Raw genomic sequence first — 144,179 nt, 5'->3', positions numbered from 1 at the left:
TAATTTTGTATCCTACTACTTTACCAAATTCATTGATTAGCTCTAGTAGTTTTCTGGTAGCATCTTTAGGATTCTCTATGTATAGTATCATGTCATCTGCAAACAGTGACAGCTTTACTTCTTCTTTTCTGATTCAGATTCCTTTTATTTCTTTTTCTACTCTGATTGCTGTGGCTAAAACTTCCAAAACTATGTTGAATAATAGTGGTGAGAGTGGGCAACCTTGTCTTGTTCCTGATCTTAGTGGAAATGGTTTCAGTTTTTCACCATTGAGGACAATGTTGGCTGTGGGTTTGTCATATACGGCCTTTATTATGTTGAGGAAAGTTCCCTCTGTGCCTACATTCTGGAGGGTTTTTATCATAAATGGGTGTTGAATTTTGTTGAAAGCTTTTTCTGCATCTATTGAGATGATCATATGGTTTTTCTCCTTCAGTTTGTTAATATGGTCAATCACATTGATTGATTTGCATATATTGAAGAATTCTTGCATTCCTGGAATGAACCCCACTTGATCATGGTGTATGATCCTTTTAATGTGCTGTTGTATCTGTTTGCTAGTATTTTGTTGAGGATTTTTGGATCTATGTTCATCAGTGATATTGGCCTGTAGTTCTCTTTCTTTGTGACATCTTTGTCTGGTTTTGGTATCAGGGTGATGGTGACCTCGTAGAATGAGTTTGGGAGTGTCCCTCCCTCTGCTATATTTTGGAAGAGTTTGGGAAAGAGAGGTGTTAGTTCTTCTGTAAATGTTAGCTACAATTCGCCTGTGAAGCCCTCTGGTCCTGGGCTTTTGTTTGTTGGAAGATTTTTAATCACAGTCTCAATTTCAGTGCTTGTGATTGGTCTGTTTATATTTTCTATTTGTTGCTGGTTCAGTCTCAGAAGGTTGTACTTTTCTAAGAATTTGTCCATTTCTTCCAGGTTGTCCATTTTATTGGCATATTTGCTTGTAGTCATCTCTCATGATCCTTTGTTCTTCTGTAGTGTCAGTTGTTACTTCTACTTTTTCATTTCTAATTCTATTGATTTGAGACTTCTCCCTTTTTCTCTTGACAAGTCTGACTAATGATTTATCAATTTTGTTTATCTTCTCAAAGAACCAGCTTTAGTTTTATTGATCTTTGCTATTGTTTCTGTCATTTCTTTTTCATTTATTTCTGATCTGATCATTATGATTTCTTTCCTTCTGCTAGCTTTGGGGTTTTTTTGTTCTTCTTTCTCTAATTGCTTTAGGTGTAAGTTTAGGTTGTTTATTTGAGATGTTTCTTGTTTCTTGAGGTAGGATTGTATTGCTATGAACTTCCCTCTTAGAACTGCTTTTGCTGCAGCCCATAGGTTTTGGGTTGTTGTGTTTTCATTGTCATCTGTTTTTAGGTATTTTTTTATTTCCTCTTTGATTCTCCAGTGAACTCTTGGTTATTAAGTAGTGTATTGTTTAGCCTCCATGTGTTTGTATTTTTTACAGATTTTTTCCTGTAATTGATATCTAGTCTCATAGCATTGTGGTTGGAAAAGATACGTGATACGATCTCAATTTTCTGAAATTTATGAAGGCTTGATTTGTGACCCAAGATACCATCTATCCTGGAGAATGCTCCATGAGCACTTGAGAAGAAAGTGTATTCTGTTGTTTTTGGATGGAATGTCCTATAAATATCAATTAAGTCCATCTTGTTTAATGTATCATTTAAAGCTTCTGTTTCCTTATTTAATTTCATTTTGGATAGTCTGTCCATTGGTAAAAGTGGGGTGTTAAAGTCCCCTACTATGATTGTGTTACTGTCGATTTCCCCTTTTATGGCTATTAGCATTTGCCTTATGTACTGAGGTGCTCCTATGTTGGGTGCATAAATATTTACAATTGTTGTATCTTCTTGGCTTGATCCCTTGATCATATGTAGTGTCCTTCTTTGCCTCTTCTAATAGTCTTTATTTTAAAGTCTATTTTGTCTGGTATGAGAATTGCTACTCCAGCTTTCTTTTGTTTTCCATTTGCATGGAATATCTTTTTCCATACCCTCAGTTTCAGTCTGTATGTGTCTCTAGGTCTTAAGTGGGTCTCTTGTATACAGCATATATACGGGTCTTGTTTTTGTATCCATTCATCCAGTCTATGTCTTTTGGTGGGAGCTTTTAATCCATTTACATTTAAGGTAGTTATTGATATGTGCGTTCCTATTACCATTTTCTTAATTGTTTTGGGTTTGTTATTGAGAGCCTTTTCCTTCTCTTGTGTTTCCTGCCTAGAGAAGTCCCTTTAGCATTTGTTGTAAAGCCAGTTTGCTGGTGCTGAATTCTCTTAGCTTTTGCTTGTCTGTAAAGGTTTTAATTTCTCTGTCGAATCTGAATGAGATCCTTGCCGGGTAGACTAATTTGGTTGTAGGTTTTTCCCTTTCATCACTTTAAATATGTCCTGGCACTCCCTTCTGGCTTGCAGAGTTTCTGCTGAAAGATCAGCTGTTAACCTTTTGGGGATTCTCTTGTATGTTTTTTGTTGCTTTTCCCTTGCTGCTTTTAATATTTTTTCTTTGTATTTAATTTTTGATAGTTTGATTAATATGTGTCTTGGCAGGTTTCTCATTGGATTTATCCTGTATGGGACCCTCTGTGCTTCCTGGACTTGATTGACTATTTCCTTTCCCATATTAGGGGAGTTTTCAACTACAATCTCTTGAAATATTTTCTCAGTCCCTTACTTTTTCTCTTCTTCTTCTGGGACCCCTATAATTCGAATGTTGGTGCGTGTAATGTTGTCCCAGAGGTCTCTGAGACTGTTCTAAATTCTTTTCATTCTTTTTTCTTTATTCTGCTGTGAGGTAGTTATTTCCACTATTTTATCTTCCAGGTCACTTATCCGTTCTTCTGCCTCAGTTATTCTGCTATTGATTCCTTCTCAAGAATTTTTAATTTCATTTAGTGTTGTTCATCATTGTTTCTTTGCGCTTTAGTTCTTCCAGGTCCTTGTTAAATGTTTCTTCTATTTTCTCCATTCTATTTCCAAGATTTTGGATCATCTTTACTATCATTACTCTGAATTCTTTTTCAGGTAGACTGCCTATTTCCTCTTCACTTGTTTGGTCTGGTGGGTTTTTACCTTGCTCCTTCATCTGCTGTGTGTTTCTCTGTCTTCTCATTTTGCTTAACTTACTGTGTTTGGGGTCTCCTTTTTGCAGACTGCAGGCTCGTAGTTCCCGTTGTTTTTGGTGTCTGCCCCCAGTGGGTGAGGTTGGTTCAGTGGGTTGTGTAGGCTTCCTGGTGGAGGGGACTCGTGCCTGTGTTCTGGTGGATGAGGCTGGATCTTGTCTTTCTGGTGGGCAGGACCACATCAGTGGTGTGTTTTAGGGTGTCTGTGACCTTATTATGATTTTAGGCAGCCTCTCTGCTAATGGGTGGGGTTGTGTTACTGTTTTGCTAGTTGTTTGGCATAGGGCATCCAGCACTGTAGCTTGCTGGTCGTTGAATGGAGATCTCTGGGAGAGCTTTTACTGTTTGATATTACATTGCGCCGGGAGGTCTCTGGTGGACCAATGTCCTGAACTCTCCCACCTCAGAGGCACAGGCCTGAACACCCAGCTGGAGTACCCAGACCCTGTCAGCCACATGGCTCAGAAGAAAAGGGAGAAAAAAAGAAAGAAGAAAGAAAAAATAAAATAAAATAAAGTTATTAAAATAAAAAATAATTATTAAGAATAAAAGAAAGAGTAATAAAAAAAAGAAACAAAAAGGAAAGAAAGAAATAAGAGAGCAACCAAACCAACAAACAAATCCACTGATGATACAAGTGCTAAAAACTATAGTAAAAAAAAAAGAAAAAACAAACAAAAAAAGACCAGACAGACAGAACCCTAGGACAAATGGTGAAAGCAAAGCTATACAGAGAAAATCACCCAAAGAAGCATACACATACACACTCACAAAAAGAGAAAAAGGAAAAAAATATATATATCATTGCTCCCAAAGTCCACCATTTCAATTTTGGGATGATTCATTGTCTATTCAGGTATTCCACAGATGCAGGGTACATCAAATTTATTGTGGAGATTTAACCCGCTGCTCCTGAGGCTGCTAGGAGAGATTTCCCTTTCTCTTCTTTGTTCACACAGCTCCTGGGGTTCAGCTTTGGATTTGGCCGCACCTCTGCGTGTAGGTCGCCTGCGTGTGTCTGTTCCCTACCCAGACAAGTGGGAGTTAAAGTAGCAGGTGATTAGCTGGTTCTGGCTCACTCAGGCCCAGAGGAGGGAGGGGTACAGAATGCTTGCGAGCCTGCGACGGCAGAGACTGGCGTGACGTTGCAACAGCCTGAAGCGTGTCATGTGTTCTCCCGGGGAAGTTGTCCCTGGATCACGGGACCCTGGCAGTGGCGGGCTGCACAGCCTCCCGGGAGGGGAGGTGTGGATAGTGACCTATGCTTGCACACAGGCTTCTTGGTGGCTTCAGCAGCAGCCTTAGCATTCCATGCCCATCTCTGGTGTCTGCGCTGATAGCTGCAGCTCGCGCCCATCTCTGGAGCTCGTTTAGGCAGTTCTCTGAATCCCCTCTCCTTGCACACCTTGAAACAATGCTCTCTTGCCTCTTAGGCAGGTCCAGACTTTTTCCTGGATTCCCTCCCGGCTAGCTGTGGCGCACTAGTCCCGTTCAGGCTGTGTTCACGCCACCAACCCCAGTTCTCTCCCTGGGATCTGATCTCCGAAGCCTGAGCCTCAGCTCCCAGCCCCCGCCCATCCCGGCAGGCAGGTGAGCAGACAAGCCTCTTGGGCTGATGAGTGCTGGTCTGCACCTCTGTGTGGGAATCTCTCCGCTTTGCCCTCTGCACCCCTGTTGCTGCGCTCTTCTCCGTGCCTCCGAAGCTTCCCCCCTGCCACCCCCTGTCTTGGCCAGTGAAGGGGCTTCCTCGTGTGTGGAAACTTTTCCTTCTTTACAGGTCCCTCCCAGTGATGCAGGTCCCATCCCTATTCTTTGGTCTCTGTTTTTTTCTTTTTTCTTTTGCCCTACCCAGGTACACGGGTTGTTTCTTGCCTTTTGGGAAGTCTGAGGTCTTCTGCCAGCTTTCAGTAGGTGTTCTGTAGGAGTTGTTCCACATGTAGATGTATTTCTGATGTATTTGTGGGGTGGAAGGTGATCTCCACGTCTTATTCTTCCGCCATCTTGAAGGTCCCCGTGCTCCTGTCCATTTTTATGAATGCTCAGAATTCTTTTCTTGATGGGGCTTCAGCACAGGTAGAACTAGGAACATCACGAAAATGTTTCTTCCTGATTTTTCCAAGACTGTTAGTTACGACAAGGAGTAATTGTAAGTCTCTAGAACATTTCTCTGAAAGGATTGCACATGAGTATCATAGGAATATGCTATCTTTTCTTCAGCATTTTGCTAAATATCTAAATTGTGCAGAAATTAAATGAAATGTCCATCTAGATGTGCACCTAATTCACATTTAAGACATCAATATCCACTGTGAGGTGGATTCTTAGATGGATGCTATAATCTTGTTATGCCCTCATTTAAAAATAAAATCATTCCTAATAGTTAAAAAAAACAAGTCAACCCCAGATACTTTATGTATGTTATATCAAATTATTTGTCCTAGTAGTTTCTCAAATTTATTGTCACAATGAACTTAAAATATACGTGACCAGTGTTCACTGTTTTTTTTAAATATCTCTCTGAACTGCTATAAAACTTTGATTTACTACAATTACCTAGGGTTTCCCAAGTTTTAGACATAGAAGAGGGTGGTGGAGATGCAAAACACCAAACACTTGGGTCAAAATATAATAAGAAATTATTTTCCTTCTCTTTATCATAGAAACCAGGAATAATTATGAAATATCTCTCATTGTGATGAGAATAACATATATATTGAATCTTTAATATATAACTTTAGAGTTTGGTTAGAATCTCCATATATTTGCTTCTGCACTTCATAGGGTATCTAACAGGCATCTGGGTGAAAACTTGATATATCTGCTAGCATACTTACATTTTATTATTTTATTAGTTAAATACATCATCATTTCAATATTTATCAAAATTTTCCTTCATATATTTTATAGGAAGAATAAGAAATTTTGAACCACATTTTGGACTGTTAATAAGGGCATCTTGGTTTGAAAGATCAAAGCCTATTTTGAAGTTGTCCAAGGTACTTTTAAATCTCTTTCTAATACCTAATTGGATATTCTCAGATATCAAATAATAGCTATTTTTAACTATAAAAGATGAAATTGATGGATAACTTGTTTCTTCCGGAAAGCTTCCCATTTAATATTACACATAATGAAATAGTTGAGCAATAACAACAACAACAACAAAATTCTGCTCCTGAATAGGAGATAGTATTGATAGCAGGTCAATGTTCCTGCTGAGAACAACTAAAAAGCTATACAATCATAAAATGATATATTCAAAGACATCAGAAACCTGGCAATCTTAATGACTTTGTGCCAAGCAATTATTTTAAGTATGATTAAAAATAGAACTGATTATAAAAGAAAACACTGATAAATTATACTTCAGGGAATCCTTTTCAGAAGAAGAATAGTAAACATATATAATAAAGAGTTACATTTAGCGGACATAAAATACTGCCAAAACTCAGTTATAAGAACAAAAACAATCTCATAACAAGATGGATCAAAGACTTAAATAGACACGTCAGCAAACAATATATACAAATGGCAAATAAACACATGGGAATATACTCAACATCATTATTTATTAAAGAAATAACAAAACCACACTAAGATACTACCTCATGTCCGTAAGAATCTCTAAATTAATAAGACTTATATTGTAACATTTTTGTGAAGATTTGGAGCAACTAGAACTCTCATATGTTTCTACTAGGAACACAAATGACATGATCACCTTGGAAGACAGTTTGTCAGATTTTTTTTTTTTTTTGGCAGATTTTTATATAGTTAAACACTGACCTAGTAATTCCACTTCTAGGTATTTATCCAAGAGAAGTTTTTAAAAAATGAAAATTGACCAAAGAAAAAGTAGAAAATCCTAAGCAAAATATTAGCAAAACAAATTCAGTGTGTGTGAAAGGACAGGTTAATTCCAGAAATTTCACAACCGAATGTGAATGGTAAAACAATAGAGCTTTGGAAGAAAATATAGAAGTATTTTTCTACTTCATGGCCTTGAAGTAGAAAAAATATTTTTAACACAATACAAAAAGGACTAAGGGAAAACATATTTTAAATTGGAAACTTTTCAAAATTGGATTATTTCAAGGTAATGACACATTAATAGTGTAGAGAGAACACTGTATGGGGGAGGATGGATATTCTCAACGTGTATATCTTACTAAGAACCCTTATTCAGAGTAACTCCTACAAATATTCTATAAATCAATAAGAAAGGTAGACAAACTAACAACAGTTTAGGCAAAATAACAAGTATTATACCAAAAAAGATATATGCAAAACACCAGTGAATATATAAAAAATATTTTATTGTTATTAGTCATCAGGAAACTAAAAAAACGCAGTGTGATACCACTATCACTCACAAGAATGCTGAAGTAAAAAAGTATGAAAATAATCAAGTTGGCAGGGATATAGAATTGGAACCATTATGTGTTATTAATGATAGTGTTAGAATATATATGCATTATGTTTTGACGTATGTGGAAGTATATATCTATATATACCCAATAGAAAAGTACATATCTATCAAACAAAAGATATTACAAAAATGTTCATAGCAACATTATTTGTAATATCCCAAACCTGGAAAGTATGCACATTCACAACAAGGGTAGAATGGATAGATAAATAGTTGCATATTCAAAAATGGAATCGGAAACTATAGCAATGAGAATGAACACAACTATAAGCAACACTATGGATAAATCTCATAAATATAATTGGGTGAAAAGATCCAGACACAAAATAATGCATAATGTAAATTTTTGTATTCATAAAGTTCAAAAACAGGCAGTGCTAATCTGTGGTTTTAGAAGTGAGGGTAGTAGGTACTTTGGGGGTGACAGGAGAAGGGCATAAGGGAGGTTTCTGAGATGCTTCTAAGTTCTCTTTTTCATCTGAGTGTTAAGACAGGTGCTCTGTACTTTGCGAAAATTTATGTACTTATGTTTTTTGTGTCTTTCTAGATGTATGTATACTTCAATGAAATTTTAAAAAATGAAATAAGTACTATAATTAATTGGACAAAATTAAATATGTAAAAATCTATGAAGCCATAATAATAAAAGAAGAGAAAGCTTCTTACAACCAAACAGAAACATATTTTTACTATCTGAGGTGGCTATTTTATCACATTTTTACCCATAAAAATTGTTAATTAAAATAAAGAAATAAAATATTCTTTCTTTCTAGAAGATATTATATTACACATTAACCAAATAGCTTTACTTTATCGGGAAAGCTCTTCTTTACAGAGAGAGCAGTCCAATAAACGTGAAGGTAAGAAAGCTTTAGAAAATCACCATTTTATAGCTATTGGATGAAAAGTTGGTGGGCAAATTTTTCTCAGGGTACAAAAGTATTACACCATCCAGTAATTCTAGTCTCAGGGAAGAAAAAAAATGTACGTTTTCAAGGGATGCATAAAGCTATTTCCACCGTCACTTGGTGAATAACTTAGGCATCACTGTGAATGGAAAGACAAAACACTATGTACCTACTACCCATGTGCTGCAGTAGTAAATACACAGCACCTATGAGGTATTCTTACCAAAAATGTTTCACTTGAGTCAAATAGAGACTTTAAATAAAAATTTTAGTGTATAGGAAATGAAGGTGTTGAGACTGGATCTTTGTTTCACCCCTAAATTCATATGTTGAAGCTCTAACCCTCATGTGATGGTATTAGGATGTGGGGTTTAGTGCCCTGATGAGGAGACACCAGAGACCTCTCTCACTCCTTCTGGCATGTGAGGACACAGCAAGAAGACAGCTGGCTGTTTATGAACCATGAAGTGGGTCCTAACCCTCACCAGACACCAAATCTGCCAGTGCCTTGATCTTGGACTTTCCAGCCTCCAGAACTATGAGAAATAAATTTCTGATTTTTTTAATAAGCCACCCAGTACATGGTATTTTGTTGTAGTAGCCTGAACTGACTAAGGCAACAGGGGTAAAGAAACAATAATGTGGCAATTTGGGAATTTGAATATGAGATGTGTGTCAGGTTATTTTAATGAATAATTGCTTTAATGTTGCAATAATTAATTTTTTAGATGTAATAAGGTATTATTTTTAAGTACTAAAATGTCCTGATTTATTTAGAAAAGCATAATAAAATATTTCGTAGTGAAGATTCATAATGTTAATTTAATTAAATATTTTAGCAAAAATAGAAGATATAAATATGGAAAAAATTTTGATTATCTAATTGAGGTAATGGGCATGTGGGTGTACATTACATGATTTCTCTATATTTATGCATAATATTCTAATATATATGTAGAATATATGTCTAAAGATTTAAGCAAATTTCTAAAAGCCAGTTAATTATTGTATATTATCATATATACATAATCTAGCAAATTATAGATTTTTATAGCTTTTCTAATGTTTGGAGCTGTTGTAGAGTTCATCTTGATTTTTTTAACGGTGAGGTGTGCATACTAAAATTGTTTTCAACATTTCATTATTTATATTTTGGAGTTACAAATCTGAAGGGATTTTGATACTAGATGGCATTATTGATTACAATTCAGATATACTGTCCATAGTGAAAAAGATGTCATATTCATCAAGAGTATGTTATTTTTAATTTATGAATCTACTGAGTTTTATCGTAAATATGTTTGCTTGATATTTCACAAAGCAGCTAAACTTGTGGAAACTGACACTATTTTCTGTTGGATTTCTCATTTGTTTCCATAGCTGTGTGAAAGGGCAATCCTATCATCAATTAGTGACTTGAATTATTTATTGATGAAATCAATGTATTGGTACAGATAAACTGAAATGTTGCCTAATTGCAGACTGCTTTACTGTTTTTGTTTTAATATATTGGTGGGAGAGTGAAACTGCTTATAGATCTTTTCATTTATTATCACCAAGACTGATGGATAATACCTTAATCCATAATGGTGTCATGCCAAAATGAATTTTGCAAGGTAATAGTACACTTTATTTTATGTTAAACATTAGGAGAATGATTACATGCTTTAATATTGTGGTTAAGGATAATTTCATTAGAAAATATCTTCTTCCTCTCTTGATCTCTGGTGATCCATTGTCTGTGACTTCTCAAGAGTCTCTAATGTGCTTAATTCAGGGAGTTGGATACCATAACTCCAGGAAAAAGAAGAAGGTAGCATGCTTCTGAGGCAGTCTGAAATAAAAACTCAGAGAGAAAAGAAAGCTACTTACAGTTATGTTTGCTAAGGTTGGAAATTTTCCCAGACTGTAGGTTTCTTATTCTAGTATTAAACTCTAGCTAAATTCATAGTCCTAGTCATACCTCGGACTTATTTCTAAATTTGGTGTCTGGGAGAAATACTGTGCAAAATGTATTTTGTGTTTTGCATCATTTACTGCATATTTAGTGTGAGAATATAAAGTATTTTCCTTTATGTATGTGTGTATGTTTGTGTTTTCATCTTCTGTTACTCATTATCTTTCACTGTTTTAGAAGAAAACTAACTAAAAGAAAAAAAAAAAAAAACTTGATCTGCTACATTAACTTACATTGATTCAGTGGTAGCTACAGCCAAGGCTGTTAAAGTGAATAGGTAATTACCCCATTGTGAGTCTTTCCAAAACAAATGCCTGCACATACAGAATAGGCTGATTGGCCCATAAGGCTGATGCTCTGGTTTTCAAAGATCTTAGAAATGCTGAGTTCTCTGATTCCTCACTCGATGTAGAAGATTTTTAGTGTTTAACTTGGATAAATATTATCATTTGGTTTTCTATTCTATATTATCCAATACCTTCTGTATTAAGGGAGTTTTAGTATTACAAAGAAAAACTAGATGGTTGACTACCGAGGCAAAGCACAAGGTAAGATAGACATAGCTAGCATCTATTGAGCACCTACTGTATAGGCAAGTGATGCACTGTTTAAAGAAGTTAGCAATACAACAATACTCTGAAGTGAAAAATCAGTATCTACATGTAGCAAGTGAAGTGCCAGAGACCAGAACATTTAAATAAATTGACCTTACATCATTCAGCCAGGACACTCATGCCATGTCATTTTTACTCCAACCCTCTTGCACTCACAAATACTAAATATTAATATTCAAATAATTTAAACATTGTAAGTAAAGAGCCATATACTATCTTTTAGTTCAGATCGGCATCTATCAAATACCATAATTTTGTCAGTCATTTTGTATCCTAGTTACACAAGAAGAAACACACATTTCTTGCCTAGAGGTGGCTTAGACAGCAGTACAGAGAAAAATAAGTTAACAAATAATTATAGCAGTACTCATACCGTAGAAGTAAGGTGAATGACTAGAAAGAGAAGCATCTAAGTGAATTTGTCTAGAGTCAGAAAATTATGCAGTGATCTCTAAAGACTGTTAGTGATGGAAAAGTGTCTACCAGTTAGAAGAAGATATGAAGGGGGTTCCAGACACTTCCAAGCCATAGCACAGAGCATGAAATCACCTGATGCAGGCATAGAGCAACTAGGAATTCAGTTCTTCTGTAACCCAACTGATGAGAACATGTGGTAAGATATTTTATTGAAATGGCAGGCAGGGTCCCGAAAACTGGGGCTTATCCACAGTATTAAGGAAATCAGACTGCAATCTGCAAGTTAAGAGAACTATTGAAAAATGTCACCATGGTATTGATACATGAAGATTTTCATTTCAGAAACTTATCTCTAACCATGATATGGATGAGGGGAAGAGATATCACTAATGGAAGTGAGATCACTGGGGAGACTATAAAAGGTCAAGTCATTTTTGATTTTCTTTATGTGTCAACATCATTCGTTGTCCTCCGCATGGCATTTAACACTGTTGTCAAACAGCCTTCCTTTTCAAAAGAGTTCTTCTCCTTTTTGTTCCTATGATATTAGCTAAGGATCTTTTAAGATGCTAGTTGGAGAGGGAGAGTTGGGAGGTGAGTAAAAGAAGCTAGCACATATAGGATATTTTCAAGGGGCTTGAATAAAGAAGAAGAAAAGGTTCAGGGAAAGTTTACAAAGGTTGGGAGAGAGGATAGACATGTTCATACTCTGAGAACTCTTAAGAAAAGGAAATTGTGGAGAGAGAAGGAAAGCACCTCAAAGTAAACTAGGGAATGAGGATAGAAATCACAAAAAAGGTTACAAATTATTTTGTAAATGATCAAATTTAAAAAATCATAGTCTATCTTCCATAATGACTTGGCCTAAATCCGTCATTTTGTTTTTCCAGATCCAGGAAGTGGGTACATGTTAAAATGAGACCGTGGAAAGAAGCCTGGTTCTCCTCTGAACACTGCTGAGAGCCCTGGAATAACAGGTCTGTGTCTAGCTTTTTGTGAAGAATGAAAACAAAGTCTATAAACAATGCTTATATAAAAGGAGAAAGGGCTACTTCAGTACTCAATGTTTGTGAAAAAAATACTTCGTAATCTCTGGCATACAAATCCTATGCATTCAAGTAGTACGCCAGAGAAATTAATAGCATACATGCCACATACCTACTTGCAGAATTTGTGAAGTTAATAGGGCATGTTGTAAGCTTACTATTCAGTTGAAATATTTTGAATATGTTGGGTTTTTTTTATTGTTAACTGATGGGATCTAGGAGAGATAACCTAGCAAAGTTTGGTGTAATTATAAATGTACGAGCTAGTATTTCTTGCAAAGATTTTGAGAGGGTCTTTCTTACAGATATTATCTTTTCAAGGTTTTAGAATAAACAATTTAGGAAAATATTTCTTAGCCTTCCTTTCCAAAGGAATTTCTAAAATCTATGTTTTATTACTTCTTTTGGTTGATGCTATCTTTTTTTTTTTGTTTTAAATGTGTATTGAATTGTTCCAATGTGTCAGGTACAAGCTAGGTGATTTGGATGCATCATTTACTTAATCCTCACATCAACATTATGTGAGGTATTATGCAAGTAGGTCAAGTTATTGATTAGGATCTTGCAGTTAATAGATGACGTATCTTGGAAGATTACTTTGTTTTGATAATTCTTGCTTTATGAGTGACTTGTCTTTCTCAATATAGTGAGATTAGACTTAATAATTTCATTGTTTTACTTATTCAGTCAACATATTTTTACTGAGTGCCTACTATGTGCCAAGCAGCATGCTAAATTCTGGTATTTAGTGGTGAGATGTGCACATATGGTCACTCTGTGAAACAGCAATAATTATGCCACACTTACACTGACTCATGTGTAACATAAGCCAAATACAAATTCCAGGACTGATGTAGCAATTGTCATCACAGATATAGATGTGTTCATGAGGGTGAAAGAGTAAAGGTGCAGTGGACATTTTTGTCTTTAGGAATGAGAGTGTTCATTATACCTGTAGAATGGAATTCCCTGGGTTATTTATGAAAATATGTCCATTTATAGTAATTATCACTTTCCCCCCAAGGCACTTTTAGCAATAGGTGACACTCGGGAGCTGAGCATGTTGGTAAAATTGGGGGCAGGGCTCAAATATATGTATACATTACTGAGCTCTCTGGGAATAGTAAATTCCAGAGAGCCAGCTGCTGGTTTTGTTTCTGACTACGTGCTTGCATCTGTTGTAAACAGTAGCATGTAGAAAGAAGAGGGGGCAAAAACTACAGGACAGCCATAAACCCACTGGAAATTTTATAAGACCATGTGTTTTGTGTGTGTGTGTGTGTGTGTGTGTGTGTTTGTATGGGAAGAGAAAATGTCATAAAGGAGTCTATTTAACTTCAAGAGTGAAAAGTAATTAAGTGCTTCTGTACAGCATATGAGAAGGCATTCTGAGTAAAAATCAGAGGGCAGGGATGCATGTGTGAATTCTACAACTTACTGGCAGTAGACTTCGAACTTCACTTAAATCATTTAAACATTCCTTAGGGACAACACAACCTACCCTCCAAATTAAGAGTATGAGGGAAGGGACTTCCGTGGTGGTCCAGTGAGTAAGACTCCATGCTCCCAATACAGGAGGCCCAGGTTCAATCCCTGGTCGGGAAACTAGATCCCGCATGCATGCTGCAACTAAGAGTTTGCGTGCCGCAACTAAAAGATCCCACATGCCACAACGAAGATCCTGTGGGCCGCAACGAAGATCCTGTGGGCCACAACTAAGATCCAGCACAGCCTAAATAAATAAATTTTTTTTTAAAGTTTATTAAAAAAAAGGAGTATGAGGGAAACCTAAGTGAAACAAAATGTGAAATTTGTGTATTAGAGTTCTTTACATAGACCATAAAGAAGTTATACTAGAGACAGTGGTGGTTCCCAAATAGTCCATCTACTCCTCCACATTTGCCAACATTTTGCAGGTAAAGGTGATTAGCTCTAGTCATTTGGCTTTGGGTGGAAATGATATGTGTCATTCAGAGGCAGGAATGTGAAGAGACCGTTCATAACCATCCAGTTATCTATCTCCCTTTCATAGCTCCTGATGGATTTTTGTTTTGAGTATGAGATATGAGAGAAAAGGGATGATTGTAAGGTGCATGCCCTGACAAATTACAAGAATGGATTTTCTAACAATTAAGATGAAGAACTGTGCATGGCACAGATTTAGAGGCAGTTTTGGGGAATTAAAGTTTGAGATGGCAATTCATATCCAAGTGGAAATGTCATGAAGTCCATTGGATTTATCAGTATCATCTTGCAGAGAATTCTGGACAGGAGGTATAAACATGGGAGTTGGCATATAGTTAGTATCTAAGTCTATGAGACTGAGATTACCTAAGGATAAAATATAAATATAGAAGAGGAATAGGGACAGAGCACTAGGTCACTCCAACGTTATGAGGTTGGATAGAAGAGGAAGAATTAGCAAAGGGGACTGAGAAAACAACTATAAAGATAAAAGAAATCCCAGAAATGTGTGATGTGCTAAAAGTCAAGCAAGAAAGTATGCCAGAAAAATAGGGAGTTACCAGCTCTGTCAAATGGTGCTGATTGATAGCTCAATGAAAATAAAGAGTAAGAAAATTGACCATTAAGTTAGCAAGATGAGGTTCCCATTATGTATTGTGATATAGCAACCCATCCTAAAATTCAGGGCTTAAAACATGAATTTATTATTATGTCTTCTGGTTATGTGTTGACTTGTGTTGGTTGGGTGATTCCCACTTGGGGTCCCTCAAGCAGTTGCAATTAGATATCTGTGCAGCTCTAGTCATCTGAAAGCCCTAATGATCTGAACGTCCCTGATGGATCACTCACATGGCTAGTGGTTGATGCTGACAGCTTGATGCTCAGGTTGAGCTGTGTGGTAGGCAGGAAAGTAACCTCCCAAAGATGTACAAGTTCTAATCCCCATAACCTGGGAATTAACTATGATATATGGCAAAGGAAAATCAAGGCAGCCGATGGAATTAAGGTTGCTAATCACCTGATCTTAAGATAGGGAAAATTTCCTGGATTATCCCACTGAAATCAATGTAATCACAAGGGTCCTTAAGTAATCACAAGGGTCCTTAAATACAGAAGAGGAAGGCAGAAGACTCAGTGTGAAGTGAAGCGATGTGTGGAAGACTCAACACTCATTACTGGCTTTGCAGGTTGAAGAAGGGGTCCACCAGGCAATGAATGCAAGTGACCTCTAGAAACTCGCAAAGGCAAGAAAATGGATTCTCTCCTTGAGTCTCCAGAAGAAAATGTAGCCCTGCCAACACTTTGATTTTAGCTCAGGCTGATAACTTTCAGGCAGACCTGAAAGATAATTATTTTGTCTGAAGAGTCTAAGTTTGTGGTAATTTATTACGACAGTAATAGGAAACTAATACTGGCTGCCAAGAGGAACACATATCTGTCACCTCCCCATCTGGCTTAGGTGCCTTTGATCATGAAGGCTGTTTCCAGAGGCAGCATCCTAAGAAAAAGTTATCCAAGAGATTCTGGCAGAAGCTGCAAACCTTCTTACAATACAATCTCAGATGTCTCCAAATGTCACTTCTGCAACACACTGTTGATGAACTAGTTAACTAAGATGAGCCCAGATTCAGGGGTAGTTGAGGTAGACTACACCTGTTACTGTGAGGGGAAGCATGCTTGTACAGGAAAAAAGGAATTGATGGCAGACATCTTGAAGAATACCTATCAGAGTGGATGAAAAATGAGAACAATATCATTGTTCTCATTGGGGGAATGAAAGCCTGTTGGGAGTGAGTTTAAGAGAGAATCAGAGGAGATAAATGGGACAAGTTTAGATTACTTTAAGAAAGCTTATGTAAAGAAGAGCAAAAAGTAAGTCCACAATGGGAAGAGAAACAGCATCAAAGAAAAAAAATGGATTAGAGAAAAAAATCATGTTTCTATGCTGATTATAATAATTTGTTAAAGAGCCAAATTTTATTATAATTTTCATTTATATGTATATGCATGTCACAATATTACAAAATTATTACCAGTACACACCATGTAAGAGTGCTCAAATATACTTGGAGGGAATTCAGTCATAGTTTTGGTTCCAAGGAAGCAGATCTTGAGACAAATGTTTTTGTGTTAATATTTAAGATATGTACTAGGGACTGACTTGTGTCCAGCCAGAGTTCATATGCTGAAGCTTTAACCCCTGTGTGACTATATTGGAAATAGGGTCTTTAAGGAAGTGACTAAAGTTAAGTGAATTCATAAGCTCAAATATATTTGGAGGGAATCCAGTCATAGTTTTGGTTCCAAGGAAGCAGATCTTGAGGCAAATGTTTTTGTGTTAATATTTAAGATATGTACTAGGGACTGACTTGTGTCCAGCCAGAGTTCATATGCTGAAGCTTTAACCCCCATGTGACTATATTGGAAATAGGGTCTTTAAGGAGGTGACTAAAGTTAAGTGAAGTCATAAGGGTGGAGTCCTGATCTGATGGGACTGGTACCCTTATCAGAAGGGGAAGAGACACCAGAACTCTCTCTCTACCATGTAAGGACACAATGTGAAGGCAGCTGTTTGTAAGCCAGAAAGAAAGCTCTCACTAGAATCTGACCATGCTGGCCCCTGATCTTTGACTTCCAGGTTCCAAAACTGAGAGAAAATAAATTTCTATTGCTTGGGTGACCCAGTCTATGTTATTTTATTATGGCAGACTAAGCTGACTAATACAGTATGCAAACCCAGAGATGCAGGAGTAAAAGAAAGGGAAAATGAGTTAGGGAGAGAGAGAAAAAAAAAATAGGAGGAACCATTACTAAGCTGGCCACTGAATATTTTAAGCATAACGGATTGACTATATCTTAAAAAAATTTATGAAATATTTTTTTAATTCCTACAGGTGCACAGTAAAACAGAAAACTCAGAACTTACTATAATTCACTTAGACAATCTGGATAACTAAGGCAAATGCATAATTACATTTTATTTTTAACGTGTGTAATGCCCCAATCTATCTAATTTTTTGAGTATATGAAAATGGACCTTAAGACTGAACTTCTCCCAATGTATAAACTCCCTAATAAAAATAAATTATATTTATATTTAATGTATTACATTTTTCAAAGTAACAAAATGTGCCCCTCTTCCAGCCACCTCAGATCTTTTCCGCCTCCCCATGTGTATTTTTGGTTGTTTTTAAGATACTCCTTGAATGATGGCCTTCCCATAAATTTGAGTAGGTAAACAAATTTAAACAGCACCTTCAGCAATGATAAAAATAACTTATATGTACACATTTTCTTTCTTTCTTTAAATCCAAAATTTAATAAGCATAAACATAACCTGTTCTGTTGAACACTCTTGCTACTCATGTTAATAGCAGTACTTATAACATTAAACATACTTGTAGCTATCCTCTTTTCACATCTCTAGGGAAAAAAAATAAGAATGGATTATTCAAATGATTTAAATCCCTCTGACACCTGGGTCTTACAGCAATACCATAAATTGTGTTTTCCCTCCAAGGTTACTTGTGATGTTGGCCTTGATTTAAAACCCAAGATCCTGTGGGGAATGGCAATGATATTGAGTTCTGACAAATTGAACTGGTCTCAAGGTATTGAAGGATGACTAATAAATCTGCAACCTGATCCAGAAAATATTCTATACAAGATATTTTTTCTTCTTGAAACATACGTGTCACCTTTAAGTGTTAATACCACTAGCTGTTTGGTTTAGTTAAATTGTGTGTTTGGGAGTGATTTCATTCTTGTAATGATCAACACCCACCTGTCTATGACAATTGCTTTGGATAAAGATACAAAGGAGTATTATTTTGTTTTTTTTTACATGCAGTGTAGCATTTTATGTCTAATGTCATTTATTTTAATTCTTGCGTCTCCTAGCAAGACTTGGCAAGGTATTGTTTAGTACTGTATTTTCTGTAGTTGGTCATGCCATGAAAGGGAATACCAGGTTTGCATAAGACCATTCCAGTAATATGACTTAAAATTTGTCATTTTACTACTGTACATCAAAATACATAAACACTTTTACTGATACGAGAAAGAATGAGGCAACATGTCTAAAACAAAATATACATTTTTAGAAATTTAATGAAGATAGTCAAAGATGGAATTATGGTTTGAATATAAATCTCTTAACCCAGTATTTGACAAGGCTTTTTAGAGGTCTATATTTAAATATTATTATCTGTCAGGATATTGCATGAATTATTTCTTCTCAAAAACATTCTAAACTCATCTCAGAAATTTTATCACTTTTATTTATTAATATATTGTTATATTTGTAGATATTGGAGATGTAAATAGCTTATTCACCAGGTCTGAAAAAGACCTTGATATCCAGCTCAGATGTCTTCCTTCTCACAAATGCCGCCCTATTGCTTCATCCCATGTGAATCTCTCTTTTAGAGATTTCAGCCTTTAACTGCACAATTACACTTTTATTTTATTCAGTCCTTATTTCATTTTGCATCATATAAATCATTTTAAGAATAGACAGTAAGTTCCATATATCATGTCTAATGTTTCTTTAACATCATGTTCTATCTTCTTGGGGAAGTTTTTCTTGACCACATTAATTTATATTATTTGTTTACTTCCTCAAAATCATGTAGTGTTTGATATTAGTATGATCCTTTACATATCCCATATTATTAATATTGTAAATTTATTTTTCAGATGTGCATATTTTAGTCATACACTTCTTTTGAAGGTCAGATGAGGGTAGTAGGTACTAAGGCTTACATGTTGAATAGAAAGAACATGTGGCTCAAAGGCTATTGAGATGACTCTATTGAATAGGTTATATTTGCTATGTGTATACTTTGATTAAAAATCGTATTGTGATATAAATTATAACTATGCTACTGCTTCAAAACATTTTATCTTCTAAAATATTTTTATATTAAGCTGTTGAATTCATACAATAAATTAGTCTCTCAAATTATAAAATTTTATGTCATGAATAATCATGATAAAATAAGAAAAAATAACCCACAACTGAATCAAACATTTTAAAATAAATCATTTTAAATTTATAAGGAAAAAAGACAAAAATAACAAATATCTAACACTAGGTGATTGGTTAAATTGGGTGTGTAGTGTGTGCTTGTGATGGGATTACTAAGAAATTACTACAAACTAAGAAGAACATGCAATGAATTTGGAAGATTTTTATCCAAGAGCTATTAAACTAAAAAAAGTAGATATTTTAAAGTAAAGAAAGGAAGAAGTAGGGGGATAACAGTTCTCTTTTGCCTAAAACAAAGGAGTGTCCCAGGATAGGGAACTACTAGTGCTAAAACCAGGAAAGTTCCAGGCAAACTAGAATGGGTGAATCACCTTATAAGAGATCTACTTTAAATCTATGTTTGTGAATGTGATTTACTCTCACATATGTACACACACAAACACACACAGTATTTTTATATAACCCATACATACCCTTAATATACATGTATTATATACACACACCTACTGAGAAAGATTTAAAAAATGGATGTCTGGAAGAAAATATGCCAGAACGTATGTATATATGTATGTGTGTGTATATGTCTGTACATACATACATGCATACATACATATACCCAAATGTAAAATCTCCATTGAAAGGTAGGTATATATCTCCATTGAAAGGTAGGTATATATGTCAACATTGCTGTGTAACAGCAATCTCAGAATCTCAAAGATTTATAATAAGAGAAGACATTTATTTCAGGCTCAAAAAGAGTCCAGCTGGAACTTGGCTAGCTCTGGCTTGGATTGTATGAGCATTTGTGCAGGTCTGTTTTGCATGTCTCTCAGTCTAGAAACCGGGCTGAAGGAGCAGGGCCTGCATGAGGTATGACCATGCCATGGTGGACATCAGGAATACAAGAGAGTAAACTTCTGAAAGCGTTTGCTCTGGACTGACAATTCTGCCCACATTCCAGAGGCGAAGGGAAATCCATGTCCAAGCCCAAACTCAGTGGGACAGGAGGTATACTCTACTCTAAGGAGAAATGGAGTAAAAATTTTCTGAGAAATAGTCTAATATGCCAGTGTGGGATTTTGAATAATGTTTATTTTTTCAATTATATATTTTTCCAATTTTCTAAAGATGTATTACTTTAATACTCAGAAAAATACATAATTTAAAACTAACAAAAAAAAACCTGAAGTCTCATTAAAAATTTCCTACTCAGCATAGTAAAGAGACAAATAGTACCTATTCTTCTCTGTACAGAAAAATGTCTTTCTATTATACTTTTATGCAAATAAAAGAGATGACTCTTTATATAACTTAAGGTGTGGAAAACTGAGAATAAAAATTAAATGGTCCTAGAAACAGCATCTTGATTTGGAAGGAAGCTGCAATAATTTATACAGAGATGGGCAGATGTATGTCCCAAGGATGTGGCTGTTGGTTAGTTTTAAGGTCCTTATTTAAGGTAAGAGATTTTCATTCATAGCAGAGGGGAAAGCTTTATTTCTTTGTCTTATGATTCTCTGGAGAAAGTATCCAGACTAACTCTGATGATTTAAACCTCTTTAGTAGCAGCAAGTATCACTGGTTTAAAGATTCATCCCTGCTTAAAAAGATGGGTTATCCTAATCCATTCCCAAGCAACTCAGCCACTATAAAGAATAATATATTTGGGGGGGGGGGAAATCAGTCATAAAAGAATTCTTACGGCACCCAAAGTGCCACTTCTACCCACCCACTCATTTGTGATTGTTAGGCAGACAATCATAAAGAATTTGGCCCTGACAGAACATTTTAGCAATTAAACTTCTAATGTGTCAGGCTGCCAGCTGTAGAAATGGGCTTCTTGGCTTCCATTTTTTTAGTTACTTATAACAATTTGTTTGATTACTGAACCATAAAACAGACAAAACTAATTAAGAGATGGGATGCTAGGCCAGTAGTGCAGGTGCATATTTGTCATGACCACCACCTGTGGCAGTCTCTCCAGCTCACTTTAGCAAAGGCACTGGGGTTGCCACAGCAACAGAGAGTCTAAACAGGCTGCCTGTGTGCAAGACAGAAACCTCTGCATCCACCCAGCAGACCCCCTTCTGCCTGTTTTGTGAGGTAATGCATGGAATACATGCACGGTTTATCCTTCAGGAAATCCTAAAAGATGTTGTTCCTATTTACTTCCCGAGAATATGGAAAGAGAAATTAAAAGGATAAATATTATATACAGTGAGTCTACTTTGACATATTTTTACCTATAAAAACAAAAACATTCAAGTTTGTTTTCTGGTACATGCATTCATTAATTCATCAAAAAAAGGACAAACTACAAGTCACATATTAATTTCTGTGTAAGGAATGCATTTAAAAAACTTTTTTAAGCCAACAAAAGCAAAATTTACATACAACAGTGTGCCAAGTAAATTTTATGTGCATTGTTTGGCCTGAGTCTAACTGAATCACTGTGAGATAGGTCAAAAAAAAAAAAAAAAAAAAAAAAGCAGGTGTTAGTATTAAAGTTATTGCATCAGTGAGGACACAAAAGCAGTTTGTAAATGAAAGAAAAGAGAAAATAAATTCAAGAGCTGGTTTTTGAAAAGATCTGTAAAATTGTTAAACTCTAGCAAGACTGATAAGGAAAAATAATAGAGATGAACCAAAATATCCATATCAATTATGAGAAGGGTAATTGATTTACAGATGTTAAAGTTATCATAATATTTTGATTTACTTCATGGCATAAACATGGCAATTTTAATGAAATAGGAAAATCCTTAAATGATACAAACTGATCAATCTTACTCAAGAAGAATTAGAATGCTAAGATAGTCAATATTTATTGAGAAAGTTGAATTTGTATTTAAAACCTTTCACCAAACAAAAACAAACAGAAAAGCACCTTGGGCTCAAATGGCTTCATAGGTAACTTCTTCCAAACATTTTAAGAAGAAAAGATACCACAATCCATAAGTCCTTCCAAAAAATGGAAGGGAAAAAACAATTCCAAACTCATTGTATGAGGTCAGTAAAAACCTATGATCAAAGCCATCACATCTAAAGAAAAGTAAAGATCAATCCTTTATTGTGTATAGCATATTTTTAAATTGAATGTTAGATATCATGTGAACAGTCGATACTGAGATAATTTGTGTTTATTCCTGGAAATGAGCCTGGTTCTTCTTTTGTCAGAATGTTGGTTTAAAGCAGTGGTCCCCAACCTTTTTGGCACCAGGGACTGGTTTCATGCAAGACAAGTTTTCCATGGACGGGGTCAGGTGGGGGGGGCGGGGAATGGTTCAGGTGTTAATGCGAATGCGAGCGATGGGGGGGATGGTAATGTGAACGATGGTTCAGGTGGTAATGCGAGCGATGCGGAGCGGCAGATGAAATTTCACTCACTAGCCAGCCGCTCACCTCCTGCGGTGCGGCCTGGTTCCTAATAGGCCGTGGACCGCTACCGGTTCGTGGCCCAGGGGCTGGGGACCCCTGGTTTAAAGCGTTGACTCATCTGGTCAGGAGTTGAGCTGAGCGTGGGTTTCATGGTTGCTATTGTTACCCTTAGTGCACAACAGAATTCAACTTGCTCGAATGATTCCTTGTGTTTAGAGTGGGAGCTAAGCGACCAGAGGGTCTTTTTCAGTGTTCCTGCTCCAACCTCAGTTTTCAGCCATCTTTGCCCAACTGTAACACAGACGGTCTCTCTTTAGAGGGGACTCTTGCTCCTTCTCCAGGGAAGAATATTATTGCTTGTTACTGCTTACTGGGCTGCTAGACAGACAACAGAAGCTGTTCTCTTTTGCCCTGGTCCAGTATCAGTCTTAGTTTGACCCTGTACACCTGGGCTTTATGGCTTTCTCACCATTCCTACACCTCCTCCCCATGATAGCAAATCTCTATATTTTACCTGTAGTGGGTCTCTTGCAGGAGAGATTTACCTTCTACAGTGCTGAGACTCTAATGCTATTGACATAGGTTGCTGTGTAGAACTCTTCCTGCCATTTCCCCAGGGGAACAGGTTTGTTTCTACTCCCCTTCCCACAGCAATAATGGGTATCTACCTGTGCCTTGAGAGTGACAGAACTTGCTGTCCTTCCACAAACATTTTAAGGTTTTAATTTTTTATGAGAGCAGAGTCCAGGGAGGACCCTTCATGGCTTTCCTGTTGTGATAGATGATTCCTTCCTGTGTGCCTGTACCACCCATGGGAGGCTTTCCCCAGTCTCCTGGACTTGCACAAGCTTTCTTGTGAGCATTCAGTGGAGGTCCATGGAAAACAGCCACCAAGTGAGTGAAAATTTCCTTGTGCCTGAGGTACCCAAGGATTCTAGGCTGTTGAGCTAGCCCGCAAGCATCTTGTAACAATGTGATAAAATTCTAATTTCCTCTTACCTGCTGGAGCTACACTTTCTTCCCATGTATTCTGTCTCTCCTGCTCAGACTTCGCTGGCCTGGGAATTTAAACTCAGCTCTTCCGTGGAATAAAAACATAATAATTTTGTATTTTATATAGTTTATTTTTCTGTTATTAGAGTAGGAGTGATGCGCTCTTCCAGCTTTATATATCATAGGTGAGAGTGGAACCCCATCGTATTAGTCATATATCCTTTATTTCTCTAAACATATGAAACAAACATTTTTAATTCTAGTATATGCCATCTTTGTGGGTCTTTTTCTACAGGTAGTTCCCACCACCACCGCCCACCCCCAGGATAATTTTTATTCACGGTGGTTTCATTTCTTTAGCACTTTTTTTTTTAAATTGTAAACTTAAGTTATTTGGAACTTAGTCTATGAGACTATTTAAATGTTCGTGTTTTGTGTTTCAGTTGCATTCCTTCTAATATAATTTGCATTACTTCTAACAGGTAACTTTTTTATTAATAAGTTATTGTTTAAGGAAATATGAATTAATTCTTTTTCTTATTAACAAGTCACAACCTAAAATTCAGCCAGGATTAATATCTGAACTGTGACTTGAATTTTTTTCTTGATGTGAGAAAAAAAACAACTAAACCTCAACCAAATTGTCATCTTGTGCTTTAGCTTATATCTTCAAATATCAAGCTTGAGGACATTAAAAAAAAAAAAAAATCATAGGAATGCTGTGTTTAGTGAGTGAGTCTCCTTGAGCAAGATATAAAAATATTCTATAAACTTAAGTTGTTCTATAGCAAAAATGATTGACAATTAACTTAGATACCCAGACCTAAAAACAAGACATTTAAGAAACTCTGATAAGATTAGTGAATATAGCCAAGGGGGAAAGCATTAAATGACAGAATGTTACCTTTGGATGATTCATTTGTTAGTATGGTGGTGGCTATCTGTCAAGTAAGACTGTCCATTATTCCTCGGAGCTTTTCTTTTTCTTTTCCCAAACTCTCAATTTATAACTAATGAAGAACTCTGTATTTCCCTTAGTCATGCATTCATTGGCTGAAATTAGGTTTGACTACTTTTTTTGGGGGGGGGGTTGATAATGGCGCTTTTATTTTATTTACTTATTTATTTTAACATCTTTATTGGAGTATAATCGCCTTACAATGTTGTGTTAGCCTCTGCTGTACAGCAAAGTGAATCAGTTATACATATACATATGTCCCCATATCTCTTCCCTCTTGCGTCCCCCTCCCTCCCACCCTCCCTGTCCCACCCCTCTAGGTGGTCACAAAGCACCGAGCTGATCTCCCTGTGGTATGCTGCTGCTTCCCACTAGCTATCTATTTTACATTTAGTAGTGTATATATGTCAATGCTACTCTCTCACTTTGTCCCAGCTTACCCTTCCCCCTTCCTGTGTCCTCAAGTCCATTCTTTACGTCTGCATCTTTATTCCTGTCCTGCCCCTAGGTTCATCAGAACCAGTTTTTTTTTTTTTTTTTTTAGATTCCATATACATGTGTTAGCATACAGTATTTGTTTTTCTCTTTCTGACTTAAGTTCACTCTGTATGACAGACTCTAGGTCCATCCACCTCACTACAAATAACTCAATTTTGTTTCTTTTTATGCTACCATATGACCCAGCAATCCCACTACTGGGCATATACCCTGAGAAAACCATAATTCAAAAAGAGACATGTACCACAATGTTCATTGCAGCACTGTTTACAATAGCCAGGACATGGAGGCAACCTGAGTGCCCATCGACAGATGAATGGATAAAGAAGATGTGGCACATATATACAATGGAATATTACTTGGCCATAAAAATAAACGAAATTGAGTTATTTGTAGTGAGGTGGGTAGACCTAGAGTCTGTCATACACAGTGAAGTAAGTCAGAAAGAGAAAAACAAATACCATATGCTAAAACATATATATGGAAAAACAAATACCATATGCTAACACATATATATGGAATACCATATGCTAACACATATATATGGAATAAAAACAAATACCATATGCTAACACACATATATAACATGTATATATAACACATATATATTTTTTACATATCTATATACATAGATATGTAAAAAAACAAAAAACTGGTTCTGCTGAACCTAGGGGCAGGACAGGAATAAAGACGCAGATGTAGAGAATGGACTTGAGGACACAGGGAGGGGGAAGTGTAAACTGAGACGAAGTGAGAGAGTAGCATTGACATATATACACTACCAAAGGTTTGACTACTTTTAATGCATAGATATATACAGATGCATTTGGTTCTTAGTCTCTGACTTTTGCAATTTTATTTAGATGCTGGACTGTTCCAGTAATTATTTTAAACTGGGAAAAAAACCCTTCTGCTTTCTTGTTAATGATGTTCTTAGTAAACTGAGAAATGAACTAGTATTATGAGTGTTTATATGGCTATTTCACATCTCTTTTACTGCAATGCTTGGTTTATTTTTAGATGAATACTACCATTTGGAATAACTTCAAAACATAATTAAGGACTGTGATAATGCTTGATCTGGTGTTCTAAGCTATTCCTGTCTCCTTTTCTGAGTTAGAATATAGTAATGCAAGAATAGAATGTATATATACTGAATGACAGCAGTTGAAAATAAGCACAAAACAGACAAAGAAAAATAACTGACCTCTATCCAGTGAAAATAACTTGAATTAAAATGCCAAATAATTGTGCAATAACAAGACTTGGAAATATGATTATGCAGACTGGCCTATGCCCTTAATGTTACAGAATTTTGAATGAGCAACGTGATAGACAAACTCTGTATTTAAAAATATGACAGGGGATTTAATGTCATCATCAGGCAAACAAAAACACTGGTTAATGTAATATCTAATGGAGGAGGTTTTCTTTAAAAATGACTCAGATTTTTAGAAAGCCCCTGAAAGGCAGAAGTAAGAAAGGCAAGTTAAGGTTCTGGTATTAATGGATAGCATGGTGTCATCTTCTTAAAGTAACTTACCCTACATAATTCAGATATATTCCTGTATACTTCATATTTTTAATATTCTCTTTGTCAGCTCTTTAGACCAAAGGAATTAAATCAGAAACACTAAACCAGTAGCAGTGTTTGGGCAGTCTCGGTACTCTCTTGTACCTGGATGTAGCCCATAAACCATTTGTCAGATCACATTTCTTGATTTGGGATTTGGGAAATACAATCGTCATAACCACATAAGTTATTTGCCTTTTCTATTTTTAAATAATACAATAAGAAGCAGTTAACACCAAATAATTTTGACACCATTTTAATCATACAAAAAATCTTTTGAGGTCACAATGTCATTCTGAGGAAAACAGCTATTACAGTGTACATGTGCAATAGGACTGGCCAGTCGATGAAGAATTATAATTGACAGACTATAAAGTAAACAAGATGAAACTTTTTTTAGTGTTTTTAGCAATTATCTGGTAGACTTAATGGTTAGAGAATTAAACAGAGCACCTCAAAAACTAATTCATGTTTATTCAGGAAATCAAAATTTGTTTTTTCAGCACAAACCAATAAAAGAGGATTAGCAGTTTTAGAAGAGAGAAGAAGCAATTTATGGAAATTATGCCAATGGATTCAATGTATTTATTGAACTTAGTGGAGTGAGAGCAAAAAGTAATTTTGTTTGTTCTCACATTTGTTCTCTTTGAACACATTCTGAGGTCTTGTCCTTTCCTACTCCTGAATAAAATCTTGGTCAGATCCCATAGCATTCTCTATGATTTACAGGTATTGAAGAGTACTCTAATTTTCTAAGGTATCAAAAAGTCCAGTCTAATCTAAGATATACTTATCCATGTAATTCAAAACTTCTCCACTCTCTTCACCCCTCTTTCCTCCCAACCCTACAGCATCCACGGTCAGAATCCACCTGGGGCCTGAAGCTCACAGTGGGGAAGGGGAGGAGGAGGTCACTTCACTCCTTTTTCCCAGCCACATGCATCCTTCACCTGACGCTACTGCAATTCTCCACTCTGGGCTTGTGTCTGAGGAGCAGGGCAGGGGAGAGTCAGATGAGAAAAATCAAGCCTTACAAGGTTCATGCAGCTGTAAACCAGTGTTGGTATCCTCTTTGGTAGATTTCCAAACACTGTTTTTTTTCATTCACAAAGTGTTCTTCTACCTCTCCCCCTTTGTTTTCTCCCTCTTTCATTTTTTCTTTTTTTAGAGACCCTTATATAATAGAATATCTCATCTCAGGTCCCTAGGTTCAGGTGAAGCCTCATCCAGGTGATGGTTTAGCACTACCTGTCAGCTCCTTATACCTAGGGATATACTTTCATTTAAGGCTATTTTATTCAGATGATACTCCACTATCCCTCAATACATTATTTTGTAAATTAGAAAGAAGGGTCTCTTGAGTGATTATAAGAGCTTCCAGAAATGTCATTGGGCAAGACTGTGGGTGAGTCCTGGGAAATACAACCCTAACCACAGTTAGTTGTGTGGTGTAAATGAAGTCCTGGCCAACTGGCAGGTATATGATTGGGGGAATGAGCTGCTCCATGTTTTCTGCTTTGAATTTCAGCATGGCCTGTGTCCAGCTCTCAGGATGATCAAAGCAGAACACTTCTGTGGGGTTAAATATGTGTCTTCAGCTGATCCAAGCTCAGGGCATGGAGGGGGGAGCGGGAGCTTTGTCAGCACAAGCTCCAGACATCCAAGTTCAGGGAAGAACCTGGGCCAGACTCATGGCAAGTGAAATAGACACTAGACAGGTAGAAGACACAGAGCAAGTGGTGTAAGGTGAAGGCCAGCAAAGCTGAGGTATCCCGCACAGCTGCAGACCCGGCTTTCAGTTTCTTTAACATGTCAAGCTCAGTACCACCAAAGACCATTGTCCTTGCTGTTCTCTCTGCCATGGAATGTTCTCTCTTCCCTAGATGGTTCCTGTGGCTGGCTTGTGTTCATCCTTTAAATTGCATGTCAGATGTCACTTCCTGTAAGACAACTATCTAAAGTAGCCACCCCCCCCCACTTCTGTCACATCATCCTGTTTATTTCCTCTATAGCAGTTATAACGCCAGAAATTATCTTATTTGTTTGGTGTTCTCTCCTTCTCTATTAGAATGCAGAGGCGTGAGGACAAAGACTTTGTTTCATGCACTGCTGTGTGAACAGTGCCTGGCATATAGTTGGTACCCAATAAGTACTGATTGATTGACTGATCGATTGGTTGAAATGCTTGGGGGAAATTAAACAAAATAAATAATTAAATAGCCACTATCTTGATTTTCCTGAGGCTTAAAAAATAAAAGTACAAGTTTTCTAGGCTGACAGGACCCTGCTGCCATAATGGGCACAGGCTGGATTTTAACCCTAGCTTGAACCTCGATGCAGGGCACCAACTGTAGCACCAAAAACCATGACCCTTATTATGCCTATATACAAGGGTGTTTTGGACCCCCTTTTGAGTCCAAATCTGAATCACAGGCAACTTGTACCTTTGTCCAAACATGCTCTGAAAGAGAAACTTCCTCACTGTGCTTTATCTTTTTGTTCTCAGGCAGATCACTCAAGCCAGCCTCTCCCAGGCCTCAAGATTTTTTTTTTTTTTTAATTTAGTTTTTATTTACTTATGGCTGTGTTGGGTCTTCGTTTCTGTGCGAGGGCTTTCTCTAGTTGCGGCAAGTGTGGGCCACTCTTCATCGCGGTGCGCGGGCCTCTCACTATCGCGGCCTCTCTTGTTGTGGAGCACAGGCTCCAGATGCGCAGGCTCAGCAATTGTGGCTCACGGGCCCGGCTGCTCTGCGGCATGTGGGATCTTCCCAGACCAGGGCTCGAACCCGTGTCCCCTGCACTGGCAGGCAGACTCTCAACCACTGCGCCACCAGGGAAGCCCCCTCAAGATTTTTAAAACAAGTCAGATAACATTCCTTTTATTCTCCCAACTCAAGAAGATGAATGCCAATCTCTCCAAGGGGGCTTTTGGGTGTCTGTCTCACTTATGACATGGCTTAAAGTGAGAGAGAAACACACTACCCACCTAATGTCTAAGGATCAATCAGGGAGGAGAAGAGCAGTAGAATGCTGAATACTCTCTTTTAAGAAATTCTTAACTCCTAGCCGCTTCAACCTCCTCTTATATTGAGACCAGAAGAGCTGAGGTTGGTGAAGTAGGGTTGCTAGTTTCAAAGCATCATGACAAGTCCTGCTTAAAACTGGCTCCCACTCTTCATGGCTTTGGCTGAGGCTGCTATAAAACGAGAAATTACCTAAACTTGATTCCTAATTGAACCCCATCCTATTCTTAAGGTGTTTGTGATATACAGGGATTGCTGCCTTACTAAAAGTATTTGAGAGAGGACAGAAATGGGACAGCGTTGGCCAGGAAAAAGATAACCCAATAAACGTTAATCAGCCAATAGGCCATATGTACAGAGGTCAGCCAACGGAAGTAAAAGCAAGTGAGAAGGATTATGGTCTGGAAGGTAGATAGAATGATTTGTACCAGTAAATAGTGTTAGGGCATCAGATTTATGTCCACTGAGTTGAGGATGGAATGCTCTCTCTAAGTCTTATAATGCTCTGTTTACTGTATATACAAAAGAGTATTGTTCATAACCAAAAATGAAATCATAGTTAGAGTAAGGACTCTCATGTTAGGATCATCTCAAGTAACAAACTTAAAATTAAATACATTTTGGAGACTAAATATTAAAATCACAAAAATTGTTTTACTGCTGTTGGTATTTTAGCATTCTAAAGGCATGATGTATCATTTTCCAGCCAATCAAGAGCCACTTATTGAATGCCAACTCTAGGCATCATGTAAAACTAGGCACTGGAGGAAAACTGTGCTAGTTTGGCCAAGGTCACATAACAGAGAGGGGAAACTTCACTGAAACATACATTATGTGCTGAAATCACAAAAAGAAAAATATTTGAAATCTTTATTAGCATCACTGAATTTAATATGCCTGAATGAGGAAATCATCTTGAAAATCAAAGGTAAGGTATATTTTCCTGTTTTCCTAATAATTTTATAGAGTTTTAACATGCAGAGTTCCAACTAAATGTGCATTAAGTGTCATACTTTAATTAAATATTTCAATATGCATTCACAAAAGCATATGTTTGAAGATGCCAGTACATATGAAAGCTCATTCAGTAGAAACTAATGGTGTCCAGCAGAGAATAAAGTAACTAATTGAATTTTGTAATGTGGCCAGTAACATGATTTTCAGAGTATGGGGTATTTGCAAATAAAGTGCCTTATTATCTATAATGTCGAGAGAGATCAGTTCAAAGAGGACTTAAATCTTCTTTCATCAAAGTGCTTTCATTATAACTGTTAATGGAGAATAGATATGCTCTAATGCTTTTGATGTAAACATTTTGAGTGACATTTTTCTTCTAGCTTTCTCTTTGTACGTAGCATGTAAGTTATTATCGAATTACAGTGATCATAGTGAGAAAGGAGAATATCTTGCATTATTGGTAAATTTGTAGATACTTCATGATATTGGAGGAATCTGGAGACCAAAACTCTATCCAGATTCTATATTCCTCATATAACATTAGGCAAGTCTCTTATCTTACCCGTAACAGTTTTACTTTTTATTTAATGAAAGTATCTATATCTGCATTACACTCTCCGAAAAACAAACAATCAAGCAAAAACAAAACTAAACAAAACAAAGAAATCAGTTAGTACCTACTGCCTTAAATGTAGATCTTTGTGAGGATAAATTAATAGATCTTTGTGAGGATAAATTATGTAAATATATAAATTATTTATATATATATATACATATATATATATATATAAATGGCTATAGAAATTAATCAGCTCCATGTCAAGAGTCTGAGATGTTTATCCTACTTGCACGCTAACAAGTTAGCCTGCCTCAGTTTCATAGATGCTGTCAGAAGACACAGGATTCATGGATTGAAAACAAAGGATAGTTTATTACTCCCAGAAGTAGCATGATCCAGAGTAGAAGCATTTTTTTTTAACAACTCCAGCTTTCTGTGCTCCAATTCCCACTGGGAATCCTATAATTGTTACTTAATATTTGGCCTTCCAGTTCATTACAAAGATATAGTCATCTACTTCGGAGGCTACATCATGCTTTATTTAATAGAAGGTTAGCTTGATTCATAACTTTTAAATATTTAGTCATACGGTATTGGTGCCTTTATTTGTACTCTTGCCCTGGGTGCCTCAAATCTTAGGGGAGGTTCTGCCCAAGGAATTTCGAATCTATAGTTGAACACATCTATAAACAGCCAACAACAATACAAGGAAGAAGGAAATAATTCCCATAGTAGATCAATGAATCAATCAATCAACTGAAATGCTTTGGAAGCAAGAGGATAGTTCAGTTATATTACATATACACACATATATATATACTCTTTATAGGTCATATACTTACATCTCTCTCTACATATATATATAGAATACATTTATATATACTATAGATCAATCTACAATATATATTAAATTAGACACAATGTTATTGAAAGTGGGGTCTGGCTGCTCACCACTCTAAAGCCAATACTCTAAGAGGCAAGGTTGGTGGAAAGGAAAATTTGCTTTATTCTGGAGGCTGGTAACCTGGGGGCAGGGGAGGAACTTGGGCCAAAGGTCGACTCCTCCCCCACCCTCCGACAATAAGGGGGCAACAGCTTTTAAAGGGGAGTTTCAGGGGTGTATAGATGGAAGGAGGGGGCTACATGCAGAAACAGCACAGTCAGCTCTGACAGTCATCTTGAAATTGGTCATGAGGTAGTTTGATCTGTGTCATCTTGATCGTTTTAAGTACTGTTAGTCTTTAGTTCCAGGGTCAGTTCTTTTCCATTTCTTTGAGGCCACTTCTCAGAATTGTGGCAGCTTATGTCATGGCTACAGTCTGGTCATCACAAAGTTAACTTCTTCCACCTGGTAGGGGTTTCAGCATCCACAAAACAGCTCAAAGGATATGGCTCAGAATATTATCTATAGCCCTTGAGGAGGAACTAAAAGTCCTTGACTTTGTTTAACGACTAAACTATTATTATTTTGTCCTGTTTGACTGTTTTCCTTTGCTTCTGCATCTTCTTACCTCTCTGGTTAAATTTATTCTTTCACTAAAGTTTTTCTACAGACAAAAGGCAAGCAGAGGACATGGTGTGGGAAGGACCACAGGGTCCTGTTCCATTTCAACGACACATACAAATCTTTCATTAAAAGTTTATAAAAGGGATCACAATATTTCTAAAGGGTATAAGATAAAGAAACTTTTAGCTCCTTTGGTGATATACTGTTCCTTTCATGATTATTACATTCCTGATATTGAGCTAGAATAGAGTACTCTCAGGAGGTCATAAAATCAGAAGAAAGTTAAAAGTCTTGTTGCCACTACTGAATGGAAATCTATCAGGTATATTGATAATGCATCTGAAATTATATTTGATTGATAACATCTGATATAATTTAAACACAAATATACCCAATGATATTTATATAAAAGTGAGGAATTCATTTCTGTGTGTTTATGTATATACACCCCTATATACAAGTTTGAGTGCTTATTACTGTGTATTTTATAAATTATTTATATTCATTTTTTTCATTATTGCGAATACTGTATGAGAGGCATACTATATTTACTCCCATTTTATGGAAGAGGAAACTCAGATACAAAAGATTATATAGATTTACATGATCACGTAACTAGGAAGTAGCAGAGAAGGAGACAGGTAACTAAGCTTATGTTGAATTGCTTCCTAACCAGTATGTGTCTTGTTTTATGCCTGCCATGCATATTCTACATTATATGCTATATGTTATGTTTCCTTTTCTAGAAGAGATACCAGAAGGATGATATTTTGCTCTTTACTGTATATTCATTATACTCTATCAACAAACATTTTTAAATGGCTGTTGTATGCCAGTCTCTATGCTTAATCATGAGACATTTATAACGTAACAGGGAGTTATCTATGCAAATATCATAATGCAATGGAATGAGGTGAATGCTATAATAGGAACTGAATAACATGCAGTGGCAAAAAAAATTGCATTCATTAGTCAGGATGGGCTAAATTATACTTCAGTAATAAATAAACAGTCTCTGTGGCTTTAGCACAACGAAGTGTTGTTTTCACTAACATCAATGTCCAATCCCAGTTGGCAATAAGACATCTACTCAGTTTGTTACTAAAGGTCCCAAAATATTTACACAATTATTGTGGCAAGAGAAAGAAAGCTCTTATAATTTGTGTACAAAAATAACACACCACTTACATTTGTATTTCATTGGCCAAAGTAAGGATTATAAAGGGACATAAACAATGGATAAAGAACCATAATAAGGGTTAATAGCCCAAATAACTATCACATGGATATAAAAGAAGAAGAAATTGACTCTGCCTTTGAGGTCAGGGGCACACTAATAATCAACTAAAAAATAAATTGAAAATTAAATTAAGTAGACTACTTATCTATCTTACTTATATATACTTTCCCTCTGTAGTTTTTAGGTATTCATTGGAAAATAATGCATTTCTGTCTAGTCATTTTCTGTGATATACCAACATATATATACGTATATGTATATCTATGTATGTGTGTTCATATGTGTGCCATGCATGTATATATAGTTTATTTCAAGAAGATATTTAATATTCCCTGTTAAATTAGATTTATGACAAAATATAATTTGCTCTAAAAAAGACATGTAGTTAGTGAAGTAACAAGGCAGAGACTGAATGATATTTGTTAAGGCTAAGACAGAATACAATTTGAAAAAAAAAAGTTATCTTACTCTATGATAAACAAGTGCTTGATTTATGTCCTATCCAACCACACTTGAAATCACATGCTTTGTTGTTTTTATAAGGTGAGGATTGGGAGGGATTAGATAAAAGCATATACTGGTTCCTGAATGCCATGGTTTAAGTTAACCATGAACTGGACTGGATGAAAAAAACTATTGTTTATGGAGGCAAGGAAATGAGGAAGTAAATTTATGACATTGCACATATATGGTACATTCAATTGCAAAATATGTATATAGGTGTAATATTATTAAGAAATAGCTGTGTTGAACTATTTTTTATTGTTGTTGTTTGAAGTAACAGAAACCAAAAACTCGAACAATGCAAATTAGGTTAAGCTACACAGACACTTCAAATGATGTTATTTTCTTTTTCTCTCTCTCTCTTTCAATCTCCATCATCACAGGTTCCGTCATTCTTTTTGTTGGCTTTACGTGTTCCTTATTTTGGGGTAATGAGGGCACTGAGAAATCTAAGCTTACCTGCACCTCAGACTCAATGACCCCAGAAGAAAACATGACTCTCTCTCACCCAATGTCCATATTAATCCAAGGGCCTTACAGGGCTTTTGTGTCCACACCTGTGGCTAGAGAATCAGCATCCCCATAAACACACGTAATTGGAGAGTGTTTTTTCTCTTATAAAGGGAGGTCTTCTTATCAGAAAAAATGGAAAATAAAGTTGGGCAAACACTAAAAGAAAACAAACAGCAGCAGCAATAGCAAAAACACAAAAAACTTAGCCTCTACAAAACAGTTTCCCTCCATGCACTTCATTAAGGTCTGAAAAAAATTACCAAAAATTATATATAATACATACAAATAAATACATTACATACGTATATACATACATACCTGCATACATACATACATGCATATATAAGTCAAAAGGGAAAGACATAAAGGGAAATTACATGTATTTGTATTTACATTTTTTTTTTTTTCCATAGACTATTCATTCTACAAATGGTTCAAAAATAAGCACTAGTAACCTAAATGCCACAGAGGCAGGAACAAATAAGTCTCTGAGATTCTGAAAAGAGAGTCAGGAAAGATTAAGCAGTTGTAGTATCAATTGGACCACAAAAATTCTCATAGAATATCAGAAGACTGGTGCAAATGAAATGGTAAATGGATCAAGTCTGCTATTCAAACTTGTATATTTATGTTTTTTTAAATATAGTTTTAAACAATAATATGTTCTCTGATCTTGTCCCCCTGAAAATGGTTGCTATATATTCCTTTTAGCATAAGAATTCAAAAATGACTGTATTAAAAGTTTATCAGTCAAATTACATAAAATAATGGAATGTGCTTGAAAGTTTCATACTGAATACTTATATTTATTACTTATCTTCACATTGTATAGAGCACAGCACATTTAGAAGCACTTACATGAGAATTGGAAAATTAAAAGTTTAACTTTTCTTGTCAGAAACTAGGCTATTTAGTTATTGCTCACATTTTATATTTTCATGTGACAAAGGACAGAGTTGGAGAGTTTTTAATGGAAATTAAACTAATTGCAAAATAGACATGAAATGTGTAAAGCTTGGAATAATTTCCCTAAAGGGAAACAACTTTTTAGCATCCACTCAAATCAAGAACTGTAGTGTTAGCTACATTAAATTTATCTTATAGTCTAGTTTTCAAGAAAATGTGTGCTTAGGAATGTATTTCATAATAATATAGCTTCTAACCTGAAATGACATTGAAAGACAAAATTTTTAATATTAGATCTTAGACCATGTCCAACTTTTGCAGAGCTTACCTAGTATAAAAAACCAATATATTTTGATTGAATTTGTTTTACAGTCAGCTTATCTACCCTACTTTTATTAACAAATGTTGTCAATTTTCAAATTTTTCCTACTTATTATATCTAACAAAATCATAACACATGAGCTGTCACATCAAATCTCGTTCTACGCATAGAAAAATAGACTGTGAGCAACTCCTTTGTCTATGCTATATAGTTACCAGATCAGTTAATCTTACCTTTCCAAATTGGAATTATATTTGAAATACAATCTCAATAAGCCATTGCCGTCAACTTCTTCAACTTTCAAATTCTCTTCTGAAAGAATAACTAGTATCTTCCCTCTTGCTTTTGATTTAATGCACAACTATAGCTTCGTTAACCAGTTTCAAAAAGTGAAGATTAATGGGTATTTATCCATTAAATGGGAATGCAGATTTAATAATGTAATAATCTCTTATAGTGACTACCATCAAGTTACTTTCATTGAATAATCTATGGTCTCGACTTAAGTTGCTATTGCCTTTCTTGTTTTTGTTGTTGTTGATGATGATGCTTTTTAAAATGAACCTTTCAGCAAATTGTGGATATTTGAATATTGCAATGGTTTCTTTCTTACGTGTGCGTACTCAGCATCTATTACAATGCCTGCTATTTAAAGGGAGTTCAGTACTTGCTCAAAAGATTTTTATCAGTGCCTTTGAAATATATTTCATATAGGTAGCTGCATGTAGATGCTGTATATTTATATCATCAGATTTTGTAGTATCTTAATTTCACAGACTGCATTTGGAAGCTAATTTCAATTATTATTTTTTATTTCCTAAATGATATCCTAAAGTGTAAATTTATGAAAACTACATATTTCCAGAAATAGGAGTTTCCTTGCTTTATCTACTGGAAAATAGAAATTTGCTTTCTGATTTATTGGTGTTGTTGAGAATGGATAAGATATTTGTTTCTAACTTCTTAAGAAAAATGGCATCAAGATTTAACTGTAATTAAACCTAATATTCCATATATGACCTCCTCATAAGATACATTACAATGAAACACACAATGATTTAATAAGTATATATTTAAATTTTAAAATATCAGATATATGTGTTAATCCTTGCAAAAAAGGAATTCAAATTTATTTCTATGTTCTAGTACCTTCTTTTTTTTTTTTAAATTTATTTTTATATTTATTTTTGGCTGTGTTGGGTCTTCGTTTCTGTGCGGTCTAGTACCTTCTTATATATTATCTCATAGCAGACTTGTACTTAGAAATATTAATTCAATTTTACAGTTTAGACAGTATACCTACCTTGCTTCCACTTGTTTGAAATCTGGATTTGAATTGTCATCTTTTCAGTTGTAAAATATACTTTTTCTTCACCACATAATACTGTTTCCATTTTACTATCACCTGAACAGGGGTAGGGGTGAGGAAAGTTAAAATTCATAGTGTTAAAATAATGTAAATGTTGATTTATTAGAAATGTAAAGCTAATAATAGGTCATAAAAGTTAGCATAATAATTATTGCTGAACAAATTAGAGGCGATTTACCTCTTTCTCTCACTTACTTTTTCTTTCACCTACAGAGATATTTTAAATAAGAATACTCCACGTAGGATTTATAATGCATTTGAAAAAAAAAAAACAAGTCAGGCAGGTATCTACTTCTTAAACAAGTTGCTGAATTATCTTTTTCTTTACATGTATTTTCCCAGACTTTTCTTTTACATTTCTATCAATAGTATACCAGGCATGTTTTCCTGTAGAGAATAATTTTTTGATACTTCCTCCTCTACAGAACAAAATTATTTTTAGTTATAATCATACAATGAAATGAACAATAATGGGCAAAAAAGAACCAGTGAAACTTCTTATATTTTACTTTAGATATAATTATGTCAATAAAAGTAAAATAAATATTACTGTACAAAAAGGAGAAATGAATAGATTAATATTTTAATACCATAAATCTTTTTTTCAAAAAAAAGAAAATTATACCTAAATATTGGTCTCCCACAGTAATGAGTAGCTACATTCAAGTTCCTGTTTAAGAGCCTAATTTCTGTCAGTTCGTCAAGGACTTTGTCACAATGGATAACTTTTGCATATTCCTTTGAATAAATATTTTAATCAGATTAGTTAGTCTTAGTTCATACTTTATTGAAGAATTAATTTCAAAAGTTTCTTTCACATGATGCAACAGATATACAAATAGTTAGAAATGTCATAAATATAAGTATACTTTTAAAAAAAGAATTTCTCAACAAATTCCAAGAAATTTAACACAAACATTTCAAATGGTCCATATAATAATAGAATTAAATCAATTCAAGTTCTATTTCTACACAACCGTCAGGCTATCATTGTTTATTAGAAATCTAATGTTTATATGTAAGAATACACGGTATGATCAGGCTTGAAAACACAAAATCTGCCCCAAAAACGTTCACAAGTTTTTGAAACATTACAAACTTTGAAAACAAATGTATGTAGCCAAGTCTCTATGTGTGATAGTCAACTAAATCACTAGGATTTCTTCAAATAAACTTCCTCATAGAACATAATGTTTATGAAATACAAGTAATAAAATATGCTAAAGCTTAAAATATGAAGCTTAAAAAGGTATTATTAAAACTCAGCTGAAACTCAGCACATATTTAGAGGTTATACAAACAAGAGATTATTTCAAGGAGGAATAGTGTATCTTTGATTGTTTAGAGTCACGGTGTTAGTAAAAAGCAAATTGACTTTTAGTCAGTTTTATTGTTTTTAAGATCTCAAGAGACCACTTATCATGGCCCAGCCTTGTTTCAGGTGCATCACTGGATCTTAGTGAATTCATAGTGTGATGGTGTTTGATATCACTCTAACACTCAGGAAGGAACTTAAAACAATTAATTACAAAAATTAGAATGCTATAAGAATTTCAAGGAGCATGATAAAAAATTTTTCAAACAAATGTTCATTTACCTTTTCTACTTTATTAGAGATAGTAATGATTTTCAAAATGTATAAGAAATTTTTAAATACATGAAAATACTTTGTGGCATAAAAATAAACATAGTGGTACAACTTTTTTTTTATCATTTCTTTTCTCAATCTCAAGGTGATTTAGATGGTTAATGACAAAATTGACTCTATTTTTAAGATTTAACTTTACTTTGAGTGACAATGGACATTAATAGCTGCCATTTTTTGTAAAAAACTAAGATCCAAGACAACTAATGTCGTTGGAATCCTTTGACACAATATAATCTGGACTATTTAAACTTGGTTTTGAAAATGTGAGTGATGTGAAACATCCACTGATTTCAAAGGTTAGTGCTAAATTAATTCCAAATACTTTCCATAAATGAAATACATTAGAGAAACGTACCTGAGAAGCAGATGATAAAGTCTCTTAGTTTATTTCATTCTGAGTGAGGGAACATGGCCTTTATAAGGACTATTATCAATGAATTTGAAATGACTCCAAAGTTCAAACATCAGCGAAGCATCACATCGTATGTTCAAATCCGATGACCGTTTGGCTAGGCAAATGCCATTTATATTTCAGGAGACATCATGTTATAATCAAAAATGAATTAGCAGACATGGAAACTTCAAGCACTGTTTGTCACCTGGAACTTATGTGCATTAATATGCCTCATATCTGTGACTGAGAAAAGCTAAGTCAACTCCAAAATTACCATAACATTGAAAACTAAACAGTAATACATTTTAAAGTGAATGTATCGAAAATTGAATGCCAACTGAAAATAAATGATGGTACTACTTAAAATTAAATTACAAAAGGCTTTTTCCTTGTCCTTTACCCTATTGTCATCCTCAGTTAGCATAGCTGTCACATTTCTACCACTTATATTCTATAACAAAAATGGTTTAGAATATAAAATGAGATAAAAGACACACCTAATTCTACTGAAGTGAACACCTGATAAATATACTTGGTTTCTTATGAAAGAAAGATCCAATATTATTCTACTAATTGACTTGAATCTTCTACACAGGACTCCTTTACTAACCTATCTGGATTTTATTATTTTTACTTCCAATGTACAATATTCCCTAAATGTATTTGCACTTCTATAAGAAGAGGCAGAAGAAAACTAACAATTAATATGTTAAAATGTTTAAGATATCAAGAGGTAACATACACTTTATGGTAAAAATGAAGTTATGGAGTACTTATTTTTTGTCCTTCTTAATAAGCCTTAAAACTGAACACATAAAACTGAATTATGTTTTAAGCCTAAAAGCAAATACAAATCAAACAAAAGAGAGCTGAAGGTGTGTTTTGCCAATAGATTATTCTTTGTATACAGATGTGTGTACTGCTAAACAGAAACGCTGCCAGAATACATGAATCGTTCTAATTATGCTAAAAGGAACACTGCAAAAACAAAAGATAAAATCCTAACCATCAAGGACTATTAACTAAAACTATTTACAGAATTCCACAATTTTTTATGAAATAAAGGGATAATACTCAAGCTTCCAAAAGTAGTAATTTTTTCCTATCTCAAAACAGTATTATAACACTTCAGTAATAGTACAGTATTATAGTTACTTATATATAACATGTATATAAATATATATATAATTATTACATATAATTATATTATATCCATTATGTATATAATGGATATAATGTAATTGTATTGTGTTATTTGCAGGCAATACTTATATCTTATTTCATTTTATTTCCCCTGTAAGGGTAAGCATACTGCTTGAAATAGTAAAGATACTCAAAATCTGCTTATTGCATTACTGAAATTTTTCAAATGAATTAATCCCAGGCTGTAAGAAAAGACATGGCTCTTAAATCATAAAGAGCTACCATTTAGAAAACAGTGCCTAGTCACTATACTAGGGATGGTACATATAGGCTTTTCCATTCTCAAACAACCTGTCAGCAGAGTATTATTATGCCCTGTTTATATAACAAGAGCTACAAGTATATGTTGAAGATTGTGCTAGAATTTTATATTTCTAATTTAATCCTCATAATAACTCTATGAGTTTAACAGTGTCAGGCACACTTTTAGGGATGACAAAACAACACGCAGGGGTTTAGTAGCTCTCTCAGAATCAGATAGGTGTTTTGAGCTCTAACAAAATGCCAGTTTAGTTTGAAATTGTGATTAAAATCTATGTTCATTCTATTATATGTTGCTATATCTCTTGTGATTATATCATTAGTACACAAGGCAGAGTAAGGTGCCCTGTATGCATATACATATATATGTATGTATATACATATATATGTATGTATATATTTACATACATATATATGTATATACATACACAATAAATGAGACCACCTCTTAAAGTGAAGTAAGAGATTATCAATTAATGAGCAACTAAGGATTATGGCAATATCCAAGTCTACTCAAAACGTCTAGCTCATAGCCTTAGTGTACAGGTAACTAAAATGGAAACCTAACAAAGTGTATAGCACTGAAACGGAGCAGGAACCTATTATGGTCGTTACCCCCATGTACTCAGCCTGCCTTTTGTCTGTAGAAAAACTTTAGCCAGAGAATAAGTTTAATCAGAGAAGTGAGAAACGCAGAAACAAAGGGAAACAGTCAAACAAGACCAAACATTAATAGTTTAGTCATTAAGCAAAGTCAAGGACCTTTAGTTCCTCCTCAAGGGCTATACATAATATTCTGAGCCATATCCCTTGATCTGTCTTATAGAGATTGAAAGACCCGCCAGGTGGAAGAAGTTAACTACATAATGACCAGACTATAGCCATGACATAAGCTGCCACAATTCTGAGAACGGGCCTCAAAGAAATGGGAACAAACTGACCCTGGAACTGAAGACTAACTGTACTTAAAGCAATCAATATGACACTGATCAGACCACTGCATGACTAATTTCAAGAGGACTGTCAGAGCTGACTGTGCTGTTTCTGCATGTAGCCCCCTCCCTCCATCTATAAAAGCTCTTGCGCACTGATTGTCAGTGGGAGGGGTCAGCCTTTGGACAGGATTCCGCCCTCCCCACGCCCCCCCTCGGTTGCTGGCCTCCGAAATAAAGCAAACTTTCCTTTCCATCCACCTTGCCTCTTTATTGGCTTTTGAGCAGCGAGCAGCTGAACCGCAGTTATTTGGCGCCCAAGGTGAGGCTGTCCTCTCGCGATATCTGGCTCCCCAGGGTTTTCCCCGAGTAGAACCTCGGGCCATGACTACACGCCAAGATGGCTGCAAGGAGCGAGCTGCTTGTGGTGAGCTGACCCTGAGGGAGGGATTTTTGAGGGACGTTCCTAGCAGCTGCCAAAACCGTTGGTTTCAGGGATCCTCCCTGTTTCTCCCCTGCTCGGCACTGGCTGTCAGCTTACACTTTTCCTTGGTGGAACGGAAACATGCCTCTGGATGAGCTGACCACCTCTAAAATTAAGTAAGTCCACCTGTGTGCACCCGGGCAAACCTCTTTTGAGCATGAAGTGCTGTTTGGGCATTTTGCTGATTGGTTCAGATGTCTGTCTACCATTGAGGACCGTTTGTGAGCACAAAGTGCTATTTGGGCATTTTGCCAATTGGTTCTGACATGTGTCTAACGTTGAGGACCGTTTGTGAGCGCTGAGTGTCATTTGGGCATTTTTCCAGTTGGTTCTGGTGTGTGTCTGACGTCGAGGACCTTTTGTGTTGGAGAAGTGTTTGTTTGGGACTACATATGGGTTGTCCTCTTTAAGGATTTGTGACAGTTCTGTCTTCTGGTGCGTGAGTGTATATTCCATTTGTGTGATTTGTATCTTTGTTGTCTTTTGTAAAATGGGAAATTCAGGTTCAATTCAGTAGAGAAAAAGCTGATAAAATACTGTTTTCAGAACTGTGACCCCGAGAGATCAAAAATATGCCTAAGAGAAAGCTTGAAGTTAACTCTTATCGTGTCCTTGAAATACAAAAACAGCCCACTTTGCCTGAAACTTCAGCCTTGGGTTAATTAGTAGAAATTCAAAAAATGGGTTCATGAAACATGTATCTTGTACGACATTAAAGAGAAATTGTGCTATGAGAAAAATGTATACTTTCAGAGGTTAAGGAATATGTTCTTAAGTTTGCCAATCAGAAAATGCTGGTGTAACAGTCCAATTACTTGTTTCTTGGTTTTGTTAAGGCCTTTCATGGGTTAAAAATTCAATATGTAATTAAAGCTACTAAAATGATAAGGGGAACATTTCAGTGTGTAAAGCAAGTAGCATATGTGTTGTCGGCAAGAGAATGTGTAAAGACTGGAGATATTTTGTTAAGCCAAAAAAGGAGAATAATTGAGCTGGCTGCTTATGTATGGGGAAAATAAGGGATATTAATATGGATCCAGAAAGTGATAAAAGGTTTGTGAAAAAGGAATTTTGAGAATAGAATTTTGTAAGTTGTCGGGATTAAGATTAGATTGAATTTAATTAGATAAATGAATGTTGTTATTAACAGTAAGCTGGTACAGGACTGGAATTTGGTTTTCTCTTTCTGTTATGAGAACAAGGTTTTCCTGGAATATTGAATTGCTTTTGATAACAGACTGTAAGTTTCTTCTCTAGGTAACTTTGAGTATTCCAGAAGGCCCCTGAGGCATCTCAGAAGAAATAGTAAAGCAACTAGTATTATTTGGTACATTAAGTTACACGGAAAACACTGTCAAATAATAATGATAAACATTCTTAGGCTGTACTGTATGGGTAACCTCATCTAGTGTTCTAGAAATTATATGAAGTTTCTAAAATTTGAGTATGTTCTGGTATTATGTTGTCAGTCATACTTTTAGTTATACATTTTCTAGTGAAGTTGTCACAGAGTATAACTACTTATGATGTATATCATTGCTGGTTTGAAGTCTACTGCTTGAAGCACACATACAGTGTGTGACAATTGGGTATAATTGACAAACGTATAGCCTATAAAATGTTTCCCCAACAGTATACCTCTGTACTTCTTTGTTATATCTGATTAGTTTTCCCCAATGTGGGTGACTAGGCCAATATATAAACAAAAGAGTAGGCCTAGCATCGAGGGACATGAACAGACCCAGAGCAGGCAACTGAGCCACTCTGGCAACATTGGAAAAATGTGTAAGTCTCGAACTTCTTATCACTAACATGCAGGAAGTAATACATGCCTAGAATGGTTGTCCTGAAGATTAAATGTGATTGTTCAAAACACATAAGCTTACACTGTTCTGGGATAGGGGAATAATTGAAACATGCTTCTCCTCAACTTCCCACTGGAAAGAAAATTACCAAATCCACAAGAACAAAAGCTTTTGACTCTCAAAAGTTGTTGACATTATTATTGTGAAATTATTGTGTTACAGCATTAAAATAGCAAAAATTTCATCAAGTTAGAAAACAAAATAACTTTCTCAAATGAGCTGTGGTGTAGATTTTTTTTTTAATCTCAATGAGCCTCTATATGGGTATGAGATGTTGGAAATGTTAGCTAGAGCTATGGTGGTACTCATTTTGCAATATATAGGTGTATCAAATTCAACACATAGGCATCTTAAACTTATACAATGTTACATGTCAAATAGATCTCAATAAATCTGGGAAAAAATGTTTTTTTCTGAAGTTTTAATGTGGTAGATGCAAACTTTCCAGAATATATATTGATTACTATCAGTATATCATTTGTGAATATAATGGCATCGTAAATTTGGTAAAGAACTAATTTCAAAGGTTGTATTATGTGGATAAGAATAAAAATTTTATGAATGTGTTTTTTATTAAGTTCATGTTATCATTTGACAAAAATGTGGTTGAGATGTCACATTAAAATATTTTTATTAATTCTAGCAATTTGAACAAAATTACTAATTTTTAAAATAGTTTTATCTGTTGTAAACATTAATCATTTATTTATTGATTTAGTCAATACGTATGGCATGCATACTGTACTTATATATGTTCTCAGATACTTATGACCATAATGAATATCAAATATCATAATATATATTTATATCATACTTGTACAAATTTCAACTAGGCTTTTTTTGAGTTTAATATTAGTGCAGTCAGTTTGATTTTTCAGTAAGTTACTCTGATCCATATCTCAGACAACAAGGATGTTTGGAGTCTATTACAAGTTTTGGATAAAGCAACAGATACTGTCTTAGTATCATGTCATGTCCCTCCACTTGTACTTTAGTATTTTAGGAGTAAAATTATGTGCTTACAACCGCAGTGAGAAAATTTGAGATGAGTTCATTTTTTTCAATAAGTGATGCCACTTACACATAGCAACAGTATTTGTTTTCAGGTTTTTTTTTTTTTTTTCACACAATTAGTGACATTATTATTTATGATCAGGCATTTTACACTTCGGAGTGCATGACATATCTGAGAGTAATAGGGTTCCTGCTTTGAGGGGATTCTAATTCATCATCCCTTAATTGCCTGCTTGGAGCAAAGTCAAACCAATTCCCTTCTTGCCTGACCAAAGCAGCATTCCTTTTGGCCTTGAACACCTGACTCTCACTTCTCTTTATAACAAAACTCTTGTCAATTTGAAAAATATTCACCATAAAGAGAGTGTGAGGAAATAAAATATATTGAAATGATTCTTATTAATGTCATTGTTACCACCATTTTTAGGGTTGTAAGGCATTACAAAATAAGACCTCATTGGATCCTCAGTCATCCTGCAGAACTCAAATTGGGATTGATTCAGGCCTGGAATCACATTAAGTAATGAAAAGTAGAATGTAGCACTTAGAAAAAGAATTTTTCTATGACAAAATTCCACAAGTTCCAAGACTGTCACCATTTTTGGCATAGATCCAGTATTTTTATGCATCAAAAGAAGATAAAAGTTTTAAAAAATATGTTTGTTTTTTTGCTTGTGGCATGTCTGAAAGGGAATTTTGGTGATTTTGGAATATTTTGCTTTTAACCAAAAATTTCTAATCAAGGAAAATTTGAGGAATAAAATTAATTTAAAATATTATTTTCTAGAAAAGTATGAACAAAGTTCAACAAATTGTTTGCACGTCCATCTTCACCAAAGTTGATTTTCTTGTGACATTTGACTTCTGTTCTCTCTCTGCTCAGTTCCTTCCCCTCCTGTGACTGTGTCCCTGCTGAAGTAACATGACCTTTAACTCTCCAGGGTTCTTAGAAACCCCCAAACATGTAATATGTCAATTAGGTCAGCATTTCTAAGATTGCAAGGATCTCTCCAGTGCTCCAAATATTCTTTTATAAAACATATCCACTTTTTACCCCATTGCCCAAGACTCTTTTCTCTGCTTTTTGCCTCATTGGAAGGCATTTATTAAGTTTATTCAGGTTAGATTGTTTTCACTGCCATGTCTGGATTTTTACATTTCATAAAGAGTAAGCCATACACAAAAGTAATTCACTTATTAATGATTGATAGACTGTTATATATTTCTAATGTTATTTTTTGCAGGATGGCCACCTGATGTCCCTCAGATCATACAACGTAGCTAATCACTTGGCACATCTATACAGAAATGGGCACTTATTTTGAGGCTCAGTCCACAAGCTCTGTTATATTGTTGTTCTAATATTGCAAGACAATATTACAACTAATGCAAAAAATTGAGCACTCAGAGACCAGGGAGTCTGTACTGGTATACCCGACTGACTGCTTATAATTTTATTGATACATTTTGCAAGTATATATTTTACTGTAAATGTAGGTTATCCTTAGTGACAGAATGTCAGGATAATTTTGGTAGTGGCCCTGTGAAAGAGGTACAAATTGGAGATACCAAAAACTCAGTGTGATTGACAAAGTGATGTTTAAATAAAATTCAAATATTAATTAGAAAGTATCACTTTAATGCAATAGCCCAGCAGTTACCCTAAATTAAAAATATGTCACCCATTTAAAGATAAAATAATATTTCTGACTCATAGATAATAGAGCATATATCATGTTGTTAGGTTAGTTTATAATCCACCAAATCTTGGAAGGATGGTATAGGAAATGCATCTATAACACAGATGATGAGGGTTGCTGGTCCACAGAAGAGACCCAAGATCACTGAACTCTCATTATTTGGGCCTTTTTTAGCAACATCCTCTATCCCATGCCTATTGATATCAATGTTACTAATTACTGAGTGCCAACTGTGTTCCAAGAGAATACTTCTTCACATATCTCAGTATTTGTTCATCATTAGAACAACTCTATAATGTAAGCATTCTTGAAAGAGATTATGTAGATCAGGAATCAACATAGTTTTTTTCTGTAAAATTCATAGTATTTTCTGCTTTTCCTGTCATACAACCTCAGTGGCTATTACTCAACTCCATTGTTATGTAAACTAATGGGTGTTGCTGAGTTCAAATAAAACTTTATTTACAAAGTCAGGCAGCAGGGTAATGTGGCTCCAGGGTAATAGGGCCAAACTCCAATATGGATCATAAAGCTAGATCTGATTAATTCCAAAGTTTCCATAACTATAGATACACAGAAACCACTTAAGTTTGATACACGATTTTCTTAGCTATTAAATGAAAGCAAATTACCTCTATAAATCCCCCACATACACATGCAATTTTTAATTCATGAAATTAAATTCACTCCATCTGTTCCTCACTTCAACAGAACAGACTGGTATCATTGGTCTGGGAATCTGAGGGAAAAGAAAACATATAAACATTCTGCGCAGCAGTTAGAACCAAAGAATGCTAAACGTTTTAAAAAGTTTTTTTCTTTATGGAAAAGAGGTAATTCTATATTCATTGTTGACACGGAAAGGGAAAAGGCCAAAGAGATTTATGGAAATAAAAGATGACATGAAAGCAGGCGCTGTGTGAAGGGAAAGTCAATCCAGCAATACTGTTGATAAAGGTTAAGCACAAAAGAAACCTCACATCAGTGTTCAATATAAGGGCAATTAGAAGACAAACCACAATGTCTCTTACCCTAAGGATATGATCAGATTTAATTGATAGCATGTGCTTTAAGTAGGAAAACTAACCATAATGACTTTTTTGTGGTAGCATGTCTTATTACATGCACTAGTAGTCTGAATAGGCAGCAAGGACCCAAACACAAAACTTAGCCTAAACCCTGAAATGAATATTGAGAACTGCAGGTTATATGCTCTCTATCTGCCGTGACTTCCTGACAAACACTGTTTCCTAAAGAAAGCAACAATGCAATGAGAGACTTTGTCATTCCTTACATCTCTTTTTTTGAAGGTGTGGAGACAACCATAAGGACACACTTTAGTCTACTTATTTTGTTTTCCCCAGCAAATATTTGCAATTTATATTAAAAATGCATTTGATAATATAAAATGAAATGGTCCCAATAAGTGATACTCTTCTTTATTCTAATTTGATTATTTCACTGTATTTAGCAATTAACCTCTCTGAAACTCCACCCTCACCCTTATATTTGTACTTTGTGTGTTTACAGGAAGCAGTATAACAAGGTGACTAAAAACACCATTGATACCAACGCCATAATTTTTTAGTTCTGTTTCTCGATTGACCCTTAATTCTTCATATGAAAAGTGGGAATAATTGGCTAACTACTTTAGATAGAAAATGGTGCTGACTATTGAATTAAATATATAATTACTGAAGAACTTTGTATTCTGTCCCTATCATCTCTTGTCTGACAACAGGGCTTGTCGTCTAACTGATCTTGATTCCACTTTTGCTTCCCATTCAGTTTACTCTCTGAGCAGTAAAGAAACTGATTTTTTACATGTGGACTAAATTATAGCATTCCTTTGCTCTACACCTTCAAATGGCTTGAAATCACATTTCGAATAAAAGTCAAAAGTTCTCACTGTTACAAGTCTCTTTTTCAAATTTCCCACCACTGAAACCCTTGCTCATTCTATTAAAGCCACAGTGGTGTTCTCATTTTCCTAAAATACAACAAGCTTCTGTCTGTGTTACAACCTTTGTTCTTCCATTGGCCATTCACCTGACCCTCTCTACTCCTTCCAGTTCTCTGCTCAAATGTCACTTTATCATGGAAGCTTAGCCTAAGTATCTTGTCCAAAATTGCCCAACCCCTGTGCATATTTTAGTTCCTCTTCTTTCTAGGCTTCTCTCATTTCTCTCCCCTTGGTCTTCCCTCCTACCCCCTCTAGCCACATTGATGTTCTTTTAGGTATCTTCAGTTATCTTTATACTTGCTTCCAATTACAGGTGACAAGAGGTCATCCTCAATTTTAGTGAGTGATGTGAGGTAGGGAGCTAGGTTAAAATATGGAAAATATTCAACAATTATTTTTGAAAAGAAATTACTGTCCTCACTAAATTACATCAAAGCCTCTGTCAAAGGTAACTTGACTATGCATGTGTGGCTGGATTTTAAGACATTTACTCTGTTCCTTGATGTATTTGCCTATCCTTTGCCAGTACCACACTATCTTGATTCCTTTTTCTTTATATCAAGAGTTGGCAATTTTTTTTCATAAAGGACCAGATATTAAATATTTTATGTTTTAGGGGCCACATTGTATATTCTTCTTTGTTTATTTTTACAACTCTTTGAAATATAAAAACTATTCTTAGCTCTTAGGCCATACAAAAGCAAGTCACAGTAGGGATTGGCCCACAATTTAACAGAAGTTAAATTACTATGCTAATTAAATTATTACACTAATAATTAAAATCAATAACATAAGTTCTCTAATTTTGTTCTCTTTAAAGATTTGTTCAGCAAGTCTAAATACTCTAACTTTGTATATACAATTTAATATCAGGTTATCAACATCTACAGAAAAAATACTTGGGATTTTGATTGTAATTGCATTGGATTGCATTGATTTTATAGATTAATTGGGAAATAATTGATATTTTTATTGTTTCAAAATAACATACTTGAATGCCTATACCAATTAACTTTATCACTGAAAATGATAAAATAATTTAGTATTCAGACTGCTGAGACTGCTAGCTCCCTGAGATAATTTGTTCACTTGATAATGCCACAGTCGTCTTGTGTGTTTGTTTGATGTGGAGGTTAAGGTATGATTACATAACACTGTGAGGTGAAGCTCTGGACTCCTTCCAATTCCTATCACCAATTAGAAGTGGCAAAGTCTCACTCAGATTATTTTTACCTATAAATTGAAAGAAAGCATGGGGAAACTGTGATTATGATCCATAGCTTTTCAAACTAGAAGCCAACAATCTTCTGTAACAACAAATTCAGGAAATTGGTGGTTAATTGTAAACCACAAAAATAATTGGCTGACAGCATAGTCAAATGCTTCATTTTATTTGTCTTAGTGGTAAAATATGAATGGCTGTAAACTCAATCTGGACACTGAGATTTATATCAGTCATGGAGACTATATTTTAATCTGGGGACTCCTGAATGAAAAGACCCCTAAGTCCATGATATGAAGAGCTGCTTTAAAAAAAAGTTACCCGAAAGTTTTTTGTGACTGTGTAGCTGACCTTTCTGTAGGTGTCCTGGTATGCTTTCACACTTTCATTTTGTGCTCTGTACATTTCTGTATCTTGTCTTCTTCCCAAAGTACAAGTTTGGGTTAGTTTAGCATAATTCTGAACCATTAAATAGTTCTTTTAAATTTTTTCCATAGCTCATTAGTCTTAGCATTAAGCTTCCCAGTACTACATTTGTCATCTATTAGCCTTATTATTGACTACATTGTTCCTAATTATTTACTAATCCTCTTAATTTAGAGTCACAAGGAATCATAGTTTCTGGAACATTTTCTGATTCAGTTATGGCAAAGATTTGAGAATAACACAGTTGCTAATTGGAAGTTCTCTTTCACTTTGATGCCAAACCTTTCCACTATTGTATTTTTATCCTTAAGAAAATACCTAATTATTTTATTTATTTCAGAAGTTTTAAGATAGCTATCACAAAGCCATCCATGACTTCAATTAGATTCTAAGCTTAATTCAATTATTAAAAGAAGGGAAAAGTCTCCCACTTCTTTTTTGAAAGAATCTTGGCCGGGAATTCAAGTATCAAATACAGAATATGATTTTTGCACTAAAATTCTGACAGCAAGGTTTGAAAAGTAATGTGTTTAGCTACCACAGTGATAGGTTGCATCAGATAATTAGACACACAGCTTTATCACATTAGTTGTTTGTCATCAAAGATAATAAAGGGAAAGTATTCATAGGATCAGGAAGTCTCAAATATTGGATGCAACACCTGCATCTAACCTTGACTCTTAGAGACTTCCTCTTGGTTTTTGGATGCTACTTCCCTTTGGCTCTGCTGTTTACATTGCATATATATCTGTAAGTGTTTATATGTATGTAAGGCTTTAAATTGCAGCTAACCACTGCAGGTTGAGCTTGTCCTCTTTTATGGTTTCAATATGATCTTGTAGTCCATCATCCATTTTTCATCCATGAATAATTTCTACAGTCATGTTTCCCATCACCCTTGACTACTGTTAAGAATGTTTTTTTCTTTTCTAAAGTTTCTTTTTTTCTATCAAATCATCTATATCATATGTTATGGCCAATTATTTTTCAATCTCATCCCTGAAGTTTGAGTCAATAATTATGATAAGATTTAGAAAACACTGGTCCAGAAGTCCTTAACATATTTTATTTTCATTTAGTGCTACATTTTAGGAAAAAAAATATTATGACCCTTTAGTTCTGAAGAATGGTTTCTAGTTGATGTTACCATGAAAAAGAAACTACATATTTTGTGTAAAGCTTGTTCAAATATTTTTGGCTTTTGGCTATTAACTGCTCTGTAGACCATTGGATTACATATTGTTAAACTGGATGGCTCCTTAATAATCAATGTACCCCTGTAATTTCAAAGGTGAAGACATTGACCTCAAAGAGGTTAAATGCCCTTCAGAGCATTAGTTGTTTCCATATCTCTGATCAGAACTCATTATAAGTTTTTTTATAACAATTTTTGTACCCTTTATTTATTTATTTATTTTTGGTTGCATTGGGTCTCTGTCTTTGTGCGTGGGCTTTCTCTAGTTGTGGTGAGTGGGGGCTACGCTTTGTTGCAGTGCGCAGGCTTCTCACTGTGGTGGCTTCTCTTGTTGCAGAGCACAGGCTCTAGGAATGCAGGCTTCAGTAGCTGTGGCACATGGGCTCAGTAGTTGTGGCTCGCTGGCTCTAAAGCACAGCCTCAGTAGTTGTGGCACACGGGCTTAGTTGCTCCACGGCATACGGGATCTTCCTGGAACAGCGCTTGAACCTGTGTCCCCTGCATTGGCAGGTGGACTCTTAACCACTGCGCCACCAGGGAAGTCCCAATTTTTGTACCTTTATGCAAAAGTCTATCTTCTGTAAAAAATGCATATATCTTAAGATTGACCTTATATTTATCATCTAGTCTGAGACATATGAAAACAATAGATGGTGATAAAATTCTAAGAATATTATAATAATTTAAAAATATTTTAGTGACTTAAATGTTGGTTTCATCATATTGGTGTTCACATAAAAATGCTTATTCAAAAATATTTTTTTAAATAAAATCAAATAATTTCTTAAAAATACCGTCTATCTGTGTAAATTAAAGCAATGTTCAAAAATATTACATTGAATATCTGATCATTTACAAGAGTTTAAAGAGAAAATACTTATTTACGAATTTTAATCAGTTTGGTATAGCCATATGTTTTTCATTTTTTTTAATTAAATTTTTTTATTTTTTGGCTGTGTCAGGTGTTAGTTGTGGCATGTGGGATCTTTGTTCAAGCATGTGGGATCTTTTGTTGCAGCACGTGGGCTCTCTAGTTGTGGTGGCGGGTTTTCTCTTCTCTAGTTGTGGCGTGCGGGCTCCAGGGCACGTGGGCTTTGTAGTTGTGGTGCGCGGGTTCCAGAGCATGTGGGCTCTGTAGTTTGCAGCATACAGGCTCACTAGTTGAGGCACATGAGCTCAGTAGTTGTGGCGTGCAGGCTTAGTTGCCCCATGGCTAACAATATATTTTTCAATGTAATATTTTTTTCAACCTAAGCCTTTTAAAGAATTGCTTACAAATATTTCTTAAGGTAGCCTTTTTTGTTAATACATTTTAAAATGTTCACTCTTTCACTCTCTTTTCTGTATATCCTAATAGTTTTACTTGAGGAAATAATCACTCTACAGGTGCTAAGGGACCTGGCAAACTCAGGACAAATCCACTAAATGGATGCTATTCACAGTAGTAGTTTTAAAAATGTTGAAATACATAAATATTTACCACAGATAGTCCATAAATACTCTATTGTTACTAACATTTTATGAGACAAAATTAATTGTGTAAGTTGTCTCTATTCCAGTCTGTCATTCTTGTCTACAGGTTCACTGAAACTTGGCTGGTAACTAGTGATCAATACTAGCATCACTAATATTGAGCCAAATTGACATCATATGCCTTCTGATAAAATGCTAAACATGGTTCTAATCATGAGGAAATATTAGAGAAAAGCCAAATAGACATTATGTAAAACAAACAAACAAACAAAACAAAACCTGGCCTGTACTCTTCAAAAAATATCAAGGCCAAGAAACACAAAGAAAGGCAGAGAAACTATTCTAGGATAAAGAATAAAGAGAAATGACAACTAAAGGCAATGCATATTGTGGACTAGAAATGAAAAACACTATAAAGGACATTATTGGGACAATTGACAAAATTTGAATATGTACTGTGGATTTTTATCCAGAAAATTTTTAATTTTCTGATTTTGATAATTCTCCTGTGATTATTTAAGACAATGTTCATATTCTTAAGAAATATACATGAAACTTGTAAGGTAAATGTCTCCACTTACTCTAAAATTGTTCAAGAAAATATATGTGTTGATATTTGGATTGATATGGGTAGAGAGCAGATGATGAAGCAAATGAGGCAAAACACAAAACATGCTTAATCTGAGAAAAGAGGCTATGGAAGCTTTTTGTACTATTCTTGCAAATTTTCTATAAATTTGAAAATATATAAAAATTTAAAATTACCAAAATGAAAGTTGTGGCCATTTTTTCCTTCTGTAATATTTCCTGACAGGTTTAGTTCTCTTACCATAATGCCTCCCAAGGGAAAAAAAGAGGTCATTGTTCTCTTCCCACGTAAGAAGGCTCATATGTCTTTGGAATTTAGTTCATTTAGACTTTTTTTCATCTACAGCTCTGAATAGTTTAAAAGCGTTTGCTGGGTATTTTCTCATTGTTTGAGTAGAAGTGATGGTCTCATGCGATGTCCTTTGCCTTAACTTGAAATGATTAGGTTTCTATACACCATCATCTTAAAATAAGTATTAACTTAGAATAGATGCTCATGCTTTTCCAACTGATTTGTGTCTTTGGGACTTTAATGTAAAAGTTCAGATATGTGGCCAGTCTAATTATTAAAAATGATAACTTTCTATTTGGCTGACTTTTAAAATGTGCTCTTTTTTATCATAGTAGAAAATTTTTACTACTGCTTCACAACGATTTTGAGATCGATGGTCCAGCATTTTATTCCTCACATAGCTATGCACTTCTAATTTATAGTTACTAAATGACTAAGGAAAGATTTATAATAATTTTCATCTAAGAGTAAAATTATAGTCAAATTATAAGTGCTAGGTATATTTTATATAAACTACACAAAAAACTCTGAAGCTCTTCTGTGATGCTCTTTAGATGTTATTTGCTATATTTCGGCTTCCTAGGTAACCAAGTTTTCTTAAATTTCCCAGAGTCACAGCATTCCTATGAATTTCAAACAAAAATATTTTAAAGGACAAAAGCTTTACTTTTCTTTTATAAAATTAGTATACCATAGGAGAATATTTACAAAATACAAATAAACTTTCATTCAGTCATTAATTTATTGAGGAAATACTATGTACCAGGTACTGCTAGGCAAGGTAAATAATATCACTGAACAAAATACATACTTTTCCTGGGCTTACATGCTACCAGAGTGGAAAAAAAAAACGATAAATAACAAAAAGTAAATCATATGGTAAAATAAAATGTACTAAGTGTAAATAAGGGAAAATAAGAAAGAGCAGATTAAAGGAGATCAGAAATATTGACTGTGTATGCAATTTAAAATAGACTTGTTTGGGAAGGCCTACCTGAGAAGGTGACATTTCAGAAAGAATTGAATATAAATATTTGCAGGGGGAAAAATGTCATCTCTAAAAGATAATTCCTATTAAATTTTTTTAGTACGCACTTTTAGTCCTTTTTCTACAGATATTTGTATGTTTATGTCTTTTGTAACTTGTTTTTTGTTACTTAGCCACATGTTTTAAACAGATTTGAACCTGTTAAATAATTTTCTGTAACAGGGATTCTCCAAAAGAGTTCCAAGGTTCCCCTAGGTTCCACAGAAGTACTTCATGGGATACTATTTATGGTAGAGAAAAACTAAGTAGCATTCTTGGGTGCCTTGCTCCACAATTAGAGAATTGAGCACTACATACATTATCATTTGGGGGAAAAAATACAAGTGCCAAAGAAGTTCAGAAAAACTTCTGTTCTCCATATTTTAAAGCTAGTTTGTTGTGTAATTTTATGACTTTCTGAATCAGTCCAGTATGGTCGTGGTTTTAGATTGTCTGCAATTTTCCTTCACTATATATGTGATGTCCTCAATGGACATCTCTGCAGTTCAATTGTCATATTATATATATCCACATTATTTTACTATAATGTATTACTATAACTGGAACCATGTATGTAAATAACACATAAAAATCTAACATGATTTATTTATTAAATTACCCTATAGCATCACTACTATTTATATTTCCACAGTCATTGCTTAAGTGTAGCCATTTACCTGAATGCTTCTTTATACAGTATTTTATTTTTATTTGGGAGGAAATGGTATCTTACTGATCTTTTCTGTACTTTTTAAATTTTTTGGCTATTTTTTCAAGAGTGTTGATAGCCCCATTGTGTAATTGGATGCCAAAAAAAACCCCAAAAAACAAAAACAACAACAAAAAGAACTGTTGGATGTTTTGAAAAGTATTTTTGCATTCCAATTCCAGAGATATGTAGAAGATACTCTTGCATGTTAGCTAGTTACTGGAACCCTGGACTTAAACTTGCTTGCTGTGGTTTACCTGCTTCTTCTTCTAGTGCATCCTCGTCAACTAGTTAAGGTTATCTGTCAGAGAGATATGTGAGTGTCCTAGGTTCTAGGGTGGATGCTGAGGTTTGCCTTTGTGAATATTCCAGTAGATCATTTGTAAAATAAAGATAAATCTTTTCCTATAAGAACTTCAATGCTTATGCATGTGCTGTGTAGGCAAGAGTAAGAAGTAGGAGGAAAAAAAATGTGTAGCAAAAATATAATATACTACACTTGGAAAATGCTTGTTTTGCCTTATAAACAAAGATAAATCTATGAAAAAAATCATTTGGCTGATTTGGTTGGCTGGGGAATTCATTTGTTCCCAGAGAAGTTACATTAGGATTCCATCCAGTTTCTCATAATGTATCCAGATGCAAGAAATTTAATTTATGTTTTAAATATAGTAAATGTTCTAGATTAAGGACCGTGTGCCTGCCTGATTTTACGCTCAGCTGTTTTATTTTTTTGCCTGAGATACAAAACAAAATGCCTTGAGCTATATAAAACTAAGTTATTTGCTTCCTAATTTTTTTTATTTGCTGATTTGTATAAAATTTGGAGAGACCTTACCAGGCTGAGTGCCTATATACCTGAGGGAATTTTTTTTTTAATCAATTTTTATGGAATTGAAACTTAACATACTGCCATTTGCATCTAACTTTGCTTTGCAAAATGTCTTGGAAAAGTGCTTGTTCTTTAATTTACTGATAGTTTTGAATGTTAATAATGATAAGTTTAATATAGGAAAAAAATCAAGATATTTGACAAATTTTTGAGAAAACTTAAGTGATATTGTTTTCTGTTATCTTACACAATGATTAGTCTTTTTAAATAAAGCAAATCGAATACGGATGTTTCTCATAAAGTAAACTTTTTGTGTCATAGCTGTTTCCCACCATCCTCTTTTTCTTGATTCAACTTGTTCCTTTAATGTATTTATAGAAACATAGGTTTCAAGGCCTTAGGTTTCAATGATAACTTGACTGCCCTTTTGCCAGGTAGATGGAATGAAATTAGACAGGAGTGAAATTTTTCAATGTTCCCTAATTCATTAGGGTAAGATATAAAATCTCTTTATTGACATTTAGGAAATACATAGTGCTTCCTTTAGGCCTTTCAAAGCTCCTCAAACTAATGAGAAACAAATGGAGACGAAGAAATACAAATAACTACAAAGAGGACTGTTACACCAAGGTGGGGGGCGGGGTCTCTTCACTGCAAGTTGAAGAGGAAAATAGGAGACAATCATTAAAATAACTCCAGAAAATTAAAAGAAAATACATTGATCAAAATGACTTGACAAACAGAGCTGGTTAAAATAACCAGATAATGACAATGTGAAGTCCTAGTGAAACAAAAAATAATGTTTTTTCTATGTTCTCGATTTTAGTAACAGACTGAAAATAGTAATTAGATTGAAGTTTTCATAGGTGATAATGTAAAGATAAATTCACATTTAGACTCAGTTGTATATGAGATTAAACAAACCTATTATTTCATGTATTGGAGCTGATAGTATCTCCAGTCATCTCTACCGAGAAAAGCAAATCTTAGGTATTAATGTATCACTTTATGGTTGTTTCCTTTCATTACATTTATTAGATGGAGTACACAGTACAGTTGCTGACTCCTTAGCTTGTAAGTAATACTCTTATTTCTTCTTTTGCAGAAATTCATGTGAGAATATTCTGGCTAGGATGACTCAAGAGGGCAGGGCTACTCTAGGGATGAAAAACCACTCCATCTGAATGACGGCTCTACGTATAAGATCTCTTAGACAAACTACCACAGCCAATTTTAACTTCTTAAATATTCCACATTCTTCTATTCTTCAGAATTATGTATTCTGCCTAGTAGAAAGAGGTTGGAAAGCTTAGCTAACTATCTACTATTTTAAATATTTGCTCTGCCTGTTTACTCTTGATTAATATTTATAGGTTTTGTGTTAGGGTGAGAGTTAAGATTACAGCAGAACAAAACATTTATGAACTCAATAAATCATATGCATCTCTCCTTTCTCGTTATAAATGTTTTAGACTTATAAAACTGAAAAAGATCTTCCCCATACTTTCCTTGTTACTGGTTTTACTTTTTACAAATTTTATCTGTTAAGAAAAATCCCCAAAATTATAGGAAGGTAGAGAAAATAAGCATTTATCGTATTGAAATAAAATGCATGAAATCTTCTGAAATCAAGTCAGTAAGTAAACTTAGAGGAGGATAGTTTAGATACTAACTACTATTCTCCTTTCATTCTCTTTCTGTGAGCAGCAACCTATGTTCTTTTCATGTCAATGACAGAGATGTAAGAAATTATAAGCACATGAGGCATTTTTATATGATTAGGCTTGCAGTTGGCATACTGGCAGTTCCATCCACATGCCATTGGCCAAAGAAGCCACATGGTATCGTAGGTTGAATTGTGTCCCCCACAAAAGATGTCAATGCTGTAACTCCAGTACCTATAAATATGACCTTAATTGGAAATAGAGTGTGTTGCATATGATCAAGCTGAGATGAGGTCATTAAGATGAGCCCTAATCCAACACAAAGCACTTAATTCTTATATACATCGAGAAACCCTGAAGCTACCAGAAGCTAGGAGAGAGGCATGGAACTAATTCTCCCTCACAGCCCTCAGAAGGAATCAACCCTCCCAACTCCTTGATTTCAGAATCCTAGACTTGAGAATCATGAGACAATCATGTTTCTTTTGGATATAGTAGAACATTTTTGTGTACACTTTCACATACAAGCAAGTTATTGCAATTTTCCTGCCTTTCACTTTCATTCATAGTTTTGTATTCTGAATGAGAAACCTCCAGTAAAATTCTTTACTCCTAAGAAAGACCAGCATTATAACCTCTGACTTCTTATATGTTTTTATTCAATTTCATAAATGACAATGTTTAAAATATGGTAAACCATTTTTCTAAAGAATAGAGACCATTTTCTTCAACTATACTTAGCTTTAGATGAGGTGGGGAAAAAAAAAAAAAAAAGACTGAATCCCCCAATCAAACAAGAGCTTTTCCAATTTAGTTTTTAAAAATGGAGCTAGTGTTATTCAGAAAGTTGCAAAAACAATTCTGAATATAGTTCTCTAAATAAATAGCATGTACACTGGGCAAATGGAACCAGTGAGTTCAATAAAAGCAGAAAATCTATTAAAAACCTGCTACAAACCACAGCTTATTATAGGTGTTACAGAAATTTCTTTAGAAAATTTCCTTCCAGTTACTTTTTCCATTTAGTTACTCTGTCAATATTTATCGCGTACTCATTGGATATAAACTGCATAATACCTAGTGTGGAAACTTAAAGAAAATGCACATTTCATACTCTATGCACGTGGGAAGTTATACTCTTGAGTATACATATAATAAATTCCTATAACTAAATAATTATTTTCTTGTATTTTCCATGTATAATAAAAGTATTTAAACAAATCAACAGTAAAGTTTTTATCACAAACTACAAAGAGCAAACCTAATGGTTAGAGAACATTATAAACACTTTCTTTATTCAGGCATAGGTAGATCTACTATGAAAATATAAATCTTAAATGTCAGGACCCCTCATTTACATGAACCCTTCTGAAGGCTCCAGGAGGACCCTGTCAATGTGATTACATGATTAAATATGTTTATAAGATTTCAAAGGTTAAAAAAAAACAATAAAAAAATTAGCCAAAATCATGAAAAACTATTCTCCCTTTGCACTTTGAATTTCTTGCTATCACTGTATGCCTCTTAAAGCGTAACACTGGAGTGATCATGCACATCTTTAGAATATTGCTAAAAGAACATTCATTTGGGACATGTTTCTTTTGTGTTTAGTAAACATTTTTGTGTGTACACTTCCACATACAGCTAAGTTATTGCTATTTTCTTGCCATTCGCTTCCATTCATAATTTTGTATTCTAAATAATTTATTGTATAAGTTTCAATATCAAGAGTTCAGAGTTTCCAACATTCTTTCCTAATTTTCTTACAAAAAACATAGTTTCTCTGACAAACTATTGTTGCTAATCAAGAGGGCAGAGAAGCCTGTTATTTCCTCTCTTCCTCTTACTGAAATTGATGATATAATCCTTTGACCTGCTGGAGAAAGTTTGTCCATTTTCCTGTCACATTGCTGGCACAATTATAGTAGCCAACTGAAAGCTGGGTATGGCACGAAATTGATTAACCTGTTTCCCTTCCAGTTAGACCATCCATATGATAATTATTTTAACATATGCCATTATAAGCATGATATCTGTGAGTGGAAGGAAACTTTAGTCCATACCTTAGGGGTACTCAGCATTTGAAAAAAACTTTGGCATCCACAATGCAAACATTTGTTATAGAAATATTTGAAATATTGTTCTTGAAATGTGTACCAGAGATTTTGTAGGGCAGAGTGTTTGTTTTTGTTTATAGGTAGTATACAGATGTTAGAAATGCTTTTCTTTAGCAAAATAAGTGGCACTTAAGAGCTATGTATACTCAGAGAATTACTGTACAAGTGCCACCACCTTTGCATCATCTGATGGCCAGGAGCAGCAGAGCAGGACTTAAATTGTTTGATTCTGTGCATTCCTACTTGGTCCCCTCCAGTTTCATTTTGTGGAGAACTGTTTTGTGACCCATATTGGCTGATCCTGCCCTCAGAAGGTCACAGCACCAGTCTTGAGGTACACCTCCCTGAGTGTCTGTGGAAAGAGACTGGGTAAATCCCTGAGATTACAAAAATTAGTTTGTGAATAGGTACATGTGGCTAATAAATGTGTATATGTTTGTTACTTTGTAAAGTACCACCCAGTAGTGAAGTTGTTGCGAGGAGATACAAATCCTGCATTCACCTTTAGCTCTCTGAGGCTACTGACGGTTACTTAAAAAAAAAAAAAAATTCCTTGGTTCAGTTTACACATGACCCACTCAACAACTGCTTGAGAGACAGTCAAGATGTGTGTGTGTGTGTGTGTGAGAGAGAGAGAGAGAGAGACAGAGACCGACAGAGAGGTAAACTTAATTTGTTTGAAATTTTACAAAGGGGTGGAGGCAAAGGCTGGAATTATATTATTTCAATCCTGCCTTCTCAATTGCAATTTCTGTTGTCAACAACCCTAGTAAGTCAAAGCAGCGGTTTCTCCTTTATATTCTTTCTGTGTGACGGGGATACTTTCATATTCATTTTGTATCTCTAGGGCCTAAAACAATGCCTGGCACATAATAAGCACTCAATAAATGTCTGGCACATTAAAAAATGAATGAATAAATCATATTTTCCAGTTTTCCAAAAATTACAATAGCATATCTTATTTCTCCAATTACCTCTCATCTAAGTAATTCTCTATTTTAACAAAAACAATAAGTAATATGATTGTTGCATTATTTTAATATTTGTAGACAAGTACGCCCAACCTCTGTGCCTCATTTTTTTCATCTTTAAAACAGAGCTAATAATAGTACGTAGCTCATAGGTGTGTTGTGCACAGATTAAATGCGTGTGAATCACATTGAGCTGTGCCTGCCACATACTAAGCACTTAAATCTCAGTGATTATTATAATCCCATTTTGTCAATATGGAGTAGTATTGTTCAGATTTAATGGTGAGAATACAGTTATTAAAGCTGATTTGTTTTATGTTGCTTTCAATCTTTTAATCTCTTTAAATGCACTGCCAAATTTTCTGGCATGTATAACTGCCACAAACACAAAAATATTTAAGCCTAATTTAGAAGATCAGAATAACATAATAAATATTGATTTAATAATCATACACTCAAATTTGTAGTCTGTAAGCTGAGGATATTCTCTATTCCTCAGTGCCTGTGGAACATTTACAAAATTGTATTATTTTGCAGGCTACAAAGAAATGCTCAACAGGTTTTCCAAGTAGAAATTGCAGAGGTCATACTCTATGACCATCAAAATATAAAACTAGAATTTAATAACATTTTAAAATTTAAAAACTTAGAAAATAAAGAACATTTCCTTAAATCTTGGGTTAAAAAGGAAATTAAAAGTGTGATTATAGTGTATTTAGAAAATAATTACAGCACAAATATTATATTTTATGGTGTTTAGCTGATACTGTACTTGGCAGAAAATGTGGTGTGCCTTAAGTGTTCCCACGGTTTTGGAAGTAAAAGAAAAATAATAACCTGAGTAGTTAGCTCAAGAAATTAGACACATAGTGCCAAAGAAAACAAAAAAAGCAAAAGGTAGAAATTAACACTCTAAATAGCAGAAACTAATCAATTAGGGAACAAGGAAGCTGAAATACTTACTGGTTAAGATTTTTAAGATTTTCTTTGAAGAGACTAATATCATCTACATATAGCTAGTAAGTGTAATCAAGACAAAAAAGAAAATTTTAAAGAGATAATATTGAAATAAGGAAGGATTTTTAAGAGAAAAACAATTGAAAAGGAGGAGATAAACAGATATTTGAAAGATTGTTAAAATATAATACTCTTTAGGCCTCTATGCTAATATATTTAAAAATCTAGAAAAAAATAAATGATGTCTGTATGAAATATAAATGAACCAAACTAGCTTGTCAATTAGAACACCTGAAGACTTGAATACAGATCTTGAAAATTACATCAAAGAACTACTTCCTTGAAGAATGCCAGTTTTCTTTCAAAAGTTAAAGGACTGACTCACTTATATTTTAAATGTTGAAAAGCATAGAAAAATATGGATTTTTAAAAATTTGTTTTAAGCCAGCAAAATGTAACAAAATTAGCACAGAATAGTAGAAAGTAAAAATCATGGCCAATCTCACTTAAAAATAAACATGCAATAATCATTTCACTATGTATGTATATCAAACCATCATGTTGTATACCTTAAATATATATATATATAATTTTTATTAAAATAAAATAAAATTTTTTAAAGAGATATTTCAAAATTTGACTGAGATACATAGAATACACTTGATTCATTGAGGAGGCATACTGTGTTATCTGATGATGCAAACTATGTAAATTATCTCCCAGTTATGCAATAAATAGATTTCAATTTCAATTATAATCCGATTTTGATAAGTTGAGGGGATGTATATTAATATTACAAATTCCTATAAGAAAGTAAATGTTCTAACATAGTGATAAGAATTTCAGGGAGAAAAAAGGTTGTACTGGCTATAAACATTCAATGAATAAAGCAGAGTGAAAATATCAGTTTAATAGATTTATGAGCAGAAAAGTTTGATGAGCTACATGAGGGAGAGCTTATATCCATTTTGTTCAAATTTGTATATTTAGGGGTGTCAGTGCTAAATAAAAAGGTGCTGAATGAATGAATGAGCGAAGTTGGGATTTGAGATGACTGTATCTCTGGCTGGCACCTTGATTGCAGCTGTATGAGAGACTCAGAGCCAGAGAATCAAGCTAAGCTGTGCCTCAATTCCTCACCCACAGAAAATGTGAGATGATAAATGTTTGCTGCTTTAAGTTGCTAAGTTTTGGTGTAAATGATACTCATGAAAATATGCAAGCATGTTGCAGATGAAAATATATGTGTACATTTGTCTTAACTTTCCCTATGGGAGGATTTTCTAAATATAATGTTAAAAAAAGAAAATATAGACTGAAAATTTGACTACAAAAACACTTCCAAAATGAAGTTTGTAAAAAAAAAAAAAGCAAATATATAGCAACAATTTGGGAAATAATTTATGATATGTATAAAAGGAAAAGAGTCGGTATTCTTATTTTATAAGGAGCTTTTCAATTAATAATAGATAATGAAATCCCACAATTAAAAAATGGGCCAGAGACATTAAAAAGTACTTTACAAAAGAAGAAAAATGAAAAGCCAATTAAAGTATGGATTAAACCTCACTAGTAATTAAGTATCTGTACATTTTAAAAATCAGCAGAGACAACAGAAAAACACCTATCTATCACCTCTTTTCTTGTTGCTGAAAGACTTTTCTTGTGCTGGCACTGAAATTCCCCTTCATTTACAGTAAGTCCCCTACATACAAATGAGTTCCGTTCTGAGAGCATGTTCATAAATCCAATTTGTTCATAAGTCTAACAAAGTTAGCCTGGGTACCCAATAGATTTATGATACTTTTCATATAAATAATACATTAAAAAAAAAACATTTTTAATCTTACAGTACAGTACCTTGAAAAGTACAGTAGTACAGTACAACAGCTGGCATACAGGGGCTGGCATCGAGTGAACAGGCAAGGAGAGTTACTGACTGGAGGAGGGAGAGGAGGTGGGAGACGGTAGAGCTGAGGGCTTGTGAGCAATAGGAGATGGAGAGCAAGCTGCAATTTCACTCACGCCTGACGACGATGGCACAGGTTCTGGTTCCTTGCTGGGTTCAAGTCTGTTGGGTTGGCCAAAAAGTTCATTCGGGTTTTTCCATACGATGTTACGAAAAACCCGAACGAACTTTTTGGCCAACCCCAATATCTACCCTCTTGAAAAAACAATCCAGTGATGTATGGGTAGTAGCTATTTTTTTTCTCATCATAGATGACATGGTAGCACTGGATTGCATTCTGAACAGCTGCTGCAACCTTCGTGTACCATTCTACGTTCGGGTCCTGTGCCTCAAAAACTAACATTGCCTCCTCAAATAAAGAAAATCCCCTTGCCATTTCCTGCGTCGTGAATCTCTTCGCTTCTTCAGTTACTTCTTCTTCTTGTCTCTCTTCATCCTTTTTCTGGGCCTCCAGTTCCATCAGGTCTTCATAAGTAAGCTCCTCATGTTGCACAGCAAGGAGTTCAATGAAGTCGTTCTCTCGCAGATCTAGCTTGAAATAAAGACACTGTACTACTGTACTATATACAGTACTGTACAGTAAAGTACACAGAAGCACGACCACTTGTAGAGGATGCACGCACATGACAATGTACGCCAGACATGTGAACTAACTTACATGATTGGACATGCAAAAGCACATTCGCATCTTTGAAGGTTTGCAACTTGGAGGTTCGTATGTAAGGGACTTACTGTACACAGAATTTCATCAGGGTTATGGAAACTTCTATAAGTTTGTTTTCTTTTATCTTGAGTTTATGGTGGGTCATACTCTTTGTGTGTGCCTTTGCATTGGTACTCCTAGTATTCACCTCTGTTTTATTTCTCATAGTTTTTATTTTAACTGTTCAATCAAAACATTATCTTTTAACTTGTTTTTAAGCTTGATAATAATAATAATAATACACTAAGGTGCTATCACATACACATCATATTGGCATATATATAAATATTCGAAGCAAGACAAAGTCTCATGCTCTGCTGGTGGTATGGAGATAGATACAACTGTTTTTTAGAACAATGTGGTAATATCTGAAAACTTTTACATATGTGGCAAGATGGCATTTACAGGAATGTATGTTGCAACACTCTTAAATATCAAAAATAATTGTATGAAATGATGTCTACCTACAAGAGAATGAAAAAATAAATTATAATATTTTCATAGAATTTTATACAGCAGATAAAATAAATGAGAGAGAACTATAAAGAACACCATAGATAAATATTCAAGATATATTTTTAAGTAAAAAAAACCCTGCAAGTTGCCAAAGGGTACATAGAGTATAATATAGTTTATATAAAACTTTAAAACATGCATAATACTGTCGTGTGTTATGGATGCATAAATAAATATCTAATAATTTAAAAGAGTGTATTAAACTAGTTTTTATTCAGTTGAGAATGGAGGGAAATGGGATAAGGAAAGACTATATTGTTGGATGTTCATAATTATACTGTTCTATTTCCTTAACATAAAAAAATCTGATGAAATATATATTTTCCTTTTAGTTAAAGTGAGTGATGAGTATATTGTACAAGGTTTACTTTCATCATTCTATGTTCTTGTTTTTTGCATTTTTTATAATATGATATTTTGAAGAAAAAATGTCTCTTGTGTTGGGAATAGATTCTGAAGCAGTAAACAAGAGGCTAACATAATGAGTGGTCCAGGTGTGAGGTGATAATGACTTGGATTCTAATAGTAGTCACCAAGTGACAAATGATTTGATTGAGGACATTCTTTAACTTTATAGTTGACAAAATTTTCTGATAAGAAATGCTGAGGAATAAAAAATATGACCTATGTTTCTGGCTTGGGCAACACAGTTGATGGGGAAATGTTGAGGAAGAATCATCTTTTGGGTAGGAGTTAAACTGAGAGTTAACATTTTGGATATTTAAATTTAAGTATCTGTTAAGTCTCCAAGAATATATTTCCAGAATGCAACTGGGTATATAAGTTAGAGGTTAAGAGAATGGTCAGGTCTGGAAATATAAATTGGGAAGTTAGCATATACTGATATTTAAAGTTATGAGACTCAAATATATCACTTAAGAAGAGAATGAAAATGGAGGAAAGGGGAGACTTAAGAACTGTTTCCTGGGGCTCTTCATAATTACAGTACCTGAAAGAGGTCTGAAAAGAATAGGAGGCAGCTTAGTATATAAGAAAGCATGACCATTGCATCAAGAAAAATGTTAGGAGAGTGTGAAGTCTAAAAATTAAATTTCATGAAGTGAAACAGATGATACAAATGCTGTAGATAGTTGATTAATATGAGACCTGTGGATTGAATTAAAGTGATAAAAAATTAGGCAAAACAGATGAGAATTATTTTTAAGTTGGGAATTCTTACAGCATATTTATATTGTAATGGGAATTAGTAGAGAAGAATATATTGATGATGGAGATAAAGAATAGCATATATGTCAGAGCAAGAGCCTTGTATGAAGGAAATGTAAATGGATCAAGTACACAGTAGAGGAGCCATCCATGGTATAGTCTCATCCAGTGTAACGGGAGGAAGGAAGAACATGTAGTAGGTACATATGCGAATAGTAATTAGATTTGAACATGGAAAAATGATTCCATTCTCACCTGACTGATTTTATGTTCTTGATGAAATAGGAAGAAAGATTACCACCTGAGAGTGGGAAAGAAGAAGGGGGTAATAATAAAGGTCTGAGAAGAGAAGGACTGAGATAGTGATCTCAGAGAGGGAAATAGTGAGTTTGGGAGGGAAATTTACATCTGGGTCATACTCACTCAGTAAATAATGGTGGGGTAAATGGATTCCAGGAAAGCAAAGGAAACAGTTCAGAGAAGAGTTTGAGAACAGAGAGTGGAGGGTGAGGGCAAATGGAGGTGGTAGAGTGAAATAGTCTAGATATTCAGAGGTACATACATGGGATTAAAAGTCTGAGTGAAGTGGGTGACTTGAAAGGCTTGGAATTCTGCTCAACGCTGAGGAAATGAGCATGTAAATCATGAACATGTAAATAGCATGTAAATAAGTACTAACGGTCACTTAGTGGAAGGTGGGTGTTAGTTTGAATTATGAATTGCTTATTGTGAGTGGGCTCTTTGGCAGGAAGTTCCATAGAGTGGTGGGCACGTGGGAGAGGAATAGCAGCTTTACCCAGTCGATATGGAATTTTAGGGCCTCTCTTAAATCCTGTTGTGGGATTAGGGTTCCATATTCAAACTGATATCGATACAGTTCTTGATCTCTCAGTGAGTATAGTCTAAATCATAGTTCAGAACACAGTGTTTATTTAACTTAGAAGTAAACATTTAAAAAAATAGTAACTCTGACAAATACAATTTAGTATGCATTAATTTGCTCTAGGATAGGGGAGGGTGATTTTCACATCTGGTGGGCTCCTTCGTCCTTAGCCCATTTTTTTCTTAATGGTCCACTGCAAACAGGCATTTTCTGTTGGAGACTTATCATCCCTTAAGGCAATTCACTTGTGTATGATTTAAAATGGAAATTAAGATAGAAAAAAATACAACTTCTTTTCTAATACCTAACAATAGTTAAATAGTTAACAATAGTTAATAGTATCAAATCTCTCCAACTAGAAATTTATACAAGTGTATTATTCTAGCTCCTAGTAGAAATGTTTCCAGAAATATGATCACATACTGCACTTTACTATAATCAAGGACACATAAGAAATGGACAGCAAAATAATTTCTGCTTGTTTATCACAGCTTCAGTCTAGAAACAGACCACTCTACTTTTCAGTGCCTCCTTATATTCTTACAAGATATAGAAATACAATATTTCGATTCTACTTTATATTTCTAGGTGCCTCTTGGCATTCAGTACTCATCTCTATTCTCTCTTTACTGACCAGTCAAGTCAGTTTTCCGTGGTTAGCTTGGGTACTAGGAAACTCAAGCTAATTTGAATGTCCCAATGCAAGTCTCTCACGAGGTACCCTAGTCTTTGTTTATGAGTGTAACCACGGTTTAACCAGCCTCAGTCCTTGCTCTTATTCTTTTTTTTTTTTAATAGGCGTATAGTTGTTTTACAATGTTGTGTTAGTTTCTGCTGTACAGCAAAGTGAATCAGTTATACGTATACATGTATCCCCTCTTTTTTAGATTTCCTTCCCAGTTAGGTTACCACAGACCACTGAGTAGAGTTCTCTGTGCTATACACTAGGTTCTCATTAGTTATCTATTTTATATACATAGGAGTGTACATATGTCAAGTCCTTGCTCTTGTTCTTTTGGCCTTATTTCAGTGGGTCGCTTGTACTGATACTATTTGTTATAAGCTTCCTCTGGTCCTTTTGTATTTAGTCATGAGAAAATATTAGGTATTTATTTTTATTTTCACACTGTTTAGAGCTCACCTTTCCTACTATAATGGCTCTACTTCATCTTTTGCTTTGCCTAGAAAATACCAACCTTAAAAATATCCACTTATATAAGTCTGGCTCAGGCTCACTTCCCCAAACTTAACTCTCCCAACTTGAGCCCTCACTCATTAAAATCTAAATTCACTTCCCCTTTGTTAGGTCCTTGAATTCACCAAGCCTTTCTTGGGCCTTTACACATGTTCATTCCTTTGTTTCCAACATTATCCCCACTTCCTCCTCCTCCTCCTCTACTCTTTAATTACTACTCCTCCTTCAGGTGTCTCTTTAGAGGTCACTTCTTTCTTGACCTGGTGGCCAGTTGCTTCTCCGTACTTTTATTCTCCTACTAGGTCTGATTAAGTGATCCTTTCTATGCTCCCAAAGTCCTCCCCTGTCACCGTCCTGGTGAAGCTGTACTTTAATTGTTTGTTTATATAACTCTACTCCTCATTATACCATCAACTCCATGAGAATAAAGACTTCATACATTTTGCTCATTGCCACATCCTCCTGAATTATATATGCTCAATTAAGATCTCTTAAATCAATATATGTGTACTTCTTCTGACCCAAAATATTAGAAATATTTTAATTCAGAATCTTAAAACATTACTTTTATATTTTTATTTGAATCTGAATCTCAAATAGTGATCACAAATAGCATCCAAAATAGCATGGATAGTTATGAAATTACTTATTGAACATTTTCTTTTTCTGTGTTATGCAGATAATTTCCTAACTTTCTGCTATGTTTCAATTGCATGAATTTGAAGGCCAGCAATATATGGGAAGTGTTACTGGTCAGATTGCTATGCTGGATTTATTCAGTTTTGTTTTATTTAACTGTAGTGTAAAGAGTTTCAATTAGCACACTGGCAGCAATAAAATCCTTTGTCAATACATTATAGTAATATTCTAAGCATGAATGCACTTTAGTAGGGTCGCAAATCATTAGTAATGAAGTGGTCCTTTGACAGATTAAAAAAAAAAAAAACTAAGCAGAATGAGCGAACATGCATTTTGCTTATCAGGTAGAGACTGGAAACCAGTTGCACCATGAAGCAAGCTACAGATTACAAAAGTTAGTAGTTGCCCCAAACTTTCCTGAATATAAAAGTTTGAAATTATGTGATGAAATTATTATTCTTTCCTAGTTTATGAGTTAAAACATCAATGCTTTCACTTTTAAGAAGTGACAAATTAACAACATTATAGAAATTTAAGATATATATTTCTAGTTTGATGCTATTGGTTATTAGAGGAGATGAAAAAGCTGAAAACTCAATTGATAAAATGATTTACCAAAGGTGCCATAGCTCATAAATGACACAAATGCACCTAGTAGCCAAATGTTCCGATTTATAGTGATTTATATCTAAATAGAAGTCCCTATCTGGATTATTGGCTCCAGAATGTATGTTTCAGATAACCAAGTGGAAGTTTACAAAATTATCCTCCTCCCTCTTGCCTGCATCATCCCTTCCTGCAGAAAACCTGTACCCAGACTTCCGTTCCTGATATATACATCAGTTGACGCCATCTAGGCATCAATAACAGACTATGCTATGCTGCACTGAAACAGAATTGATAATCGAATAAAATCTTCATAACATGAGGACTGTTCTCTTGCAGAAAGATAAGAATTATTGCATGTTAATCTCATTGTAGAATATAAGACACTTGTAATTAAAATTTTCTGAGTCAATATAAACCTTGGATTACATATTTCCAAGGAGACAGTGTTGTTTGTTTCACTATTACATATGTGGAGGGATTTAAACAAATGCAGAGTAAAGTACAGAGTAGTAGAGGTTCTGATATAGCAGCTAACTTGACCAGAAAATTAGCACAGTATTATTTCAATTTAAAACATGATATTGGAGTACTTTAAAATAGTCTGTTAAGTTGAGCGTCATGAGATGCTACAAGCTTATTTAAAAAGTTAATTTGCTTAGCAATTCTTATAATTTAAAAATAACAGTAAGCTTTAATAGAGCCTGTATGCAAATCATTATAAAATCTGGATTATTTTGAATTAATGAAATTTAAAGTCCTTGTCTTTTATTGTTATATTTACTTAGCTTAATCCTTTCTAATTTTCCACTCACTCACCTAAGAAGCAAATTTATATTATAATTTTTCCAACCTTGTAAACATCAGATTTGTGTTAGAGATTTCCTCTCTAAACTCTAGAGGGTTGAAATATAAGTGAAGACTCGCTCATTTCTGACTCCATTAGCTATTCTCATTAACAGTGAGTTGCACAAAGGAAGCAGGGACTTAACTACAGGGTGGATACAGGGTTGATGTGGGGATGGATAGTTTGATTTTGCTGTATCTATCTCCTAGTCCTCCACAAGTCTTTTTTTGCATTAATTAAAGTCACTTTAATTAATTTTATTTTGAGATTTGAGAATGTCTGTCTAACCGAAGGCAATTTTTGATATAGTTCCTTGAATCATAAAAAAGACAGTCTATACTGTAACACTGTAAAGGTCCAAATCACAGTTTGGCAATCAGCTGGCAGGGAGATTTCCACTCAGTCATCACATCACCTTACATTTCTATGGATGTGAAATTGGTATAATGATGCTATTAGAATTTTTAAGGATTAAATGAGATAATTCAGGTAAAGCAGTTAATACGACTGGCACACAGTAAGCACTGAACAAACCTAGCTATTAATAATTTTTTCCACTGTTACTTAATTTTTGAGAATCACTGGCTGAGATAATATTGCTTTTTGAAAATTAATTAGGGTACAAAAAATGTATCAAATGAAAAAAGCCTGCTTTGAGTGAAGATGATATTTTTAATCCACTCCCATCCCCCTGAGCCTCATTTAATACAAAAAAAATCAGAATAAAACAAAAAGAATCAAACTCTACATTCAAAGAGAAAGAAATGATCAAAATCTAATCTCCTGGTCATGAAGAATATCTACCCAACAGGGAAATAGGGATAAAACATGAAGCTTTTACAGAGTTCCTCAAAAGCAGGAAGGATATATAGACTCAGCTAAAAGAAATGTTCAGCCTTGAAATGCTCTAATAAAGACATTTGATTAGAGTGATAAGATCTGGGTTGGGCAAGTCATTCCCTGATTGGGAAGTGCCCCGGGTCCTCCTCATTCAACCTCGCAGAACAGCAAGGGAGGTGGAGCTAAGAGATGAGGAAGAGCACTCACCAGCGATGCCTTTAGTTCCCACCATAAAGGCTGCAAACTGAAGGAGATGTGGAAGAATGAAACAGGGAGAGGAAGGAGGGAGCACAGCACCAAGATCCTAAGATTAAAAAGGTTTTACTGTCCATCTATCATGGCTTCTTGCTGAGGGAGTTTGTGAGACTAACAGCTGAATGGGACAGTAGAACCATTCATCCTGCCTTCTCAGCACAATGTGGCAACAACACTGCAACAAATAGCTGGCTCACTCTCAACTGTAGGTTATAACTAGAAAGGAGGAGGCTTGGGACTTGGGCATACATATGCATAGGTAAGGGGAAAAACACAGTAAGCAAAAAGCAAATGAATATCTGATGTAAAGTGGCAAAGCACAGAGAGAAAATCTTAATACTAACAAGTAAATAAACAGTACATGTTTCCAATGACAAGGACATTTTGTATGTCAGCATATAATTTCACCCTCATCCTTAAATGATAGTTTAGCTGTATATAAAATTATACACTGAAAATATTTGAAGTAGATTTTTAGTTTACTAATTGCTTCCCTGGACTAGTGGATGTTGTGTTTTCTAGCTCATTGAACAAGCTAGGTAGCCCTTCGTGGATGCCAATTTTAGGCAGAAAGCGAAGTTCCAGCTTGTGACTTGCAAAGGCCAGACATATCACCTACCCCACATGGACATTTCAGTGCTAGCATCCAGTTTTTTGTTTGTTTATTGAAGGATAGTTGATTTACAATGCTGTGCCAATCTCTGCTGTGCCAATCTACAGCAGAGTGACTCAGTTATACACTTACAGACATTCTTTTTTTAAATATTCTTTTCCATTATGGTTTATCCCAGGAGATTGGATATAGTTCCCTGTGCTATACAGCAGGACCTTGGTGTTTATCCATTCTAAATGTAATAGTTTGCATCTACCAACCCCGAACTCCCAGTCCACCCCCCTCCTTCCCCCCTCCCCCTTGGCAACCACAAGTCTGATCTCCATGCCTGCGAGTCTGTTTCTGTTTTGTTGATAGGTTCGTTTGTGCCATAGTTTAGATTCCACATCTAAGTGATATCATATGGTATTTGTCTTTCTTTTTCTGACTTACTTCACTTAGTATGATAATCCCTAGTTGCATTAGCATCCAGTTTTAAGACCATCAGACTGGGTATACTGTGAGCCATTTTTTAATAAATACTACTCACTGCTTGGTCTTTGTGTTGCCTCTGGCACTTGGGAATTTCAGTTTCTTACTCTTTTTTGTCTGTTTTTTCATGTTTATCCAGGATCTCTATTCATTTGGAAAAGCACCAGCCCACCACATTGCATAGAAGTTTTTCACTCTACTTTTTTAAATTCTCTCCCTTTGCCTTCACAAAGAGCAAAATTTCATAGTTTTTCCTATACCTTACTAGCTGCTTCTTCTCAGTCTCTTTTCTAATTAATTATTAAATGTTGACATTATTCTAAATTGGTCCTAATTCTTTGGTCTGGGTTATTCTGTCTATATTTTTTTCTATGTGGACAACTGAAAAGGTTATTATAATTATTTTGAAAGTTCTCTTCTCTTGAAGGCTATGACTGTTCTCAGAGCTTACTTGCTACCTAGGTTGTGTCTCCAAGAGAGAAGGCATGGAGCCTGAATGCTGCATGTTTGGTGATCATCCAACCTCTCTCTTTTGCTCAGTCATATCTCCCTGGAGACATTACAACTTCTACTTAAAGTGTGTTTCAACAATTTTACTTTTTCCTTCATATTTTAGTATATGTAGCGCTATTGTAAGAAGCAATATATTTTCACTGTAAAAAAAAACGATTGTAAAAAATATAGAAAAGTGTTTAAAAATAAAATACATGAAAGTAAATACATAAATAAATAACATATATTTCTACCACTAGGATATGATTGTTACTGACAGTTTTTGACTATCATTTCAACAGTCTCTCCATGCTCATATTGAAAGGAATAAATGGATGCAATTTTATAAATATTTTCTTTACATGCTTTAAGACTGTCACATGTAATTACTTGATTTAATTGAGTTTAAATTTCAAAGAAGAAAAACAAAATGAAGGGTAACTAATAGTCAATCAAAACCATCTTTAAAGGGGTCTTTCCCAATGTAATTACACTTCAAGGTCATGACTATCAATATCTTCCCTATACCTACTGAGTAATCTACTCATAGACAGATTTACTGAATTGTATTTTACCAATATTCAGAAAAGAGAGTAGCTGTAATGTCCTCTTATTGAAAGGACTGTAAGCATCTCAAAGTTAAATCTCCAATGTGAAACTCCTGGTCTCCACCTCCAAGCCTCCCCTTCCTGCAGTCTGCCTATCTCTGAAATAGTAACTTTATTCTGTCAATTGTTCAGGCCAAAAACCTTTAGGCATCTCTGTCTCTTTACTTTCCCTTATACTCCAAATCCAATCTATCATTAAGTTCTGTCAGCTGTGTTTTCTGGATATCCTTATAACCCAATCACTTCTCACTCACAGCGTAGTTATAATCCTAATCAACATAACTTGCATCATTCATATGAACTACTGAAATAGTATATTTTACTGCTGTAGCATATTTTAATACCAAGGTCCGTTTGCTTTGCCCACAGAGTTAGGTGCAGTGCCCAATCCCATAGCTGGGGGAAGTCAATATTTAGCAGTGGCCAACTGTACCTACTATGAGTAGAAATATCTAAGAATTTTTCATGGAAATATAGAAGATAAATTTAACTCAAGAGGAGTGTAGATAATTAATTATCAGTGTGTGATAATTTAATATGATAGCATGGGCCAAAGTAAGAAATAAATTAACGTCACAGATTCTAAAATTTAAAAAGAAGCAAACAACAGAAGAGAGGGCTGCAGAGCAAAAGATAGGCAATTGTGAAGATCTGTAAACACCCATCAGTAAATCTCATGATAATGACTCCAGTAGAAATGAACCTCATAAACTTAATGGAACAGAGTCCAGTGATATTTTGTCCCTTGAAAAATAATCTGATGAAATATGGAGTCAGAGACTCACCTGTGGGCAGCGCTGGGATGAGCTGAGAAGCAGGAGATGCTGTGGGCCCTTGAACCCCCGGCCTGGGCCATCTAGAGCCACGAGGTGCACTGTGTGCAGGCCTACGACCATGACACGTGGACAGATAAGATGGCTGGGAGCCCTCCTGCCTGCAGCATGGACTGCAGCCCACCATGGACCCTCTAATCCTGCCGTGGACACCACCATCCAGTTATGGCTCCCCACTCCTGCTGTGGACACCCCCATCCCATTAGCCTACAAGAGGTCTTCTGGGTTGGGTTAGAACTCCACCTAGAAGAAGAGACAGGGCATGCCCTAACCACAGCAGGTGTAGATGGGATTCTGGATGCAGATGGTTGGTCCATGTGAGTTCCACATATGAAAGAGACAGAGAGATAGAGAGAGAGAGAGGGAGAGAGAGAGAGGGAGAGAGAGAGGGAGAGGGAGAGGGAGGGAGGGAGGGAGAAAAGAAAGAAAGAAAAAGAAAGAAAGAAAGACGGAGTCAGAAACACAAACAGCTGATTAAATATGTGGAGAGTAGCAATAGCTTAGGGAAAATTTTAGAGGGAGAATCAGACAACTTAGAGTGAGAAGATCTGGGAAAATGAAGAAAAAAACCATAGGGTACCAGAATAAAGAGCATAACTGAAAATGTTTCTTACGATGATGGTCCAGGAAATGAAAACAGACTCCTCATCATAGAAACACAGTAAACCACACACTTTATGTGACCTTCAACAAAGTCCTTCACTCTGTGCACAATGTACAAGCAGTGAGATTGGCCATATTTGAAAAATGTAGCATCTCAAGCATATGTGTGCAGTCTGAGTTCCTAGACCCTATTGATTCAGAATATACTTTCAAGAACATAGATACTTTTATACCAGTTTTTCATTTCTGTCTGGAAATTTAGTTTACATTTCTGAGGACACATTTCAATTCGGAATTGTAGGGGCAAAAAAGCTTTCTTGTATCCCCTCATTTTGTTGAAATGTTTGCCCTCAACATGTAAGAGTATTCTGTTCACACAATGCCCAGACCCAGCTTCCTTTCTGGAACAATTGTACCCAGAAAGCATCTTCACAGTATGAATCTGCTCCTGTGAAATTCTTTTTCTACATGATCCATGGAGGTGAAGACAGAGAGCAAGAGATATATCATTACGTACTCTGGATTTTTTCCTCCTTGATCTATTTACACAGCTCTGCGCAAGTAGAGTCTGAATTTTGCTGTTTCACACTGGTTAAGAAGATTCACTCTGGCTATGAAGCTCCTCAAATAGTAGTGGATAAAACGATGTTTACCACAACACACACCCCAGGAGGTGTTTTTCTTGAGTAAATAAAAGAGTGATGTCTTTGCTGGATGACCTCCCTCAGGATCTGGACAAAATATCATTCATGTATTTGCACCCAGAAGATAGTTCCCTGATTGTTGCAGTACAACCAAGAAGTCTTGATGTTTTTAGGGCAGCCTCCTTTTGAACACTCATCCATAAATTTTTGAATTCAAATGGAGATTGTATCATACTAAATTCCAGTTGATCCAACTTTGCAAACTCACAGAGCCAGAAGATTTCTTTCGTTATGGGTTCACACAAAGTCTATAAAGTCCATTGAAGGAGGATATTCTGCTATCATAACAAAAATATGAACAATAATAACAAAGGTAACAGAATTACCAGGAAAAATTTCCAAACTTCTCTTAGAGCTGGTTCACATGAGTGCTTCCTATGGCTATGGAAGCCTAGAAAAGAGTAGTTCATAAGACATTTTATTAGCATAGAAACTTCTAGTGAGTTCAGTGGAAAATGTGTAAACACAAAAAGAATCAAAGATATTGTAAATGTCTCTGCCACTGTGAACAAAATTAAGAATCTGGGTCAATATCTCTTCATATAACCAATGCCCAAACCACCAATCAAGTAAGTGATAGGCACATGAGACCTTCAGATAATGAGCAAAGAAAGGGCTTTTCTTTCTCCCAGACATTGGAAAATAATAGCATACAAGCTGAATCTAAGTAAGCATAGCCCATCCTATCAGGAAATAAACTATATTGATAGTATTATCAGAAGAACTACATTCCAGCTTTAAAAGAAAAGTTTATATCCTGTACAAATACAGCTTCTTCGTCTTCAGAAGAAGATAACCAACAAGACAGACAATACACAAGTAGTGGAAGTTGTTCCTCCAATCCTGGTCATAGCTAATTCAGAAATGACAGCAGAGGGACAGTCCACAGATGCTGAAGAAAGAGTTCCATGGACCCTGTCCACTGAGGCACCGAGTGTGGTGTCAGCCAGGGTGGTTATAGCAGCATAACTGTTGATGTCCCACCACCAAAGTCAGAACTGAGTGCAGAATAGGATGCTCCTTGGGTTGTGAGGCCTGGAAACATGACAAACAGAAAGTTTCTCTCACCTCAGAAGAATTTACACCAGGACTTTGAAATTGGATAAATACAGTATGAAAAAAAAGTTTATAGGGCTTCCCTGGTGGCGCAGTGGTTGAGAGTCTGCCTGCCGATGCAGGGGACACGGGTTCGAGCCCTGGTCTGGGAGGATCCCGCGTGCCGCGGAGCGGCTGGGCCCGTGAGCCACAATTGCTGAGCCTGCGCGTCTGGAGCCTGTGCTCCGCAACAAGAGAGGCCGCGACAGTGAGAGGCCCGCGCACCGTGATGAAGGGTGGCCCCCACTTGCCGCAACTGGAGAAAGCCCTCGCACAAAAACGAAGACCCAACACAGCCATAAATAAATTAAAATTAAAAAAAAAAAAAAATTAAAAAAAAAAGTTTATAGTGTCATTTTATTCATTAACATAGGAGAAAAATACTGAAAAATAATAGCTGAATAATCTGTAACATTTACAAAAATATGTCATTCATTTTTTTCTGCTGGCATTTTTATTTTTTTTAATTTTTATTTCATATTGGCATATAGTCAGTTAACGGTGTTGTGTTAGTTTCAGGTGTACAGCAAAGTGATTCAGTTATACACATATATGTATCTATTCTTTTTCAAATTCTTTTCACATTTACGTTACTATAGAGTATTGAGCGGAGTTCCCTGTGCTATACAGTAGGTCCTTGTTGGTTATCTATTTTAAATATAGCAGTCTGTACATGTCAGTCCCATACTCCCAATCTATCCGTGCCCACCACCCTTCCCCCCGGTAACCATAAATTAGTTCTCTAAGTCATTGAGTCCGTTTCTGTTTTGTAACTAAGTTCATTTGTATCTTTTTTTTTTTTTTTTTTTTTTTTAGATTCGGCATATAAGCTATAGCACATGATATTTGTCTTTCTCTGTCTGACTTCACATAGTATGATAATCTCTAGGTCCATCCATGTTTCTGCAAATGGCATTATTTCGTTCTTTTTTATGGCTGAGTGATATTCCATTGTATATATATACCACATCTTCTTTATCCATTCCTCAGTCAATGGACATTTAGGTTGCTTCCATGTCTTGACTATTGTAAACAGCACTGTGATGAACATTGGGGTACACATATCCTTTCAAACTATGTTTTTCTCCAGATATATGCCCAGGAGTGGGATTGCTAGATCATATGGTAGCTCTGTTTTTAGTTTCTTAAGGAATCTCCATACTGTTCTCCATAGTGGCTGTACCAATTTACATTCCCACCAACAGCGTAGGAGGGTTCCCTTTTCTTCACACCCTCTCCATCATTTACTGTTTGTAGGCATTTTGATGATGGCCTTTCTGACTGGTGTGAGGTGATATCTCATTGCAGTTTTGATTTGCATTTCTCTAATAATCAGTGATGTTGAGCGTATTTTCATGTGTCTCTTGGCCATCTGTATGTCTTCTTTGGAGAAATATCTATTTAGGTCTTCTGCCCGTGTTTTGATTGGGCTGTTTGTTTTTTTGTTAGTGAGCCACATGGGCTGTTGGTAAATTTTGGAGACTCCTTGCTGGTTGCATCATTTGCAAATATTTTCTCCCATTCTGTGGGTTATATTTTCATTTTGTTTATGGTTTCTTTTGCTGTGCAAACGCTTTTGAGTTTCATTAGGTCCCATTTGTTTATTTTTGGGTTTTTTTTCCATTACTCTAGGAGACTGCTCGGAAAAGATATTCCTGTGATTTATGTCAAAGAGTGTTCTGCCTATGTTTTCCTCTAAGAGTTTTATAGTATCTAGTCTTACATTTAGGTCTTTAATCCATTTGGAGTTTATTTTTGTGTATGGTGTTAGGGAGTGTTCTAATTTCATTCTTTTACATGTAGCTGTCCAGTTTTCCCAGCATCAGTTATTGAAGAGACTGTCTTTTCTCTGTTTTATATTCTTGCCTCCTTTCACATAGATTAACTGACCATAGGTGCGTGGGCTTATCTCTAGGCTTTCTATTCTGTTCCATTGATCTATATTTCTGTTTTTGTGCCACTACCATGCTGTTTTGATAACTGTAGCTTTGTAGTATAGTCTGAAGTCAGGGAACCTGATTCCTGCAGCTCCGTTTTTCTTTCTCAAGATTGCTTTGGCTATTTGGGGTCTTTTGTGTCTCCATACAAATTTTAAGATTTTTTTGGTTCTATTTCTGTGAAAAATGCCATTGGTAATTTGATTGGGATTGCACTGAATCTCTAGATTGCCTTGGGTAGTATAGCCATTTTGACACTATTGATTCTTTCAATCCAAGAACATGGTATTTCTTTCCATCTGTTTGTGTCATCTTCAATTTCTTTCATCAGCATCTTACAGTTTCCAGAGTACAGGTGTTTTGCTTCCTTAGGTAGGTTTATTCCCAGGTATTTTATTTTTGATGTGATGGTAAATGGGGTTGTTTCTTTAAATTCTCTTTCTGATCCTTCATTGTTAGTGTATAGGAATGCAAGAGATTTCTGTGTATCAACTTTGTATCCTACAACTTCACCGAATTCACTGATGAGCTCTAGTAGTTTTCTGGTGGCATCTTCAGGATTTTCTATGTATAGTATCATGTCATTTGGAAACAGTGACAGTTTTACTTCTTCTTTTCCAATTTGGATTCCTTTTGTTTCTTTTTCTTCCCTGATTGCTGTGGCTAGGACTGCCAAAACTATGTTGAATAGAAGTGGCAAGAGTGGACATCCTTGTTTTGTTCTTGATGTTAGGGGAAATGCTTTTAGCTTTTCACAGTTGAGTATGATGTTAGCTGTGGGTTTGTCATATATGGCCTTTATCGTGTTGAGGTAGGTTCCCCCTATGCCCACTTATTGGAGAGTTCTTATCATAAATCGGTGTTGAATTTTGTCAAAAGCTTTTTCTACGTCTATTGAGATGATCATATGGCTTTTATTCTTCAATTTGTTAATATGGTGTATCACATTGATTGATTTGCGTATATTGAAGAATCCTTGCATCCCTGGGATAAATCCCACTTGATCATGGTGTATGATCCTTTTAATGTTTTGTTGGATTCGGTTGGCTAGTATTTTGTTGAAGATTTTTGCATCTATATTCATCAGTGACATTGGCCTGTAATTTTCTTTTTTTGTGGTATCTTTGTCTGGTTTTGGTGTCAGGGTGATGGTGGCCTCATAGAATGAGTTTGGGAGTATTATTTCCTCTGCAACTTTTTGGAAGAGTTTGAGAAGGATAGGTGTTAACTCATCTAAATGTTTGATAGAATTTGCCTGTGAAGCCATCTGGTCCTAGACTTTTGTTTGCTGGGAGTTGTTTAATCACACTTTCAATTTCAGTACTTGTAATTGGTCTGTTCATATTTTCTATTTCTTCCTGGTTCAGTCTTGGGAGGTTGCACCTTTCTAAGAATTTGTCCATTTCTTCTAGGTTGTCCATTTTATTGGCATATAGTTGCTTGTTGTAGTCTGTTATGATTCTTTGTATTTCTGTGGTACCCATTGTAACTTCTCCTTTTACATTTCTTATTTTATTGATTCGAGCCCTCGTTTTTTGTTTTTTTTGGTTTTTTTGATGAGTCTGGCTAAAGGTTTATCAATTTTGTTTATCTTTTCAAAGAACCAGCTTTTAGTTTCATTGGTCTTTCTATTGTTTTCTTCATCTTTATTTCATTTATTTCTGCTCTTTTCTTTATGATTTCTTTCCTTTTACTAACTGGATTTTGTTTGTTCCTCTTTCTCTAGTTGCTTTAGGTGTAAGGTTGGGTTGTTTATTTGAGATTTTTCTTGTTTTTTGAGGTAAGATTGTATTGCTATAAACTTCCCTCTTAGAACTGCTTTTGCTGCATGCCATAGGTTTTGGATCATCATGCTTTCGTTTTCATTTGTCTCTGGATATTTTTTGATTTCCTTTTTTGACTTCTTCAGTGATCCGTTGGTTTTTTAGTAGCATATTAGAAGTCAACTATAAGAAGAAACTCTAAAAATCATTCATTGTTCTTCTGGCTGTGATGGGCAAATTATAGCATACTGATACATCTACCAAAAACACAATAAAACCGTATGAATTACTAGAAAACGTCTGGCTGAAGAAAGCATAGAGCTGAGAGGCAGCCAGGTATTAAGGGGCCAGGGTCCATGAGTCAGAAAGGCAGAACATGGAAGTGGCCCTTATGCTGAATTTTTAATAGTCCTATGTTGCTAGAGGCACAAAAAGTAAAACTTTGACTTGCCAAGTAGAAAGGGCCTTAAAGCACATTTAAAACTCTTAGGTGAAGTGGAGGTGAATGAGAGTGTGACCTACTCTAACAAAAGCCTTAAAAGGCTTGATAATTTAATAAATGAAAAATAAAATAGTTTACCTGTTTTTATTTCCATGAGATTGAATATATTTTCAATTACTCATTAGAGAATTACTTGTCTTCCTTTATGGATTGGTTGTTCATGAACCCTTGATAATACTGACTCTTTATTTGCCATTTCTGTTGTAAAAGTTTTCATCCTATTTTAATGCTATTGGCAAATATAACTGTCTTCTTCTTGATATTGGGTTTCTCAGTATACATAACTACATTAAATTTATGGCATTATTATGTGACTTTTATAACTTTTTTAATATTTACTAATTTCTATAGTCTCCATCAATACAATAAATGAGTAACAAGATTCAATAATACTTCATTCTATTTTATTCACTCTTCTCTTTTGTGCATTTTTATGGACTCATGGCACCTTATAGGCTTTATATATTTAATCAACAACTGTTACTATTCTGCTTTGAGTATTCAGATTATCACAGATGTCTGCCTAAGGAGACCCTTTTGTGCTTACATTTCATAGATCTTGGAAAATGTTCTTATTTTCCATCACTAAGATAGTTCAAATGCTCCAAGTTCAACCATGCCCTAGACATGATTCCTTTTAGCAAAAAAGTGGGAAAATGTTTGTTTTAAATCATTTGATTGCCAAGGTTGCATATTATGGTGACATCGTTTCTAGGCCATTTTAGTAGACAAAATGAGGAAGAATATTTTTTAAAGGAATATAGTATTGATACATAATACAATTTGGATGAATTTTTAAAAATTCATTTATTTATTTTATTCTTGGCTGTGTTGGGTCTTAGTTGCGGCACATGGGATCTTCATTGCGGCGTGCAGGATCTTTCGCTGTGGCGCGCAGGTTTATCTCTAGTTGTGGCATGCGGGTTTTCTCTCTCTAGTTGTGGTGCGTGGGCTCCAGAGCATGTGGGCTCTGTAGTTTGCAGCACACAGGCTCTCTAGTTGAGGCACATGGGTTCAGTAGTTGTGGCATGTGGACTTAGGTGCCCTGTGGCAAGTGGGATCTTTGTTCTCTTACCAGGGATCAAACCCACATCCCCAGCATTGGAAGGTGGATTCTTTACCACTGGACCACCAGGGAAGTCCCAGGAAGAATATTTTTAAAATGAGTTGATATTCACTTTGTTAATTTGAATTAGCATTATTAGCTCTATAAATGTATACCTTTCTTTTATTGAAGACCTGGATTATCAACAAAGCACTAATTTACTTTATCTGACAGTATAAAATGAATTCAACTAATTTTTATCTTATATAGTTCATAATAACCGAGCTATAGTTTTCTCCAACCCCAAGAAACAAAACCAGGAACATTTGCTAGTCACCTACTTTGGCAAATCAAGGGTGAAATCTAGGCAACTGGCCTTGTGCTGCTGAATGGATTGGTGCCAGCCAGATAGGAGTTAGATAAGGAATTCCTTAGAAAGAAAAACTTAGTTTTAGTGTTAGACTACCTCAGTTTAACCCTAAGTCCCCCACTGAGTAGTTGCATAATTTTAATTGTATTATGCCATTGAAATTGAGGAATTTATTGGTTTTAACAACCTATACTATCCCAATTAAGGATAGTATAGAAAGTTGTAATAATGGCTCCCAATGAATCATGTCTCCCTGTGTCCATACTGCAGTTGGTAGGTGAGAGGCCAACATGGGGAAGAAGGCAGGCACCCCTGCTGACAGCCAGCACAACAGCCCCAGACACATGAGGAAGAGTAGTTTGGACTTTCTCTCCCAGCTGCATGAATGAGAGCAGATAAGATCATTAGAAAAACCACCCAGTCGGCTATCAGAATTATGATATATAAAGTAATTTTTTGAGCCTCTAAATTTGGGATTATTTGTTATGTGGAAATAAATAAGTGATGCAAAATTTTTGGATTTAATTCTAAGAGTAATGGGGAGCCATTGAAAAAATTTAGGCAAAAAAAAAATGTGGAATGATTAGATTTTATAGAAGATGAGATGGAAGAATTTAAATTTTTTAAACAGAGAGTCTCAGCTGCAGGATAAATTTTGGAGTTGAGAGTTGCATTTTAAGCCAAGAGAATATGGAGTACACAAAGAAGATCATTCAGAATGAAGTTCATAAAAAATTTAATATTTAACATGTGGGCAGAGTAGAGTACCTGTCAGATTAGATAAAACAATCCAAAAGGAAAATGTTATGGTATCAAGGAAACCAAGGTAGAATGGTAGTTTTTTAGGAATAAATCATTTTCAATAATATTAAATTATCCTGAGAGGCTGGGACTATATGCCATCAACTGAGATAGAACTTACTGTTTAAATTATCTCATTTAGTAATATTTGGGTAGCATCATTTGGAAAGAATCTATTAATAAGTCCCTCTTGTACTTTTTTTGTTTTAAAAAAAAGTGAAAAAACAAAAAACAGTCTCCAGTTGGGCTTTGATATTTACCAAATGTATGTCTAAAACTAAAAGATTACAGGATTTTGAAAACAATAAGAACTTATGTTGTATGTATTAATAATGGTATAATTACAAAAAAACACTGGCCTTCATTGGCTTATTGCTTCTTCACAAATACAATAGAAATCACATGGAGGAAGTCTTATAATTCCTATTACATCATTAAAAATAACAGATTAAAGTTAGTTACACTTAACATGCATAGAGCTCCTCACTACTTAAACTCTTTGGTCCCAAGACAATAATACAACCTTTTATAATTGCTTTTCATTGGTTCTTGACAAGTGCCATTTTAATTATTAATTCCTTAATGCTTTCTAAGAGAAAAACTTTAATACTGTGCACAAAATCCTCTGAGAGAATGATGTTTTAGGAAAAGATTGCCTCCACAAACACAAATGATGAAAACTCCAAATTCTGTAATCCTTTATTTACGGTAGAGGAACGGGCTCGCTTGCGAGACCCTTGACACCAAGAGATATTTTTAAAAGATTTTAAATCTTGGGACTTCCCTGGCAGTCCAGTGGTTAAGACTTCTCCTTCCAACGCAGTGGGTGCGGGTTCAATCCCTGGTCGGGGAGCTAAGATCCCAGATGCCTCACAGCCCAAAAACCAAAACATAAAAACAGAAGCAATACTGTAACAAATTCAATAAAGACTTTAAAAATGGTCCACATCCAAAAATTTTTTTTTTTAAATCTCTTTCAAAGATTTAGTTCCTCAAGGTTTTCCTTGAGTTTATATTCCAGAGAAACTCCCGATTGATTTATCAAAGTAAACATTTAGGAAATGAACAAACTAGCATTTAAAATTAATTATGCCTCAGTGCAGCATCCATATACTTGTCTCTGATTTTTATCTGTGCAAAGTGGCTTAAGGCAGTGTTCTCCAAACTGTTATTCTTAAAGCACTAATAAACAAGTCCTAGCATCCTCACAGCAGCCTCCGTCATGCAAGACATTGTGTATCTTTACAGCCTGCATGAGGGATAAAGGGTGGGAATTGTGAGCACTGGCCAGGCACTTCACCAGCTACCTACTCACCATCAACCCACCTGGTCAGAAAAAAAGAAAATTTTTTTTTCCTGAGGTCCTTTCCAAGACAGGAAATAACAGGAAGAAAGAACAGTTTCAAGCCCTGCCAAAAGAGAGTAACAGGGGTCAGATATACCTTCCTACTTGAAACCACTAAAAAACTGGATAAGATACATGAAGCAATGATTTCAAGACATTGGGCATCAGGCAATAAAGGACAGTGATCCATGAGAAATAGGAAACAAACAAGATAAGTATATATCTGCTTATATATACATATGTCAAGATATATCAAATTTTATAAATGTGCAGTTTATTGTGTATCAATTATATATCTCAGTAAAGCAATTTAAAAAAAAAAACTACTGTTCTGAAAAATATTTGTTAATTGGTGGTCTCTCTTAATTGTGTGTATTCATCTTCTTAAATTATCAGGATTCTGTGAAACACAGAATCTTTCTGTGAAAGAATAGAGGGATAAAACAGAAATAACAAACTTAAGTTGTTGTGGTAATTAAATTTTAACTGGAAAACTGGAAAACAACAGACGGTAAATAGTCTATGCTCACATATGAAAGTTGTTTATGAATACCATGGTGGAGATTTAGAAAAGCACTATGGCTCTCCTTAGGGTTTTGTATTTCTGTCAAAGGCCCTTATGAAAATTCTAGAGGAAATTTGGGTAAAATAAATCTAGTGAGGGTCGTAAATGAAATGGTGTCTCATTCTTTTTAGCTTTATGATTTTTACTGTCCACTTACCTTGAATCATTGGAAAAGGCTGCATATTGAAGGGAGATGAAGTTACATTCATCTGATAAGAATCCAAAGCAGAAAGTGATAAAAGAATGAGAAGGATATACATATGGCTCTTAACTTCTTTTTTTCTGAACAAATCCTTTAAAAAAATAAAAGAGATGGATATCCTGTTGCTGTATTGTCAGGGCAACCTCCATCTCTAATCTATAATTTGAGGCTAAGAGATCCTTTTAGTCTTCGAATTTGAACCAAGTAATTTTTTTTTTAATTTTTGTTTGAGCTCATGTAAAGTTATGATGTTAAAAAAAATTCCCTGTTAAAGATGAACAAGGATTTTTGTCAGTCTTTTATTATTGGTGTTTGTAGTTACGGTGAGGCATTTGTTTAATTTGTCTCAAAATACTCCAACAGTGCATAAAGTTTTGGAGAAAGAGACACATGAGGAAAGATTAAAAACCTGGAACTAGAAAGCTAAAGGGAGCCTCAAGAAGTCTTCACATATATGATCAGTTGTCATTTGTCTTAACCAAAGATAGAATAGAAATTAGGGCTAAGTAAAACTACATAATGAAGACTGTATATTACATACAAAGGACAATTTTCTGGTTCTCAGAATTATCATCTTATAAAATGTATACTTGAGGCAAGGATATTTGGGATAGAATTTTATTTGTCTGAGCTATTTTCAGTGTGGTATATTCAGAAGGCTTATAGAGAGGATAATTCCTCCTCCATTGTTATGTGAAAGCTAGTCAAAATATGAAAAAAAAAATCCCATTTATACTCATAGCTCATTGTGTGACATTTTCTGCTTTCCTCTAGGAAGAGGATTGTATAGATGATGTTAAGAACAAGAGTTCCAAGGTGGAAAAAGCAGCCCCCTTGATTCCTGGGCATTTCCAGCTCTTGCCTCCTCATGAGGCCTGGCATAATGTCCTGCCATGTATACCTCTAGTTAAGCCACCTGTTTACTTAACCTGGTTTGAATAGCTTTATGTTGCTTGTAACCAACAACCCCGAGTCACTGGGGAAATTCACCAGAATTGCTCCTTCTTATGACTACGAAGCACCATCCAGGCAAGAACTCCTAGGTGCTCACTTCCCTGGAACCCAAAATTTAAGATGCAAGAATCTTTCACTTTCTGGAGCTGATTTGTACATAGACTGGTTTCAGGAAAATGGAGCATTTGAATGAAAATGTATTCATGGTTCAAAGCCACAAAACAAAAAGAGTTCCAAGGTTTTTCTATATGTATTTATTTTTATTGATTCACTCTAGAATGTAATGAACTTTTTATATCTATACATTTAGAATTGTATTTGCCTAAAGAAATTTCTCTCATGTCATATCTTTGATTAGTTTGTATTTTATTCAGTTGTGTCCTTTCCTTGTAACATAAATGGAACATGTCTTTATTCTCCTTTTCAAGTTAAACAGTAATAGATGCTTAGTGCAACAAAGGCAACAATGCTGTACAATTCTCTCTCTCTGTCTCTGTCTCTCTCTCTATCTACCTATATTCCACCTCTAGATGTAAGCAATACTAAAGCTCTTACTCATATAAACATAAACAAGATATATACAAAACTATATTGGTCTTATTTGTAAAGAGTGATTTAACTTTTTTTTTCTAACTGAAATAGGTATAATTAACACATATTCATATGAGAGCAGACTTGTGCTCTTTTTTTAACTTCTAATTTTTAAAAATGCTAAATCCATAAAACTCTCAAGAATAATACATTGAAGAGCCATATACCCTTCATCTAGACTACAATTTGTTAATTGTTATTATTTTGTGAGTCAGCTGAAATAACTGGCAGGAATCATAGCCCTTCATCTCTAAAACTTAGAATAAGGAGGGCAATTAAAAGAGAATATGGGAGAAAAATATTACTGTTATTTTTTTACCTTGTGTTAGGTCTGAATTTTCTGACCCAAATACAATTATCAAATTCAACAAATTTAACATTGAGATAAAATATTATCAAATATAATCCGTATTCAAATTTTCACAAGTGTCCTCATAGAAAAGATACAGTTTTTCTTTCTCTTTCTGACCCAGGATCCAAACGAGGGCCATGAGTTGCATTTATTTTTTCGTCTCTTAAGTCTTCCTTAATCTGGAACAGTTTCTTTATTTTTCTTGACTTTATTTTTTTTTTTTAAGAAAACAGGCCAAATGTTATGGAAAGTGTTTCTCAGTCTGTATTTGTCTGATTTTTTTGTCAGGATTAGATTCCTGTCAAGCATTTTTGGCAGGAATACCACAAAAGTGACACTGTGTCCTCCTTAGAGCATCAGATCACCTTCCTTTTTTCCCATTATTGGTCATGAAAACGTTGGTCACTTGGTTAACATGATACCCACCAGATTTCCACACTGTAAACACACCTTTCCCTTTTTTACTTAACACTTAAGTTATGGGGAAATACTTTGAGACTGTATAACCATCCTTTCAACCTAGTGGTTTTAACATCCATTGTCTGAGTCAATTAATTACCATAGAGATAGTTTTCTTTTAATCTTGATGTGCTTTTACCCTTCCATGAACTTTTCGTGAAGAAAATCCTTCCCGAGACTGAAACCTCTGGTCTCTTACAAAACCTCTTTCACCTTCCTTTTGATTCCTCCAGGGATCAGATTTGGTCTCAATATTTCCCCTATTTTTTGCATCCCTACTGCTCAGTGCTGGCCTACGTTCTCCTCTTCACTGAGTTTCTGTGGAATATTTGGTTCTGACAAGAGCTCCATAGCTGGCTGTCTGGCTGTAAGCTGTGCATTTCACTACTTGCATGTAAACTCAATTTTGCAATATTTTGTTTCCTAGTCATATTGTAGGTCGGAGGCATGGATGGTTTTCTATTCTCTTCTTTATCATCTGGAGGAGGATGTGTGGAAATATTCCAATTTAAGTAACTGCTATTTTCCTACTAGAATTGGGAAATTCCTTTTGTTTACAATGTGAAATAACCAAGGATAATGTAAAATGTCTTAAATGAGATGTCTTAGCTGAGGGCATGGAATATTGCCTGAGGGTGTGAACAGATTTGAGAATATTTTCCTAGGGGGAGAGACGGCAGGGGGTGGGGTGGGGGTGACACAGAGAGACGTAAATTAGGAACAAATATAGAAAATTTGAAAGAGAACAAGAGACTAAGAGATAAAGTAACAGAAAAAATGAGAAAAACAAAGAAAGAAGCAGAGAGAGAAAGAGTGATTAAGAGAACAGATCAGAGGGAAATAAAAAGAGCATATGGAAGAAATATATTATTGTTATCTTTACTTTGTGTTAGATCAAATTTAGTGTGTCAAAAGTTCAAAAGTCAGCAAAGTAAAACCAATGAATCACCAAAGTAGTAAAAGTTCGTAAAAGTTTATTGTGCACACACAAAAATGATGTTCTCAAATAGCACGCAAACCAAAATATGGAATGAGGTTCAAGGGTATATTGTTACAAAGCAGTTTTACATAGTGAGAAGGCAGTGACTGTTTATTCTTCCTAGTGACTGGTTATAATATTAGGATTTTCTTAAATGATAGGGAATTGGTTAGTGGTGACCTCATATCAACTTTGGGAAACAGTTGAAGTTTTACTTAAGATTTCCAGAGGCATAAACAAGAAATGACCGAGGTCAAGTTAGCCTTACAAAATAAAATTTAATTTTGTTTGTATGACTAAACTGGTTTTGTCTGCTCGGGGAATGTTCAAGGCTGGTCTCCATTTGCTTTTTATTTTAACAACTGAATACTTGACTACTTTGACTAGTTGGCAAAAATATTATAAAAAACCACAGCAGTTCCGTCTACAGGTCCCAGATGAATTTTCTATTTTTAGAAGCTATCTTAACATCAGAGATCTTTATTTGATAGATTGTACAAAGATCTAGACTTTGTAATTCCTGACTAAGGTGAGTATAAAAAGGGAAAAATACTACACTAAATAGTTTACATTAACATATTGCCAGAAATTTGGAATGGAAAGGAAAAAAGAACAGATCCTTAGTTTGATGTCTAGCTGTTTCCCAATTGCTTTATAAAACTAAAAATGCTGTTTACAGCTTATATGTGGAGTTTTAGGGGCTTCTCAAGAGGGGCAGTCAGGCTTCACTGATCTTTACTCACCCTTATACTCCCACACTTAAAGAATTTTTCTGTATATATTAAAGTTAATGTTTTATCCAGTGCATAGAATGTGACTTATTTAAATGGTTCAATGACATAAAAATATTGAGTGGGGGAGTTGATGCTTTTCTCTTAAGATCTTCTGCAGTAAATGAACTGTGGCAATCAAGTTTCCAAATTCTGTTAAGCATAAAATGTAAAGTTTGACTATTTTAACTTAGGCAATACATTTAGGCTTTTTTATTTTACAACAGTGAGAGAGTATCAAAATGGCCCAGTATAACAGTCCATTTAATTTGCGATGTGAAAAATACATTTAATATCTGTGATGAAAAGCAGCTCTATTAAACTGAATGGCCTTTTCCCTATTTTTAAATGTCTTAGGTCCTTACAATGAACTTCTAAAAATATCCCCATGCTACTGAATTGCTAGTGCATTAAGTGAACATTTCACTTACCATACTACAGATAAATATACACATAAACCATATTTTATTTAAGACACTTAGCTGGAGTGTGAAACATGGTTAAATGAGAAATATTTAATAACCCAATTTCAAAAGGTCAGCTTTCTATTTTAATTCCTCAGAATCCATAAATTCTTGACATTGCCAGTATTTAATGAAAACTTTATTGACTACTGTGAATAAATTAATGAATGATCTTGTTACTACATCACATTAAAACATCAATTGTCTCTCACGCAGACCCTGAAATTAGTCTTTGTAATGTTAAACAGCTCTATAGCTCCAGCTCTCAAAGAGATTTTAATCCCTGTTAACATCATTTCTTGCTTGGTCTCTCTGCTTTTTCTCTCTTTGGTCCAAACCAAGTGACTGGTGCTTCTTTACCAGTGACAATGTCCTTGGCTCTAGTCTGCCTTCCTTATCACAAGGTTTATTGAGATACCAAATCATAGGACTGCCTCCTTTCTGACAGCACCCAATCTAGAGTGAACTTCTACTTCCATAAATCCCCAAAATTGCCTAACCAAATCCCAACCCTATTACAGGCTTTTCCTAACACATCTTAGTGAAATGACCATGCTTCCCCATGGTGAGTGTTCCTCCACCCCCTGTTGCAACAATAAACGTAGTTTGTGAAATACAGGTGTACTCCTGGTGGACATTGACACTCCTTTTGTGATTGTCTTCTTCCTGAGTCTGTCTAGTCCTTTGAGCATGGCTTGAAGATCCTGCATAAATTAGTCTCCTACTGCTTGCCAACCAATCAACTTTCCCATTCTCTAAATGCTCCATGCTCAATATTGATAACAACTAAGTAATGAGAAGCAATGAGAACTTTGGAAGAGAAATGGGAGGTGAAGAGGAAAAATTAGAATCCAGATTTGCCATGCAGTCTTGTTTGAAAGAGGAGGAGATTGGGATTGACTGCATCATTGAAATGGAGCAGGACCCCATGATCCTTCCCCCCACACCCTGCCCCCCATCGTCAGCCTGCCTTTTGTCTGTAGAAAAACTTCAGCCAAAGAATAAGTTTAATCAGAGAAGTGGTAAAATGCAAAAACAAAGGAAAACAGTCCCGCAAGACTAAATAATAATAGCTTAGTCATTAAGCAAAGTCAAGGACCTTTAGCTCCTCCTCAAGGGCTATACATAATATTCTGAGCCATATCCTTTGAGCTGTCTTAAATAGACTAAAACCTCCATCAGGTGGAGGAAGTTAACTACATGATGATCAGACTATAGCCATGACATAAGCTGCCACAATTCCAAGAGCTGGCCTTAGGGAAAAGGGAACAAACTGACCCTGGAACTGAAGATTACACAATCACGGTGACGCTGATCAGATCACCCACCGAATGACCAATTTCAAGATGACTGTCAGAGCTGACTGTACTGTTTTTGCATGTAGCCCCCTCCCTTCACCTATAAAAGCTCTTGCCCACTGATTGTTTGGGGGGGGGAGGGGAGTTAGCCTTTGGACAGGAGTCTGCTGTCCCCACCAGATTGTCGGCCTCCTAAATAAAGCAAACTTTCCTTTCCACTAACCTTGCCTCTTTATTGGCTTTAGAGTGGTGAGCAGCCAGACCCCCACTTGTTTCTTGGTTTTGTTAAGGCCTTTTAAGGGTTAAAAATTGTAATATGTAATTAAAGCTACTAAAAATGATAAGGGAAGCATTTCAGTGTGTAGAGCAAGTAGGATATGTGTTGTTGGTGAGAGAAGGTATAAAGAATGGAGATATTTTTGTTGAGGAAAAATGATAATTTTGTTCTAGAGCTGGTTATTTCTGGATTGGGGAAAAGTAAGGGACAAATCATATGGATACAAAAAGTGATCAAAGGTTTGTGGAAAAAGGGAACTTTGAGAAAAGAATTTTTTATGTTGTCAGGAGTGATTAACCTTAGGTTGGATTTAATTAGGTAAATGAACTTTCTGTATTGTAATTACAGTAAGGGCCCTACATATGAACCTTCAAGATGCAAACTTTCAAGGACGTGAACATGCGTTTGCATGTCCAATCACGTAAGTTAGTTCACATGTCTGGCATACGTTGTCATGTGTGTGCATCCTCTACAAGTGGTTGTGCTTTTGTGTACTGTACAGTACTATACAGAATACAGTAGTACAGTATCTTTATTTCAAGGTCAGGATGTCCGGAAGCAAGCGGAAAAGCAGTGGAGATGTAGCTGGTACTGCTAAGAAGCGCCAAGCAATAGTGATGGAAACAAAAGTGAAAATAATTGAGAGAGTGGAGTGAGGCAAAGAGATGGTAGGCGTCACTCGTTCTTATGACATGAATTGTTCAACCGTCAGCACGATTCTAAAGAACAAAGACAAGATCATGGAACATGTGAAGTCTGCTGTGCTGATGATGTTGACAATAATATCGAAGAAGCATGGAAAAATGATGGAGGAGATGGAGAAACTTCTCAGTGTGTGGATGCAGGATCAGCATCAGTGTTGAGTCCCGCTCAGCTTAATGTTGATTCAAGAGAAAGCTAAGAGCCTTTATGAAGACTTGAAGAAGAAACACAGTGAAGAATCAGAGGGCGCATCCTTTAATGCCAGCCATGGCTGGTTTCATCGGTTCAAGGCTAGAGCCAACTTTCACAACGTAAAAGTAAGTGGCGAGGCAGTGAGTGCAGATACGGTAGCTGCCTGGGAATTTCCTAAAATGCTTTGAGAAATTATTGATGAAGGCACGTATTTACCCAAGCAGGTCTTTAATGTGGATGAGACAGGACTACTGGAAGAGGATGCCAAACCAAAGTTATATCAGCAAGGAGGAAAAGTTGATGCCAGTCTATAAAGCAGCAAAGGATAGGCTAACTCTGCTGTTTGGTGGCAGTGCTTCCGGCTATATAGAAGAGAAGCTAAAGCCTCTCTTAGTTTATCATTTAGAGAACCCAAGAGCCCTTAAAAACATAGCCAAGGGCTCTCTTCCTGTTGTGTGGAAGAGTAACCCCAAAGCCGGCGTTACACAGGCCATTTTCCAGGACTGGTTTTTCCACCACTTTATCCCAGAGGTAAAGAAATATTGCTTGCAGAAGGCTGTCCCATTCAACATTCTTTTGCTGCTCGACAATGCTCCGGGCCACCCCCCCTCCCCCCATTCATGGACAACTTTCATCTGAACGTCAAAGTAGTGCATTTACCACTGAATACTACATCGCTCATCCAACCTACGGACCAGGGAGTTACAGCAAGTTTCAAGAAATATTATTTACGTCACACTTTCTGTCAGGCAATAAAGGCACGTGACAAATCAGGAACAACCTTGCAACGATTTTGGAAGGACTATAACATCTACAAGGCCATAAAAAACATTCTTTGCTTGCTGTGAGGTTACAGCTCTCGCCATGAATGGGGTTTGGAAGAACCTTTTCCCGCAGTTTGTTCACGATTTTCGTGGATTTGAGAAGGTGGATGAGGAGTCCAAAGAGGTCTTCAGCAACTTAGTGACCCTCAGCGAGAAGCTGGAGCTAGATTTGCAAGAGTATGACTTCACTGAACTCCTTGTTGTGCAACATGAGGAGCTTACTAATGAAGACCTGAAGGAATTGGAGGCCCAGAGAAAGGACGAAGAGAGACAAGAGGAAGAAGAAGTAACTGAAAAACTGAAGAGATTCACGATGCAGGAAATGGCAAGGGGATTTTCTTTATTTGAGGATACACTGTTAGCTTTTGAGACACAGGACCTGAATGTAGAACGGTACACAAAGGTTGCAGCAGCCTTTCAGAATGCAATCCAGATCATTTTTTCAAGAGGGTAGACAGAATTGGATCCAGCAAGGAGCCAGGATCCGGGCCATCAGCGTCAGGCGTGAGTGAAATTGCAGCTTGCCCTCCATCTCCTATTGCTGATGATCCTTCAGCTCTGCCATCTCCCACCCCCCTCCCTCCTCCAGTCAGTAACTCTTCTTGCCTGTTCACTCGATGCCAGCCCTTGTATGCCAGCTGTTGTACTGTACTACTGTATCTTCAAGGTACTGTGCTGTAAGATTAAAAATGTTTTCTTTATTGTTTATGTATTATTTGTGTGAAAAGTATCACAAACCTATTGCAGTACAGTACTATATAGCCGATTGTGTAAGTTGGGTACCAAGGCTAACTTTGTTGGTCTTACGAACAAATTGGACTTACAAACGCATTCTTGGAACGGAACTCGTTCGTATGTAGGAGACTTATTGTAATAGCAAGCTGATACAGGACTGGAATTTGGTTTTCTTTCTCCCTGTTAAGAGAACAAAATTCTCCTGGAATATTGAGCTGCTTTTGATAACAGATTGTAAGTTTCTTTCTCTAGCTAACTTTGCATATTCCAAAGGGCCCCTAGGTACCTCAGAAGAAATATTAAAGAAACTAGGATTATTTGATATGTTAAATTATATGGAAAACTTTTGATAACTTTCAGATCATACTGCTGAACTGGGTAAGAAATTTAAAGAATTCTAATGGAAAGCTATTGTTTTGCTTCAAACCATATTTTTGACCTCAATGCTCAGAAGGTCAAAAAGACTAACTTAAAACAATCAAGATGACATGATCAGAGCACTGCATGACTAATTTCAAGAGGACTGTCAGGGCTGACTGTGTTGTTTCTGCGTGTAGCCCCCTCCCTTCACCTATAAAAGCTCTTGCCCACTGATTGTCACTGGTGAGGAGCCGGCCTTTGGACAGGAGTCTGCCCTCCCCCTCAGGTTGCCGGCCTCCTAAATAAAGCAAACTTTCCTTTCCACGAACCTTGCCTCTTTATTAGCTTTAGAGTGGCAAGCAGCCGGCTCCCCACTTTCGGTAGCATCATGTCTTCAGCATTAGTTTTTTCATAACGGAATCTGAGGAAAGTTGAGTGAGAGAATCTTACAATGCTGTCTATCCCTTACATAAAGCTCTCATGAACTAAGGCTTTATGTGGAAAATAACATTATCCTATTAGTTAGCCACAGAATATGAAGGCTGTACTCTAGACCAAGAAAATCAGAGGCTCTGAGGATGGATCCCAACCATCAGTATTTTTCAAAGCTCCCCAGGTAATTTCAATGTGCAGCCAAGATTGAGAACCACTACTACAAAGAAAAGCAAGAGAGTAATAAAGAAAATATTCAATTTAGTGGTTGCTCTGGCAGGGGGAGAGGGAGATGCATTTAGAAAGGGACAGTCAGAAGGTTTTTAACTACCTTAGCAATAGTCTATTGCAAAAGTGGGCAATGATGTGTGAAGCTTTTTTAATCTTGCTGTTAGAATTGTCACGATCATGCTTCATATACATTATTTTTTGAATGAGGCATTGATTTTAAAATAATTTATAAAATTAAATAAATACAAATGTGCCTTTTATTTTCAATAATCTAAGAGCAGTTGTTTCAGCCATCACTGATAACATAATCACTTAGATGCCACTAGCTCAGTATATGCCCTGGATATAAACAGCAGAGTTCTGAAAAAACTACTCGGTATAACACAAAATGAGTTTTTTTGAAGATAATTTATTCAATAGAGATAAATAAATCCCCATAATGAATATCATGGTCTTTAAAAAAAATCTCCTTTATGCAATAAGCACCATCTCCTGTCTCCTATAAATGAAAAGAAACTTAGCATTTCTGAAATTTAGAAATTCTGCTGTTGCTGAGTGGCTCTGATTACGCCAGGCAAAAGGCTCATCCTTTGAGCTGCTGGAGACCCTGCTAAGGAAGAATTGACACTTCCTTCTTCTACCCACAGGATACCAATATAAACACAAGGAACACTGATTCCATGGCTCTTCCTCTACTGCCTGGCAAAGTCCCATTTAAAATTTGCAGCTAAATCTTATGTTCTTCCATCATGTTCAGGGGAATACTAAATCCCTGTTTATACCTCACAGAAAATACTTACTATCAAAATGGCAGGTTATATATTAGGGAAATTTTTGAGGATTTGCTGATTATGTCAAGATGTTGTAAGTAACTGAGATAAATCTAGCGGCATTGAAGTGACTATACTTATTTTGACAGTGATGGCTATTAAATTGCTCCTAAAGTAGATGTTATCACTTATTTATTTATTTAAATTGCCATAATGTTCCAAATTGAAGTAGAGCATTTTAAAGATTATAATTACCACAAGGACAGTATTGCTGGTGTTGTTTTGTTCTGTTCTGCTTTTTAGTGGGAAAATAATGAGAAAAGAGACAGTAACGAGGATATGAAGGAGAGCTGAATGCTATGATTGTCACTCCAGGGTTGAATTGATTGATCTGACTTGGTATGGGCATGAGAATTGGAGCTAGATATCAAACAAGATATGATTCCAAGATTCCAAAATTCTGTTCTACATTTAAGGGCTTGCAGCTGCCTGTGTCCTAGCAAAATCATACAGACAGCCTCTCAACAGTAATGGAAATAAAAAAGTCTGAGTTGAATATGCTTCTAATAATAAACAATTTAGAAATACTTTCTGATGAGAATGATAACAGTGATGTTGTCTGAATCTCAGTCTGAGGAAGTATCACTAAGTAGGACAGGGGTCCTCACACAGCAGTCCATCTGGCTTATCCCTATGTTTGTAAATAAATTTTTATTGGTACGCAGCCATGATCATTTGTTTATGTAATGTCTGTGCTGGCTTTCGTGCTGCAAAGATCAGCAGAGTTAAGTAGTTGCAACAGTGAACTTTAAGATCTACAAGCCTAAAATAGTTACTGTATGGAAACTTTCACTGATCTCTGAATTAGTAGATAAGAGTAAAGATTTGATTTGAATTCTGGCAGCATTGCTTGTAACTGGGTAACTTTGAACAAGTTGCTTCTCTCTCTCTGTCTTAGTTACCTCTTCTTGAATATTTCTAAGGTATATAGAGTAGTGCCTGGTATATAGTAAACTATGTAAGTCTTTGAGCTTGTTATGATTGTTGAAATTTGTGTAATGTAACATATCTTGAAAAATGTATCAATGCCAAGTTTATTTTAAGAATGCAAAATGCAAAGGGTCATTTTTAATGCAATTTTATTGGCAGTCATTATTTTTACAGAATTTCTGGAAATGTCTGTTTTTGCAGAAAACAGCAGTTCTCCATTTCACTGTAGACCTTCTAAGTTATGCATCCAGCACATCAGACTTTCCAGCAAGTTATATTGCTTAGATCAATTTTTATTAACCTTATCCTTTTCTTACAAATACATTCTTATGCTTTTCAGCTAATGAGATTCTTCCTCTTGTAAAATTAAGTGCTTAGAAAAATTTTACTTCCTGCGATAGTCCACAAAGGCCTAACTGAATCTTCTTTGGTATTTCCCATGTTATTTATTTATTTATTTTACTTTATTTGTATTTAAAAAAAAAAAAGATCAGTGTACCAAGGATTATGGCGTTTGCTCCTTAAGCCATTGTTTAACTTTGTTCCACTCTAGATAGAGAAGAAATATATCGTGTTATGAATTTTACTGTTTAGATAGGGCCACATTTATATGATGGACTGATTCAGCCAGCTGAAGTTAATGGTGCAGGACTGTCCACACACTCCTTTCCACTGGGCCCGTTCTCTATGGCCCCCCTTGCCAATAAGGGAAACACTTGGCACTGACACGGTAAATGGCAAGATTTTAACACTGCCAAGGGACTATGTGAGTGCTTAATGAGCCATTTCACTTTGTTAATGTCTTACTCTTTGCTCTGTGGTGTTAGGTCAGTGGGCAAATTGGAACTATAAAGTCCAAGGCTGCCACAAACATCTCTGGTAATAGAATGTGGATTTTTGTCTCTGTGTCTTTATATTAGAAAGCATTTCCCATGTTAGTTTTCATGAGACAATGCACTGTTCTATCAGAATGGCAAATATTCTCTTTTGTTAATGGGTTAGTTGACCCATTACTGGGATTTTGGCACTGAATTATTTTCATTTTGCAGCTGTACCTTGGACTCAATTCCCTATTATACCCTATATCCCTCAGGTCTGATGTGAATTGTTTGTGGTTTTCATATGTCAACTATGTAATAGCATTAGCAAAGATGAGCTGCATCATTCTCTATCTTCCCGTCAACAATAGTAATAATTTGAGCAGATAATAATAAAAAGGAAAGATTCTAGAATTTGAAATCTGATGAAATTGTAGCAAAAATAAGGATTAAGTCATCTGAACCAATATGAGTTTAATCATAATGCCTGTAATTTTTCCATACATCATCTCACACACACAACAGCAATAGTCTACAGTTTCTCCTTGTCTCTTACCTATTTCATTGCCCTTGTAAGGTATAATATATTTCAGGCTGAGGCACTATGTTAGTTTATTAGGAGCAATGGACTATAGAGTCAGACTTCCTGGTTTTGAATATTATTTAGACTACTTAGTAGCAGTGTAACCTAAGACATACCTTAATATCTCTAAAGGAAAGTTTCCTCAATTATAAAATAAAGATAACACTACATGTCCTTCATAGAATGATTTGAATATCAAGAGATAATCAGCGTACACATTGCTTATTACAGCACCTTGAATACAAAAGGTAACACCATAATTGTTATTTAGATAATTTGAACTAAAGTGAGTCAACATATTATCCCTTTCAACCTATTTCTGTTCCTTCTGCACATGGTCAGTCCTCAGTAGATGAACAAAAGGCTAGCTGGTTGAATGAATGCTTGGCTAACTTGAGAGATCTTCTCATAAACAATTTTCCTTAAGAGTCAAACTCCTCACAAAATATGTTTCCCTAATACCTTTCATTAAAATCCAGATTGTCAAGTTAGATGAGGTTAAAAATTTTCAATAATCCCATAGAGCACCATGGGATTTACTTCATGCTGGTTTCCAGAAACCATGCTGTGACCTGTTTAGGTATTGTATTGTCTTATTCTGCTCAAGTTAGCTCACCTGGATATTTCCTTTATTTTCATTCATAAAAATGGGAATATAGAAAATGTATAGAAAAAAAAATCAACATTTGCAAATCTACACCCAGCTTTGTCAACCTGCAACTTTTTACTGGATTTGCTTCGAACCATTTTTTAAAGAAATAACATGTTACAATTAAAGTTGGTGATTTCAGCTTACCTTTTCAATTCCTATTCTAGTCCCATAGTTCCTGGCCAAATGTAATCACCATTTTTTTTTTTTTTTTGGCATTTGTATGTTGTTTATATAATTCCTACAAGTGTTTATTACTTTCACTTCATGAATCCTTACAGATAGATGATAGATGAATAGATTTGTAAGTAGATAGCCATGCTTCCAATGTTCTTAAATGTCTTACGAGCCTTGGTAATTTATATATTCTTCTCTAGTTCTCAATTTTCATTCAGTAATAGTGTCCAACTGTAGACTATAACATAATTTATTCATTCCATTCTTGATAGACATTGGGTGGTGTCCAGTTTGGAGCCATTACCATAAGTAACATACTCGACTAGATGTATAAGGGTCTGCATTTTTCTTGGATAGAATTCATAGACTCTATAAAATGTAACCTTTTGATATTATTGAATATTTTACTAGCAACTGGCAGGTTATGAGAGTTCCCACTGCCATAAACACTTTCTAATACTTGATATTGTCAGATTTTTTACAATATTTGCCAATTTGATAAGTATAAAATAGATTTCTCATGTTAATTTTTATTTCCATAATTGTTTATAAAATTGAGCATCCTTTTATTATTTTAATGGCTTTTAAAATTTTTCTCCTCTTGGATGAATTGCACATATCATTTCTCTATTTTTATTAAAATTTTTTTCACACTACTTTTTACAAGTTATTTAAATATTCTCTATATGATCCCTTTGTCAGTTAATTCATTGAAATTATTTTCCCCAGACTGGCTTGCTTTATCCTTTGTATCTTTTTTTTTTTCCTTCACAAAGTTATTGTTCACAAAGAACAAGTTATTAACATACTACTTTTATTAGCAAGTGCTCAAAAATATATATTACTTCTATTTTCTCTATCCTGTGGCTTCACATAATAAGATTTGCAAGACGTTTAACTATATTGATTTTTTTCCCTAGTTAAAAAAAAAAGCAATGCCCATTGTAGAGAATTTGAAACCTAAAAAGCAGAATGTAAAAATCCCATATAAAGACATAGTTATCCTTGACATTTTGGACCTGACTTTGTTTTGATATTTTCACGATAATAAACAAAACTCTGAAGATTCATAGATATAGACTTAACAGGTGAAAGTAAGGCTTCTGGCAGATATTCCTGGATTGCTATCCAGAAATTTTGTGTCATATCATACTCCCAACAGAAGTATATGCAATTTTTGGTTCTCCAAACATTCATAAAAATTAGTTATCATTATTTTTTTTTACATCTTTATTGGAGTATAATTTCTTTATTATTTTTTAAATAGTTTCACCAACTTGCTAGTGAAAAAGAGAACTTTGTTACTTTAATTCATAGTATTTTATCATAACTAAAACAGTATATTTTCCTTATCATTATTGATCTTTTACATCTTTGATAAATCATCTTATGATTAATTTCCCATTTATGATAAGTGTTTTTTCTATTTACTTACAAGATGACACGTTTTCTTTTTTGTTATATGTGTTTACCTAAATTTCTTATTATTTTATATACTTTAAAAGCATTATATAGTGTAGTATATTGATTCTTTTTATTTCTGCTCTATTCCATTTCCTTTATATTTGAGTTGTTCATCATATTGAAATCAATGAATTATTGTTATATATCTTCTGTTTAACATCAGTTGATACATTTTATTTTTAAATTAATAACCAAATTTCTCAGTTGCATGTGTTTGTAAATTCCTTTATAATATATATTTTGTAAATTCCTTCATAATATATATTTTGTTTCTAGTAGAGTTTATTTTATATCTATTTGTTCTTTGAAACTTATTTCATGCCCATATGGTTTTAAAGAACTACTGAAATTTATCCTTCTTTATTCCTTTCTCAAAAATGCATTTTACTTTCATTTTAAAATTATTTTAATTAAGACCAAGGCATCCCTCCTGAAATACTCAAAATGTATTTGATAGCAATTTCTCTAAAATTAAAAATAAATGTAAAGTGGGGAAAAGCACATTTAATCTGTTCATCCAGAACAAGTTATCAGTATGAATTCATTACAATCTTCTTTTGAATTTTCAGTAAACCTTTTCTTTTTTGAGTAAATCCTACTTTTTATTGCTTATTTGCTTTGTTGTTACTGTGAATATAAATCTTGAAGACTTTCAGGTATATGGGAAAGCTATTTATTCTTGCTCCTTTATTTGTTCTAGGAACATTATTCTTCTCTCATTAATTTTAAGCATATTTCATAGGTTCTCTAATGTTATCTAGACATGTGAACATATTAGTGGACATAATGATCAATTTTTTCTCTTTATTTCTAATAGATTGTTTCTTATTTCTCTTTCATATGTTATAGATACTGGTATGTGTGAAAAACAGAAATGTTAAATAAAAATGAAGATTGCATTTATGTACCTCACGTTGTTTCACATTTTAATATTATGCACACTTATGGATTGAGATGCCTTCTTTCTATTATGCAAAAGAAAAACTTCTTTTATTGCAAATCATCTTGGATTTTCATCAATAATGGTTGCTAAATTTAATTAAATCAAAGTTTTCTAAATTATCTGTAATTATAGGCTTAATTTTATCTTTGATCAATAATTATACAGGAGGGCATTTCAATAAATTAATAAATGTTTGGTTTGGGTTTTTTAAAATTTTCATTTTATATTGGAGTATAGTTGATTAACAATGTTATGGTAGTTTCAGGTATACAGCAAAGTGATTGAGTTATACATAGACATGTATCTATTCTTTTTCAAATTATTTTCTCATTTAGGTTATTACAGAGTATTGAGCAGAGTTCCCTGTGCTATGCAGTAGGTACTTATTGGTTATCTATGGTATGGTTTTTGATGTTGTTTCAACTTGTTGCTAGATGATGATCAGCAAATGTAATCTGTATGTTGGCTAATTTAATTAGATTTTCTTTTCGGTTTATTATATAATTTTCATTTTTTAAATTTATTTTTATTGAAGTACAGTTGAATTACAATGTTGTGTTAATTACTCCTGTACAGCAAAGTTACTCAGTTATACATATACATACATTCTTTTTCATATTCTTTTCCATTATGTTTTATTATAGGATATTGAATATAGTTCCCTGTGCTATACAGTAGGACCTTGTTGTTTATCCATTCTATGTATAGCAGTTTGTATCTGCTAATCCCAAACTCCCAATCCACCCATCTCCCACCCCCCTCCCCGCTGGCAACCACAAGTCTATTCTCTATGTCACTGATTGTGTTTCTGTGTCATAGATAGGTTCATTTGTGTCATATTTTAGATTCCACATATAAGTGATTTCATATGGTATTTGTCTTGTTCTTACTGACTTACTTCACTTAGTATGATCATCTCTAGTTGCATCCATGTTGCTGCAAATGACATTATTTCATTCGTTCTTTTTTATGGCTGAGTAGTATTCCATTTCATGAGAGGAGGTGAGATCAAGTCCTTCTACTTCACTGTCTTTTCCAGAATTGAGGGGTTGCTTTTAGTTTGGATGTTTGCTTTCTCTTTCCTCAGTGTGTGCTGGCTGTTATCCCCTTGATATGAGGTGTGCAGGTACAGTGGCCCTTGTGCGCTCCCAGGATGGTGGGGGCAGGGCCTGCCGCCTGCTCTCGGGTCTCATAATGGCAGCCTGTGCCTGACTCTGAAGCCCCCATTGGGGGCAGCAACTTGCGCCTGCCTCCAGAGCTCATGCAAGCAGTGTCCTGTTGCCTGGGAGCATTCGCAGGGAAAGAAGCTCTTATGGTGGTCCTGCCCCTCTCCTCGTGCACCCCCCAGTAATGGTGCATGCCTCTCAGGTAGGCCCAGGCTTCTTCCGAGCACACCCTCAGCTGCCGCAGCCCAGCCTCCTTAGGCTGTTTCTGCACAGCCAACCCCAGTCTTCTCCCTGGGTCTGACCTCTGAAGTCTGAGTTTCAGCACCAGCCCCCACCCACACCAACAGATAAGTGTTTCAGGTTGAGGAGTGCATGGCAGCGGTGCCCACCTTCTATGCAGGTTACTGTCCATTTTTCCTTCCACAAACTGGTTGTGACACTCTCCTCCTAGGCTACATACCTCCCCCTCCATCCAGGTTGATCTCCCTGCCAGTGAGGAGTCTTCCAGGATGCAGGAACTTTTCCTCCTTCACAGCTTGCTCCTTGGGACGCAGACCCTATTCTGATTCCTTCTTTTTCATTTTCCTTTTATCCTACCTGGTTACGTGGAGGTTTCCTTGACGTTTCGGACGTCTGAGGTCTCCTGTCGGTGTTCAGTAGATATTCTGTGTGAATCGTTCGACTTGTAGATGTATTTTTAATTTTTTTGTGGGAGAAGGGGAGCTCCATGTCCTAGTCCTCTGCCATCTTGCCCCCTCCCCCTCACGACTCCTTTTTTTTTTAATTTTTAAATTTTATTTATTTTTTTATGCAGCAGGTTCTTATTAGTTATCAATTTTATACACATCAATGTATACATGTCAATCCCAATTGCCCAGTTCAGCACACCACCACCCCAAGCCCCCGCCGCTTTACCCCCTTGGTGTCCATACATTTGCTCTCTACATCTGTGTCTCAATTTCTGTCCTGCAAACCGGTTCATCTGTACCATTTTTCTAGGTTTCACATATATGCGTTAATATACAATATTTGTTTTTCTCTTTCTGACTTACTTCACTCTGTATGACAGTCTCTAGATCCATCCATGTCTCAACAAATGACCCAATTTCGTTCCTTTTTATGGCTGAGAAATATTCCATTGTATATATGTACCACATCTTCATTATCCATTCGTCTGTCAATGGGCATTTAGGTTGCTTCCATGACCTGGCTATTGTAAATAGTGCTGCAATGAACATTGGGGTGCATGTGTCTTTTTGAATTACGGTTTTCTCTGGGTATATGCCCAGTAGTGGGATTGCTGGGTCATATGATAATTCTGTTTTTTTGTTTTTTTTTTTAATTCATTTGTAACATTTTTTAAAAAAATTTATTTATGGCTGTGTTGTGTCTTCGTTTCTGTGCGAGGGCTTTCTCTAGTTGTGGCAAGCGGGGGCCACTCTTCATCGCAGTGCGCGGGCCTCTCACTATTAACCACTGTGCCACCAGGGAAGCCCTATTTTTCGTTTTTTAAGGAACCTCCGTACTGTTCTCCATAGTGGCTGTATCAATTTACATTCCCACCAGCAGTGCAAGAGGGTTCCCTTTTCTCCACACCCTCTCCAGCATTTGTTGTTTGTAGATTTTCTGATGATGCCCATTCTAATTGGTGTGAGGTGATACCTCATTGTACTTTTGATTTGCAATTCTCTAATAATTACTGATGTTGAGCAGATTTTCATGTGCTTCTTGGCCATCTGTATATCTTCTTTGGAGAAATGTCTATTTAGGTCTTCTGCCCATTTTTGGATTGGGTTGTTTGTTTTTTTAATATTGAGCTGCATGAGCTGTTTATATATTTTGCAGATTAATCCTTTGTTGATTCATTTGCAAATATTTTCTCCCATTCTGAGAGTTGTCTTTTCATCTTGTTTATGGTTTCCTTGGCTGTGCAAAAGCTTTTTTCATTAGGTCCCATCCGTTTATTTTTGTTTTTATTTCCATTACTCTAGGAGGTGGATCAAAAAAGAACTTACTGTGATTTATGTCAAACAGTGTTCTGCCTATGGTTTCCTCTAAGAGTTTTATAGTGTCCAGTCTTACATTTAGGTCTCTAATCCATTTTTTTTTTTTTTAAAGTAAGCGGTACCTTATTTATTTTATTTTATTTATTTATTTATTTATTTATTTTTGGCTGTGTTGGGTCTTTGTTTCTGTGCGAGGGCTCTCTCCAGTTGTGGCAAGCAGGGGCCACTCTTCATCGCGGTGCATGGGCCTCTCACTATCGCAGCCTCTCTTGTTGCGGCGCACAGGCTCCAGATGCGCAGGCTCAGCAGTTGTGGCTCACGGGCCTAGTTGCTCCGCGGCATGTGGGGTCCTCCCAGACCAGGCCTCGAACCCATGTCCCCTGCATTGGCAGGCAGACTCTCAACCACTGCACCACCAGGGAAGCCCCTCTAATCCATTTTGAGTTTATTTTGTGTATGGAGTTAGGGGTGTTCTACTTTCATTCTTTTACATGAAGCTGTCCAGTTTTCCCAGCACCATTTATTGAAGAGACTGTCTTTTCTCCATTGTATATCCTTGCCTCCTTTGTCATAGATTAGTTGACCATAGGTGCGTGGGTTTATCTCTGGGCTTTCTATCTTGTTCCATTGATCTATGTTTCTGTTTTTGTGCCAGTACCATATTGTCTTGATTACTGTTGCTTTATAGTATAGTCTGACGTCAGGGAGTCTGATTCCTCCAACTCCATTTTTTTCCCTCAAGACTGCTTTGGCTATTCTTTTGTGTCTCCATACAAATTTAAAGATTTTTTGTTCTAGTTGTGTAAAAAATGCCATTGGAAATTTGATAGGGATTGCACTGAATCTGTAGATTGCTTTGGGTAGTGTAGTCATTTTCACAATATTGATTCTTCCAATCCAAGAACATGGTATATCTCTCCATCTGTATCATCTTTAATTTCTTTCATCAGTGTCTTATAGTTTTCTGCATACAGGTCTTTTGTCTCCCTAGGTAGGTATATTCCTAGGTATTTTATTCTTTTTGTTGCAATGGTAAATGGGCGTGTTTCCTTAATTTCTCTTTCAGATTTTTCATCATTAGTGTATAGGAATGCAAGAGATTTCTGTGCATTAATTTTGTATGCTGCAACTTTACCAAATTCATCGATTAGCTCTAGTAGTTTTCTGGTGGCATCTTTAGGATTCTCTGCGTATAGTATCATGTCATCTGCAAACAGTGACAGTTTCACTTCTTCTTTTCCAATTTGTATTCCTTTTGTTTCTTTTTCTTCTCTGATTGCCTTGGCTAGGATTTCCAAAACTATGTTGAATAATAGTGGTGAGAGTGGACATCCTTGTCTTGTTCCTGATCTTAGAGGAAATGCTTTCAGTTTTTCACCATTGAGAATGATGTTTGCTGTGGGTTTGTCATATATGGCTATTATTATGTTGAGGTAGGTTCCTTCTATGCCCACTTTCTGGAGAGTTTTTATCATAAATGGGTGTTGAATTTTGTCGAAAGCTTTTTCTGCATCTATTGAGATGATCATATGGTTTTTATTCTTCAATTTGTTAATATGGTGTATCACATTGATTGATTTGCATATATTGAAGAATCCTTGCATCCCTGGGATAAATCCCACTCGATCATGGTGTATGATCCTTTTAATGTGTTGTTGGATTCTGTTTGCTAGTATTTTGTTGAGGATTTTTGAATCTATATTCATCAGTGATATTGGTCTGTAATTTTCTTTTTTTGTACTATCTTTGTCTGGTTTTGGTATCAGGGTGATGGTGGCCTCATAGAATGAGTTTGGGAGTGCTCCTTCCTCTGCAACTTTTGGAGGAGTTTGAGAAGGATGGGTGTTAGCTCTTCTCTAAATGTTTGATAGAATTCACCTGTGAAGCCATCTGGTCCTGGACTTTTGTTTGTTGGAAGATTTTTAATCACAGTTTCAATTTCATTACTTGTGATTGGTCTGTTCATATTTTCTGTTTCTTCCTGGTTCAGTCTTGGAAGGTTATACCTTTCTAAGAATTTGTCCATTTCTTCCAGGTTGTCCATTTTATTGGCATAGAGGTCCTTCTAGTAGTCTCTTAGGATGCTTTGTATTTCTGCGGTGTCTGTTGCAACTCCTCCTTTTTCATTTCTAATTTTATTGATTTGAGTCCTCTCCCTCTTTTTCTTGATGAGTCTGGCTAATGGTTTATCAATTTTGTTTATCTTCTCAAAGAACCAGCTTTTAGTTTTATTGATCTTTGCTATTGTTTTTTTGTTTCTCTTTAATTTATTTCTGCTCTGATCTTTATGATTTCTTTCCTTCTGCTAACTTTGGGTTTTGTTTGTTCTTCTTTCGCTAGTTCCTTTAGGTGTAAGGTTCGATTGTTTATTTGCGATTTTTCTTGTTTCTTGAGGTAGGATTGTATTGATATAAACTTCCCTCTTACAACTGCTTTTGCTGCATCCCATAGATTTTGGATCATTGTGTTTTCATTGTCATTTGTCTCTAGGTATTTTATGATTTCCTCTTTGATTTTTTTCACTGTCTCTCTTGGTTATTTAGTAACGTATTGTTTAGCCTCCATGTGTTTGTGTTTTTTATGTTTTTTTCCCTGTAATTGATTTCTGATCTCATAGTGTTGTGGTCAGAAAAGATGCTTGATATGATTTCAATTTTCTTAAATTTACTCAGGCTTGATTTGTGACCCTAGGTGTGATCTATCCTGGAGAATGTTCCATGCACACTTGAGAAGAAAGTGTAATCTGCTGTTTTTGGATGGAATGTCCTATAAATATCAATTAAATCTATCTGGTCTATTTTGTCATTTAAAGCTTCTGTTTCCTTATTTATTTTCATTTTGGATGATCTGTCCATTGGTGTAAGTGAGGTGTTAAAGTCCCCCACTATTATTGTGTTACTGTCAATTTCCCTGTTTATGGCTGTTAGCGTTTGCCTTATGTATTGAGGTGTTCCTATGTTGGGTGCATATTTATAATTGTTATATCTTCTTCTTGGATTGATCCCTTGATCATTATGTAGTGTCCTTTCTTGTACAATTCTTTATTTTAAAGTCTATTTTATCTGATATGAGTATTGCTACTCTAGCTTTCTTTTGATTTCCATTTGCATGGAATATCTTTTTCCATACCCTCACTTTCAGTCTGTATGTGTCCCTAGGTCTCAAGTGGGTCTCTTGTAGACAGCATATATATGGGTCTTGTTTTTGTATCCACTCCACAAGCCTGTGTCTTTTTGTTGGAGTATTTAATCCATTCACGTTTAAGGTAATTATCGATATGTATGTTCCTAGTACCATTTTCTTAATTGTTTTCGGTTTGTTTTTGTAGGTCCTTTTCTTCTCTTGTGTTTCCCACTTAGAGAAGTTCCTTTAGACTTTGTTGTAGAGCTGGTTTGGTGGTGCTGAATTCTTAGCTTTTGCTTGTCTGTAAGGCTTTTGATTTCTCCATGGAATCTTAATGAGATCCTTGCTGGGTAGAGTAATCTTGTTTGTAGGTTCTTCCCTTTCATCACTTTAAGTATATCATGCCACTCCCTTCTGGCCTGTAGAGTTTCTGCTGAGAAATCACCTGTTAACCTTATGGGAGTTCCTGTATATGGTATTTGTCATTTTTCCCTTGCTGCTTTCAATAATTTTTCTTTGTCTTTAATTTTTGCCAATTTGATTACTATGTGTCTCGGCGTGTTTCTCCTTGGGTTTATCCTGTATGGGACTCTCTGCACTTCCTGGACTTGGGTGGCTATTTCCTTTCCCATGTTAGGGAAGTTTTCGACTATAATCTCTTCAAATATTTTCTCTGGTCCTTTCTCTCTCTCTCTTCTCCTTCTGGGACCCCTATAATGTGAATGTTGTTGCGTTTAATGTTGTCCCAGAGGTCTCTTAGGCTGTCTTCATTTCTTTTCATTCTTTTTTCTTTAGTCTGTTCCGCAGCAGTGAATTCCACCATTCTGTCTTCCAGGTCACTTATCCGTTCTTCTGCCTCAGTTATTCTGCTATTGATTCCTTCTAGTGTAGTTTTCATTTCAGTTATTGTATTGTTCATCTCTGTTTGTTCTTTAATTCTTCTAGGTCTTTGTTAAACATTTCTTGCATCTTCTCAGTCCTTGCCTCCATTCTTTTTCTGAGGTCCTGGATCATTTTCACTATTATTATTCTGAATTCTTTTTCTGGAAGGTTGCCTATGTCCACTTCATTTAGTTGTTTTTCTGGGGTTTTATCTTGTTCCTTCATCTGGTACATAGCCCTCTGCCTTTTCATCTTGTCTGTCTTTCTGTGAATGTGGTTTTTGTTCCACAGGCTGCAGGATTGTAGTTCCTCTTGCTTCTGCTGTCTGCCCTCTGGTGGATGAGGCTATCTAAGAGGCTTGTGCAAGTCTCCTGATGGGAGGGACTGGTGATGGGTAGAGCTGACTGTTGCTCTGGTGGGCAGAGCTCAGTAAAACTTTAATCCACTTCTGCTGATGGGTGGGGCTGGGTTCCCTCCCTGTTGGTTGTTTGGCCTGAGGCGACCCCACACTGGAGCCTACCCGGGCTCTTTGGTGGGGCTAGTGGCAGACTCTGGGAGGGCTCATGCCAAGGAGTACTTCCCAGAACTCCTGCTGCCAGTGTCCTTGTCCTCACGGTGACACACAGCCACCCCCCACCTCTGCAGGAGACCCTCCAACACTAGCAGGTAGGTCTGATTCAGTCTCCTATGGGGTCACTGCTCCTTCCCCTGTGTCCCGATGTGCACACTACTTTGTGTGTGCCCTCCAAGAGTGGAGTCTCTGTTTCCCCCAGTCCTGTCAAAGTCCTGCAATCAAATCCTGCTATCCTTCAAAGTCTGATTCTCTAGGAATTCCTCCCCCTGTTGCTGGACCTCCAGGTTGGGTAGCCTGATGTGGGGCTCAGAACCTTCACTCCAGTGGGTGGACTTCTGTGGTATAAGTGTTCTCCCGTCTGTGAGTCACCCACCCAGCAGTTATGGGATTTGATTTTACTGTGATTGTGCCCCTCCTACCATCTCATTGTGGCTTCTCTTTTGTCTTTGGATGTGGGGTATCTTTTTTGGTGAGTTCCAGTGTCTTCCTGTCGACGATTGTCCAGCAGCTAGTTGTGATTCTGGTGTTCTCACAAGAGGGAGTGAGAGCACGTCCTTCTACTCTGCCATCTTGGTTCAGGGCCTGTTCCTTTTTAAAAATGTATTTTGATTTCAAAAATCCCAAGTGTTTAAGTGAAAATAAATACAATTTCTTTGAATACAAAAATATATGATAGGAAAATATAAATCGTACAATATTATAGGTATATAAGTAGGGGAATAAGATAATACAGATCCTCCAAAGAAGGTTAAGCAATGAAAGAACAAGACAGCTAATAATCAAGAGCAGGCCAGAGTAGAAAAACTCACTCTAACTTAAAATAGTAGAATCCCAATTTAAAATTAGATTTAGAGATAGCAAACCATCAGAGATTGCAGGGAACAGTCTTGATTTGATCCAATTTCCTGCAATGAGATAGCTGACTAATGGCCACAGCAATCTGAATTAATTAACATCAATTTGTTTTTAATAAAAAGCTTTTGAAGCCCATTTTGATAATGAATGCCATCTACAGGAAAATCAAACAGCTCTTTCTGATATATGTGGAGCCACAGCTGTACATATTTGACCCCTGTTTTACACAGTTGAGCCTCATTGATTTCTTCTTTTAAACTCGTGGACTGAGCACTGAACAATGGTGGGAGCACTCGTATATCTTCCACAGAGACCCAGCCTATGAACAGTAACCCTGCAGCAGGGCCAAAGTGTTTCTGTGCCTCCAACAATGGCTGCCTGTCCTGATGACATATAACACAGATGCTGTCCTTAACAGCAAACAATCTCAAACGTCTGGCCATGGAATCAGTCTTTAGGGTGCCAGCAAAAATAAAAGATTTGAGACAAACTTAATGTGTAGCTGAGCTTCAAGTTAGTTGGCTTCAAACTTAAATCCACATAGAGTGGTCTTATTACAAAAAGAATTCCTGTGTTTAAATAGAATTCAAGATAGGACAGGAAACAAAGACAGTTAAATGTATGTTACTGTGAATATGGAGTAAGAAAGCCTAATTCTATTAAAGGAGTAGCTTGTTAGCATCTCCATGGAAGTTTTCCCAAGACTTTAGGAATAGTAGTTGATCTATTCATGTTAACTTACTTCTCTTAATAATAGTAGTAGTGATATAAAGGAGTGATTTAAATTAATTCTATTGCATTTCACACAACAGTTCCATATTTATTAAGTAGTAATTGCTTCAAAAACTGCAGGCAAATATTTTGCATATGCTTCTCTAACTGGGATGACGTGACTTGCCAGCTTTCAATACAGACTGGAGACGTAAAACTAAACCACACAAATAAATGAACAAAAAGACTCTAGTGAGTAGGAGGCCAGAGCACTTGGCTCAGACGTTCTAATACTAAAAGTATGAATTAGTGTGGTCATTGTTAGGTGAGTGATACATCTGAACACCTAGGGAGAATGACAATCTGGAATTGTGAAAAGTCACCTCAGTACTTTAATGTGTTAACACAAACAATCTACCTCAGTTGTCTAGGATCCAGCAGCCAGAGTTCCCAGGCACTGGTCTTACTTTGTAAGTGGTATGATGACTACTTTATAAAGTTTTGCATGGTCTATGAGTCTCCTTTTGTTTCTGCAGTTTCTGGCCTCTCCTCAGAAAAGTCCTATTTATTTTAATATGGTTCCCACTTGCATGAATAATTTTTTTAAATGCACTATGTATTGATATTAGAGCTATTATTTTAATCAAAAAGTATATTTAATAGAAAATATAGTATTTTTTTCTCTCTGTATTGACTTATATGAGTAAGAGAGAAATACCAAATATTATTACATAACTCCTTCTCTATGTGTGTAACTCCTTCTCTGTGTCTTTCCTTGGTAACTTGTTCCTGGTTAGATCTCAGTAAACATTTGTTAAATGTATAAATGCTATTGATACTTAACAATAGTTAACTAACTAAATTTAAAAACCAACATCATATTTATCCTTGAAACTAAGCGTAATACAAAGAATTTGGAACAGTCTCCTTAATCCTGGTTACTGTCAGTTTCCTCAAACTGAAACTTATTTTTTTTCAAATTTTGGTCACATGTCAAAATGCTGGTGGTGGTAGCAAATAAAAAAGGCATTAGTATGTAATTTACTTGAGATATTAAATATTTATGACCCAATATTTGAGAGATAATTCTTTGTAACCATTAAGGAAATATGTCTTATAAAGTATTGCCCCCAAAAAAGGACTTTTTGAGACCTACGTTCTTGTCCTACATCTCTCATTAATTTTGTGAACTTGAGAAAAGTAATCTGTGACCCAAATTCCATATCAATCAAATGAAGAAACTATTATTTGTACTCTAGTATTCACAGGGTCAAGGAACATATAACACTTTAAAATGCATTAAGAAGCACCCAGTGTAAGTATAGAAATAGCACTCACATACAGTGATGGGAATATACAGTAATTTGTGGAGAGGATAAATTAGCAAAACAACAACTTTAAAAATATATTATTCTGCAATTTCACTTCTAGGAATTTACTCTTTGAAAGAAACTGAGACATATATATATAAACTAATAATATTTATAAGTATTAGAAGCATTTCTAAAAGTCTAACAATAAGGGATTGGATAAATATAAACAGTTGCCTACATATATATGATGAAATGCTAACAAACAGGTGCTCAGAAAACATTCTACAAAACAAAAAAGTAGGATAGAAAATATTAAGCATTTATGGTACCACTCATATAAAATGTTGCTAACATTACTGACCTCTTAAAACATCCCTAGTGGTGTGTTAACTCCACATTTATGGTCACATTTAACCTTTATGACTCTGTGAGGCAAAGATTTTATCCCTGAACTACAGATGAGGGAACTGAGGCTTACACAGATGATAGAACATGTTCAAATTCACATAATAAATAACAGAGCCGGGACTTATACTTGATGAATCTGACTCCAGAGCCTGAGGTCTTAAACTAAGCTGTATTGGTAATACTCTAATTTTTGTATAATGATTGATTTTGGTTTGGTTTCTCCACATATTTTTAAAAATGGAATTAAAGACATGAAAGTCCAATTCTCTGTTCCTCTCAAAAATGGGAAGATCTGTGAACACTTGACCTTCAATGTGGCCACTCTGCCATAGGTATTAGTAGCAGTTTTTTTTTCCTTTTAAATGGTGCTTTCACCCCACAATTTACCATAATTAGTCTTAGATACTCTTTAAGGTTCAATGCCTGGAAATTTTAGGCATTTAGTTTGAGATTTCTCTCTATATAAGTATTAATAGAAAAACAGAAAGATGTACATATCAAAATGGGTGGTAAAACTACAGGATAATTTATGTTTTCTTCGCTTTTTGTGTGTGTGCACCAGTTTTAAAAATTTTCTACAGGGAATATGAACTAATTAAATAAAGGGCACATTGCTTAAAGTATAAAGCTTTCAATAGATGGAAGAATTCATTTTATGTGTAAAGAAGCTTTGGGTCAGTCATGATTCCAGTTGCTTCCTAAGTACAACTGTTCAATCCCCTGTATTAATCTTTCTAAATTATAGCTTTCAAAAAGTAATTCCCATCCTAAAAATATTTCAGCAGTTTCTGTTACCGTTGTAAACTTCTCTCTTATTGCTCACAAATATACCAAATATCCATGCTTTCTTGTTTCTATACTGTGTAACTTGACCTTGACAGTACCTAGTACCTCTGAGCTCATCTCTTGAGTATGTATTCCACTTTCTATTTAACTATGCAGATCGTGCTGATTCATAAATAAATTCATAAACTGATTAAGATAAATATCCACCTTTGAAATAAACTTTCTTCCCTGTTTTAATCTACCTACATATATATATATATATATATATATATATATATCTGTCTTCCTCCTATGAACACTTTGTGTCATTCAGTACGTACAATAACCATTTAATACAATACATGTGTAATGCTTTACTTAGTATATGAAATTTTCCGTGAGTATACAATTTACTGAATACAATGGTAAATGTTTGGAGAGCAGCGTTTGAGACTCTGCGTCTTAGTTACATAAAACAAGGGAGGAGAGTGTTTTCAGAAGAAAAAAAAAAATAGTCAAAATCACATGTTACACTTAGGTTATAAAGAATACTGAAAAATATATAATGCTTTGGACAGTTAAGAGGTGACTTTAGCATAAACAATACCAGATAGACTCTGAGGCCAATATAAGATTTGACCATTAAGTATTGTGGTTGATCAGAAAAAAAGCCAGATCTTGAGTACATTCTACTCAGTATAGTCACTTTAGACTTGCAAATATTGACTCTAAAGATACCTCCACTGTCAGATCTTTTATTTTTTAACCACTCCTTTCAAATTGCTCTTAAAAAATTAAAGCTTTACCGTCAAAACCAAGCAAGCAAACGAACAAAAAGAAAACTGTGTTTTAAGGTTAACTCTAAAAATTATTATACCTATCAGTCAGGGACCCAGTAGGAAACCAATAGTAAACTCAAAGTGGGTGATTAAAGAGTGCAATTAAGAGATTACTTTCAATGTTTTGAAAAGGGCTTCAGGAAAACTGATAAGGGATAGTACAGAATACCATCCCTCATCTGCTAGCTATGGCAGTGAGCAATCAGCAACCCTAAGGCTAAGGCAGAGAGGTCTTAGTTAATGAAAGTGTAGTTACATGGAGAGGGCTAAGGGAAAGACTTTTTTTTTTTTTTTTTTTTTCTTTCACCATCCAATCACTGACTGGTGCCTCTCATCAGACAGTGTAACTGAAGCCAGAGAGCACAGGAGCCAGTTGATGCAGTTCATCCCTTTCAGCTTCCTGGGATGCAGAGCAGGGTGAAGAGTGGAAGGTAGATCTGGAGGCAAATGAAAAATCTCCATATTACAAAAATTTGAGAGTCTGATTTCTAGAAATCTAATTACTTTTAGAGCCAAGACTGTGAGTAAAGGAGGTAATAAAGCAGAGATCATATTATTTTTCCTTCCCTACACATCCAATTCTCTAAACTTTAAAATGTAAGAGGCATTATATCCATAAAAGATTAAACTTGGTAAACAAAAGCCAAACTCACCAACTTCCAGAATTTCAGAAAATGTTTCAGGCTAGTTTGTCTAAGTAAGTTTATAAATGACCTTTATTTTTTAAGTCAGTAATTAACTATGCAAGCCAGGCCCTAGTGAACTAAATGCCCAACCCTTGCTGTAGACACCAGAAGGGGAGTCCCAGATGTTCTTCTAGTCATACAGCAAGACTCGACCTGCTGATGGCATGAGCATGGAGAGAAACCCCAGCCCTGCTGTTATCTTCTCAGGCATCTGCAGGTAAGCAAGGCATCTGCTGTCCTAGCTATTTGGTAAATGGTGAGAATATACAACACATTTGTTAGCAGAGCTTACACAGCTGAAGGGTAATCCTTGTTAAATTGAAAGCAAAGAATATGAAAGGGGATTTTATCCATTGTTACTCTACTACTTGTGGGCTAAGAAATGTTTAAGTGTGGTCTGATTCCACTGAGCCCATCTGGAGAGATGCTCCTTTCCTTCAGTACGTGTCTTTTTGAATGCCCCTAATTACCTCTCTTAAAAACAGGAAAAAACCAATTTTGGGATAGAATGTTTCACTGTCAGAAAGGTAGGATAGGTTTAAATGGGAAAGCACTGGAAAATCTTATCTAATCAATATATGATAAAGGATACATTGGACTGGATTAGAAAAATTAAAATAGTGTCTTGTCACTTTTGTGAATCTAATTATATCTTTGTTGCCAGTACACTTTTTAACCTTGAACTCATTCCTTGAATAAAACAGATGGAAGTTATATGGTAAACATTATAGGAAAAACAATACAATTTAAAACTGTTTCCCATAAATTTTGTTGTAATGCTTCAGGTTTTAAAAGGAGCCTTCTGGGCGTATAAACTAAAAATGAATTTTAACCGTTTATGTTCCCAATGCTTCCTTCATTTCAGTGTTTCCCACTTTTCATCCCCCCCGTTTGTCATTCAAGTCTATATTTCAAGGGCATTTTTGTAGAACTAATGGGGCTCAGCACTCATGTTATTAAAACTCTGCTTGGTTTTACTTTTCACAGTGCAGGCTCTCCTAGCTGTTGCTGTCACTTATTAGAGCCACAATGTGCTGCAGGAGGGCGACACTCTGTAAACAAAGTATGGAGGGTCAAATACTATGTTACCAGCAAGGAAAGCAGAGAAACAGCAGAAAACCAGAGAGACAGTACGGAGAACAACATATATGTCGTAAAGTTTTGGTTTGCATGGGGCTTAAATGGAGTTAACATTCAAATCCCCCAAGTTTTCACTTGCTGTATTTGCCAGTGAGAGTGTGACTCCTTCACACAGACTGCCTTCTCTACATGGTCCACTTGTTTCCCAAGCACCTAAGAGTGCAGGCCCAGCGCTGTGCAGCCAACAAATCACAAAGCATGCCTGCATTCTGCTATGTATCAAAGGCTCTTAATATGCCAACAAAGTTCTCCAAGGTCAGGAAAGCAGTTTATCAACCTTTTATATATCTTATAGCAGCAATAAATTTATTCTAGTGTGGGACCTATGAATATTTCAGACGCTCTGTGAGAAAAGCTCTTTGGCTTAGGACAGTCATGCACCCCAGAGTTTGGGCTCAAGACAGAGTCATTGTTCTCTACACCACACTTTTATTGCTATTTAGCTCTAGTTAATGCAAAGCTTTTCAAGGTGCTTTCTGCTGTACCTTGCTGTTTAATAAATTTCATTTAAATGAATTTTTAATTTCAAAAAAATTTTTAATTATTTTGTATACTTTTATTTATTTCTGATTACATGCTGTATTAAACCTTCAAAGAAACACAGGATTCTTTTTTTTTTTCCTCTCAAACATCCCATGGAAAATTAGTTTTGTGCTTTGAGTTTTTGTCTATATTTTTTTCTTTCTTCCCTACTAATGAAAGAGGTCACATTACAATTTAGTTTTCCAGATTAGATAATGTTAATTCTCAGGTACCCTCAAAAATTCTTGTACAATGTCTTCATATTAGAAAAGAATTTTTCAGACTTATGTTTAGGGCAAATATATTTTAAAGCGCTAGTAATGAGGAGGGAATGGAAGTAGAAACTTTTTACCTATTTAGCCAACTTCAAAATTATGCACTATCACGCACGAGACATGAGTCAAGGTTGTTTGGGGGTTAATGGGCCAGAAATTAGTTTTTTTTCCATTTCTTTTACATGCACACTTGAGCGCACACACACCCTTTCCTCAGCAAATTACTCCCAAATACTTATTCTTATAGTCAAGACCCACAGAGTGATACTTATAGTTAGTTAATCATTTGGAAAGATTCTTAATGAATTTGGCTTTAGTTTGAACCTGACTCATTTGAAGGTTATTTTTGCTTTTCTTTGTTTTCTGTTTTATATACAGCCAGTACCTCCTGATTCTACACTTTGCCCATATTTATGAACTTGCTCTTACACAGAACTTTGTTGTCTTGAACCTCCTGTCAAGTTACTTACTTGATTTCCTGACAGCTTTTTAATTTATTAAAATTAATTAATTTAAATAAAACTAATTTATTAAAATTTATAAATTTATTTTTCATATTCATGACTTTTGTTCATAAAAGTGTCATCATCAGACGTGGTATGTAATATCTGCTCTGAACTTGTATATCTGCCTGATCAGTTCTATATTTCTGACTTTATATTTTTTGATTCACCTCTTGGCATTGAGATTTTTGATGCTAAGATTAGCCCCTCTGCACGTAACTTTCTGTTCCTATTAGATGTACCTCCAGCCCACAAGTCATGTCTGCTCCAAAAAGGCCGACTAGGCTTGACCTTGGGATATTATTTCGTATGAACTCTCTGAGATTGCTTCTCTTTTCCTTTCTTCATAATTTGAACCCTCTGGCAGAATTACATGTGAATAAGGATAAAGAAAAATACATAATTGTTTTCAATCATACTGTCTCTCCCAATCTATGAAAGATTATGACTTCTTAAGTTGTTGGAGCTCCCTCCCACTCATGCTAACATTAGACATTAAAGGTGAGAAAAAAAATTTTAATTGATTTACAATACAGTTCACAATTGATCTATAATACAATCAAGCACAAAATATAAATATATTCAATAAATTAATACAACACAAACTCACGTGTATGACCACTACTCTGCTCTTCAAATAGAACATAACCAGCACTCCAGAAACTCCTCTCATGCCCTTCTTCCAATCATTACACCTGTCTTCTCCAAAGTTAGCCTGCCTTTAAAAAAATCACTGTTTAATTTTTACCTATGCTTGAATTTCATGTAAATGGAATAATAGAGTATGTGTTCTTATCCATCTATGTTCTAGAGTCAGTATTTTTTGTGACTATCCATGTTGTGTAGCTGTACTTTATTCAGTTTCACTGCTTTATCATATTCTACTGAATTAACATTTATTGATTGATTATAATGTTGATAAATATTTGGGTTGTTTCCAGCTTCTGGCAACTAGAGATAATGCTGCTAGGAACATTTTTGTGTATGTCTCTTCCTGTACTTCTGCACAAATTTCCATTAGGTACATATTTAACAGGAGTGTGAATAATGAAATTGCTAAATCTTAAGGAATACAATATGCTCAACTTGAAAGTCAAATAGTTTTCTAAGCTTATAACAGTTTCCATTCCTATTGCTTCATATCCTCACAGGCATTTGTCTTGTTAACTTCAGCTATTTTGGTGGATCTGTAATGGTATCTAATGTGCTTTCAGTCTTCTTCCCTCATGATAGTAAGGTGAGCACCTGTTTATATGTGTATTTGTCATTTGGGTGTACAATACAGTTTAAAGCCAATTCAAGTCTATTGTCAAAATATCTTATGAACATGAACAAATGTTTCAAATATTTTCTCTTACTGTGTGAGTTGCCAGAATCTCTTTGTGACATCCTTTGTTGACTAGAATGTATTGATTTTAATGTAGTCCAATTTGAGAATCTCTTTCTTCATGACCAGTATTGTTTTTCTCACCTTTAAACAATCATCAATTTCTATCCTATGGAAATGAATATAATCTTCTGTGATATCATGTATTAACTCCTGGTTGTGTCTCACACCTTTGTAATTTTCCAATCTGCCCTCTTTGTTCTAGCAACTTCCAGTAGTTGAGGATGTGCCAATGAGACAGGAGGGAAAGGGGCAGGACACAAAGGCTAGATAATGAAGAAGGGGCTCAGCTATTGGAATGTGATAAAGACTGGCTGGAACCAGCTGAAACCAAGGTGGCTTTGAGAATAGTCCAGTCTTTGACTTTTAGCTCATTACACCTTCATTGTAATGCTAAAAAACACTCCCCCTTATGCCATAACAGTTCCCAGGAGGGCCATAAAAGACCAAAGAGTAGGCAGTGGCCCAATTCCTCAGAAATCCCCACCCTACCCCGAAACAGCAAGAATATTTCTCCCACTCATTAGCCTATGAAATTACTTAGCCCATAAAAACCTATGGCCCCATGCCCTGGGGCTGCTCTCACTTTCTGAGACGATCCACAGGCCCGCCCCAAGTGCACCTCTGGCTCATGGCATCATTGCAGCCCTGAGCAGAGGTTGAGGGCAGGCACCTCCCTCTCAGGTTCGCAGACTTATATTTCCTAACCTAGTTCGGATTCACAAGATCCATCACCCTGGATTTTCCCTGCCTTCTCCTCTCTGCTTCCCCCAACTTCTTAGACTGTCTACTGGTCCTTGAGCCCCCTTGCCAACTTTGCCAACAGGTCTGGTATTGCCTCTGTTTCACGGCTATACAGTGGTATCCCTCTTTAGTCTCCACTTAGGTAAAAACCTACTATATTATCCTGAGTCCCCAGCTGATTTTCGCCCTGTTTGTTCTGACATTGTTATGCTAAACATCATAAGGGTTACATCCTGAAGGGAACTTTTTCCTCTCATTATTGTCATCACATCCCCTTGTGGCGCTCCAGTCCTACTCTTCTGCTCTGGCTACTTCTTTTCTTCTTTCACAGGGAGATAAAGATCATTTGCTTAGCTGATTCAGGGCCTATGTTTCCTCCCTCCCTCTCTGAATGGCTTAGGCCTTGGCAGTCCAGTCCCTTTTCCTCCTGCTGGCTCTACTCCTCTCCTTAACTAACCGAGGGGGCCTCTTCAGGCTAGCCAAACAGGCAGACTGCAGGTGCTCTCACTGTGGCCTTTGTCAAACAAACCCTTTCTTAAGACCTGAGGGCCACAAGCCCAGTTTTCCCTGCTCAATTAAACACCTCTTCTGCTGAATTCCCTACCTTGGAATCAGGGGCCATCACAGACTGGGCCAATTATACTATCTCTTTAACTGCCATCAGAACTTGATTCTGCAACACCCCCTTAAGGGGGTCCATTCACTGAAGTCCCTAGCTGTGCACTCCCTTCTCATGTTTTTGGGATACCAGGGACACTGGGAGAGCACCAGGACAGATAACTACCATTTGGCCAGGATCTGTCAGACCCCTGTCTCCTCACAACATCCTAACCAAAAATGGGGGTGACTACGAGCACCCCGAAGGACTCCCCTTTAGGATGCATATTAGCTAACTGGGGTAAATTTAGGCAAGATGGCTTAAGAAAAAAGAATTTTATTTTGTAATACTGCATTGCCCCAATACAAACTAGTGAACCAAGAAATCTGTCCAGAAAATGGGTCACTGAATTACAATACCATCTTGCAGCTGGACCTATTTTGTAAAAAAGGAAAGCAAATGGGGAGTCCCATATGTCCAAATGTTCATGACCCTATTCCAAGATCCAGATCTAAAAAACTCCTGCTGAGTGTGCCTGGCTCACATTCCTTCAAAGTGTCTTCTTCCCCCACAGAAGCTGATATTTTAGATGATCCCCTTATGAGTCCACCTCCTGGAGGTCCACAACCGGGAACTGTTACACCCCCCGGTTCTGACGGGGGACAGTCTTCCAGATGGTCTACCCCTAGCGCTCCACCTGGGCTGCTGGAAATCCTGCCACCTTATCCCTCCAGCCCTGTCCTATATCCTCCATTACCAGAGGTGAGTCCTGCCAGAACTACGTGAAGAGGGGCTACCTACCAGCTTCCCAGTACCAAACTCTGTCCCTTAAGGCAGCAGTCCCCAGCCTTTTTGGCACCAGGGACAAACATGGAAGACAGGTTTTCCATGGACGGGGGCCAGGGGGGATGGTTCAGGTGGTAATGCCACTGATGGGGAGCAGCAGATGAAGCTTCGCTCACTCGCCCGCCGCTCACCTCCTGCTGTGCGGTCCAGTTTCTCACCGGTACAGGTACCAGTACCGGTCTGCGGCCCGGGGGTTGGGGACCCCTGCCTTAAGGGAAGGACCAGCTGGTGACAGAGTAACAATTAGAGTCCATATCCCTTTTCCTATGGCTGAACTAGCTACTTGAAAAGAGAAATTTGGACGTTTTTCTGAGGATTAGTTTGTAGAGGAATTCACCAAGCTGACAATGCCCTATGAACTTACTTGGGGGGGACACACAGGTCCTTCCTTCTACCTGCTGCACCTTTGAAGATAAAAGCCGGATCCTTGGTGCAGCTCAGCCATATACCAATGAACTGGCAGCCCAAAATCAAGCTCTCTCTCTACCTTGCTGGAGGGGATGCAATCCCTGACCAAGACCCCCACTGGGACTACCAACAGGGAGGCAGATGGCTTGAATGCAAGAGCCACATGATAACTTGCCTCATAGAAGGGATGAAAAGGTGTGTTGTTAAGTCTGTTAATTATGACAAAGTCAGAGAAGTAAGACAGGGAAAAGATGAGAATCTTCCCCTCTTCCAGGGCTGCCTGGTGGAAGCCTTTAGAAAGTATACCAATGTTAATCCTGACACCCCCCAAAGGGTAAGTCCTAGTAAATACCCATTTTGTCACTCAATCTGCCCCAGACATAAGGAGACAATTACAGAAGACAGCTATGGGACCCCAAACCCCCATAAATCAGCTCAAGGACTTTGGCCTTTGGAGTATTCAACAATAGAGTTAGGGTTGAGGAAACAAAAAGGATTCAGGGACAACAACGAAAGGCACATTACTGGTGGCAGTCCCTTCACCACCTCAGGGTTACCCTCCCTTACAAAAAGCCTATGATGAGGGCAGGATCTAGAAAATCTGGATCAGAGCCACTGCCCCGCCGAGAAGGGACCTATTTTAAATGCAGCCAGGAAGGCCTCTGCAAGGATGAATGCCCCCAGTGTGGAAAAAGTCCACCGAGACCCTGCCCCATATGCAAACGAGAGGGTCACTGGAAGCTGGACTGCCCCCAGTCCCAAAGGGGACTTGGGGGTCCAAACCCATAATGGCCGAGAGGACTGAAGACTGACGGGGCCCACCCAAACCCTCCCTGGCTGCCAAAGGACACCTGGTGATTTCCCGGGAGGAGCCTTGGGTAATCCTTGACGTGGCACATAGGGAAGTTGTTTTTTTTAATTAGATACGGGGGCTGCCTACTCTGTGCTGACTTGATTTCCCTGGACCCTTGTCTTCGCAATCCTGTATAATAACAGGGATTGTTGGATGGCCCAAAGCCAGGTGATTCACACACCACCCGCAGCTGCTTACTAGGAAGTTTTATCCTTGCACACTAGTTTCTGTTCATGTCTGAGTGTCCCATCCCCTTGTTGGGGGGATTTGCTCACTAAATTCCAGACAGTAGTTCAATTTGGAGACCCTTTCAGAGAAGGGACCCACCAGGAGAAACAACTGCTCTTAGCCATGGGAGCCTGCCTCAGTCACAGATCAGAGGAGGTCTCCCTTCCACCTCATATTGTTTCTCAAGTAAACCCCTCTGTCTGGGACACTGAGGTTCCTGGCGGAGCTACTAATGTGCCCCCAATTCAGATTTCATTAAGATCCAGTGCTGATTACCCATGGAACAAACAGTATCCCTTGTGGCCCGAGGCCCAACGAGGTATCCAGCCTTTAATAACCAAGTTCTTAAAATATGCTCTGTTATCCAATCTCTGTGCAATACCCCCATTCTGTCCATAAAAAAACCAAAGTAGCGAACACAGGTTTGTTCAAGACCTGAGAGCTGTTAATGAGGTAGTAGTTCCATTTTACCTGATAGCCCCTAGTCCATACACCGTACTGACCCAAGTCCCAGAAAATGCCAACTGGTTTACAGTGCTAGACCTAAAGGATACCTCCTTTTGCATTCCCCTGCACCCAGACTCCCAGTACCTCTTTGCCTTTGAGTGGACAGATCCAGACACTCATAACACTTCGCAGCTAGCCTGGACTGTGCTGCCCCAAGGCTTCAGGGATAGCCCTCACCTGTTTGGAAACTCATTAGCAAAGGTTTGCCAGGTCCTGAACCCAGCTACTCTAATGCCAGATCCCCCACCCCAAGGGTCCCTCATTCACTCCTATGCAGAGACTATTGAACAAGTTTATTCCAGTAGGCCAGACCGCAAGGATGAGTCCCTGAACAAACCTGATGCAAAATGGTTTACCGATGGAACGAGTTTTATACATGAAGGGGTGAGAAAGGCCAGCCTGCAGACAATTGTTGAGTCTGGAGCTCGACCCTCTTACAGTTCTGCCCAAAAGGCCGAGTTGATTGCCTTGACAAGAGCACTCCAGCTAGGAAAGGATTCCAAGTATGGATTCCTAGTACTACATGCCCATGCTACCATATGGAAAGAAAGGGGACTACTAACAGCCAAAGGATCCCCTATAAAACACCAGGCAGAAATTCTAGAACTCCTAAAAGCGGTCCAGTTTCCAAAGAAGGTTGTAGTTGTTCACTGCAGGGGTCCCCAAAGGGGCCGTACCTCCCTTATAAGGGGAAATGCCCTGGCAGACAAGGCTGCTAAGACTGTAAAGAACAGCCAGTTCTACAAGCTGCAGCTCTCATACCCGACAGTCCACCCTTCCCAACGGTGCCATCTTATACACCTGAAGAACTCAAGTGGGCTAAACGTGGGGGACTGGAAAGAGACCTCTCCGGGTGGCTGACAAAAGATAACAAGCTTTTCTCTTTCTGACTTACTTCGAGAGAGTGGCATGGACATGTATACACTACCAAATGTAAAAGCGATAGCTAGTGGGAAGCAGCCGCAAAGCACAGGGAGATCAGCTCGGTGCTTTGTGACCACCTACAGGGGTGGGATAGGGAGGGTGGGAGGGAGGGAGACGCAAGAGGGAAGAGATATGGGAACATATGTATATGTATAACTGATTCACTTTGTTATGAAGCAGAAACTAACACACCATTGTAAAGCAATTATACTCCAATAAAGATATTAAAAAGATAACAAGCTTCTCATTCCCGGGGCCAAGCAATGGAAAGTAATTAAGCACTTCCACAAATCCTCCCACTTAGGGTGGGACTCCCTATTCAAACTGGTTACTCAAGTGTTCCTGGGTAAGGGACTGTCCCAAACTGTTAAAAATGTCACCAGAGCTTGCGAGCTTTATGCCCGCAATGACCCAGGAAGCCACCCCATACCTCTACCCCTAACTCAGCTCCTACAACTTCGGGGAACCTATCCAGCAGAAGATTGGCAAATGGACTTTACCCAAATGCCCCTATGTAGGGGATGAAAATACCTATTGGTATTCATAGGCATCTTGCAAGGTGGATAGAAGCTATCCCTGCTAGAACTGAAAAGGCAATAGACATATTCAGATTTCTGCTTAGAGAGATAATTCCAAGATTTGGGTTACCCAAAAGCTTACAGAGTGATAACAGACATGCCTTCACTGCCCAAGCTGACCCAACAGGTTTCCTCAGCTCTGGGTGTTAACTACTACTTCCACTCTTTCTGGAGGCCCCAATCTTCAGGCAAGGTAGGAAAAAGCAAATATTGTACTAAAAAGAATGCTTGCTAAGCCACACCAAGAGACTTCAGAAACCTGGGTTTCCCTCCTGCCTGTAGCCCTTCTATGAACCAGGATGGCCCCAAAGGGAATTTTAAAACTTAGCCCATTTGAAATGACCTATGGGAGGTCCTTTTTGATTTCAGATCTCATTTGACGAGGAAACCCACAAATCAGTCTCCCACATTCTCAGCTTGAGCCAAGTTCAAAGGGCCCTCCAAGAATATAGGAACAAAGTGCTACTCACCCCTACAAAAGAAAACGTTGAGATCTCCATCCAGTCAAGGGACCGTGTCCTACTAAAAACATGGAAGGAAGGGTCCCCTGAAGACCAGCTACAACGAAAATGGAAGAGACCATATCAAGTGTTACTGAGTACCCCAGCTGCTGTCAAGCTATGGAGAGTTGGGTACATCCATCTGAAATAAAACCTGTATCTTCTAAGTCCCAAAAGGGAACCAGAGGGGACCTACTCCTGCGAGCCAGTGGAAGACCTCAGATACCTGCTCAAGAGAACAGATAAGTGACTTCATGTGGCCGTGCTGGGTTGGCCTAGTATTCCTTGTGTTTCTATCATGCTCTTATTCTGCCACTTTTCAGAACCCCCTCCCCCTGGTAAACATCTTCTTTGCCCCTGCTGGGTCTGAAAAAAATATATAGTAATACGATGTTGAAAGCCATGATACTCCTGGTAAGACTTCTGACAATGGTCGTGTCCCAGGGGAAATGGGAAAATAATGCTTGAGTAAACATATCTAAAATAGTTGCCTGGGGAGAAAAACTAGTTAATTGTTGGGTCTGTCATAAAAACCCTGGCTTACAACAAACATTACAGGTACATATAGGTACATACAACAAGGGTATTATCAATTCAAACACATGGAAAACAAAACCTCCACTGATTTGAGTGCAATAGGCAATACCTGTCAGGCCCAACACCTTGCCTACGACTGACTCCTTTTAAAAGAGTGACTTACAACTTTTCCATTAATCATGGCCACTTTTGTTATTCAGAAAACCAGTCATGCTTCCGATGCCACTATACCTCTGGTTCTCTTGGGTATGATGAGCCTCTTTGGAGAAATCCTTGGCCACCAGATGATAATATCACCATGGTGTTTTGGAACCTGGACCCAAACTGCATTCCCAGGAATGCCTCCACTCTGTGCACTTATAATGAAGACCAGACCCAAGGTGCCTTACAGGATAGGGATGGAATGGACTAAAAGTTGGGCTAGAAATTGTTGGACTCGATGGAAGCGATGGGTAAAAACCTCTTACTACACCATCTCATCTAAGCCAAGGGCATGGAATACTCCTGGACTTAACTATTTTGAATATACTAATGGCCCCTTGTACCCGTATTGTGATCATAACTTGTCCCTTCCATAGATCTGGACAGCTGCTTCCTTGTTAAATTCTTCTCTTCCCAGATCTCTTGTTGCACCTTCAGGATATGTCTGCATATGTGGCGTTCCCCAAAATGAGGGCCCAAAGACAAGGGCACCTCAGGGAAAAATTGGTCCCTATGTGAACGCTTATCCTTATATTGATAATGTGTTGCACGAGGGAGAATGTATATTAGGACATTTGTTTCCATTTACAGTCACAATACATAATAATACTCAATACCATCCCAGGTGGGCCATCATATTCATATTGGCAGGAATAGGACTGACAGGGGGATTAGCAGCTCCATGGGGAGGCTTTGCCTACCACGAGGTAACCTAGAAAATCTAACCAACACTTTCGAGAGCCTAGCCCTGACCACCGGAAATGCCCTCAATAGGCTTTCAGCTTCTTTAAACTCACCAGGCAATGTGGTGGTCATGGACAATTGGCCTTGGATTACTTGCTGGTGGAGCAGGGTGGTGTTTATGCAGCCATAAACAAAATCTGCTGTACCTACGTTAATAATTCGGTCCAGATTGAGATGGACATCAAAAAGATTTATAAATAAGCATCATGGTTACACTGCTATAACCAGGGGTGAGACTCTAATGCCATCTGGTCCACCATTAAGAGTGGCCTCCCTAGCCTTACTTGGTTCCTGCCCCTCCTGGGCTCAGTAATGGTCATATTCCTACTCCTTCTCTTTGGACCCTGCCTCTTTAACCTCTTGGTAAAGTTCCTGTCTTCCAGGTCTTTGACAGTTCCACATCAAAATGATGGCTCTGCGAGGATTACTGCCCATAACTGCTCTCTGACTCAAAACAAGAAGCTGTCCTGCCTCTGGGACCCCTAGACCAGGCAACCAGAGATTTTTACTCACTGACAGGCAGGCAGGGTTGATGCCCCTGCCCAGCCCTGAAGCAGCTATAGAAGACGGACCATGGCCCTTCTACTTTCCATAAGAATATGGAAGTAAAATCTCTGAGGGGGAAATGAGACAGGAGGGAAAGGGACAGGACGCAAAGCCTAGAAATGAAGAAGGGGCTCAGCTGTTGGGATGTTATAAAGACCAGCTGGAACCAGCTGAAACCCAGGTGGCTTTGAGAATAGTCTGGTCATTGACCTTTAGCTCATTATACCTTCATTGTCATACTAAAAAACAACCCCCTTATGCCATGGAAGTTCCCAGGAGGGCCATAAAAGGCCAAAAAGTGGGCAGTGGCCTAATCCCTGGGAAATCTCTACCCTACCCCAAAATAACAAGACTATTCCTCCCACTCATTAGCCTATGAAATTACTTAGCCCATGAAAACCAAAGACCCCATACTCCCGGGCCACTCTCACTTTCCCATGCCTTGGGGCCACTCCTCTCACTTTCCAAGATGGTCCAAATTCTGCCTATGGAATGTCTATCTCTCTAAATAAACTCGCTTTTCCTTTACTTTGGCTCGCTCTTGAATTCTTTCCCCATGAAGCCAAGAACCCTCACTTGGCAGTTTGTCCTAAGGACTCCTGCATGTCCCAGGACATGACATTCCCCTCTCCTACAACACCAAGACTTGTCATCCGTGTCCCAAAGGGGAGGGTCACAGTCAGCACCTAGATGAAGACTGATTAGAAGCTGGACCCTCACTCACCAGCTAGGAAAGTATGTAGTTAAGCCCCAGGGAGAAACTAGGAGATGAGCATTTTTACCTGTTGTATCTGCACTGCACCCTGGTGTACAGCCACGTGGTAGTCGGGGTGGGGGTGGGGGGGTTCCTGCACCTGTTTAAAAATTGCTTATTTGTTTGCTACAGTCCTTTGGAACTTGGGAATGCAAACCCTGTTGACTATCAGAGCTAGTTGATTTTGAGGCCAGTCCCTTATGGGGTAGCTGCAAAAGTTGGAAAACCAGAAGTGGATACAAGCTCCTTCTAGGAAGGTACTGGTGACTTGATTGTATTGTTGCAGTGTGCCAGAGGGGGAAGGCAGGGGTAATGTCACCAGCCTCCCTGGTCTCTGGGGAAGGATTGTAGCCAGCCCCTCCATGTTTGCTACATTCGAAGTTTGGACCCTCAGGCAGCAGTATGCAGTTAGACCCCTTCCAGGGAGAGATTGGGAGATGGGCATCTTTGGGGGCATTTTTTTGCCTCTTCTCTTTGTGCTGAGCCCTGGGGGAATAGCCACAGCAAGTGTTCACATGCCCATTAAGAACTGCTTTTTCGTTTGCTATAGCCTTGTGGGTCTCCTGGACATGATCCTCATTGGCTTCCAGAGATAGACAGATGTTTGGGGGCACCATACCTCTGTGGGAGTCTCAAAATTTGGCACACTGGATGTGCAGTAAAAAACTTCCACTCTTCAGGGAGAACCTGGGAGTTGAGGGTTCCCTCCCATTTGTATGGCACTGTGCTTGGGGTAGGGGTTATGGTGAGAATGTGTCTCATCTTTTCCTATCCATTTTTGTGTGGGTATTTTCTCATTCAGTCGATGCGTAGGAGTTACTCAGCTAGTTTCTGGATTTCTTTCAGAGGGAATTACTCCTTGTGTAGCTGTACATTCATTGCATTCCGGGAGGAGGGAAGTTCAGGGCCTTCCTATGTCATCATCTTGGTCGACCTTTCAGCATGCCCTTAGTTTCTGTAATTCATTTTTATATACTTTTAAAAAGTGAGCATTCTACATTTGTTGGGTATGGCATTGTATTTATATCAGTTAGGTCAACTTTGCTAAAGATTTTACTCAAAGACATATGCAGTTACTGATTTGTTGTTGCTTTTTCTATCAATTATTAAGAGGTATTTTACCATCCCCCACTGTGATGGTATATTTCTCTCTCTTTTACGTTCCTTCAATTTTTGTTTCATACATTTTGAAACTACATTTTAGGTGCACATATATCTGTACTCTTACTAGGGAAATAAGTATTTTGTCAGTTTTCTCATGCTTAAAATAAAACTTTAATATTGCCCACATCATAAGGCTGTTGTAAGGATTAAATTAGTTAATATACTTGAAGCCTTTTGGAGATTTTCTGTTGTATATTAAGTAATATATTTTTGTTTTCTATGTTCTTAATTGATTAAGAATGTTTTTTGTTTTTTTGTTTTTTTTTTAAAAGGAAGCACTTGGGAACAACTGGAATATATTTTTAAATAAAAAAAAAAAATAGGTACATGTATAAGCAAAGAAATTGAAGAAAGCTTAGAAAACGAGTCATAAAGCCAGTTGACAGAAATAAGGCCAAGTATATCAGAAATGAAAATGAATGAATCAAATTACACTCCTCTGGCTAAAAAAAAAATAAAGATGAAGAGATATGTAAAATCTCTAAACACGGTACCTCAAAGAGATACTTTAAAAAGTTACCTGAATATACAATGGAGAAAAGACAGACTCTTCAACAAGTGGTGCTGGGAAAACTGGACAGCTACATGTAAAAGAATGAAAATTAGAACCATTTCTAACACCATACACAAAAATAAACTCAAAATGGATCAAAGACCTAAATGTGAGGCTACACTGCAGAACTCTTAGAGGAAAACGCAGGCATAACACCCTTTGACAGGGAGCTTTCCAAGATGGTGGAGGAATAGAAGGACGTGGAGTTCATCTCTCCCCACAAACGCATCAAGAATACATCTACAAATGGAACAATTCACACAGAGCACCTGATGAACACTAGCAGAGGATATCGGACACCTAAAAGGACAAGAAAGATCCCCACGTAACTGGGTAGGATGAAAGAAAGACGGGAAAAGGAAGAGGAAAGGAAGTAGGATGAGACCTGCCTCCCTGGCGGGGAACTTGGGAGAGGTTCCTGCATCGGGAAGCCTCCTCACTGCAGGAAGATCAGCTGGGAAAGAAGGGGAGCTTTGGGCGCTCGGAGGAGAGCCCAGCAACTAGTCTGTGGCAGGCAGGACAGAGTGAGACCTACACAGATGGTCTGTGCCACAGCCCTGCATGCCACAGCCTGAGACGTGTGTCCACCGGTGCACATGGGGGCTGGGGGCTGGAACGTGGGATTCGGAGAGCAGACCCAGGGAGGAACCGCTGTTGGCTGTGAGGAGACAGCCTGAGAGGTCGGGAGTGAGGAACTCTGCAAATGGGAATGCTTGTGGAGGAAGCACAGACCACCACAGAAGCAAAGCGCCATTGTTGAGTGATACGCAGCGGGCTGGGCCACCATTGCAGCCTCTCTCCTCACACGCTGGCCCCTGCCTCCATGGGCACTAGGGAGGGCTCACACCAGAGCTGGCTTGCGTGCCCCTGCCATCGCTTCCTTGCCCCCTAACCCCGCCTGAGCAGCCCGCTCACCCTGATCACCAAATGATATGTTCAATCGCTACCCAGCACCCTCCCACTTGGGTGGCCTGCTCGCTGTGATCACCGCCTCGGCCCCTTCATGCCTGACGGGCTTGTGTGCTCTGGCAACTTCTGGAGCAGACTCTGGTGGGAGGAACACACACAGAGGTGGGGCTGAAACCACAGCTGAGCCCCAGGAGCCATGTGACTAAGAAGAACTGAAACCTCTTCTCGTAGCTGCAGGAACCGTGAAGTTACACCCCCGCTGAAGGCTTCCTAAATTCAGCATCTGTGAAACATCTGAAAGGGCAAGTGCTCCAGCAGCTGGGGTGGGTCTGGCTTAAGCAGCTATGGGCTTTGTGGGCACATATGTACATGGTGGGGGTTGGGCCAGGCCAGACTCTGAGCTGCCTCCATAGCTCCCACAGCAGGTCCAGGTGCACAGCTACTGCAGACCTGGGACGTGACCTCAATGGATCTGTGCCAGTGGCCTGGTGAAAAAACTGCCTGAGAGTCACCAGGGCAGCATACCCACACCAAGGGTGGAACTGAGAGCAGTGCCAACAACAGGTTATTTTGTGAGCCCACACAATGGGTGAAAGGGGACACAACGGAGCACATTCACAGCTGAACAGCTCCAGAGGAGGAATACTCAGTGGCTTCCCTCCCAGTGGAACTGCTCTAATCCCACCTACCTTGCACTACAGATCAGAAATACAGCTAAGAAACAGATCTGAGGGCCTCTACTCCAATAACTAGGGAGCAGACCCCACCCCTGACAGGCAGTGACAACGACAGAGCAAAGGGGAGGTCCTCAATATCCAGGGCAGGCTCTGGTCACCACAACACCAGTCAAACCCCCTATGAAGGGGATAATGGCACAAGCCTCTGGAGCAAACTCACCCACGAGGGGGCAGACACCAGGAGCAAGAGGAACTATGATCCTGCAGCCTGCACAAAGGAGACCACAAACACAGTAATTTTGACAAAATGAGACGACAAAGAAATACGTTGCAGATGAAGGAGCAAGATAAAGACCTACAAGAACAATTAAATGAAGAGGAGGTAGGTAATCTACCTGAAAAAGAATTCAGAATAATGACAGTAAACATGATCCAAGAGCTCTGAAAAAGAATGGAGGCAAAGATCAAGAAGATACAAAAAATGTTTAACAAAGACCTAGAAGAACTAAAGAACAAACACAGAGATAAACAATACAATAACTGAAATGAAGAATACACTAGAAGGAATCAATAGCAGAATAATTGATGCAGAAGAACAGATAAGCAAGCTGGAAGACAGAATGGTGGAAATCTCTGCTGTGGAAAACAATAAAGAAAAAAGAATGGAAACAAATGACGGCAGTCTCAGAGACCTCTGGGACAACATTAAACATACCAACATTTGAATTATAGGGGTCCCAGAAGAAGAAAAAAAAGAGAAAGGGCCTGAGAAAATATTTGAAGAGATTATAGCTGAAAACTTCTCTAACATGGGAAAGGAAATAGTCACCCAAGTCCAGGAAGTGCAGAGAGTCCCATACAGGATAAACCCAAGGAGGAACCTGCCAAGACACATATTAATCAAACTAACAAAAATTAACTGCAAACAAATATTAAAAGCAACAAGGGAAAAGCAACAAATAACACACAAGGGAATGCCCACAAGGTTATCAGCTGATTTTTCAGCAGAAACTGCAGACCAGAAGGGAGAGGCACAATATATTTAAAGTGCTGAAAGGGATAAACCTACAACCAAGATTACTCTACCCAGCAAAGCTCTCACTCAGATTTGACGGAGAAATCAAAAGCTTTACAGACAAGCAAAAGCTAAGAGAATTCACCGCCATCAAACCAGCTTTACAAGAAATGCTAAAGGAACTTCTCTAAGCACAGGGGAAAAAAAAAGAGGCCACAACTAGAAACAAGAAAATCACAAAGGGGAAAGCTCACTGGTAAATGCAAACATGGAGTAAAAGCAGGAAATCATCCATACACAAATATATCAAAACCAGCAGCCATGAGGAGAGTAAAAATGCAGGAAATGGGAATTGCATTTGAAATTAAGAGACCACCCGCTTATAAGAAACTTGTATATATCTACAGACTGCTTTATCAAAACGTCATGGGAAATGCAATCCAAAAATCTACAAAAGATACACACGCAAAAAAGAAAATGCAGCCCAAACACAACACTAAAGATGGTCATCAAATGACAAGAGAAGAGAACCAAAGAGGAAGGGAAGAAAAATGACCTACAAATACAAACCAAAAACAATTAAGAAAATGGCAATAGGAACATACATATCGATAATTACCTCAAATGTAAATGGATTAAATGCTCCAACATAAAGACAGAGACTGGCTGAATGGATACAAAAACAAGACCCATATATATGCTGTCTATAAAGGGCCCACTTCAGACCTAGGGACACATACAAACTGAAAGTGAGGGGATGGAAAATGATATTCCCTGCAAATTGAAATGAAAAGAAAGCTGGAGTAGCAATATTCATATTAGATAAAATAGACTTTAAAATAAAGACTGTTATAAGAGACAAGGAAGGACACTACATAATGATCAAGGGATCAACCCAAGAAGAAGATACACCAATTAAAATATATATACACCCAACATAGGAGCACCTCAATATATAAGGCAAATGCTAACAGCCATAAAAGGGGAAATCGACAGTAACACAATGACAGTGGGGGACTTTAACACCCCACTTACACCAGTGGATATATCATCCAGACAGAAAATGAATAAGGAAACACAAGGCTTAAATGACACATTAGGCCAGATAGACTTAATTGATATTTACAGGACATTCTATCTGAAAGCAGAAATACACTTTCTTCTCAAGTGCACAAGGAGCATTCTCCAAGACAGATCACATCTTGGGTAACATGTCAAGCCTCAGTAAATTTAAGAATATTGAAATCATATCAAGCATCTTTTCCAACCACAAAGTTATGAGATTAGAAATCAACTACAGGAAAAAAAAAAAAAAACTGTAATAAACACAAACACATGGAGGCTAAACAATATGTTACTAAATAACCAACGGATCACTGAAAAATCAAAGAGGAAAATCAAAAGATACCTAGAGACAAATAACAACAAAAATATGATGCTCCAAAACCTATGGGATGCAGCAAAAGCAGTTCTAAGAGGGAAGTTTATAGCAATACAATCTTACCTCAGGAAACAAGAAAAATCTCAAACAACCTAAACTTACACCTATAGCAACTAGAGAAAGAAGAACAAACAAAACCCAAAGTTAGTAGAAGGAAAAAAATCATAAAGATCAGAGCAGAAATAAATAGAGATAAAGAAAACAATAGCAGAGAGACCTTCAAGATGGCGGAGGAATGAGACGTGGAGATCACCTTCCTCCCCACAAATACATCAGAAATACATCTACATGTGGAACAACTCCTACAGAACACCTACTGAACGCTGGCAGAAGACCTTAGACTTCCGAAAAGGCAAGAAACTCCCCACGTACTTGGGTAGGGCAAAAGAAAAAACAAACAGAGACAAAAGAATAGAGACGGGACCTGCACCACTGGGAGGGACCTGTGAAGGAGGAAAAGTTTCCACACACTAGGAAGCCCATTCACTGGTGGAGATGGAGGTGGCGGGGGGGGGAAGCTTCAGAGCCACGGAGTAGAGCACAGCAACAGAGATGCAGAGAGATTCCTGCACACAGGATTGGGGCTGACCAGCACTCACCAGCCCGAGAGGCTTGGCTGCTCACCCGCCAGCCAGGACGGGTGGGGGCTGGGAGCTGAGGCTCGGGCTTTGGAGGTCAGATTCCAGGGAGAGGACTGGGGTTGGCTGCGTGAACACAGCCTGAAGGGGGCGAGTGCGCCACAGCTAGCCGGGAGGGAGTACGGGAAAAAGTGTGGACCTCACTAAGAGTCGAGAGAACATTGTCTCGGGGTGCGCAAACAGAGGGGATTCAGAGCACCACCTAAACAAGCTCCAGAGATGGGCGTGAACCGCAGCTATCAGCGTGGACACCAGAGACGGGCATGAAACACTAAGGCTGCTGCTGCAGCCACCAAGAAGCCTGTGTGAAAGCACAGGTCACTATCCACACCTCCCCTCCCAGGAGCTTGTGCAGCCCGCCACTGCCAGGGTCCCGTGATCCAGGGACAACTTCCCCAGGAGAACACAAGGCACACCTCAGGCTGGTGCGTCACGCCGGCCTCTGCCACCGCAGTCTCGCCCTGCATTCCATACCCCTCCCTTCCCCAGGCCTGAGTGAGCCAGAATCCCCTACTCAGCTGCTACCTTAACCCCGTCCTGTCTGAGTGAAGAAGAGACGCCCTCAGGAGACCTACAGGCAGAGGTGGGGGCAAATCCAAAGCTGAACCCCAGGAGCTCTGCGAAAAAAAAGGGAAAGGGAAGTCTCTCCCAGCAGCCTCAGGAGCAGCGGATTAATCTCCACAATCAACTTGATGTACCCTACATCTGTGGAATACCTGAGGAAACAATGAATCATCTCAAATTTGAGGCAGTGGACATTGGGAGCAACGATATATATATACTTTTCCTTTTTCTCTCTTTGTGAGTGTTTATGTGTATGCTTCTTTGTGTGATTTTGTCTGTATAGCTTTGCATTTACCATGTGTCCTAGGTTTATGGCTGTCCGTTTTTTTGTTTTTTTTGTTTTTTTTTTTAGTATAGTTTATAGAACTTGTTATCATTGGTGGATTTGTTTTTTGGTTTGGTTGCTATCTTTTTTTATTGTTAATAATTATTTTTTTATTTTAATAACTTTATTTTTTTCTTTCCTTCTTTCTTTTTTTCTCCCTTTTCTTCTGAGCCGTGTGGCTGACAGGGTCTTGGTGCTCTGGACAGGTGTCAGGCTTGTGCCTCTGAGATGGGAGAGCCGAGTTCAGGACATTTGTCCACCAGAGACCTCCGGCTCCACGTAAAATCAAATGGTGAAAGCTCTCCCAGAGATCTCCACCTCAACGTTAAGACCCAGCTCCACTCAAGAACCAGCAAGCTACAGTGCTGGACAACCTATGCCAAACAACTAGGAAGAGAGGAACATAATGCCACACATTAGCAGAGAGGCTGCCTAAAATCATAATAAGGTCACAGACACCGCAAAACACACCACTGACACGGTCCTGCCCACCAGAAAGACAAGATCCAGCCTCATCCACCAGAACACAGGCACGAGTCCCCTCCACCAGGAAGCCTACACAACCCACTGAACCAACCTCACCCACTGGGGGCAGACACCAAAAACAATGGGAACTACGAGCCTGCAGTCTGCAAAAAGGAGACCCCAACCACAGTAAGTTAAGCAAAATGAGAAGACAGAGAAACACACAGCAGATGAAGGAGCAAAGTAAAAACCCACCAGACCAAACAAATGAAGAGGAAATAGGCAGTCTACCTGAAAAAGAATTCAGAGTAATGATAGTAAAGATGATCCAAAATCTTGGAAATAGAATGGAGAAAATACAAGAAACGTTTAACAAGGACCTGGAAGAACTAAAGAGCAAAGAAACAATGATGAACAACACTAAATGAAATTTAAAATTCTCGAGAAGGAATCAATAGCAGAATAACTGAGGCAGAAGAACGGATAAGTGACCTGGAAGATAAAATAGTGGAAATAACTACTGCAGAGCAGAATAAAGAAAAAAGAATGAAAAGAATTGAAGACAGTCTCAGAGACCTCTGGGACAACATTAAACACACCAACATTCAAATTATAGGGGTACCAGAAGAAGAAGAGAAAAAGTAAGGGACTGAGAAAATATTTGAAGAGATTATAGTTGAAAACTCCCCTAATACAGGAAAGGAAATAGTCAATCAAGTCCAGGAAGCACAGAGAGTCCCATACAGGATAAATCCAAGGAGAAACCTGCCAAAACACATATTAATCAAACTATCAAAAATTAAATACAAAGAAAAAATATTAAAAGCAGCAAGGGAAAAACAACAAATAACATACAAGGGAATCCCCATAAGGTTAACAGCTGATCTTTCAGCAGAAACTCTGCAAGCCAGAAGGGAGTGGCAGGACACATTTAAAGTGATGAAGGGGAAAAACATACAACCAACATTACTCTACCCAGCAAGGATCTCATTCAGATTCAACAGAGAAATTAAAACCTTTACAGACAAGCAAAAGCTGAGAGAGTTCAGCACCAACAAACCAGCTTTACAACAAATGCTAAAGGAACTTCACTAGGCAGGAAACACAAGAGAAGGAAAAGACCTACAATAACAAACCCAAAACAATTAAGAAAATGGTAATAGGAACATACATATCGGTAATTACCTTAAATGTAAATGGAGTAAATGCTCCAAGCAAAAGACATAGACTGGCTGAATGGATACAAAAACAAGACGCGCATATATGCTGTCTACAAGAGACCCACTTCAGACCTAGGGACACATACAGACTGAAACTGAGGGCATGGAAAAATATATTCCATGCAAATGGAAATGAAAAAAAAGCTGGAGTAGCAATTTTCATATCAGACAAAATGGACATTAAAATAAAGAATGTTACAAGAGACAAAGAAGGACACGACATAATGATCAAGGGATCAATCCAAGAAGAAGATATAACAATTGTAAATATTTATGCACCCAACAGGATAGAAAGCACAGAGATAAACCCACGCACATATGGTCACCTTATTTTTGATAAATGAGGCAAGAATACAGAATGGAGAAAAGACAGCCTCTTCAATAAGTGGTGCTGGGAAAACTGGACAGCTACATGTAAAAGAATGAAATTAGAACACTCCCTAACACCATACACAAAAATAAACTCCAAATGGATTAAAAACCTAAATGTAAGGCCAGACACTATCAAACTTTTGGAGGAAAACATACGCCGAACCCTCTGACACAAAACACAGCAAGATCTTTTTCAATCCACCTCCTAGAGTAATGAAAAAATAAAGAAATGGGACCTAATTAAACTGAAAAGCTTTTGCACCATAAACAAAAGGAAACCCAAAAAAAAGGAAAAAACCCCCACAGATTGGGAGAAAATGTTTGCAGACAAAGCAAATGACAAAGGATTAATCTTCAAAATATACAAACAGCTCATGTAGCTCAATATCAAAAAAGCAAACAACCCAATCAAAAAATGGGCAGAAGATCTAAATAGACATTTCTCCAAAGAAGATATACAGTTGGCCAAAAAGCACATGAAAAGATGCTCAACATCGCTAATTATTAGAGAAATGCAAATCAAAACTACAATGATGTATTACCTCACACCAGTCACAATTGCCAGGCTCAAAAACTCCACAAACAATAAATGCTGCAGAGGGTGTGGAGAAAAAGGAACCTTCCTACACTGTTGGTGGGAATGTAAATTGCTACAACCACTATGGAGAACAGTACGGAAGTTCCTTCAAAAACTAAAAATAGAAGTACCATATGATCCAGCAATCCCATTCCTGGGGATATATCCAAGGAAAACCATAATCTGAAAAGATACATGCACCCCAATGTTCACTGCAGAAGTGTTTACAATAGCGAGGACGTGGAAACACCCTAAATGTCCACTGACAATGGAATGGATAAAGCAGATGTGGTACATATATACAATGGAATATTACTCAGCCATAAAAAAGAAGGAAATAATGCCATTTGCAGCAACATGGATGGACCTAGAGATTGTCATACTGAGTGAAGTAATTAGGACAAAGAAAGACAATTATCATATGATAATGCTTATATCTGGAATCTAAAAAAAGGGTACAATTAACTTATCTACAAATCAGAAATAGAGTTACAGTTGTAGAAAACAAATTTATGGTTAGCAGTGGGTGGTGGGGGAGGGATAAACTGGGAGATTGGGATTGAATTATACACACTACTCTATGTAAAACAGATAACCAACAAGGACCTAATGTATATCACAGGGAGCTCTACTCAGTGTTCTGGGATAACCTATATGAGAAAAGAATCTAAAAAACAATGAATATATGTGTATTTATAACTGATTCACTTTGCTGTACTAACAGAACATTATAAATCAACTATACTCCCAACATACGAGCACCTCAATACATAAGGCAACTGCTAAGAGCTATAAAAGAGGATATCAACAGTAATACAATAATAGTGGGGGACTTTAACACCTTGCTTACACCAATGGACAGATCATCCAAACAGAAACTTACTAAGGAAACACAAGCTTTAAATGACACAATAGACGAGGTAGATTTAATTGATATTTATAGGACATTCCACCCAAAAACAGCAGATTACACTTTCTTCTCAAGTGGGCACGGAACGTTCTCCAGAATACATCACATCTTGGGTCACAAATCAAGCCTCAGTAAATTAAAGAAAATTGAAATCATATCAAGCATCTTTTCTGACCACAACGCTGAGATTAGAAATCAATTACAGGGAAAAAAACGTAAAAAACACAAACACATGGAGGCTAAACAATACGTTACTAAATAACCAAGAGAGACAGTGAAAAAATCAAAGAGGAAATCAAAAAATACCTAGAGACAAATGACAATGAAAACACAATGATCCAAAATCTATGGGATGCAGCAAAAGCAGTTGTAAGAGGGAAGTTTATATCAATACAATCCTACCTCAAGAAACAAGAAAAATCTCAAATATACAATCTAACCTTACACCTAAAGGAACTAGAGAAAGAAGAACATACAAAACCCAAAGTTAGCAGAAGGAAAGAAATCATAAAGATCAGAGCAGAAATAAATGAAATAGAAACAAAAAAACAATAGCAAAGATCAATAAAACTAAAAGCTGATTCTTTGAGAAGATAAACAAAATTGATAAACCATTAGCCAGACTTATCAAGAAAAAGAGGGAGAGGACTCAAATCAATAAAATTAGAAATGAAAAAGGAGAAGTTACAACAGACACCGCAGAAATACAAAGCATCCTAAGAGACTACTACAAGGAACTCTATGCCAATAAAATGGACAACCTGGAAGAAATGGACAAATTCTTAGAAAGGTATAACCTTCCAAGACTGAACCAGAAAGAAATAGAAAATATGAACAGACCAATCACAAGTAATGAAATTGAAACTGATTAAAAATCTTCCAACAAACAAAAGTCCAGGACCAGATGCCTTCACAGGTGAATTCTATCAAACATTTAGAGAAGAGCTAACACCCATCCTTCTCAAACTCTTCCAAAAGTTGCAGAGGAAGGAACACTCCCAAACTCATTCTATGAGGCCACCATCACCGTGATACCAAAACCAGACAGAGATACTACAAAAAAAGAAAATTAAAGACCAATATCACTGATGAATATAGATTCAAAAATCCTCAACAAAATACTAGCAAACAGAATCCAACAACACATTAAAAGGATCATACACCACGATTAAGGGGATTTATCCCAGGGATGTAAGGATTCTTCAATATAGGGAAATCAATCAATGTAATACACCATATTAACAAATTGAAGAATAAAAAACATATGATCATCTCAATAGATGCAGAGAAAGGTTGTGACAAAATTCAACACCCATTTATGATAAAAACTCTCCAGAAAGTGGGCATAGAGGGAACTTTCCTCAACATAATAAAGGCCATATACGACAAACCCACAGCAAACATCATTCTCAGTGGTGAAAAACTGAAAGCATTTCATCTAAGATCAGGAACAAGACAAAGATGTCCACTCTTAGCACTATTATTCAACATAGTTCTGGAAGTCCTAGCCACGGCAATCAGAGAAGTAAAAGAAATAAAAGGAATACAAAGTGGTAAAGAAGAAGTAAAACTGTCACTGTTTGCAGATGACATGATACTATACATAGAGAATCCTAAAGATGCCATCAGAAAACTACTGGAGATACTCAATGAATTTGGTAAAGTTGCAGGATACAAAATTAATGCACAGAAATCTCTTGCATTCCTATACACTAATGATGAAGAATCTGCAACAGAAATTAAGGAAACAATCCCATTTACCATTGCAACAAAAATAATAAAATACCCAGGAACAACCCCATGTAAGGAGACAAAAGACCTGTTGCAGAAAACTATAAGACACTGATGAAAGAAATAAAAGATGATAGAAATAGATGGTGAGATATACCGTTTTCTTGGATTAAAAGAATCAACATTGTGAAAATCACTATACTACCCAAAGGAATCTACAGATTCAATGCAATCCCTATCAAATTACCAATGGCATTTTTTACAGAACTAGAACAAAAAACCTTAAAATTTGTATGGAGACACGAAAGACCCCGAATAGCCAAAGCAGTCTGGAGAGAACAAAATGGAGCTGGAGGAATCAGACTCCCTGACTTCAGACTATACGACAAAGCTACAGTAATCAAGACAATATGGTATTGACACAAAAACAATGATATAGTTCAATGGAACAGGATAGAAAACAGAGAGATAAATCCACGCACCTATGGTCAACTAATCTATGACAAAGGAGGCAAGGATATACAATGGAGAAAAGACAGTCTCTTCAATAAGTCGTGCTGGGAAAACTGGACAGCTACATGTAAAACAATGAAATTAGAACTCTCCCTAACCCCATACACAAAAATAAACTCAAAATGGATTAGAGACCTAAATGTAAGACTGGACACTATAAAACTCTTAGAGGAAAACATAGGAAGAATACTCTTTGACATAAATCACAGCAAGATCATTTTTGATCCACCTCCTAGAGTAATGGAAATAAAAACAAAAATAAACGGATGGGACCTAATGAACCTTAAAAGGTTTTGCAAAGTAAAGGAAACTACAAACAAGTCAAAAAGACAACCCTCAGAATGGGAGAAAGTATTTGCAAACGAATCAACGGACAAAGGATTAATCTCCAAAATATATAAACAGCTCATGCAGCTCAATATCAAAAAAACAACCAAATCCAGAAATGGGCAGAAGACCTAAATAGACATTTCTCCAAAGAAGACATACAGATGGCCAAGAAGCACATGAAAAGCTGCTCAACATCACTAATTATTAGAGAAATGCTAATCAAAACTACAATGAGGTATCACCTCACACCAGTCAGAATGGGCATCATTAGAAATTCTACAAACAACAAATGCTGGAGAGGGTGTGGAGAAAAGGGAACCCTCTTGCACTGTTGGTGGGAATGTAAACTGATACAGCCACTATGGAGAACAGTATGGACGTTCCTTAAAAAACTAAAAATAGAATTACCATATGACCCAGCAATCCCACTACTGGGCGTATACCCAGAGAAAACCATAATTCAAAAAGAGTCATGTACCATAATGTTCATTGCCGCTCTATTTACAATAGCCAGGTCATGGAAGCAACCTAAATGCCCATCGACAGACCAATGGATAAAGAATATGTGGTACATACATACAATGGAATATTACTCAGTCATAAAAAGGAACGAAATTGGGTCATTTGTAGAGACGTGGATGAATCTAGAGACTGTCATACAGAGTGAAGTAAGTCAGAAAGAGAAAAACAAATATTGTGTATTAATGCATATATGTGGAACCTAGAAAAATGGTACAGATAAACCGGTTTGCAGGGCAGAAGTTGAGACACAGATGTAGAGAACAAACGTATGGACACCAAGGGGGGAAGCGGTGGGGGGAGGGGGGGAGTGGGGCGGTGGTGCTGTGATGAATTGGGAGTTTGGGATTGACATATATATACTAATATGTATAAAATGGATAACTAATAAGAACCTGCTGTATAAAAAAATAAAATTCAAAAAATAAAAAAATACATAAAAATAAAAATAAATAAGTAAATTATAGTATCCAGCCACAAAAAGTAAATAAATAAATAAATCAACTATACTCTGCTAAAATTAAAATTTAAAAATATATAAAAATAAAAAGGAAAAGTTCTTGTTTTTCTCCATTTTGCAAGAGAAATATCCCCTGAACATATAAATTCTAACAAATTATTCCTCTGTTGTTTTAACTATCCACATTCTATAATTCTTTTCCTGTGTATTATTCTTTTTTCATACCATATCTCTTTCTAACAAACACACACTTGCACAAACAAAAAGACAAAAAGGCTTTTGAAGATCCTTTATTTTTTTCCTTTTCCTATAATTATTCCAAATAAGAACAGTTCAGTTGCCCTTTTTCTCATTGTGTTGGCCATTTGTCTCCGTGACTGACCAGCAAATTAGGTGCAGGAAGTTACAGAATACATTTGCTTTGTTTCTCACCTTTCTTTAGACTGATGATCAGTGAAAAGCCAGAAATAATAGGAAGAATCTCTAGAAATTGTATATGAGAAAAAAAGGAATGGTGTACATAAATATGTGTCTGTGCTGGGGGATTTTGGGGGTACAGAGAAGGAGTTTCAAATGTTGTGCAACAGAAAAGGGGGTTATGGAAAGGTGAGAGCATGGGGACAGAAGTTGCAATAAGGAAAACATTAGAGATGAGCCAGAATTTTGAAGACAATACCAGGAGAACAGCCCCCATTTTTTGGGTGGTCCTTACTGTTTGGAATGCCTTCTTCAAAACTTTCTACATCCTGCTCTAGTGTCTCTGAAAAGCTGGGCTGATGGCACCCCAAGCATCCCATGCCCAGATTGTGACCTGCAAGGACCTTCCTCTGTATTTCCATTTTATGGGGTTTCTTTGACCTACCAAAACTGGGTCCTTTAGATGACCCAAGAAGCTCTAGGATTTACAACTATGGGGTCATCCAAGGGTCCTCTGGCCAGGTCACCATGTCCTGGTTCCAGGAAGGCAGTCTAGCAAGTAAACTGCTCCCTCTGGCTAGTTAAGTTAGTTTCTCTAATGGGATTACATGAGATTAGGCTGTGACATTGGTGTGGACATGCTGACTTGGGGTGACTATCAGTCTCATCAAAGAAGGAGCTCAGGACTCTGAACTACCACCACAGAACCTTGGACTTAAGCCTCATGTGGGTCCATGCACTGGATTTGCCCCTGTGTTCCAGGAACAATACCACCTTGGATCTATAGTATCCAAGGGTTTTAGAGGTGGTCATAGGCACACTTTACCCTGTGTCCCCTCCAATCGAACACTAGCACCTATCCCTCATCAGCCTTTACATAATGTGTTGGTCGGTCTTCCAAGAGCTGTCACTATTTCTTTTTGTGACTTTCTAGACCATTGTTTCATAATGCCAATGGAGCTT

Source organism: Eubalaena glacialis, chromosome 8, assembly GCF_028564815.1.
Source record: "Eubalaena glacialis isolate mEubGla1 chromosome 8, mEubGla1.1.hap2.+ XY, whole genome shotgun sequence".
Lineage (NCBI taxonomy): Eukaryota > Metazoa > Chordata > Mammalia > Artiodactyla > Balaenidae > Eubalaena > Eubalaena glacialis.
The sequence above is the reverse complement of the archived record's forward strand: the minus strand, read 5'-3'. Positions refer to the sequence as shown.